We start from the raw sequence: 138934 nt of genomic DNA on the forward strand, positions 1-138934 counted from the left end.
TGGTGATGCAGTTTCTCTAGATAGTAAGTGACCTTGAAATAGGCAAAAGCAGACAAAGGACATATTATCAACAAAACAAAACATCATGTCTGTCACGCCCTGTCACGCCCTGTTTTCTTTATTATTTTGGTCAGGCCAGGGTGTGACATGGGTTTATTATGTGGTGTGTTTTGTCTTGGGTTTTTTGTAGGTATTGGGATTGTGAATTAGTAGGGTTATCTAGAAAAGTCTATGGTTGCCTGAAGTGGTTCTCAATCAGAGGCAGGTGTTTATCGTTGTCTCTGATTGGGAACCATATTTTGGCAGCCATATTCTTTGAGTGTTTCGTGGGTGATTGTTCCTGTCTCCGTGTTAGTTTGCACCAGTATAGGCTGTTTCGGTTTTCGCGTAACGTTTCTTGTTTTTGTATTGTTCGTGTTTATTCATTATTAAACATGTATGAAAATTATCACGCTGCATTTTGGTCTGATCCTTGCTACACCTCCTCTTCCGAGGAGGAGATAGAAGAAAACCGTAACAATGTCAGCAGCAAGTATGGGTAGCTGCAGCCTAATATGGGGACCAGAGTATGGGCGAGTGCTTGTGTCTAAAGGAGTGGGCGTATGGAAAGAGAATCAGCTAATTGGGGATATTTGTTGCCCCTCAATACCGTTTTGCGTGGCTGATTGGGCTGCATGACGAGACGATAAAAGCCCATTTAGGCTTGATCCGAAAATATGATTGGAGGCTTCTTATGGAGGGTGTGACGCAATTACGGAGTCCCCAGAGGCATGCAGAGGCCAAATCATGCTCCATACTGCATTGCCGTGTGCTTCTCAAATTTTGTAACAATACCGATGGCTATGTATAGCTCTGAAGTGACATGATTGGTTGACAGTAGGTGGGGGTGGGAGGTCCAGCATAAACACAAACTTACTTCCAGCCATGGAAAGATGGAGCCGGAGGGTAGGGCTGCCGTCTTATCGGCTCTTAACCAAACATGCTATTTTGTTTGTTTTTTGCTTTGTTCGTAACTTGTTTTGTACATAATGTTGCTGCTACTGTCTCTTATGACCGAAAACTGGGATTACTCACCTCAAATTGGACGAGGAGTACTTCTTCAACGAGTCGGATGCGAGGAATATACTACGGACACTCGACCAGGCCCAGATCCCCGTGATTGGAAAAGGAAACGTAGGTTTCGCAAAAAGAGATCAGGATGCCTTGTGAGGATCAGGCGATGAGTGGCTAATCTGCCCTTGCCTTCCATTTAGCTAACTAACATTCAATCACTGGAAAAAAATGGGACGAACTGAAAGCACGTATATCCTAGCAACGGGACATTAAAAACTGCAATATCTTATGTTTCACCGAGTTGTGGCTGAACGACGACATTAAGAACATACAGCTGGCGGGTTAAACACCCCATCGGCAGGACAGAACAGCAGCCCCTGGTAAGACACGGGCGGGGGCCTATGCATATTTCTAAACCATAGCTGGTGCACGATATCTAAGGAAGTCTCAGAGTTTTGCTCGCCTGAGGTAGAGTATCTCATTATATGCTGTAGACCGCACTATCTACCCAGAGAGTTTTCATCTGTATTTGTCGTAGCTGTCTACATACCACCACAGACCGAGGCTGGCACTAAAACCGCACTCAATGAGCTGTACTCCACCATAAGCAAACAGGAAAACTCTCATCTAGAGGCAGTGCTCCTAGTGGCCGGCGACTTTAATGAGGGGAAACTTAAATCACCTTTACCTCATTTCTATCAGCATGTTAAATGTGCAACCAGAGGGAATATTCTAGACCATCTTTACTCCAAACACAGAGACCTGTACAAAGCTCACCCTCACCCTCCATTTGGCAAATTTGACCATAACTCTGTCCTCCTGATTCCTGCACACAAGCAACGTTTAAAGTTGGAAGCACCAGTGACTCAGTCTATAAAAAAGTGGTCAGATGAAGTAGATGCTAAACTACAGGACTGTTTTGCTAGCACAGACTGGAATATGTTCCGGGACTCTTGTGATGGCATTGAGGAGTACACCACATCAGTCACTGGCTTTATCAATAAGTGCATCGGGGATGTTGTCCCCACAGTGACTGTGCTTACATACCCCAACCAGAAGCCATGGATTACAAGCAACATTCACACTGAGATAAAGGGTAGACCAGCCATATCAAGGAGCAGGACTCTAACCCAGAAGCTTATAAGAAATCCCTCTATGCCCTCCAACAAACCATCAAATAGGCAAAGCGTCAATTAAGGACTAAGATCGAATAGTACTACACCGGTACCGACACTCGTCGGATGTGGCAGGGCTTGCAAACTATTACAGACTACAAAGGGAAGCCAGCCGAGAGCTGCCCAGTGACACGAACCTATCAGACAAGCTATGTTCGCCTCAAGGCAAGTAACACTGAAACATGCATGAGAGCATCAGCTGTTCCGGACGACTGTATGATCACGCTCTACGCAGCCGATGTGAGTAAGACCTTTAAACAGGTCAACATTCACAAGGCCGCTGGGCCAGATGGATTACCAGGACGTGTACTCCGAACTATGTGAGAATGCCATTCATTGACTACAGCTCAGCGTTCAACACCATAGCGCCCTAAAAGCTCATCACTAAGCTAAGGACCCTGGGACTAAACACCTCCCTCTGCAACTGGATCCTGGACTTCCTGACTGTCAGCCCCCCAGGTGGTAAGGTTTGGTAACAATACATCAGCCACACTGATCCTCAACACGGGGGCCCCTCAGGGGTGCGTGCTCAGTCCCCTCCTGTACTCCCTGTTCACTCATGACTGCACGGCCAAGCCATAAGACCCCTGAACATCTAATGAAATGGCTACCCAGACTATTTGCATTGCCCCCCCCCCCACATTGACTCTGTACCAATACCCTTGTATGTTATTTACTGCTGCTCTTTAACTATTTAATCGATATGACAACAGCTAGTGAAAGTGCAGGGCGCCAAATTCAAACAACAGAAATCTCATTATTAAAACTCCTCAAACATACAAGTATTTTATACCATTTTAAAGATACCCTTCTTATTAATCCCACCACAGTGTCCGATTCCAAATAGGCTTTGCGGCGAAAGCACCACAAACGATTATGTTAGGTCAGAGCCAAGTCACAGAAAAACACAGCCATTTTTCCAGCCAGAGAGGAGTCACAAAAATTAGAAATAGAGATCAAATGAATCACTAACCTTTGATGATCTTCATCAGATGACACTCGTAGGACATCATGTTACACAATACATGTACGTTTTGTTCGATAAAGTTCATATTTATATAAAAAAATCTCAGTATACATTGGGGCGGTATGTTCAGTAGTTCTAAAAACATCCAGTGATTTTGCATAGCCACATCAATTTATAGAAATACTCATCATAAATGTTGATGGAAATAGAAGTGTTATAAATGGAACTTTAGATAAACTTCTCCTTAATGCAACTGCTGTGTCAGATTTCAAAAAAGCTTTACCGAAAAAGCACACCATGCAATAATCTGAGTACAGCGCTCAGAGACAAAAACAAGCCAAACAGATATCCGCCATATTGTGTAGTCAACAGAAGTCAGAAATAGCATTATAAATATTCACTTACCTTTGATGATCTTCATCAGAATGCACTCCCAGGAATCCCAGTTCCACAATAAATGTTTGCTGTGTTCGATACAGTTCATAATTTATGTCCAAATACCTCCTTTTTGTTTGCGCGTTTAGTACACAATCCAAAATCATGACGCGCGGGCAGACAAAAAGTCAAAACGTTCCATTACAGTCCGTAGAAACATGTCAAACTAAGTATAGAATCAATCTATAGGATGTTTTTAACATAAATCTTCAATAATGTTCCAACTGGAGAATTCCTTTGTCTGTAGAAATGCAATGGAACAGAGCTAACTGTCACGTGAACGCGCGAGACTGAGCTTGTGGCACTCTGCCAGACCACTGACTCATTCCCCTCTCATTCACCCCCACCTCACAGTAGAAGCATCAAACAAGGTTCTAAAGACTGTTGACCTCTTGTGGAAGCCTTAGGAAGTGCAATATGACCAATATCCCACTGTATCTTCAATAGGGAATGAGTTGAAAAACTACAAACCTCAGATTTCCCACTTCCTGGTTGGATTTTTTCTCAGGTTTTTACCTGCCATATGGGTTCTGTTATACTCACAGACATCATTCAAACAGTTTTTCAGTGTTTTTTATCCAAATATACTAATAATATGCATATCTTAGCTTCTGTGACTGAGTAGCAGGCAGTTTACTCTGGGCACCTCTGGGCACCTTATTCATCCAAGCTACTCAATAATGCCCCCAGCCATGAGAAGTTATTAAGGGCTTGGAAGTAAGCATTTCACTGTAAGGTCTACTACACCTGTTCTATTTGGTGCATGTGACAAATACAATTTGATTTGATTTGAAACAGTTTACTCAAAGGATATGGTGTGAATGCAAACAACACCGGGACACAGTGTCCTTCGCTCCCACTTGACAAGTACTAATGTCCAGAAACAGCGTGGGAAGTAGCTACCTGGTGTCAGGGTGACAATCACAATAAGCACACGGAGCAACACCCACCCTTCATGATTACTTTTTAGTCGAAAAATAAACAATTGTCAGTTTTATAACTGAAAATGTACAATTATTTATGTAAAACTAACAATGAAATATGACTCAGGCTCATCCTCTGTCTTGAAAACAGAAATCCTAACGCTTGCGGTAGGGTAGTTGCGTGGTAAGAAACGGAAGGAAAAAAACAGCTCAATCAAAACAACCTAACCTTTAGCAGAGTGCTTTCGACACACCCACTCCTTTCCACACGCCCATTCCTTTCCTTTCGACACACCTACTCACCCATATACTGCACTCTAGCAGCCATATTGAGCTGCAACTACCCTTCTTGTCAGATGTCTCTGCAATGTAAGGTAGAGAACGGTCAGGAATTGACAAATGGGAACCCTTTTAATTGCAAAGACAACATTGTTCAATCGAGAGCGTCTAACCTATAGCAGAGTGCTTTTGACACACCCACTCCTTTCGACACACCCACTACTCCAAGACATACTTGGTCCGGTACACATCTATCTATACTTGTAGCACAGATAGAACAATGTACCTGATATTTCATGTATATAGGTGTGAAGCATCCGTTTAGCTATTCCACTCACTACCAAATATGGCGATGAGAGGAAGCCCAGTGTTCGACAGGGGGATGAGGTGGAGCAAGATGGATTTTGGCCAACGTTATGCAAATGTTCTCACCAATGAAATTTGATCTCAGTACAGTTTTCCGTTCCCAAAACTAGAATGAGTGGAACAGAGTGGACTAAGTTTTGTAGATTTTACACTTTGCCAAAGTTTAGAAGGAGTGGAAGGCCAAATTTAGTTATTGCACACGCGCACTTTACAGAGTAGGCTTTCCCTAATGGAAATTTGCAAAAATATTCTAGAACGAGCCAATAGGATCTGCTAGCTTGTGCTTGACTTTACCTACTATGACTCATTTTAATTTTAAAATGTTTTATTTCGCCTTTATTTAATCAGGTAGGCCAGTTGAGAACAAGTTCTCATTTACAACTGCGACCTGGCCAAATAAAGCAAAGCAGTTCGACACATACAACAACACAGTTACACATGGAATAAACAAACATACAGTCAATAACACAATATAAAAATATATATATACAGTGTGTGCAAATGAGGTAAGGTTAGGGAGGTAAGGCAATAAATAGGCCGTAGTTGCGACGTAAATACAATTTAGCAATTAAACACTTGAGTGATAGATGTTCAGAAGATGAATGTGCAAGTAGAGATACTGGGGTGCAAAGGAGCAAAAAATAAAAAATAACAATATGGGGATGAGGTAGTTGGATGGTCTATTTACAGATGGGTTATGTACAGGTGCAATGATCTGTGAGCTGCTCTGACAGGTGATGCTGATGAGGAAGATATGAGTCTCCAGCTTCAGTGATTTTTGCAATTCGTTCCAGTCAGTGGCAGCAGAGAACTGGAAGGAAAAACAGCCAAATAGAAATGGACTTTGGGGGTGACCAGTGAAATATACCTGCTGGAATGCGTGCTATGGGTGGGTGTTGCAATGGTGACCAGTGAGCTGAGATTTGTTCCGATTGGAAACGGCAGGCTATGGTCAATCTTGGGTTAGTTAAACAAGTATATCCTTGCAGTGCCTGGAAAATGACGCTTTTACCACAGATAGAAAAATGAAACAGATATTTCACCGGATGTATCAATGTGAAGCTTGCGCTTGGCGTTTCCACTCACTACAAAATATGGTAGTGAGAGGAAGCCCAGTGGCCGCGGTGGGAGAAGGTGGAACGAGATGGATTTGGGCGGACATTCTGCTCATTGATGAAACATTTGATATCAATACAGTTTTCTATTCCCAAAACTAAAATATGTTACGATCAGAGTGGACTACGTTTTGGAGACTTTGCCATTTGTCAAAGTTTTAAAAACGTGCGTTATTTAGAAGAAGCGCATAGGCGAATTGGATTACTACACATGCGAATTTCACAGAGTAGGCATGAACGCGCCAATAGGATCTCGCTAGCTCTGCCCAACTCCTTGCTTTTTCTGCCCACTGTGACTAATTTATTCCCATTTGAAACGACGGACTGTGGTCTATCTTGGTTTAGTTATATAAATCTTTGCTATACCTATTGCTCACTACAAGCATGGAACTAGTTAGTGCAACCATTTGTTGTACGGGGAGCAAAATGAACTGCTGCACCATACCATTGCATGAATTCATGGAAATTGGAAGCGAATGAGCTAGCCATCATTTTGAGTGGTTTGGTGAATGCTAGTCAATTTAAACTGCGTATATTAACATAAGTTACTGAGTTATTTAAATAAATAAAAATATATTCTGAATAAAGACCGGAAGGTGTGTGAACGACGGGCGGCAGTCCAACTAGCTACCTTGGTAACTTCAAATAGGCCAGAATAAAGATGGAAACGATACTTGACCTACCAATCGAAAATAAGATATTTTATGCTGTTCTGGTGTTCTCGTGGACGGTTTATCTATGGGAGGCCTACCTTGCGTACAGACAGGTAATTGTTTACTTTGTTTCGTAACTGTCTCTGTCAATACCGCACCAGGCCCCCGCTGCTGCCCCATTCATAGACGTAACTACTCTAGCGCCAATTGACAATAGAACCTTCTGACCGGTGATGTTTGTTAATAACCTCTACGGGATCGGCTAACGGCTAATGTGATTAGCAAGAGGGTTTAAGTAACAACATTTTTCCCCCAGGACCTAGACATATCTCATATGGGCAGAAATATGACATTCTTGTTAATCTAATTGCACTGTCCAATTTACAGTAGCTATTACAGTGAAATAATACCATGCTATGGTTTTAGGAGAGTGAACAATTATGAATTTAAATGTATTAATAAACCAATTAGGCACATTTGGGCAGTCTTGATACAACATTTTGAACATATATGCAATGGTTCATTATATCAGTCTAAAACTGCACGCACACTGCTGCCATCTAGTGGCCAAAATCTAAATTGCGCTTGTGCTGGAATAATACATTATGGCCTTTCGCTTGCAGTTCAAAGATGGTAAAAAAAACATTTTTTTTTACATCGGGTTATCTTTTACCTGATCTAATGTGTTATATTCTCCATTCATTTCACATTTCCACAAATTTCAAAGTGTTTCCTTTCAAATGGTATCAAGAATATGCATATCCTTGCTTCAGGTCCTGAGCTACAGGCAGTTAGATTGGTTAGATTTTAGGTGAAAATTAGCTTGCGGTACTTTTTTGGAAACATAAGGAATGTGTCTTTCATATCAGCCATAAATGCTTAATAAAAAACCAAATGTACATTAGTAGCTACACTTTTTTTTAGGATTAGTGTTCCCACAGCGCCATGTCTCCATGTTACAGCACTTGTTTATGGAAGACAAAGGCCGCCACCAGTGCTAATTAGCAATCGAGCATGCTCTGAACATCTGTGTGTAAGATAACTGGGGAGGAAGTGTAGTTTGTCAGCTGGAGGCACAAAGTGTATGGATCTGTGCAAAACTACTACAGTAAGCATATTCTTTATTTGAACGATTATTTCTCACTGACATGAAAGATAAGGGGCATTTCAGCATATGTTCAAAAGTGATTGTGGGCGAATGAAGGAGCCAAATGTGGGCGAATGAAATGGCTGAAGGGATTTCGAGAGCTAGATAGCAGCATGCTGACTCAGTTTCATTTATATTGTTTCAATAACCATGTTTCAGTCCAGATTTTATACGAGTAAAGTCATACCGTATTTAAAAAAATATTGCGCCAGCTGTGCTGGAAACGGGAAGTTTCTGTACTATTTTTCAATTGCTGTCAGATCATTTGTGTGTTCGACATGGTGGGATCTTTTTGTGTCTGTAAAATGTATTATGTAAGAAATGGAGGTTGAAACGCCTTTATGCGAAAACATTGATATAATTACTAACTTATCGAAATAATGCGATGATATGGTGTGTGTGGTCTTCCAAATATGACTCGGAGAAACCATGGAGTTTATTAGGATACAAATGAAATAAGTTATGATCAACTTCACAGGGTGGTGAAATTGCACAGTGATCTTGGTGCTCTTTTCTAAAAAATATCTAGGGTTTTATTTTAGTGACATGATGATCAATGCTTGACTTCTGATTGACAAATACAAATATTCTCAATTCAAGGCTATCCATAATAATCTCATCATGTAGACTAGACTACCCGCACTGTATCTGCAAGCTGTTGGCTAGAGTCCATGTGCCAAGACCAAAGTAGGCACATTTGCTATTTAATGCAGGTTTTGTTTCAACTCTATTGGTAGAGTTGAAAATGCAATGGAAACACATTGAACATAAGATTTTTATTCGGTACATTAAAAGGTAAGGTAAAAAATACATTTTCTGTGCATTACGTCATAATGCAGTGATTTTTATCCACGACAAGTCTGTTTGGACTTCCCGCTGGTGGGAAAATGCGCATATTTTCTTGGTGCGTTTTTTGGAATATTTGCATGAATCTGTCACCAATTGAATGGTGTTTGCCAGTCTCTCAATATTTTTCCAAGAACAACGCTGTCTTCAGGATTGTCTTCAGGATTGCCTAAAATCAGTGTTATACCAATTGTTGATATACAGTCTGAAACAAAGCACCACAAAAACATGGAACATTTCCTTACAAGCCAGAATGATGAATACAATTACATTTTAATTTAGCTAGTCTACTGGTTGTCTGTGCAGTTGGTCCTTCGGCTGGTTGAAACTTGAGACAAAATATCCACAGGAAAGTATTATTTTGTCAACTTTTTAGACTGCCAGTACTGCCAAATGCCTGTCACCGGTTACATGCGCAAAACCATGTAGCTAAATGCATGCAAGACGTTGGTTAGTTTGCTTGCATGTACTTACTTCTGTCTTGTGCCTTTAGTTGATGAGCAAATAAATCGGGATAGCCACACAGAAACCTGCGTTTTGATAATACTTTCCTGTGGATATTTTGTCAAATTTAGACCAGCTGAAGGACCAATCCAATAGACAATTGGCCAAGTCAGTTCAAATTAAGTTTAGTCAACATTCTGACTTGTAAAGGACTGTTTGGAATTGTTTTATCTAAAAGTTAACTTTATTCTGTAACATGGAAACTGCCTTTAGGATTAGCTATATGAATGGAAAAATAATATGAATAACTTGTCTAACCACATAGCATAACCTTCTAACCACATAGCGGAGGACATACAGGTCGACCATGCACGTGCCACAAGAGTTGGGGAAGATCATGGACACGGATACCTTTGAGAAGTCACGTCTTTATCAACTGGACAAGAGCAACTTCAGTTTTTGGTCTGGACTATATTCAGAAACTGAGGGGACGGTAGGTCCAACTAAAAGATCCATTGGTTTGTTAGGACCTACTTTGTTATATTAGAATGTAGTTGCCTATATCTGCTTACAGAGCATATCACCAAACAGAGGGAATTTTGTGTTTTTAACACTGTTGTTGTCTCATAGCTGATCCTGCTCCTTGGTGGAATCCCTTTCCTTTGGAAAGTTGCTGGGACTGTGACTGCTCGTTTTGGATTGGGTCCCGACTATGAAGTGTGTGAATGCTCCACGGTTAAAATGATCAGTCCAGTATTAGGAAGGTTTATTTTCTTGAATCATTCCATATATTTCAATGGTTCTTTTTCTTTCAGATCTTCCAGTCTCTTTCGTTTCTGATGCTTGCGACTCTGTTCAGTGCCTTCACTGGTCTTCCCTGGAGTATCTACAACACCTTTGTCATTGAGGAGAAGCATGGCTTCAACCAGCAGGTACCATGTCCAAACTCTCTGGGGACATCCTTATTATACAGGCAAACGTTTCGTAGTTTGAACCAATTACACTTTTTCCCTGGCATGGTTTTAAACATACAGTCTGTGTTTTTTTTTGCTGTCGTCTACGGTTCTTCTTTCAGACGCTGGGGTTCTTCCTGAAGGATGCTGTGAAGAAGTTTATTGTGACCCAGTGTATCTTGTTGCCAGTGACCTCACTGCTCCTCTACATCATCAAGATTGGTGGAGACTTCTTCTTTATCTACGCCTGGCTCTTCACACTGGGGGTCTCTCTGGTTAGTCCTTTCACCTAGGGTTGTGGCGGTCATGAAATTTTGTCAGCCGGTGATGGTCAAGTAAATAACTGCCGGTCTCATGTTAATGGACCGTGAATTAATGTATACACGTTTAGCATCTCCTGGCTTTCACGCGTAGCCTACAAGCTACTGATGCAGACCGTGGGAACATCTACATTTAAAAAAAGTATAATAAATCCATTTAATATAGCCTACACCATCACAATAAATCCATGATTTATTTTAGACCAGTCGAAAGAAGCATGATATGAAGAAAATGTAGTCTATTTCAAAAGAACAGAATAGCATACTCTTGAGTTGTCCTTTATGTTAGGCCCTGATATGACTATGCCATATGGCTGTGGGCTACACTAGTTCATTTAGTAGACAAGATTTGCTTAGAATTCCGTGGCATTCTCTTTTATTATTTTATAGTATGTAGAATACAATTGAATGTAGCAATATAGAAAGGATATTTTCTAAGGAAGTGCACACATGCGGCTATTCTATGTTGAGCGGTTAACAAAGAAACAGGTTCTCCTATGTGCTTAACTTAGTTACTTTGCAACTTTTGTTGTGATACAAAACGTTGGGCTATATGTTTTTGAATTTTTTAAAATACATTCTAAGGCTACATGATGCAAACCTAATGATGATTTGAAAAAAGTTGCATGAAAGGCATGAGCTCTGATTTTGTTTCTTGTGCAGGCTGAACACTTCATCAGTCTCTCATTCACAATTTGACAGGCACTTGATAATATTCTCACCAGGCCTTGAATTTCCTGGCGGCATCCCCCTTGTGTGACCATAATGCCCCCTAAAAAATCCATGCCTTTTGCAGGCACTTGTTGTGCACTTGGGCTGAATATAATTATAATTTCCTTCTCCCGGCTGCCATGCTCCTAAGCACCTCTCACATGGCTCTCCCAGATATCTAAATTCTTATTAGCCAATGCCCGTCATGTGATCGGGTCCTTCTCACTGGCATCTCAGCTCCAACAGAGAGATGTGATTGTGTACAAATGTAAGCAAGGTTTGAAATTGTTTTAGTCAAATATTATGTATGTTTGGTCTTCTTTTTTTTCTTCTTTTTTTCTTTCAATTTGCAGACTACAAATGATTTGTAATTCTGTTTTGGCCCCCCGACCATCCACTCAAGAAAAAAAATCGTCCCGCGCCTGAATCTAGTTGATGAGCCCTGCACTAGCCTATGTCATGCTGTGCTACTATCCCCAATAGTACAAAAGTTGACCTATTCTATTGGCAGAGTTGCAAAGAGAAATCCATATCAGACTGGCCAATAGAAATAAAAGATTAATATGGGGAAAAAGAACAGACACTGGACAGAGGAACTCTGCCTAGAAGGTCAGCATCCCGGAGTCGTCTCTTCACTGTTGACATTGAGACTGGTGTTTTGCGGGTACTATTTAATGAAGCTGCCAGTTGAGGACGTGTGAGACGTCTGTTTCTCAAACAAGACACTAATGTACTTGTCCTCTTGCTCAGTTGTGCACCAGGGCCTCCCACTCCTTTCTATTCTGTTTAGAGCCAGTTTGCGCTGTTCTGTGAAGGGAGTAGTACACAGCATTGTACGAGATCTTCAGTTTCTTGGCAATTTCTCGCATGGAATAGTCTTCATTTCTCAGAACAAGAATAGACTGACAAATTTCAGAAGAAAGTACTTTGTTTCTGGCCATTTTGAACCTGTAATCGAACCCACAAATGCTGATGCCCCAGATACTAAACTAGTCTAAAGAAGGCCAGTTGTATTGCTTCTTTAATCAGGACAAGAGTTTTTAGCTGTGCTAACATAATTGCAAAAGGGGTTTCTAATGATCAATTAGCCATTTAAAATGATAAACTTGGATTAGCTAACACAACGTGCCATTGGAACACAGGAGTGATGGTTGCTGATAATGGCCCTCTGATATTCCATAAAAAATCTGCCATTTCTAGCTACAATAGTAATTTACAACATTAAATGTCTACACTGTATTTCTGATCAATGTAATGTTATTTTAATGGACAAACAATGTGATTTTCTTTCAAAAACAAGGACATTTCTAAGTGACTCCAAACTTTTGAACGGTAATGTATTCCTAAACACCAATGCGCAGCAATGCACACACGGCAGTAGGCTATAAGTGCGAACGTTCCAAAATGCAATCAAATAGCAGGGAAAAAAACATTCTCAAAAGTGACCGCAAATGTAATTATGCATGTAATGCTTTATTATAAAGGTGCATTTTTATGGTGAAAAGGATCTTCCCCAAACTTGAAACTCATGCACCGTCTATGTATGCCAGTTAGGCTCTACATCAGTTGTAAAGTGGATTAATGTGCTTACCTTCTTAAAATTATTTGGCCACATTAGTTGTGATACATATAGGCCTATGGTCTAGGCTATATGACGTGTGCAACTATGATTTGAAAAGGTCACAAAAGGCATGCACTGTTTCTTGCCTTACCGCACATGCTGGGCATCATTCACAAGTGATAATACATATTTCACAAGTGAATGGCTAATATTGTCACCCATCAGACTATTCTTAATTTAATGTTGTCTTTACATATACTAAATAATATACAGTACCAGTCAAAGGTTTGGACACACCTACTAATATTTCTTTATTTTTACTCTTTTCTACATTGTACGGTAATAGTGAAGACATCAACACTATGAAAAAACACATGGAATTATGCAATAACCAAAAAAGTGTTAAATCAAAATATATTTGAGATTCTTCAAAGTAGCCACCCTTTGCCTTGATGGGACATTGTCCTGTTGAAAAACAACTAATAGTCCCACTAAGTCAAAAACCAGATGGGATGGCGTATCACTGAATAATTCTGTTGTAGCCATGCTGGTTAAGTGTGCCTTGAATTCTAAATAAATCAGTGTCACCAGCAAAGCACCATCACACCTCCTCCTCCACGCTTCATGATGTGAACCACACATACGGAGATAATCCGTTTACATACTCTGCGTCTCACAAAGACACGGTGGTTGGAACCAAAAATCGCACATTTGGACTCATCAGACCAAAGGACAGATTTCCACCGGTCTAATGTCCATTGCTCGTGTTTCTTGGGCCAAGCAAGTCTCTTCTTCTTATTGGTGTTCTTTAGTAGTGGTTTCTTTACAGCAACTCGACCATGAAGGCATGATTCACGCAGTCTCCTCTAAGGGCTTTATAAATACATTTGATTGAACAGTTGATGTTGAGATGTGTCTGTTACTTGAACTGAAGCATTTGTTTGGGCTGCAATCTGAGGTGCAGTTAACTCTAATGAACTTATCCTCTGCAGCCGAGGTATCGCTGCGTCTTCTATTCCTGTGGCGGTCCTCACGACAGCCATCATAGCGCTTGATGGTTTTTGATGGTTTTTGGGACTGCACTTGAAGAAAAAGTTCTTCAAATTTTCCGGATTGACTGACCTTCATTTCTTAAAGTATTGATGGACTGTCATTTCTCTTTGCTTATTTGAGCTGTTCTTGCCATAATATGGACTTGGTCTTTTACCAAATAGGGCTGTCTTCTGTATACCACCCCTACCTTGTGACAACACAAGTGATTGGCTCAAACACATTAAGAAGGAACTAAATTCCACAAATGACATTTTAAGAAGGCACACCTGGTAATTTAAATGTATTCAAGGCAAAGGGTGGCTATTTTGAAGAATCTCAAATATAAAATATATTTTGATTTGTTTAACACTATTTTGGTTACTACAAGATTCCATATGTGTTTTTTTCTCGTAGTTTTGATGTCTTCACTATTATTCTACTAAAGATCTACCCTGGAATGATTAGGTGTGTCCAAACTTTTGACTGGTACTGTATGTGTGAAATTAGTTTTGATTTAGAATGGACCATTATCATGCACCTGTCTCGGAACAAAAATACATGTAATCTATGCACTTAAATAGTGAATGGAGGACGCTTTTCCCGTAGTTCATTTTCATGGCAGCCAGGTAGGCTATACTGCTGTTGTAAAGCGAAGAAATGTGCTTAATATTAGGAAAGTTGAGAATATAAAATATAGCAGGCCTACCCTATAGAAAGTTAATGGGATCCACCTCTTTTTAATAGAGGACATCAACTATGTTTTCGCATGCAATTGCAGAGCCTATAGAAATGTTGAGCTCATGGGCTCTCATGAAGTGTTTGATTTTCTAAAACATTTGCATTGATGTCAGTTATTAGAGGGAGAATAGAGTGCTGAGTACCAGTCAGTTAGCAAGTTTGGTAGGCAACTAATGACCATCAGCAGCTTCAGAGTTTGGAGAAACCTAGTTACCGTGACTAATCGGTCAAGTGGAATTTGACTGCTGGCATGACTTGTGTGGTGGTAATACGGTCACCGCAATAGCCCTACTTTCACCTCCTAGCTGCCTTGAAACAGCAGTTTTATAGGCTCAAGCAATTTAATTATGCATAATGAGTTAAGCTATAGTCAAATTAGTCTAAACTATTTCATTCTGATCATTCTTCCTCACTCTTAGGTGCTGGTGACCATCTATGCTGATTACATTGCTCCCCTATTTGACAAGTTTACTCCTTTGCCAGAGGGCGAGCTGAAGGAAGAGATTGAGAGCATGTCTAAGTCTATCAATTTCCCCCTCACTAAGGTCTATGTAGTAGAAGGTAAGGCACAATACATTAACTCAACAACTAGTTTTGTCCAAAAGATGGGACTGCTTCCACTGTATCTATAATTGTTTATCATCAGAGGAGACCAAATCATAATGGGTGCTGAGGAGACCAAGGCATAAGTGGGAGGTGGTCACATTTTCATTGTAACATATGGACAGTAAAGTTGTATTGTAATTAGGGCTGTCAAGCGCTAAAAACATTTAATCGAATTTGCTAAAATTAAGCTGTAATTTACGATTTTTCATACAAAAAAACATTCCAAAAATATTGACGTCTTGATTTTTGTCTTAAGGTAATGGTTAGGTAAATTGAGGATCCACACTTTCTTTAACCTCAATATCAACTTGTTTTTTGCTTTATAGATTACCGTAATTTACATACTATAAGCCGCTACTTTATTCCCACACTTTGAACCTCGCGGTTTATACAATGACGCGGCTAATTTATGGATTTTTCCCGCTTTCACAAGATTCATGCCGCCAAAAAACTGAGCACCGTCACATAATGTGACGTAAATCGAGCGCGCTCAAACTTCCCATCATTCTGATTACGGTAGTAATTTTGTCACCCTCATCATGGCAAAGACACGGAGAAATGCATATGATGCAGCTTTCAAGTTGAAGGCGATCGATCTGGCTGTTGGAAAAGGAAATAGAGCTGCTGCATGAGAGCTTGGCCTTAATGAGTCGATTATAAGACTTTGTAAACAGCAGCGTGAGGAACTGACTCAGTGCAAAAAGACAACAAACCTTTCAGAGGGAAGAAAAGCAGACGGCCCAAAGTATTTGCAGCCACTCGACATCAGTGTAAATCGTGCATTTAAGGTGGCGCTCTTTGTTCAGTGGGAGGCTTGGATGACAAGTGGGGAGAAATCCTTAACTAAAACGGGCCGCATGCGAAGAGCAACTTATGGTCAAGTCTGCCAGTGGGTCCTGACAGCGTGGAGCATTGTCAAAAAATCCACTATCATCAACGGGTTTCGAAAGGCTGGACTGCTGCGTGTTGAAGGGGCAGCATGAGCTCAGCGGGGTATTTGCCTCCGGATGAAAGTGACGAGAGCGACAATGAAAACGATCCGACATCGGATGAAGCAATTCTGAGGCTATTCAACTCCGACACCGAAGGAGATTACTTCAGTGGTTTCAGTGCACAGGAGGAGGAAGATAGTGACCAATGACTTTACTAGTAGGCTACTTTTTAATTTTTGTTACAAGCCGTGTTTCGTTAAAGCCTATTTATTTTTGTTACAAGCCGTGTTTCGTTAAAGCCTATTTATTTTTGTTACAAGCCGTGTTTCGTTTAAAGGCTGTGTAAAGGTCATTTGTTTCAATGTACCGGTAGGCACCTGCGGCTTATAGACATGTGCGGCTTATTTATGTACAAAATACATATTTTTTAATAATTCAGTGGGTGCGGTTTATATTCGGGTGCTCTTAATAGTCCAGCAATTACGGTATGTATTTGGGATGTTTTCAGTGTATTTTGAATGTTTTGGATAATGCTCCTAAATCATGATTCAAAAAAAGTTACTGCACTAAAATTGTAAAAAATTAACTGATTTAACTCTGACAGCCCTAGTTGAAATGATCTGTTTTGACCTACTCTTCCAGGTTCCAAGCGCTCCTCCCACAGTAACGCTTACTTCTATGGGTTCTTCAAGAACAAGCGCATAGTGTTGTTCGACACCCTGATGGAGGACTACTCTCCCCTCAACAAGGACGGAGAGCCAGAGAATGTGCCTGCAGAGGAGACTGACACACCAACTGAGGCCAAAGCCAAGCCCAAGGTCAGACATACTCCTTTACACAGAGAACTGTGTGTCAACATGTTATTAATCTAAAATACTGAAAGAAGGTTCAGGACTGCAACTTGATATCCTTCAATTATATTTATTGCTGAAACAAGCTTCTTCTTCAAAGCACTCCATTATTACTGAGCACAGCTTCAGCAATACAGAACATTTTTGTAATCTTGGTTGGAGCTCTGCAAGCACACTACAATTTTCATGTTATGAATCTAATTTGTTGAGGGGTCCTATCATAGAAACAAATAAGATGGTATACTAGTATTTGTAGTCAGTGTTTCATACATACTTCATTAAAATCAAGCTATTCATGTTCTTAACTCTTTTCAGAACAAGAAGCAAGGCTGCAACAACCCAGAGGTCTTGGCCGTATTGGGCCACGAGCTTGGCCACTGGAAGTTGGGCCACACTGTGAAGAACATTGTCATCAGTCAGGTTTGTTTGGAAATTCCCTTGATATGCGTTTGCATGTCAGATCTATACCAATATTCCATTCTTGCAGATCCTGGAAATTCACATGTTGATGTAGAAATGTCAATAAGCATGTTACCATCCACAGGTTTTATGTGAGTAAAGTCATAGTGTAAAAAACGTATAATAATCACGACAACTGTGATGGAAACAGAGTTTCTGTACAATTTTATAAATGCCGACAGATCATTTGTTCATTTGATATGGTGTGATATTGTGTCGGTCAAATGATCTAATTACTTAGACTAGTCTACCCGCATTGTATCTGCGAGCTGTTGGCTAGAGCGCAGCTGCCAAGACCCAGAGTAGGCACATTTGCTATTTAACAAGAACAGTTTTTGTGACAAAACTATTGGTAGAGTTGAAAATGTGATAGAAACGCATTGAACATAAAAATGTTTAGGTGCATAACATAAACTAAAAAAAGTATATTTCGTGTGCATATGTCATCACGCACTAATTTTTATCCACAACAAGTCCGTTTGGTGGAAACACCACTGGTGAGTGAACTATTTTTCTGCTATTTTTAAAAATATGTATATATTTGCATTAAAATCTGTCGCCAATTGAATGGAAACCTTGGTAATGGTAACATTTTTGTCCCCCCCTGCCTCTGCCCTTGCAGATGAACTCCTTCCTGTGCTTTTTCCTCTTTGCTGTGTTGATTGGACGAAAGGAGCTATTCATAGCCTTTGGTTTCTATGACAGCCAGCCCACGTTGATTGGTTTGATGATCATATTCCAGTTCATCTTCTCCCCATATAATGAGGTGAGTGACTCCCATCTCTTAAACAATGCATTTATATCTAACGTCTTAATACACTTAGCTCCACTGCTATTCCCCAGGCGCTCTCTTTTGATGACTTCTGTAACCGTAATAGCCTTGGTTTCATGCATGTTAACATTAGAAGCCTCCTCCCTAAGTTTGTTCTATTCACTGCTTTAGCACACTCTGCCAACCCGGATGTTCTAGCTGTGTCTGAATCCTGGCTTAGGAAGACCACCAAAAATTCTGAAATTTTAATTCCAAATTACAACATTTTCAGACAAGATAGAACTGCCAAAGGGGGCGGTGTTGCAATCTACTGCAAAGATAGCCTGCAGAGTTCTGTCCTACTATCCAGGTCTGTACCCAAACAATTTGAACTTCTACTTTTAAAAATCCACCTCTCTAAAAACAAGTCTCTCACCGTTGCCGCCTGCTATAGACCACCCTCTGCCCCCAGCTGTGCTCTGGACACCATATGTGAACTGATTGCCCCCATCTATCTTCAGAGCTCGTGCTGCTAGGCGACCTAAACTGGAACATGCTTAACACCCCAGCCATCCTACAATCTAAACTTGATGCCCTCAATCTCACTCAAATTATCAATGAACCTACCAGGTACCCCCCCAAAGCCTTAAACACGGGCACCCTCATAGATATCATCCTAACCAACTTCCCCTCTAAATACACCTCTGCTGTCTTCAACCAAGATCTCAGTGATCACTGCCTCATTGCCTGCATCCGTAATGGGTCAGCGGTCAAACGACCTCCACTCATCACTGTAAAACGCTCCCTGAAACACTTCAGCGAGCAGGCCTTTCTAATCGACCTGGCCGGGGTATCCTGGAAGGATATTGATCTCATCCCGTCAGTAGAGGATGCCTGGATATTTTTTTTAAATGCCTTCCTAACCATCTTAAATAAACATGCCCCATTCAAGAAATTTAGAACTCTGGATAAGAGCGTCTGCTAAATGACTTAAATGTAAAATGTAAATGTAGAACCAGGAACAGATATAGCCCTTGGTTCTCCCCAGACCTGACTGCCCTTAACCAACACAAAAACATCCTATGGCGTTCTGCATTAGCATCGAACAGCCCCGTGATATGCAGCTGTTCAGGGAAGCTAGAAACCGTTATACACAGGCAGTTAGAAAAGCCAAGGCTAGCTTTTTCAAGCAGAAATTTGCTTCCTGCAACACTAACTCAAAAAAGTTCTGGGACACTGTAAAGTCCATGGAGAATAAGAACACCTCCTCCCAGCTGCCCACTGCACTGAAGATAGGAAACACTGTCACCACTGATAAATCCACCATAATTGAGAATTTCAATAAGCATTTTTCTACGGCTGGCCATGCTTTCCACCTGGCTACTCCTACCCCGGTCAACAGCACTGCACCCCCAACAGCAACTCGCCCAAGCCTTCCCCATTTCTCCTTCTCCCAAATCCATTCAGCTGATGTTCTGAAAAATCTGGACCCCTACAAATCAGCCGGGCTAGACAATCTGGACCCTTTCTTTCTAAAATGATCTGCCAAAATTGTTGCCACCCCTATTACTAGCCTGTTCAACCTCTCTTTCGTGTCGTCTGAGATTCCCAAAGATTGGAAAGCAGCTGCGGTCATCCCCCTCTTCAAAGGGGGGACACTCTTGACCCAAACTGCTACAGACTTATATCTATCCTACCATGCCTTTCTAAGGTCTTGAAAGCCAAGTCAACAAACAGATTACCGACCATTTCGAATCTCACCATACATTCTCTGCTATGCAATCTGGTTTCAGAGCTGGTCATGGGTGCACCTCAGCCACGCTCAAGGTCCTAAACGATATCTTAACCGCCATCGATAAGAAACATTACTGTGCAGCCGTATTCATTGATCTGGCCAAGGCTTTCGACTCTGTCAACCACCACATCCTCATCGGCAGACTCGACAGTCTTGGTTTCTCAAATGATTGCCTCGCCTGGTTCACCAACTACTTCTCTGATAGAGTTCAGTGTGTCAAATCGGAGGGTCTACTGTCCGGACCTCTGGCAGTCTCTATGGGGGTGCCACAGGGTTCAATTCTTGGACCTACTCTCTTCTCTGTATACATCAATGAGGTCGCTCTTGCTGCTGATGAGTCCCTGATCCAGCTCTACGCAGACGACACCATTCTGTATACTTCCGGCCCTTCTTTGGACACTGTGTTAACAACCCTCCAGGCAAGCTTCAATGCCATACAACTCTCCTTCCGTGGTCTCCAATTGCTCTTAAATACAAGTAAAACTAAATGCATGCTCTTCAACCGATCGCTACCTGCACCTACCCGCCTTGTCCAACATCACTACTCTGGACGGCTCTGACTTAGAATACGTGGACAACTACAAATACTTAGGTGTCTGGTTAGACTGTAAACTCTCCTTCCAGACCCATATCAAACATCTCCAATCCAAAGTTAAATCTAGAATTGGCTTCCTATTTCGCAACAAAGCATCCTTCACTCATGCTGCCAAACATACCCTTGTAAAACTGACCATCCTACCAATCCTCGACTTTGGCGATGTCATTTACAAAATAGCCTCCAATACCCTACTCAACAAATTGGATGCAGTCTATCACAGTGCAATCCGTTTTGTCACCAAAGCCCCATATACTACCCACCATTGCGACCTGTACGCTCTCGTTGGCTGGCCCTCGCTTCATACTCGTCGCCAAACCCACTGGCTCCATGTCATCTACAAGACCCTGCTAGGTAAAGTCCCCCTTATCTCAGCTCGCTGGTCACCATAGCATCTCCCACCTGTAGCACACGCTCCAGCAGGTATATCTCTCTAGTCACCCCCAAAACCAATTATTTCTTTGGCCGCCTCTCCTTCCAGTTCTCTGCTGCCAATGACTGGAACGAACTACAAAAATCTCTGAAACTGGAAACACTTATCTCCCTCACTAGCTTTAAGCACCAACTGTCAGAGCATCTTACAGATTACTGCACCTGTACATAGCCCACCTATAATTTAGCCCAAACAACTACCTCTTTCCCAACTGTATTTAATTAATTTATTTATTTTGCTCCTTTGCACCCCATTATTTTTATTTCTACTTTCTTCCATTGCAAAACTACCATTCCAGTATTTTACTTGCTATATTGTATTTACTTTGCCACCATGGCCTTTTTTGCCTTTACCTCCCTTCTCACCTAATTTGCTCACATTGTATATAGACTTGTTTATACTGTATTATTGACTGTATGTTTGTTTTACTCCATGTGTAACTCTGTGTCGTATCTGTCGAACTGCTTTGCTTTATCTTGGCCAGGTCGCAATTGTAAATGAGAACTTGTTCCCAACTTGCCTACCTGGTTAAATAAAGGTGAAATAAAATGTAAAATTAAAAAAAAAAAAAAACACTTCAGTGGAGGCCTTAGATGTTAGCGCTGCATGTGCTGTGCAAGTGTTTGTTTTGCGAAAATACCTTGGGCATAGTAGCAAATATTATCCAATGAAATATACAGCTAAACCTACAATATAGAGTATCTATTAAAGGATATAAAATGTGTAAGCAAATCTCTATTTTTGATGCAAATGGCATGTTATACTTTCATCCTCATTTTATTTATTTATTTATTTATATTTGTTATTTTACCAGGTAAGTTGACTGAGAACACATTCTCATTTACAGCAACGACCTGGAGAATAGTTACAGGGGAGAAGGGGATGAATGAGCCAATTGTAAACTGGGGATTATTAGGTGACCGTGATGGTTTGAGGGCCAGATTGGGAATTTAGCCAGGACACTGGGGTTAATACCCCTACTCTTACGATAAGTGCCAGGGGATCTTTAATGACCTCGGAGAGTCAGGACACCCGTTTAAACTCCCATCCGAAAGACGGCACCGTACACAGGGCAGTGTCCCCAATCACTGCCCTGGGGCATTGGGATATTTTTTATTTATTTTTAAACCAGAGGAAAGAGTGCCTCCTACTGGCCCTCCAACACCTCATTGTGCAGTAAAGGCTCAGAATGTTGCATTTTTTTACATTCTCCAAATACGTCCTTTTAGTAGTGCTGAGTCCTCTTTGAGTTTGGTTCGATAATTTAAAAAAAATCTTGTAAACATTAAATGCATTATGTGGGTTTAATGATATAACAATACAGAATAAAACAATTAATAAATGTCCCATGATGGTAGTGACTGCTTATTAGCAGTCACTACAATTATTAGCCATAATTTATTCATATTACTTTACTTTAATAAAATATGTGTTGTGTATATATATTTTTTTAATGTCTTTATTATTTCATTCTTAGTCATCTTATCTATAAAGAGTGAGCTGCTTTCTATGAAGAAATAGTAAAATTGTGGTTTTGTCAGACAGCAAAGTAAATAAGACATACTTTTATGATTGCTGATTACCAACTATTAATCACTTAGATCATGTCCTTTCAGGTAGAGACCTCGCAAACCAACTGCTCTCTATCCCTCGCATATCTCATATTCTTCTGTCTCTTTTACGTAGCAGGCGTAAAAGGAACAGACTGGACAAGTAGGTGCACAATGGATTATGGTCATTGTAGTTAATAACCACATTTTCTGCGCTACACTATCGATTATTGGTCTGTTGGAAACTACAACACCCTACTACATCGCACAATTCAGGAATTCAAATAACTGAAGCATTGAAAATAACACATTTCAGTTAATCGCTCAGCACTATCTTTTAGAAATGGAAAATCTCTCAGTATAGTGATGCAGGTCTTTAGATGTTGTACACATGAAATTGTCATTCCAAACTTTATCTGCACCGTTATATTCCATTTTGTTGCTACATGAGTGATACCTATCCATCCATTCTAGAAGCAGGCTGTACAGAGAATGGAACAGCTGGATAGGGGAAACAGCTGGTATCGCACAAAATGAAGTATTACGTTACCGGTAGTTCGCAATGACAATTCCATATGTACATCATCTAAAGACCTGATTCACTGTACTGAGAGCCTTTCAGATTTATAAAAGGACATATTTGGATGTTTTTGGTGCATTTTTTTCCTGAGTCTCCTCACTGCACAATGAGGACGTGAACTGCTGGTTGGGGTAAGTTTATAAAAAACATGACATTTACATAAAGAAATTGAGATCTGGTTGTAAAAAAAAACAAAGTTGAAGTTGTTTTGTTAGTCGTACTGTATGTACGGGATACGCATGGTATACATCGTTCAACAAAATGCTTACTTGCTGGTTCCTTCTCGACAATGCAACAACAATAATACATAGTAAAGAATAGAATACGAACATAAAGTAAATGGCAGTAGAATAGAATAAATGTTTGAGTATAAGTAAACTCAGCAAAAAAAGAATCCTCTCACTGTCAACTGCGCTTATTTTCAGCAAACTTAACGTGTAAATATTTGTGTGAACATAAGATTCAACAACTGAGACACAAACTGAACAAGTTCCACATACATGTGACTAACAGAAATTGAATAATGTGTCCCTGAACATAGGGGGGGTCAAAATCAAAAGTAGCAGTCGGTATCGGGTGTGGCCACCAGGTGCATTATGTACTGCAGTGCATCTCCTCCTCATGTACTGCACCAGATTTGCCAGTTCTTGCTGTGAGATGTTACCCCACTCTTCCACCAAGGCACCTGCAAATTTCCGGGCATTTCTGGGGGGGGAATGGCCCTCACCCTCCAATCCAACAGCTCCCAGACGTGCTCAATGGTATTGAGATCCGGGCTCTTCGCTGGCCATGGCAAAACACTGACATTCCTGTCTTGCAGGAAATCATGCACAGAACGAGCAGTATGGCTGGTGGCATTGTCATGCTGGAGGGTCATATAAAGATGAGGAAGGGTACCACATGAGGGAGGAGGATGTCTTCCCTGTAACGCACAGCGTTGAGATTGCCTGCAATGAAAACAAGCTTAGTCCGATGATGCTGTGACGCACCGCCCCAGACCATGACGGACACTCCACCTCATCGATTCCGCTCCAGAGTACAGGCCTCGGTGTAACGTTCATTCCTTCAATGATAAACGTGAATCTGACCATCACCCCTGGTGAGACAAAACCGCGACTCGTCAGTGTAGAGCACTTTTTGCCAGTCCTGTCTGGTCCAGCGACAGTGGGTTTGTGCCCATAGGCGACGTTGTTGCCGGTGAGGACCTGCCTTACAACAGGCCTACAAGCCCTCAGTCCAGCCTATTGCGGATAGTCTGAGCACTGATGGAGGGATTGTGCATTCCTAGTGTTGTAACCTTGCAGCATACCTAAGGCATGTTCACACAGATGAGCAGGGACACTGGGCATCTTTATTTTGGTGTTTTTCAGAGTCCGTAGAAAGGTATTTTTAGTGTCCTAAGTTTTCATAACTGTGACCTTAATTGCCTACCGTCTGTAAACTGTTAGTGTCTTAACATCTGTTCCACAGGTGCATGTTCATTCATTGTTTATGGTTCATTGAACAAGCATGGGAAACCGTGTTTAAACCATTTACAGTGAAGATTTGTGAAGTTATTTGGATTTTTACTAATCTTTGAAAGACAGTGTCCTGAAAAAGAGACGTTTCTTTTTTTGCTGAGTTTATATTACAGGAAGGCACAATTTATAGTACAATATTTACATTTGTTTTGGGGAAGGAGTGTATAAATTGAGCAGTATAATAAGAATCTGGTAGCAGCAGTACTGATGTGTGAGGAGAATCAGTGCAGGTGGTCTCCTTTTAAGTCAGCTTTAAACAGAAAATGTTGTTAAAATGGAGATGAGGATGGGATGCTAAGAGTATCTCTGATACTTCACTGAGGAAAACTGAAATGGTTTCCTATTCCTACCTCCAGGTCCTGTCCTTCTGTCTGACGGTCTTGAGCCGCAGGTTTGAGTTCCAGGCAGATGCCTTTGCGCGGGGCATGGGCCGAGCCTCAGAGCTCTACTCCGCCCTCATCAAGCTCAACAAAGACAACCTGGGCTTCCCTGTGGCCGACTGGCTCTTCTCCATGTGGCACTACTCCCATCCTCCCCTCCTGGAGCGCCTACGGGCCCTGGGAGGCACCAAGCAGGACTGACGGGCCCTGAAGGGAGAGCCACGTCTGCTGCCTCTCCCCAAGGGCCTCCGCAAGCCACTTCTGGCCCTCTGATGTCCTCCCCATCTCTTTTGCTGTTGCCCTGTTTTTGTTATCCTTTATCCTCACCAGTAGGTTCCTTTTTTCAATTTCGAACTTGCACAATACCAAAATGTTTTGATGAGACGACGAAGATATCTCATCTATGCTTATTCTAGGCAAACATGAAGATACAGATGTCATAAACACAAAACCATTGTGGGCATAAATAATTGCCTTAATGTTATTTTAAGCACTTGCCACTAGTACAGGTCACATTTATCAAGGATTGCTCATTATATTTCGGCAAGGTTTTTATTTCTTACTCAGTTTTATTTACTTCCCGAAGAATTTGTCCAAATGTTTTCTCATTAAACCTCAAATTGTATTGTAACGGTCCCGGTCCAATCCATTTTTAGAGGGGTTTGAAAAAGAAACTGCTCCCAGAATTATTAAGTGTCAATAGGATGTATTGCTTGTACAAAGAATGGGCCATCAATTAATTAATAGTATAAACTGCTGCCTAGGCTGGTTGACTGGCTCAATCTACAACTGTTATATATAGTTTGAGTGCCTGTGACTTCCCAGGGATCTGTGACTTGTGATAGTTTTGAAGTAAAGGTTTGGCCAGTGACAACATAGGAATTCACTATTTAGGTTACATTTCTTCGCATTTGTTTTTGACACGATTTCATTTTTTTTATGCACTTGTTTGTTAACAATGGTCTGACCATACTGTACTTGTACATAATTGATTAGCGATTAGCTTTGCAAAAAGAGAAAAGTGTACGCAAACTTTTGGCCTATTTGAATGTGGTTTGGAATCTTCTGTTAATGTTTTATTGTTTAGTTCTCTACTTCTGGTGCCTATGTGCGAGGTTTGATCGTGAACCCAGTTTTGACTGACGAAGGCTGGGGGACTGGGGTGGCTATAAGTCACATCACAAAACTCAAGTGTTTGGTTTGATATAGGACATACAGTACTTTTCTTGCAGTATTGTGAATAAAGTCCCTCACAGCAGTTGTCCTATTTGTCTCACCTTTGCTCTGGTAATGGTAGTGAGTCATGCACTTTGGATTTGAGGGCAGCTTCATCCATATCAGGTGAACCGTTTTAGAAATTACAGAAGTATTGGGACCAATTCACTATAAAAGTAGTAAAAAGTTATTTGATCCCATATTCATAGCACACAATGACTACATCAAGCTTGTGACTACAAATTTGTTGGATGCCTTTGCTGTTTCAGATTATTTTGTGCTCAATAGACATTAATGGTAAATCATGCATTGTGTCATTGTGGAGTCACTTTTATTTTTATTGTACCTACATGCTAGGCAGTGTCAAGCAATTTTCTGGGGCCTTTCACAAAGACTCCAGCCACCCAAGACAGGGACTGTTCTCCATGCTCTCATCTGGCAGGCGACACTGGTGCATCAAGGGTTAGCAAACAGACTTCTAAACAGCTTCTATCCTCTGACCATAAGACTTATGGCTAACAGTTACTGCTCTCCCTTTCCTACACACTATCCACACAGACTCGAGGCCCCATCCATAGGTCACCACAGGAGGTTGGTGGCACCTTAATTCGGGAGGATGGGCTTGTGGTAATGACTAGAACGGAGTCAGTGGAATGGTGTCAAATATGTTTTCAATGTATTTAAATGCCATTCGATTTGCTCTGATCCAGCCATTATTATGAGCCGTCCTCCCCTCAGTAGCCTCCACTGCCCTGCACTTAAATAAGGTACTGTCACTGACCTGTATATACGTCCGTTCTAGTGTTAACTCACATTGTAGTTCTTGTGTGTTCATTTTAATTACATTTGTTATTCTATTTTCTATTATTATCACTGCATTGTTGGGAAAGAGCTCCTAAGGTAAGAATTTCCCTGTACTGTTTTAGACCTGTTGTATCCTGTGCAACAACTTGGACATTTTAAAATAGAAAAGGTAATATCTTATTGTAAATGTCAAGTAGTTGTTGTGTAGGTCTACTGTGTATTTGACAACATGCATATATGGCAAACAAATCTATAATTTAGCAGAAGTGCTCACAGGCTGGAGTAGACCAATGCAATAAACAAATGGCAACGCCACTACGTAGTGCGCAGCGCATGTACATCAAACTGTGGGTATCACGCTGTCCGGTATATGAGGCCGTACCATTACAAATAGGGGTGGCCATATTTCCAAGTGACATTTTGATTGTTTCAGACTGATAGCCATTTATTAAAACGTGTTTAATGAAAAAAATCCACCTTTTTACGGATGGTACTATTGAGCTGGATCTAACTGATCCTTAATCGAAAAATAATAAAGACTCAGCTCATCCGTTTCCACACCCATTTTAGACAATGGTGAGGACCTGTTTGGTTTATTTTGGTAGACAAGGGCAAATGGTCAAATTATAGTTGTTTTGGTGCGAAATGGCAAGGTTTTTGAAACCCGACGTTAGGAGTCTACTCACCACACAGCTAAGGATGACATCTAACCAGGTAAAAACGCACGACATATGATAAGACCACGTTTTGCTTTCCGCGGCTAATACAGTCTAAAAGTTGAAGTGAAACAAGTGGTATTCAATTGTCAGGTGATTTGACTATGGCCTTGGACAATTTTTTAATGTTATTTTTGTTACCTACTCAGTCAGTTAATGTTTCACAGATATTTGGAACTTTCATCTAGATTCTGGTGCAACATTGTAGCGAACGACTGTACTGACAGCATTCTATGAAGCGAAATAGTTTTGTAAGCAGTTCAATGTGTCCAGTTAGTTGAAAGCCAATTATAAAAAATAAAAATATACACCTCCGGTCTGATTACTTCGTGGAATTTGGTTGAATTCGTCCATCCTATGAATCGTTATTGAAACAAGTATCTGGTGCTGTCAGCGGTTGTTGGTCAGAGGTATTTTTTAAATTAAGGCATTGTTGACGTTCTCTTGTCAACTCCGTACAATAGGTCTTTTAAGTGAACATTAGGAAGACGTTTTACATTGGGGCATGAAAATCAATGTGTGAGGCCATATGGCCTAACATTTTGCAATGTATTGACATATTATATTAGTGTTCCACATGCAAAAAGATTCCCATTTCAATCTTTGCTTTAGCTAATTCAGCTGCATGTCACATGACACCAATTAGTACTAACAACCATTTACGTTTATACAGCATATGCTGATAACAGCATTTACCATTGTACAACGAAAGCTTTATGCAATTTGAAGGTCATTTCTTTCGGTAATAACATTTGTGAATTACACAACACACCAATGTCATACATGTTCCTTAGTAGGAGTAACTTGTTATTATGTTTACTTATTCATTTATCTTTCCTCATGTACCAGCTGGGTGAGTTGGGCAAAGGTGCAGGGAAAGGAGGGGGTGGCGGAGGATCTGTCAGAGAGGCAGGAGGAGCCCTTGGAAAGAAACAGGCTGCAGAGGAGGAAATGTACTTCAGGTGAGTTGGGGCTTATACAGTACATTGACAAAAGTATGTGGACACCTGCTTGTTGAACATCTCATGCCAAAATCATGGGCATTAGTATGGAGTTGGTCCCCCCCTTTGCTGCTATAACAGCCTCCACTCTTCTGGGAAGGCTTTCCACTAGATCAGGGCTGCCCAACTGTCTTTCTGGAGATCTACAGTCCTGTGAATTTTTAGTCCAACCCTAAATTACTACTAATTAGCTGCACAACAAGACCTTAACTAGCTGAATCAGATATGCTAAATTTGGGTTGGATTGAAAACCTATAGGACAGCATATCTCCAGTTGGGCAGCACTGCACTAGATGTTGAAACATTGCTGCGGGGACTTGCTTCCATTCAGCCACGAGCATTAGTGAGGTTGGACCATTGGGACTGGTGCAGTTGGCGTTCCAATTAATCCCAAATGTGTTTGAAGGGATTGAGGTGAGGGCTCTGTGCAGGCCAGTCAAGTTCTTCCACAGCGATCTTGTCAAACCATTTCTCTATTTATCTCGCTTTGTGCACAGGGGCATTGTCATGCTGAAACAGGAAAGGGCCTTCCCCAAACTGTTGCCACAAAGTTGGAAGCACAGAATCGTCTGTCATTGTATGCCGTAGCATAAAAATGTACTTTCACTTGAACTAAGGGGTCTACCCCAAACCATGAAAAACAGCCCCAGACCATTATTCCTTCTCCGCCATACTTTACATTTGGCACTATGCAATTGGGCATGTAGCGTTCTTCTGGCATCCGCCAAACCCAGATTTGCCAGTCGAAGTGCCAGATGGTGAAGTGTTATTCATCACTCCAGCCGACTCTTGGCATTGCAACTGGTGATCTTAGGCTTGTGTGCGGCCCCTCAGCCAAGGAAACACATTTCATTAAGCTCCTGACAAACAGCTCTTGTGCAAACGTTGCTTCCGGAGGCAGTTTGGAAATCGGTCGTGAGTGTTGCAACCAAGGACAGGTTGATTTTTACATGCTCGCCAGTCCCGTTTGAGCTTGTGGCCTACCACTTCATCACAATAACAGCACTTACTGTTGACTAAGGCAGCTCTCAAGGCAGAAATTTGACAAACTGACTTGTTGGAAAGGTGGCAACCTATGACGGTGCCACGTCTAGGCCATTCTACTGCCAATGTTTGTCTATGGAGATTGCATGGCTGTGCACTCAATGTTGTACACCTGTCAGCAACAGGTGTGGCTGAAATATCTGAATCCACTCATTTGAAAGGGTGTCCACATGCTTTTGTGTTTATAGAGGTTTTGTGGCAGTCTCCCGACCTATAGAGGCTTTGTGGAAGTCTGTCTCATGTCATCACTGTACCTCATGCTTTCCTATCTCTGAATCCAGACGTAAAGAGCAGGAACAGTTGGCTGCACTGAAGCAGCACCACCAAGAGGAGATTGATCACCACAAGAAGGAGATTTCGAGGCTGCAGAGCGAGATTGACCGTCACAAGGGGAAAATTAGAAAGCTGAATCATGATGATTGAGACTCACTCTATTTGAATGAAGCTCAGGGATTCTTTATTGCCAACCCCTAGACATCGCCTGCATTGCCTCTCTGGGCCAGCTCTGTGTATGTGTGATTAATTGTTCTGTATATGCTAAAGGTTATTAAAACAATTATTTGAAATGGTTAATGTTATACTTTTTCATGGTTATTGCTTTCAGTTATTGTTAATGCTAAGATGATGATGATTTGAGATGCCACATTACAGAAGGATGATGACAGTCCGTGGAGCTGGCAGAGGCGTCATGCCCATAGGGGGCAACGGGGTCCTGTTTTGACATTTACCGATGTTAAATTCATTACTAAACTTAATTTTTAAGCCCACATTTTATAATACTTATAAGTGGCACACTGACTGGACCATGCAAAGAGTACGCAATATTTATTTTGATTTGAAAATTAAGGATGAAATCTCTTGATGCACAATCTCATTTTCAGGAGTGTCGGGAAAAAACTATAGTTAGTAACAAGAATAATATAGAATCTACTGTCTAATAATTAATAAACTACTGCTACTACTACAAATAAGTACCTATAATATATTCATACTGTGCCTTCGGAAAGTATTCAGACCCATTTGAATTCTTCCACATTTTGTTATGTTACAGCCTTATTCTAAAACAGATTTTAAAATATCCTCAGCAATATAACATTTTAAAATGTATTAAAAGTCAATAACAGACTTTATTTACATAAGTATTCAGACCCTTTGCTATTGGACTTGAAATTGAGCTCCGGTGTATCCTGTTTCCATTGATCATCCTTGAGATGTTTCTACAACATGATTGGAGTCCATCTGTTGTAAATTCAATTGATTGGACATGATTTGTAAAGGCACCCACCGGTCTATAAGTTCCCACAGTTGACTGTGCATGTCAGAGCAAAAACCAACCAATGAGGTTGAAGGAATTGTCTGTCGAGCTCAGAGACAGGATTGTGTCGAGGCACAGATCTGGGGAAGTGTACCAAAAACATTCTGCAGCATTGAAGGTCCCCAAAAACACAATGACCTCAATCATTCTTAAATGTAAGAAGTTTGGAACCACCAAGATTTCCTAGAACTGACTGCCCGGCCAATCTGAACAATCAGGGGAGAAGGGCCTTGGTCAGGGAGGTGACCAAGTACATGATGGTCACTCGGACAAAGCTCCAGAGTTCATCTGTGGAGATGGTAGAACCTTCCAGAAGGACAACCATCTCTGCAGCACTCCACCAATCAGGCCTTTTTGGTAGTGGCCAGATGAAAGCTGTTCCTCAGTAAAAGGCACATGACCACCCACTTGGTATTTGCCAAACGTCACCTAAAGGACTCGGACCATGAGAAAAAAATATCAAATTATTTGGCCTGAATGCCAAGCGTCAGGTCTGGAGGAAACCTGGCACTATCCCTATGGTAAAGGATGGTGGTGGCAGCATGATGCTGTGGGGATATTTTTCAGCGGCAGAGACTGGGAGACTTGTCAGGATCTAGGCAAAGATGAATGGAGTAATGTACAGAGAGATCCTTGATGAGAACCTGCTCCAGAGAGCTCAGGACCTCAGACTGTTAATAGTCAGGGCAGGCCATTTGATTAGTTGTTCAGCAGTCTTATGGCTTGGGGATAGAAGCTGTTAAGGAGCCTTTTGGTCCAAGACATGGTGCTCCGGTACCACTTGCCATGCGGTAGCAGAGGGAACAGTCTATGACTTGGGTGACTGGAGTCTTTTATACAATTTTTTGGGCTTTTCTCTGACACCACCTTGTATATACAGTTGAAGTCGGAAGTTTACATACACCTTAGCCAAATACATTTAAACTCAGATTTTCACAATTCCTGACATTTAATCCTAGTAAAAAATCCCTGTCTTAGGTTAGTTAGGATCACCACTTTATTTTAAGAATGTGAAATGTCAGAATAATAGTTTAAGAGAATGATTTCTTTCTGCTTTTATTTCTTTCATCACATTCCCAGTTGGTCAGAAGTTTACATACACTCAATTATTATTTGGTAGCATTGCCTTTAAATTGTTTAACTTGGGTCAAAGCTTCCCACAATAAGTTGGGTGAATTTTGACCCATTCCTCCTGACAGCTGGTGTAACGGAGTCAGATTTGTAGGCCTCCTTGCTCGCACACACTTTTTCAGTTCTGCCCACATATTTTCTATAGGATTGAGGTCAGGGCTTTGTGATGGCCACTCCAATACCTTGACTTTGTTGTCCTTATGCCATTTTGCCACAACTTTGGAAGTAGGCTTGGGGTCATTGTCCATTTGGAAGACCCATTTGCGACCAAGCTTTAACTTCCTGACTGATGTCTTGAGATGTTTCTTCAATACATCCACATAAATTTCCTGCTTCATGGTGTTATCTGTCTTGTGAAGTGCACCAGTCCCTTCTGCAGCAAAGCACCCCCACAACATGATGCTGCCATCCCCGTGCTTCAAGATTTGGATGGAGTTCTTCGGCTTGCAAGCCATTATGGCCAAACAGTTCTATTTTTGTTTCATCAGACCAGAGGACATTTCTCCAAAAAGTACGATCTTTGTCCCCCATGTGCAGTTGCAAACCATAGTCTGGCTTTTTCATGGCGGTTTTGGAGCAGTGGCTTCTTCCCTGCTGAGTGGCCTTTCAGGTTATGGCGATATAGGACACTTTACTGTGAATATAGATACTTATGTACCTGTTTCCTCCAGCATCTTCACAAAGTCCTCTGCTGCTGTTTTGTAATTGATTTGCACTTTTTGCACCAAAGTACATTAGTCTCTATGAGACAGAACGCATCTCCTTCCTGGGCGGTATGACGGCTGCGTGGTCCCATGGTGTTTATACTTGTGTACTATTCTTTGCACAGATGAATGTGGTACCTTCATGCGTTTGGAAATTTCTCCCAAGGATGAACCAGACTTGTGGAGGTCTACAATTTGTTTTCTGAGGTATTGGCTGATTTCTTTTGATTTTCTCATGATCTCAACTAAAGAGGCACTTAGTTTGAAGCTCGGCCTTGAAATCCATCCACAGGTGCACCTCCAATTTAATCAAATGATGTCAATTAGCCTACCAGAAGCTTCTAGAGCCATGACATCATTTTCTGGAATTTTCCAAGGTGTTTAAAGGCACATTCAACTTAGTGTATGTACATTTCTGACTCACTGGAATTGTGATACAGTGAATTATAAGTGAAATAATCTATCTGTAAACAATTGTTGGTAAAATTACTTGTGTCATGTACAAAGTAGATTGGCAGCTTGGCCCCAGTGATGTACTAGGCCGAACGCATTACCCTCTACTGCCTTGTGTTCAGATGCCGAGCAGTTGCCATACTAGGCGGTGATGCAACCGGTCAGGATGGTGCCGCTGTAGAACCTTTTGAGGGTCTGGGGACCCAAGCCAAATATTTTCAGTCTCCCGGGGGGGAAAAGGTGTTATACCACTCCACTACAGCTCCATTGATGTGAATGGGGGCGTGTTTGGCCCTCCTTTTCCTATAGTCCACGATCATCTCCTTTGTCTTGATCACATTGAGAGAGAGGTTGTTGTCCTGGGACCACACTGCCAGGTCTTTGACCACCTCCCTAAAAGCTGTCTCATCGTTGTCGGTGATTGGGTCTACCACTCTTTTCATCAGCAAACGTAATGATGGTGTTGGAGTCGTGCTTGTCCACGCAGTATTGGGTGAAGAGGAAGTACAGGAGGGTCATTCAGGGTTTTGAGCCCCACATTTTTGTTTGGGGGGACTTGCCTGTTTTGCATGTTATTTTGGCATTAATACGTGTCACATATCAGTTTGTAAACAATGTAAAAAAATCGAGATCGGAGTTAGTAAAGCCGCATTCAAATATGGTCTGTTTTCTTAAGTAAGGCAGCTCCAAAATGCAGGTGTTTCAGCCTAGCTCAGTGCTTTCTGTGGTGGTGGGGCATGTCAGCAGAAAATAAGGAGCGTTGCGCCATGATTGGCTCAGTGTTCTGTCACTCATGGGGACACTACATCACTGCCAGGTCTAAGGTCAGACCTTAAATTCTAGCCCCTTGGGTGCTGCCATAGTTACATTAGAAGTGCCCATCCAAGAAGGCTCAAGGTCATTGGCCACAGATAGAATTGTCAATTCACGTGATATATACAGTAGCTTTGATTGGATTGCTTTCAAAATCTTAGCTACCAGTCATCATGAATCAAGTCGACAATCTACTGGCAAATCCTTTTTAATCCTTGTCATATGAAGAGAAATTATAGATAAAATGTATTGGTGCACATCGGCCATTGGACATAAACCTTACACAACAAGTTGAAAATCGCAAATTCAACAATGAGTGGTTTGGATGGAATCAGTGACAGTGGCTATGTGGTCCCAAATCTGGGATTAAGGGTCTCTTTTCCAACTTTAAAATGATAAGCATTCATCATTGGCCATGCTGTCAATGAAGCTTGATTTGTGCTGCGCTCAAAACAACTGTTAACTTAACTTCATTATTATTATTTATTTATTTATTTATTTGATTTTTTTCACCTTTATTTAACCAGGTAGGGAAGTTGAGAACAAGTTCTTATTTACAATTGCGACCTGGCCAAGATAAAGCAAAGCAGTTCGACACATACAACGACACAGTTACACAAGGAGTAAAACAAACATACAGTCAATAATACAGTATAAACAAGTCTATATACGATGTGAGCAAATGAGGTGAGATAAGGGAGGTAAAGGCAAAAAAAGGCCATGGTGGCAAAGTGAATACAATATAGCAAGTAAAACACTGGAATGGTAGATTTGCAATGGAAGAATGTGCAAAGTAGAAATAAAAATAATGGGGTGCAATGGAGCAAAATAAATAAATTAAATGCAGTAGGGAAAGAGGTAGTTGTTTGGGCTAAATTATAGGTGGGCTATGTACAGGTGCAGTAATCTGTGAACTGCTCTGACAGTTGGTGCTTAAAGCTAGTGAGGAAGATAAGTGTTTCCAGTTTCAGAGATTTTTGTAGTTTGTTCCAGTCATTGGCAGCAGAGAACTGGAAGGAGAGGCGGCCAAAGAAAGAATTGGTTTTGGGGGTGACTAGAGAGATATACCTGCTGGAGCGTGTGCTACAGGTGGGAGATGCTATGGTGACCAGCGAGCTGAGATAAGGGGGGACTTTACCTAGCAGGGTCTTGTAGATGACATGGAGCCAGTGGGTTTGGTGACGAGTATGAAGCGAGGGCCAGCCAACGAGAGCATTGAGTTCATGACAACTGGGAATTCCGTAAAAATAAAAAAAACTCAGACTGGGAAATACACTTTGAACGGTTATCCAACTCGGAATTGTAAGTCGGGTACTGAAGATCATGATTCAACCTTGTTTGAGTTCCCAGTTGTCTTGAAGGCACCATAAATCCAGAGAATGCCAGACTTTGATGACAAAATTTGCCCATGATGGACCGCTGTGCCACCTTCCTGTTCAAGGGAGCACAGCACAACAAGGTGAGTCCAAAAATGTCTTGTATGCTGTTGCATAAATTATTTCATATGTCAGGGAGATATGTATACTGTAGCTAAGAAAGTAATTCTAAGTGTATGTTGTGTATTAAGCTGTTAATAGCCCATGTTTATCACCTTAATAATTTGGTCTATTTAGCCCCTCATTCACCTACTATTCTGACTTGGTGATGCACATATATACTATAACCTGTTTTAGAGAAATGTAATCATCAACTTTTGTAGGAGCTGTCATTGTCTGCTTTACAAGTCCCCTTTATTCATCCTAAGTTTGTAACTTGGTGTACAGGGAGAAGACTGTAAGAATGGCCCATGTTCTGAATTTTGTCGCTGTACATTTCAAAAGTGCTAAACAAATAGTTCTATTGACTACGTCCGTCCTAGCTGGATCATTGATGTCTTAATCGAAATTACGGATTGCCTCTTATCCGCTTGTCATCCCCTTATGCCATAGTTTGTACATATCAATTGTCAGTAGAAACCACATTTGTTTAAGCAAGTCAGCCATATCAGCTATGTTTTTTTAAAGTCAGTAAATGAGGCTGAATTAACTTTCTCACTGACAGACAAGGCTACGCTAGAAGTGTTAAGGTGTTGGGACTGCTGTTGCGACAGATTTATGTAGGCCCTAACAGTTTGTGGGCACCGTTTGTCACTGTTATAGTGCAATTACTTTATTGTTTAATGTTGTGTAGTGGCTTTGCTGGCATGCATCCCACTTTATCTTTTTTTTTTTGGCCCTCCAAGATTTACATGCTTAAAATCGCCACTGATAGCCACCTACCAGTTTTTTTAAAAGTTGGTTTAAGTTAGCCAGCTAGATAAGTTCCCAACCTCGTAACTAGCTACCAAGACATTTCTGGCTATCAATCAAGTAAGTAACTTGTCGACTATTTTAGCTGGAATGCCTGCTGGCAAGGTTGCTAGACTTCATAAAATACTAAAATTGCTTTAATTCATGGGTTACTGTACTATTTACCAGTGTGTCCTTTGTACTAAACTCCATAAAAGGCATAAAGGTTCTTAATCAATGTGCATTATTAATTAAACAACAAATTAATAGGTTATGAGGTGTGCTTAGATAACCTATATAGAAAAATATACATGTTTCTTTACAGAATTATGCATAATGATTATGGCTCTAGATTGCAGGAAAGGCTGTTTCAGGTGCTAAATTCAAACCTCAACTACTTCGTGCCGCCTCCAAAATAATGGGTGCATGATGCCTCTGGTAGATGGTAATCGATTAGGTGATACCAGCTATTACCGCCAGGCCGCAGATACAAATCCCATGTACACAAAACCGCCAGAATTCACAAATAATTTGTCCCCACCAGTATAAGACATTTGAACTCTGCCCAACAATGCCCCTGTAGCTAATTTAATGATCCCTATCCAGCTGTTGTTTTTGTTGTACTATTGTTTGTGATTTACATTGTTGTGGTGATGCTGTGCCGTTGAGACAATTTTCATGAAAGGGATGCACAATCAAAAATATATTAATTAGATATAAGGTATGGTAATTATTTTAGAGAGCTATGAGAGCCAATACATGTATAAAAACGTGAAGCTGACACGTATGAAAACGGGTCAAACTCTTCCCTGAGAATCAGACACTAATTTGTCCACTGAGGATAACGTAGTAGCCATAAGACATCATGTATTGAGAATCCACAAGAGAAGCTTGTAGAATATTATACATTTGAGACATCAGTGTATTTTTTTATATGAGTTAATATAGATATTAAAATGCCTTGTGCCAATAGAAGATCATGAGCACTAACCTAAAATACTTGCTCCGGTGTTGGGACAGGACAGTGGAGTTTTCAAGTTGGCACCTTCCATCTTTAATGTTTCATTGATGAGCCTGCAACATCCCAAGAAAGCTCAACAGTGAGTTCTAGCATCCCAGAACCTGTACCTGCCTAGTCTTCTCCCTCTCACTTTGAGTACCAGCTGGGATCTTTTCACTTCAGCCAGAGCCATTGGCTACTCCTTTCGGCAACAGCTGATGTTGCCTTGATGGTTTGGCGAAGGGCATGGCTGCAGATTCCAAGGTCCTTCAGCTGGGTCAGATGGTTTAGACCATTTCTTCTTTAAGGTTGCTGCCCCTATCATTGCGAAGCCTATCTCAAACCTTTTTAACCTGTCTCTCCTTTCTGGGGAGGTTCCCATTGCTTGGAAGGCAGCCATTGTTTGTCCTTTATTTAAAGAGGGAGATCAAGCTGATCCTAACTGTTATAGGCCTATTTCTATTTTGCCCTGTTTATCAAAGGTGTTGGAAAAACTTGTCAATAATCAACTGACTGGCTTTCTTGATGTCAATAGCATTCTCTCTGGTATGCAATCTGGTTTTCGCTCAGGTTATGGATGTGTCACTGCAACCTTAAAGTTCCTCAATGATTTCACCATTGCCCTTGATTCTAAGCAATGTTGTGCTGCTATTTTTATTCACTTGGCCAAAGCTTTTGATACGGTAGACCATTCCATTCTTGTGGGCCGGCTAAGGTCTATTGGTGTCTTTGGCCTGGTTTGCAAACTACCTCTCTCAAAGAGTGCAGTGTATAAAGTCAGAAAATCTGCTGTCTCAGCCACTGCTTGTCACCAAAGGAGTATCCCAAGGCTTGATCCGAGGCCCCACACACTTCTCAATTTACCTCAACAACATAGCTCAGACAGTAGGGAGCTCTCTCATCCATTTATATGCAGATGATACAGTCTTATTTATTTATTTATTTCACCTTTATTTAACCAGGTAGGCAAGTTGAGAACAAGTTCTCATTTACAATTGCGACCTTATACTCATCTGGCCCCTCCCCGGATGTTGTGTCAAATGCTCTACAGCAAAGCTTTTTTAGTGTCCAACAAGCTTTCTCTACCCTTAACCGCGTTCTGAACACCTCCAAAACAAAGGTCATGTGGTTTGGTAAGAAGAATGCCCCTCTTCCCACAGGTGTTATTACTACTTCTGAGGGTTTAGAGCTTGAGGTAGTCACTTCATACAAGTACTTGAGAGTATGGCTAGAAGGTACACTGTCCTTCCCTCAGCACATATCAAAGCTGTAGGCTAAAGTTAAATCTAGACTATTGTAATCGCTCCTCTTTCACCCCAGCTGCCAAACTAACCCTGATTCAGATGACCATCCTACCCATGCTAGATTACAGAGACATAATTTATAGATCGGCAGGTAAGGGTGCTCTCGAGGGGCAAGATGTTCTTTACCATTCGGCCATATGATTTGCCACCAATGCTCCTTATAGGACACATCACTGCACTCTATACTCCTCTAAACTGGTCATCTCTGTATACCCGTCGCAAGACCCACTGGTTGATGCTTATTTATAAAACCATCCTAGGCCTCACTCCCCCCTATCTGAGATATCTACTGCAGCCATCATCCTCCACATACAACACCCGTTCTGCCAATCACATTCTGTTAAAGGTCCCCAAAGCTCACACATCCATTGGTCACTCGTCTTTTCATTTTGCTGCAGCTAGTGACTGGAACAAGCTGCAACAAACACTCAAACTGGACAGTTTCATCTCAATCTCTTAATTCAGAGACTCAATCATGGACGCTCTTACTGACAGTTGTAGCTGCTTTGCGTGATGTATTGTTGTCTCTAACTTCTTGCCATTTGTGCGATTGTCTGTGTCCAATGTTTGTACTATGTTTTGGGCTGCTACCATGTTGTTGTCATGTTGTGTTGCTACCTTGCTATGTTGTTCTTACGTCTCTCTTTATGTAGTGTTGTTCTCTCTTGTTTTGTCATATATATATAAAATGTATTTTTTTATCCTGTCCCCGCAGGAGGCCTTTGATAGTCCGTCATTGTAAATAAGAATTTGTTCTTAACTGACTTGCCTAGTTAAATAAAGATTCAATGTGACGACAGCAACGTGGTGGTGGATGTCGCCACAAATCCACGACACCCAACCTCCACTAGGCAAACCCTTGCTTTCCAGCTACGCTGCTCTGCATCAGCTGGAAACGCAGCATGCCACAGCATTGTCTCCGCATGCTAAATGTAATGGGACATTTTAAAAATGTATGACAAAATGTAATGGGAAATGTTTTCTATAATCCCCACTCTGCCCAGGGGGTGGCAATGTGCATAGTATGTGCTGCGTATAAAGCCCGGAAGAAGAATGAAAACTCGTAACTTCCTTTAACGCTATAGCGCCGCCCAGAAACCCCTGTCTTTTACAGCGGACAACCCCGTCTGTCTTTCTTTTCGCTCATCATGGCGGACCGGTTCAATAAGGTGTGTAACAGCGCTAGAACCAACATTGCTATATTTCTTTATAATACAGCCATATACATATTGTATCCAGAAGTGGAGCTAACTATTGCTCAGTGTTAAGTGAAGACTAGGGGGGAGGTTATTCGTTGCTTTAGTTGACACATGAATGGTGTTGCTGACATCGCTAGCTAAGCTATTCATGCCTTCTAACGTTTCTAGCTAATTAAAGCAAGCTAGTCTAGCTACAAGGATCCTGCAAAATTAATTCCTGATTCTTAGGCCTTTTTGATAGTGTTTAGATGAAATACCTCAATTTGCCATGTAAGATGTCTCAATTAACATAACTAAGTTCAACTCAATAGTTGGGTAACGCTATCCATTGCGCCAGCTAATGTTTAGCCCCAGTTAAGCTCAACGTTCTTGCCAGCCGGACGTGGCCATGTGGACACAAAACCATAACTAAAATGTAGTTATCCAAGTTCGTATTTCTTTTTGCTTGTCAGTGATGTTTACCACAGTAACGTATTCGAGTTTGACGACCATGAGAATACTTTACATGCACTACCATCTGAGACATAAAAATAAGCTCGTTGAATCATTTGAACCCCAGGTGGTGGGCAACTAGCTTTTCGCAAATGACTTGATTACGCTTTTCCTCCAAGGTTCTGCTGCTTGATGGCAGAGGCCATCTACTTGGCCGTCTTGCTGCCATTGTGGCTAAGCAAGTTCTGCTGGGTGAGTTTTGGAAGTCCAATATTTTGTCAATTAATACCCATCTCGAGACTTTGATCATTATCCAGTCCAAGGATATTGTCACTTGATGTGTAATTAATTACATCTTGATGTGGACACAGCCATGTCTAGTTTGCTACAACTGTCAGTGATTTTTTTTTTTTATACCTACATTGCTTGAGTAACTACAATGATAACTCGCATTACCCTCTATGTGTATATGAAACAATTGGCCTGTGTACTTGTCCATGTTTCAATATGTAAGTCATGATTTCTCTCCTTTTCAGGACACAAGGTGGTAGTTGTGAGATGTGAGGGTATCAACATCTCTGGGAACTTCTACCGTAACAAATGTAAGTTGTTGTCAGGTTTACTTTTTTGTTTTAATTGTAATGTTGTAAAGGGTTGTGTGGTTCTATTTTGATTCACAGTAAAATATTTTCTCCTAAATCATAAACTTTGCTTGTCAGTGATTAACACAGTAAATATTTGAGTTTAACCACCAGTAACATACTTTACATGCACTACCATCTGACACATTAAGCAACATAGTATATGTTGACCACAGTTGTGAAATAATTGTGGCTGTGGTAAAGCGGTTGAGACTATGGCTTAGCTTGATGGTGTACTGCACCTGTTTTGTGAATAGTGAAGTACCTGGCTTTCCTGCGTAAAAGGATGAACACCAACCCCTCTCGTGGACCATACCATTTCAGAGCTCCCAGCAGAATCTTCTGGAGGACCGTAAGGGGTAAGATCAAAATCCCTCCTGTTTTTCAGCTCTGGCTTACTGGTCCAGTGGTTTGTGTGGATTTAACCTATATGGATATTTATTTCAAAGGTCCATATTGGGTTGATGGCATGAAGTACACACATTCTGAACTCTACTTTGGGAAATGGATGGATCCTACTTGACTGTGATGAACACTTATCCCGTATCTGACTGCTGAGTTCAGTCAAGGCCACAATGTTGTGTTGATCTATTAAGTCATGGGGAAGTTACTGTACATTGGGAATTTAAGCATATTCACAATCCAAAATTGTCATGGAACTGAAGTGTGATGTATCCCTAAGTATTGTGACCCCCCCTCTTTTCCCCCCATGGCTTTACTAACACTGTGAAATATTGCCAATCCAGTGCAGGGTGACATAATTGCCTAAATGTTTTGTTGATGGCCACTTTGACCCCAACAGGCATGCTCCCTCACAAAACCAAAAGAGGACAGGCTGCATTGGAAAGGTTGAAGGTGTTTGATGGTGTTCCCCCTCCTTATGACAAGGTGACTGATGTTTCAATAATTAAGTGTAACTCTATGATTGTGTGCTGTCAGTGATGCTACTTTTCCATACATACATACATTGTTTGAGTTTTGACTTTGAGAATACCCCTGAATCTGAGACGCAATTGTCCTCCCCTCTAATGGACTTGCATTTGTTTGGAGCTGACATTTATTTTGTTACACAGAGGAAGCGCATGGTCGTACCTGCCGCCCTGAAGATTGTGCGTCTGAAGCCCACTCGCAAGGTAAGCCTAAAATGAGTTTGTCAAATAATGCCACTGACTTTATCAAAGCTACATTCACTAGTAGGTAGTTGTATTTCAAAAGTTGCAGGTTGTGCTAATGTTTAGCCATGTCGTTCTTGAGTGACATTGGCTGACATGTATTTAGCTAGGTACCAATCTTTGCTTATTGTCAGTGATGTTTAACACAGTAAGTATTTGAGTTTGACGACCATGAGAATACCTTACATGCACTACCATCTGAGGCATAAAGCAACATCCAAATAATTATTTGAATCCCAAGTAATGGCAACTGTTCTGTTATGATCTGATATTGGATTGTTAGCCTAATGATTTGATTTGTAATGCTTTTTCATTAGTAATTTTTCCTGTCCTTTGTGTGAACCTTGCCTTCCCTAGTTTGCCCTCCTTGGACGTCTGGCCCACGAGGTTGGCTGGAAGTACCAGGCTATCACAGCCACTTTGGAAGAGAAGAGGAAAGAGAAGGCCAAGATCCGGTACACCAAGAAAAAGACAGAGATAAAGCTGTCAAAGCTGGCAGAGAAGAATGTGGAGAGCAAGATTTCAAAGTACACTGCTGTCCTTAAACAATACGGTGTCCTTGTCTGAGCTTGTTCATGGTTGCCTATAAAGATGGATAAATGTTTGACTCGCTTGATTTCTTGGCATGTTTTAGGTGCATGAAGTTGACATGGCGTTTGTTGTGAAGGGAAGTAATGAGCAATTCATCATGACATGTAGTTCTACAACGAGATGAAGTGTTAAGTTTGAACACAACAGAAGCATTTGGAGCAAAATCCAGATTGTACATTTTTCAAGAAGACCGACTAATTTTGAGTATGACATTTAGCACAACAATCAATTCCATTCAACATGATGGCCATGTGAGGTGCTGTCGGAAACCCCGCTTATCAAATACGTGCGCGCGACTGGCGGTTGGAGAGGAGGCCGCGTCGATTGCCCTCGCTGTCAATTCGCCAGTGTGCAAACCAAAATAAACAAGAACCCCACTTAGGAACACTCCATTTGTTATATTGTGACAATTTCAATTTTCAGTTATACTAGGCTTTGTGGATCGGTAAGTGCTTCCTGTTTTTCTGTTATTGTGGAGAGGAAAGGATTGCCCATTGCAATACTGAAGCGAAGAACGCTCGCTAGCAACGCTATAGCAGTACTACTAGCTAGCAAGACAGCTACAGGCCCGTTGGATAGGAGTTAAACAAAAAAGGGGTAAAACGCAATCAAGTGGCATATTAGTCATACCTTTTTTAAAGCTTATCTAATAGCAAAGGACCATTATTTTAAGCGAATTGTCAATGTAATTCTCGGTTGCGGGGAGGGTCGGTCGCATTTGTATACAGTACCAACCAAAACATGACTCGAGACAAACCCGCGTCCCACTCCCATATATAACATACAGATAGACATGCGTCGTGCAGTCCAGCGAGTAATAGACGTGTCGCTCACATGCAAAAGATATTGCGAACGACTAGGAGCTAGCAACTTCCCTAACTTTTAAAATAACTGGGATGTTATTGTAATAGCATTTCATACATTAAAATGCGTTTCAGCATAGCTCGTGAAAAAGTAGCCCAACCTGGACTCGGGTAGACTAAACAAATTGAATACGGGATGCTCAAATTGTTACATTTCGTGTGATATGTTAATCTGTGGAGATCCAATAATCCATTTCGCATGTCACGAATTACGATTCGAATGATGCTTTTGTATATAGTGTATGTGGACGCCACACCCGTTGCTGACAGGTGTATAAAATCGAGCACACAGCCATGCAATCTCCGTAGACAAACACTGGCAGAATGTCCTTACTGAAGAACTCGGTGACTTTCAAAGTGGTACGGTCATAGGATGCCTCCGTTCCAACAAGTCAGTTCGTCAAATTTCTGCCCTGGTTAACTGGAAGTGGTGTTATTGTGAAGTGGAAACTTCATGGTTTAGGCTAGGCCCTGTATTTCCAGTGAAAGGGCATTCTAGACGGTTTTATGCTTCCAACTTTGTGGCAAAAGTTCAAGTTCCTTTGCTGTTTCAGCATGACAGTGCACAAAGCGAGGTCCATACTGAAATGGTTTGTCGAGGTTGGTGTGGAAGAACTTGACTGGCCTGCATAGAGCCCTGACCTCAACCCCATCGAACACCTTTGGGGTGAATTGCAACGCTGACTGCGAGTTAGGCTTAAACGCCCAGTGCTCCAGTGCTCAGTGCTCCATCTCACTAATGCTGTTGTTGAATGGAAGCAAGAACCCGCAGAAACTGTTCCAACATCTAGTGGAAAGACTTCCCAGAAGAGTGGAGGCTGTTTTAGCAGCAAAGGGGGGGGACAAACTCCATATTAATACCCATGAGATGTTCGACGAGCAGATAGTCATGTTATACATGTTTTATTTGTTGTGGCTAACATTAGCTAGGTGTGTAATGTTAAAGGGGTACTTAGGGCATTATTGACAAAATCCCCGTCTACTTTCCCAGAGTCAGATTAATTTGTGGATACCATTTTTATGTCTGCGTGCAGTTTGAAAGAAGTTGCTAATTTGATACTCCAAGACATTTAGTCATTGCGCTAACGCTAGTTAGCATTGGCTCACAAAACTACCTCTAACTGCATACTGGACACACCACCTTTATATATAAAAAAAAATCAATAATAGCTGTGACAGAATCAGGAAGTTCCGGTGTAATTTTATTAACTCTGACAGATACTTTTTTCGATCTTTTTTCGTCAGTATGCTGAAATCGCGTGGAAACGCCTTCATGTGCAAATATTGATATAATAACCATCATATGAAAGTGAATTTGGAGTCATGCGATGTGTGGTGTCGTCATTCCACTACGACTCTGGAAACCATGTAGTATATTAGGCTTCAGATTAAATAAATTATGAGCTTCACACGGTGGTGAAAGTGCACGGTAATGAGGTTGATGCTGCATTCCAATAAATATTGAGGGTCTTATTCTGGTAACATGATGATCTATGCTTGACTGTCGTTTGACAAATAAAAATATTCTCCCTCCTATCCATCACAATCTCATTAAGTAGACTAGACAACCAGCACAGCCTACTCGCACTGTAACTGCTGTTGGCTAGAGCGCAGGTGCCAATACAAGATTAGGCACATTTGCTATTTAACGCAACAGTTTTTAAGACGACTATCTGTAGAGTTAACAATGCAGTGGAAACACATTTAATTTTAGATTTGTATTTGATGCATGAAAACTTAAGCTAAAAAGTACATTTTGTGTGCACTACTTCATCACGTGCTGATTTTTATCCACAACAAGTCCATTTGGTGGAAACATACCACTGGTGGAAAAATGTGCATATTTTTTAAATGCAGATTTTAGAATATTCACATGAAAATCTGTCATCAATTGTATGGAAACCTAGCAACTGGCACTTAACTCCTGCTTTGTTTGCAGTGTAGATAGCTAATATACCAAGTTCAACTTCCTATTTTTCCCATTTGAAATATGCATCCACTGAATTTCTGTTGATTTCGGTCTGATCGTTCTTTCTCTGCTGGAGGTTTATTGGGCTATTGTACGACGGTAACATTAGCTAGGTCAAGTGGCAATGGCAAATAATTGTTAGTAAGGCCTACTTTAATGCAGAACAGTTGCATTTGTCCCTTTATCTAACATGTTCATATCCATAATTGGGCAGACAATACTATTAGACTGTTTGTAGAGTAGCTAGTATAGTATTATGTCTTGCATATTGTTTGTGAATTCATGTGCGGCATGTATACTCCTTCATGTGGTTTCTAGTCACAGCCATGATGCAGTGATATCTCTTGATTCCCATCATTTGTCCCTTAGGAGAATGGCAGCTAAGGTGAATGGCAGTTCAGCTCTGGTTAAAGAGGACGAGGAGCCCATGGACATAACTGTAACACACACAGAGCTCTACCAGACCCTCATAGACGCAGGCCTTCCACAGAAAGTGGCGGAGAGCCTGGATAAGATATTTCAGACTGGTAAGCGCAAGGGGGGTTGTTCACAGTACTACTTGATGGCATTTCATGATATTTCAAAGACCTCATAATGTATATTTCTGCAAGCTCAAGAACACTATCAACCGAAGGATTCCACCTTGGTCAGTGGTCATATGATTTAAGTCACTTTGAGTAAAGGGGTCAGTATGTGCATAGCTGTGCAATGGTGACATGCTGAGCGACATCATGTTTCAGTGGCTCTCACAAGGACTCTTATCAAATGTGACCCTATAAGTATAATTTCTCTCTGTCTGTGTGTATAATAATAAAATATTAGGTGGGTTTTTACATTTGTAGCTATTTCACATATGTACAAGTGTGTGTTGTATGTGTGAATTAGGCTTTTGTTTTTTGCATATCCCACACCCTGAGACACCTGGCTGTGACCCCACTCTCCAACGGTATCAGCCATTATTAATGGAGACTAGAGCAATTAGGGTGCCTTGCTCAAGGGCACCTCGGCAGTTTTTTCACCGTCTCTGTGATTCGAACCATCGACCTATCGGTTACTGGCCCAGCGCTAGGCTACCTGCCACCCAGTGTGTGTGTGTGTGTGTGTGTTGTCTGTCCATTCTAGGACTGGTGGCTTACACTGACCTGGACGAGAGAGCCATTGACGCCCTCAGGGAGTTCAATGAGGAGGGAGCCTTGTCAGTGTTACTGCAGTTCAAGGAGAGTGACCTGTCACATGTGCAGGTGAGCGGTCTTGTCCACATTGTCCCTCAAAAGTAGTTACACAAAGAAGCTAAAAAAATAAAATAGTTATTTACTCTTAAAATCTATTGGCGCTCTCTTTCTCAGAACAAAAGTGCGTTTCTCTGTGGCGTGATGAAGACATACAGACAGCGAGAAAAGCAAGGAAGTAAAGTTCAAGAATCCACAAAGGGACCTGATGAGACTAAGATAAAGGTGAACAAATTCTTTCTTATTTTTTTCCGTTAAGTGCAGTACCTTTGTTTTAACATGGATGGAAATATGTCATGTAGGTCTCTGAATGAATGAATGAATGAATGTATGTGTTGTTGATGCTGTCTAGGCTCTTCTGGAAAGAACAGGTTACACTTTGGATGTCACCACAGGACAGAGGAAGTATGGGGGGCCTCCACCTGACGAGGTGTACTCAAGGGCCCAGCCTGGAATCGGAACAGAGGCAAGAAGCACAAACTTTACTGGTTGTGAAAGACATAGCCATCTCATGTATTGGCTGTTAGGACGATGTCCTCTCAATTATCGGCTGTTGTAAAAAAAAAAATCTTTGTAACCTAATGGAAATGAATGCTGGTGAAAGACTGTTAAACATCTAATATGCCTTTTCACAAACAAACCTCTTAGATTTCTTGGGAGCACCATCTTATCCAAGTCAAATACAATCAAAGTTACACAGTATGTCTATAATTTGACATTTTTATCTTATCAATGCAGGTATTTGTCGGCAAGATCCCCAGGGACCTGTATGAGGATGAGCTGGTCCCTCTGTTTGAGAAAGCCGGTCCTATTTGGGACCTGCGTCTGATGATGGACCCCCTTCTCTCGGGTCAGAACAGAGGATATGCCTTCATCACCTTCTGCAATAAAGATGCTGCCCTAGAGGCCGTCAAGCTTGTAAGATTTCCCCTTTTAATCACCAGACATAAAGAGCATGACTTGGTAATAAACAGTATTTGCTTTGCTATCCTTGCACCTTGTAGATAGGTGGATCACTTTGTCTCATCATACCAGAGTTATCTGGGAAGTATAAATGTGACTTACCTGTGTGGGGCTACATTTTGAGAACACTTTTTGTTTATCTTTTTGTTTTAGTGTGATAATTATGAAATCCGGTCAGGTAAATACCTGGGTGTCTGCATCTCTGTCGCAAACAATCGTCTGTTTGTTGGGTCAATTCCAAAGAACAAGACAAGAGAAAGCATATTGGAAGATTTCAGCAAAGTCACAGGTTAGAGAAAGATTAGTATCATTTTTCTATTTTTTTTGTTCCCCTTAAATCTAAATAATGATTTGTATTTGGAATATCGGCTGACAAGTCAAAGGAAATTGCCTTCAGCAAGTAATCACACCCCTTTACTTTTTCCACATTTTGTAGTCTTACAGCTGAATTTAAAATGGATTCATTTGAGATTTTAGTCACTGGCCTACACACATTAACCCATAATGTCAACATTTTTCCACATTAATTAAAAATGAAAAGCTGAAATGGCTTGAGTCAATAAGTATTGAACCCCAGTTTTACAGCAATCCTAAATAAGTTCAGGAGAAAAATCTGTACTTAACAAGTCACATAAGTTGCATGGACTCACTCAATGTGCAATAATAGTGTGTAACATGATTTTTGAATGACTTCCTCATCTCTGTACCCCACACACAATTATCTGTAAAGTCCCTCAGTCAATCAGTGAATTTCATGCAAAGATTCAACCACAAAGACCAGGGAGGTTTTCCAATGCCTCGCCAAGAAGGGATCCTATTGGTAGATGGGTAAAAATAAAAAAGCAGACATTGAATATCCCTTTGAGCATGGTAAAGTTATTCATTACACTTTGGATGTTGTATCAATACACCCAGTCACTACAAAGATACAGGCGTCCTCCCTAACTCAGATGCTGGAGAGTAAGGAAACCGCTTAGGGATTTCACCATGAGGCCAATGGTGACTTTAAAACAGTTGCAGAATTTAATGGCTATGATAGACAACTGATGGTTCAACAACATTGTAGTTACTCCACAATCCTAACCTAATTGGCAGAGTGAAAAGGAAGCCTGTACAGAATACAAATATTCCAAAACATGCATCCTGTTTGCAACAAGGCACTAAAGTAATACTGAAAAAAGTGGTGTGTTTGCAGCAAATGCAACACATTACTGACTACCACTCTCCACATTTTCAAGCATAGTGGTGGCTGCATCATGTAATGGGTATACTTGTAATCGGTTTCAGGATAAAAACAAAACAGAATGGAACTAAGCACAGGCAAAATCCTAGAAGAAAACCTGGTTCAATCTACTTTCCACCAGACACTGGGAGATTAATTCACCTTTCAGCAAGACAATAACCTAAAACATCAAATCTATACTGGACTTGCTTACCAAGACAGTGAAGGTTCCTGAGTGGCCGAGTTACAAGCAACTTGACAGAGCTTAAAGAATTTTGAAAATAATAATGTGCAAATATTGCACAATCCAGGTGTGCAAAGCTCTTAGAGACTTGCAAAACTCACAGCTGTAATCGCTGCCAAAGGTGCTTCTATAAAGTATTGACTAAGTGGTGTGAATACTTATGTAAATTAGATATTTCTGTATTTAATTTTAAATACATTTTCGTTATGGGGTATTGTGTGTAGATGGATGAGTAAAAAATATATATAATCCATTTTGAATTCAGGCTGTAACACAACAAAATGTGGAGTAAGTCAAGTGGTAGGAATACTTTACTGTAGATGGAGATTTTCAACAAGTTATTAAGCTATCTGAGAAGATCAGTGATTCGGTATTCATGCTTTAATACCTGCATACTCCACCTAGACATAAAGACATGCCATTCTTTCTCTGTCTTTTATATTGTAATAATGCACAATTATAATTAGGTGGGTGCGTACCCTTGATCAATTAGGGCTAAGTGCCTTGCTCAAGTGCACATCGGCATATGCTTTATTTAGCTTGGGGATTCGAACCAGCAACCTTTTGGTTACTGTCTCAACGCTTTTAATTAACTGCTAGGCTACCTGTCGCCATACTGTACCGTTTGGTACAGCCCTGTGTGTTCTGATATTCACCCTAAAGGATTTCATTAATCATGAAACTTACCGGAGACACACTTGACAACCTCCCAGTGACGACATATCCTAGTCAATCATATTATACCATCAGTGTAATGGAAGCTTGTCTAGGATTTTTTGACCATGCACTTCTGTTTGCTTCCACCAGAGAGCCTCATGGAGGTGATACTCTACCACCAGCCAGATGACAAAAAGAAAAATCGTGGCTTCTGTTTCTTGGAATACGAGGACCACAAGTCTGCAGCCCAGGCCCGTCGGCGCCTCATGAGCGGCAAGGTGAAGGTGTGGGGGAACCCTGTTACTGTTGAGTGGGCAGACCCAGTAGACGAACCGGATCCAGAGATTATGGCAAAGGTGAGATCTTAAAGACCTGCACCTGCACCCCAGGTCTAGTGTCTGAACACAGCAAAGCGATGATAAATCACAGATACTAGGGTGTAGAGAAAATATGCAGATATCTTTCATTTAGAAATAAAATGGTCATCCTTGGTCAGAGAACCACTTCTAAAGGCTCTCTTTTGGTCTTGCACCAGGTAAAAGTGCTGTTTGTGAGGAACCTGGCCACACCAGTCACAGAGGAACTCCTGGAGAAAACCTTCTCCCAGTTTGGGAAGTTGGAACGGGTCAAGAAGCTGAAAGATTATGCCTTTGTGCACTTTGAGGACAGAGATGCTGCCGTGAAGGTGAGTACAGGCGTCTTCTATGCCTCCTTTGAGTATGCATGCTGTGTGTTTGCCTTGTGCTTATGGAGAATCTCTGGGAAATTCATTTGGGGAAACCCACCCCCGTTTAGGCAATGCAAGAAATGAATGGCAAAGAATTGGAAGGCGAGGAGATAGAGATTGTTCTGGCAAAGCCTCCGGACAAGAAGAGGAAAGAGCGGCAGGCCCAGAGACAGCCATCCAGGACCACAGGGTGAGTAGTGTTCGACCACACCTAATGACACCCAGTCTGCCTGGAGTGGCTGGTGTGACTGTCTTATGACCTGTTTTTGTGTTTTGCAGTGCCTTCAGAAAGTATTCACACTTATTCCACATTTTGTTGTGTTATAGCCTGAATTCAATTTTCTCACCCATCTACACACAATACCCCATAACGGCAGAGGGAAAGCATGTTTTTATTGAAAATGAAATACAGAAATACCCCTGAGTCAATACTTTGTAAAAGCACCTTTGGCAGAGATTACAGCAGTCATTTGCTGACGAGGCTACGCTAGATTTCATAGTAATGACGGGTGCGTGTGCAGTGGTGTAGGCTTTTTGGTGGTGGTGCTTGGTGCTTCCTATCACTCAGAAGTTATGTAGCAAGCAAAGTTGACAACAATGCCTACCATTAATATTTCCCAGTTGCTTTGAATGTTCAAAATCGTAGGTTAAGAACACTTAAAGCCTCAAAGGATAACATGATCCAACTTGATCCAAGCAAGTCCTTTTTGGCTAGCCACAGCATTCAACTAGATAGCTAGGTAGCTATTTAGCTCTCTAGCGCATGCACTAATTTGTTTGTAAACAATTAACAAGCTAGTTAGCTACCTCATGTTCATATCAAACTGTCAACAGAGTAGCTAGCAAGCAAAAATATATGCCGAATAACAGTCTAAAAGCCACTTGGGGGCAAATAAATCAGATTTGACCATTCAAACACAAGTTACATGGCCAGGAATCAGATTTGTATCTGACTTCAAACCATTTATGAAACTGTTCCTCAGCCACTATGGAACATTCACTGTCAGTGTAGATTTGGCCTTGTGTTTTAGATTATTGTCCTGCTGAAAGGTGAATTAATCTCCCAGTGTCTGGTGGAAAGCAGACTGAACCAAGTTTTCCTCTAGGATTTTGCCTGTGCTTAGCTTCAATCAATTTATTTTTTATCCTGGAAAAACTCACCCGTCCTTAACGATTACAAGCACACCCATGACATAATGCATCCACCACTATGCTTGAAAGTATGGAGATTGGTACACAGTAATGTATTGTATGAAGTTAGACCCAATCATAATGCTTTGCGTTGAGGACAAAAAGTGAATTGACCCATTTATTTCAGTATTACTTTAGTGCCTTGTTGCAAACAGGATGCATGTTTTGGAATAATTGTATTCTGTACAAGCTTCCTTCTTTCCGTTAGGTTAGTATTGTGGATTAACTACCATGTTGTTGGTCCATCCTCAGTTTTCTCTTATCACAGCCATTTAACTCTGCAACTGTTGCAAAGTCACCACTGGCCTCATGGTGAAATCCCTGAGCGGTTTCCTTACTCTTAAGCATCTGAGTTAGGGAGGACACCTGTATCTTTGTGGTGACTTGGTGTATTGATACACCATCCAAATTGTAATGAATAACTTCACCATGCTCAAAGGGATATTCAATGTCTGCTTTTGAATTTTTACCCATCTACCAAAAGGATCCCTTCTTTGCGAGGCATTGGAAAACCTCCCTGGGCTTTGTGGTTGAATCCTTGTATGAAATTCACTGATTGACTGATGGACCTTACAGATATTTGTATGTGTGGGGTACAGAGATGAGGTAGTTATTCAAAAATCATGTTAAACACTATTATTGCACACAGTGTCCATTCCATGCAACTTATTATGTGACTTGTGAAGCAACATTTTACTCCTTAACTTATTTAGGCTTACAATTAAAAAGGGATTGAATACTTATTGACTCAAGACATTTAATTATTTATTCATTTTTAATAATTCCACTTTGACATTATGGGGTATTGTGTGTAGATCAGTGACGACAAATCTCAAATTAATCTATTTTAAATTCATGCTGTAACAACAAAATGTGGACAAAGTCAAAGGGTATGAACATTTTCTGAAGTATTCACACTTGAGTGTACGAAACATTAGGAACACCACCTCTTTCCATTACATAGACTGACCAGGTAACTCCATGTGAAAGCTATGATCCCTAATTGATGTCATCTGTTAAATCAACAGTATAGATGAATGGGAGGAGATAAGTTAAAGAAGCATTTTTAAGCCTTGAGACAATTGAAACATGGATTGTGTATGTGGGCCATTTCAGAGGGCGAATGGGCAAGGCAAGATATTTAAGAGCCTTTGAATGGGGTATGGTAGTAGGTGCGATGCGCACCGGTTTGAGTATATCAAGAACTGCAACGCTGCTAGGGTTTTCACGCGCAACAGTTTCCCGTGTGTATCAAGAATGGTCGACCACCCAAGCCAACTTGACACAACTGTGGGAAGCATTGGAGTCAATATGGGCCAGCATCCCTGTGAAATGCTTTCAACAACTTGCAGAGTCCATGCCCTGACAAATTGAGGCTGTTCTGTGGGGAAAAGGGGGTGCAACTCTATATTCCTGTCTGCACAAAAAAACCTGTCATGTTGCCTCTCTTGCTTGGTTGTCACAGGTATGATGATTACTACTACTACTATCCTGCTCCACGCATGGCACCTCAAATGCGTGGCAGGGGGAGAGGCGGGAGAGGTGGATATTCATACCCACCGGACTACTACGGTTATGAGGATTACTACGATGATTACTACAGCGGTGGTTACGACTACCATGACTACAGAGGTGGCTACGACGACCCTTACTATGGTGGTTACGATGACGTCTACGTGCCGAGAGGAAGGGGCAGGGTGAATCGAGGTGCTCCCCGCCCTGCCAGAGGCCGAGGACCACCACCCCCTCGTGGCAGAGGTGGCTACGTCCAAAGGGGTGCTCCTATGGGCGTACCGAGGGGGAGCCGTGGGGGCCGGGGAGGCCCGCCCCAGCTGCAGAGGGGCCGTGGCATCAGAGGGGCCAGGGGGAACCGTGGGGGCAACGTGGGCGGGAAGAGGAAGGCTGACGGTTACAACCAACCAGACTCCAAGCGCCGGCAGACCAACAACCAGAACTGGGGCTCCCAACCCATTGCCCAGCAACCCCTGCAACAAGGTGGCGACTATTCTGGTAACTATGGTTACAATAATGACAACCATGAGTTTTACCAAGATTCTTATTGGCAACAATGGAAGTAGATAAAAAAATGAACTTTTGATTGCCTGTATGTTAGAGCTGGGCGATATGGACAAAAATCCATATCACGATAAATTGACCGAATTATCACGATAACTAAATTGAACGATATGTTTAACTTTAAAGGTCCAATGCAGATGTTTTTATCTCAATATCAAATAATTTCTGGGTAACAATTAAGTACTATACTGTGATTGTTTTCAATTAAAATGGTCAAAATGAAACAAAAATAGCTTCGTAACAAAGCAATTTTCAAGCAAGGATTTTGCTAGGACTGTATGGGAGTGGCTGTTATTGGCAGAAAGATTTAAAACTTTTTATTGGTCTATTAACCAATTTACAGGCAGGCCAAAACATTTTACTTTTCAAACAGCTCTTACACTAAAATGGCATTATCATAATTTTCCCTGTATTATTCCAACTTCATAGTATGGAAATGTGTGTGAAACACAGCCAAATCTCATTTTTAGACTGCACTGGGCCTTTAATGTGCACCACATGTTTCGATATTACCCTTGAAACTGCTACTACTACTTTGAATGATATACCTATCAATTTTCCCCATTAACAGTAACCCATATTAGCAAACGTATATCATAATCAACTATAGCAGCAAAATGTCCACGATAAGTGGACGGTGTCGATAATTTTCAGTTTATCGTCCCAGCTCTACTGTGTGTATATATCAACCTTCACATTCTAAGGAAATAGTAACAAAACATATATGTTTAAATTGGCTTAACATTACCCTTTTTGAAATATAGATTGGTTTCACTACAGTAACCAATATGGAGCAAAAGAGTACATATCAAATAATTTGCTTAATTTGTTCTAATCCTTTTTTGCTTTTCTTGTGGCTACTTGGGACATTTTGGGCTTAAAAAGCAAGACTATTATTTTTTTAAAGTAAATGATAATTTATATATTTTTTAAGTTGGCATTTATAGGAAAAAATTGACAATCATTTAAAAAAATAACAATTATTTGAGAAAGCATTTGCAATCATGAGAACTATTCAGTGACTGGCGACCAACCCCTTCCCAGAACCCCCTCCTTATTGGACATTTTCCTCCCCTACCTCTGATAGGTAGACATAGGACATTGCTTGTACAAGGCTTTAAAGTGAGAGCTGTTGCAGAGGTGGGTAAAAAAAGGAAAATTAGACTTTTTCATGTACCGTAACAGTTGCGTTAAAGTTGTATGTTTGGCATTTGTAGAAGTAGACAAACTATGTTTTTCTAAATGTGTTACTACAACTTCAACTATTTTCTCTCAAATTTCCCCTTTTAGATAATGGGTCTGGCAAAAACTTAATCGCCAAGACAATTTGTTCTTTGTTGTGTTTGTATTTATAAAAATGTTATTGTTACCTTTCAATAAAACTCAACCATACTACAGTGAATTATCAGCTATTTCAAATTCAGTCGTGGAATATTTTGATCAGACCAATTTTGTATCTCCATGTTTGGCCTCGAATGTGAGATTGAATTTTTTAAATGAAAGACACAGTACAACTACATGTATTGAGATCAAGTAGTTATTTCACTGATGTTGTACTATTCTGTTTTGGGCATCTTTACACCAAAAAGTGTAAGTTGAGTGATCAATGCATTTACACCAAACACCTGGCAGTTCACGCTAATGTGCTCTTTCCTGGTCCATCTATTACCTGGCAATATAAATAGTACAGCATCTTTTTCTTACATTTTTTTTATCGTTTTGATTTCTTATTTAGCTACTCTCCCATTTTATTACAACTTAAGTTTTATTTTGTGTTTTGTTTAAGTTTCTCCTTTTATTCCGAATTACCCCAGGTGAAGACGCGAGAACGGCAGCGGTTGAGTGAGTGTGGAACACATCTATTCTCTGCTGTGTTCTTCCCCAAAGAAGGGTGAGCCTGGTTTACCTCTTCACTGCTAAACTGGCGCTACCCCTCTGCTGAGGGGCCTCAGCCCACATCACTTGTTTTTCTCAGTAAAATAATACACCACTTTGATTACATCAGCTAGTGTATGATTTTAATTTATGTTAGAAATGACAATTTGTTTTCTAGTAAACACCTCTAGTAAAAACAAATTCTGGTAACATGAATGGGAATTTCAGCTTAATACTAAGAGGTACACGTGTGAACAAAGATAATGCCGTGGTGTGTTTACTGAGTAAAACATGGAGAATAGCGCTTTCTTCTTATAAGGACTTCAGTCACAAAGCTTCCCAAAACTAGCACTGCCTTAAACAGATATGAATTACCTTGCCAGAGACCAAAGATGGGTACAGATTATGCATATTATACTAGGTGTCACCTGTTGTTTAAGTCAAAAGTTCACTGCCATCCTGAATAAGAATTATAAGAGGGCAGACGAAAAAGACTAGCCTGCACTCAGGACAATCCTGTTTTATAGACCTATCATGTCCCAAATGCTCATGTCTAAATTTGGAAAACCAGTGATCCTCTGAACATTGTGATAAATGTTTTTCTGCTCACCATTTTGAATCTCGAGGACTAATGCAATTGGAATATTATGTCTGCTGAACTTCTCATGGAAGGACCACACGATTGGCTAATCTGTTTGTACAGACTGATTGGATCCTGTTTCCTCATAATGGATCTTTGGAAGTACAGATGGACTTCATGATCTCTGATCATTGTCTCTACTCTGGCACCCTATCTAGGGTGTATTCAGATATACATCAATTTCAAATTTGCCAAACCTAATTTGTTCAAGGGCACAGAAATTCTATGCCTTGGAGTTGAACCAACAACCCCTTCAGTCATTTGTTTATACCCTCAGACATTACTTTGCTGATCAGATATGTCTTCTGACAGACTATTAGATGGACAGAATATAGCCGTTAGCTTGCTACTATTGTATTATTGACTGCTTGTCAAGTGTTTATTATTTTACTGGAGGTTAGTGATATTTGATGTGTTAGTATTTTCGATACAATGGCATCTGGTGTGAGTTTTTTTTCTCTTAGTACAGTTGATGGTCGACTTTTACTAGAGAGACATATGATAATACAATATTTTTTTCCCATTATTAATATTGCTTTGTACGAAAAGGAAATGTTTTATACAGTGCGGTCCTAAATACTGACACCCTTGATAAAGATGAGCAAAAATTACTGTATAAAATAATTCAAATACTACAATGAATGCAAATAAATTGGGAAATTATATATATTTTTTTATACGAATACAATCATTCATACAGAATCCTTCTAGATCCTTGGTGTCCTTCGTCATGGAAATAATATATTTTCCCAATATATTTTGAGTTTAGTATTATACATTTTATATAGTATTTTTTGCTCATCTTTATCAAGACGCTAATTTGCTTGAAATCAATTGGAAAACGTTGGTTAACAACATGTACAGAAAGTGTTTTATACTCAGTTTGCAATGAGATTTTGCAATTAGAACCAAATCACCACTGAACCAGAAGTTAAATACAATTGATTATTACCATGCTACAAATGATTCAACAACCAAACAGTGCCAAAGCACCACACCCAACTTTACAAATTCACGACCAAAACTGTTTTGAATCTCTAACCTGTGGTTTAAAAAAAACAGGAAAGGAATCAACAAAAGAATCTGATTAATTTCAGATGACTTCCAGAAAGAGTGATGCAAGTACTTCCGTATCATATTTTAACTCCTTGTTTTTGTCACCTGGCTTATCTATCAGGGTGCGTGTCAGAGGTGGCCCCGACCCAGTCTTGTCACGATGTGGACTTGCTAGGTGGGGCTCGCAGTCAGAGGCAGCTGTGAGGACTATGGGGGTAAGTTTAGGACGTTTTCTTCCTAAACCGTTCTCTTTCACTGTTTTTCTTACACTTCCCATTATTCAGGTTTCAACAAATTCCTGTGGGGATTAAGATCCTGAAAGCAGAAGTCAGTTTCTGGGTGAGGTAAGAGAGAAAAGTATCCCTTAACCCTTTACACGTATACGGGTTGAAAATGGCAGTTTTGGGCACTGATAAGCGCTTAAATTGGAACGCAGTGGCTGTACAGTAATATGCTATAAATGACGTCAGAGCACAGGCTCTGCACTTCACAGCGCTGTGAGCACCGCATGCGACGACGTTGCCCCCATCTCTCCCGCTAATTGGGCAACTTTTGTAATTGTTTTGTTGTCTGAGAGAGGGAAATGCTGCAAATTAAGAGGACTCCACAATGTATTTTGAAAGATGAGACATTGAGGATTATAATAAATACTGCTTTGATGTCATACAAGCAAGCCAAATACCTGTAAGTCCAAATGTGCACTTCCATATCATAAAACTCATGTCATATACAGTGTCAACATTTATGATGACTGTTTGTACAGTTACAAGATGACATAGTGTCATACCCTGGGTTGTTCTGAACAGACGGAGCCTATGTTTGTCTATTGGGAAGAAAATCTCGCCTGAATGCACCTCATGACTCCTTTCTATGCGCACCAAAATTACAATCTGTTTCTCTGAATTGCTTTGTGAAAGCCTAACACTGTAAGATCATATTTTATAACTTAGCTCGTCATGTTGGCAATAAAACAAGCATTTAACAAGCCCACCTGACCCGGATTGCAATTTATAATGGGCTGTTTTTGGGTTGCGTAAACAACAACAGTAATTGTGTGATTGCTGGGTTGTCTTCCAAACAAAACAACTACAAGTGTGCTTGGCCTAGTTCCTCAACAGCACAGCTAGGAGAGCTAAAAAAAAAAACCTGAACATCAGTTAGTCCTCTCATTCAAACCCTTATGTTGCACCTAACCCACATTTTCCAGGAATATTCTTATGTTAGTAATGGATCCAGACTATTTAAGATTTCGTTATCAACAAATGCAGCAAAAAGTACAGCAAATGTCAAATGCACGTTATAAGACCCAAGTTGAGGACAAAACAGTTCACCTCTGACACAAGACTGAATCCAAACATTACACTGTTTAATTTACAGGGCATTCGGAAAGTATTCAGACCCCTTGAGTTTTTCCACATTTTGTTACTTTACAGCCTTATTCTTAAATGTATTAAATTGTTTTTTCCCCTCATCAATTTACACACAATACCTCATAATGACAAAGCAAAAACAGGATTTTAGATTTTTTTTTTTACTGAAATCACATTTACATAAGTATTCAGACCCTTTACTCAGTACTTTGTTGAAGCATCTTTGGCAGTGATTACAGCCATGAGTCTTCTTGGGTATGACGCTACAAGCTTGGCACACCTGTATTTGGGGAAGTTTCTTCGATTCCTTCCTGCAGATTCTCTCAAGCTCTATCAGGTTGGATGGGGAAGAATTATGTATTCACCTTATTTGTTGGATATGTTCTGTGCTAATTCTGTGTTTTATGGTCCCCACTCTAGCACCCTGCAGCTAGTCTGGGTGTGGAGGACATGGGTTTTTACTAGAGATAGCTTGAAACTGACAAATTATTGATGTTGGTGATAAAAACCTAAAAGCTGGCATTCTATAGACAAAATGTGGTGTGTGTGATCCAAGAGAGTGATAGCCTAGAAGAGTTTATAACAATGCCTCATTGTCTCATCTTCCTGGCATCTGGGAAACTAAGCCAGGTTGGGGGTAAAACACCATCCTGTGTAGATAACCAAGGTGGCTTATGGGAGATGGAACCATTGTGACAAAGCATTTGTAGGTCCTATATAATATCAGTTTTGTTCATTTTCAGTTAGGCTCTCAGCCTAGCAGTCAGAACAAGTGTTGGGGTGACGGTTTCATTATTGCAATAATTAATCAATATTAATAAAGATGATTGTTTGAAGAAATGATCAAGTCTCTTTCACTACTGAATTTCCATGACAAGCTGCATAGCTATTTTCAGGTCTCTCCAGAAATGTTAATGTCCGGGCTCTGGCTGGGCCACTCAAGGACATTCAGAGACTTGTCCTGTTGGAAGGTGAACATTTGCACCCGCTCTGGAGCAGGTTTTCATCAAGGATCTTGCTGTACTTTGCTCCGTTCATCTTTCCCTTGATCCTGACTAGTCTCCCAGTCCCTGCCTCTGAAAAACATCCCCACAGCATGATGCTGCCACCACCATGCTTCACCGTAGGGATTTGTGCCAGGTTTCCTCCAGACGTGATGCTTGGCATTCAGGCCAAAGAGTTCAATCTTGGTTTCATCAGATCAGAGAATCTTGTTTCTAATGGTCTGAGAGTCCTTTATTTGCAACTTTGCCCTCCCTTTGCCCTCAGTGCAACTCCACGTGGGCTGTCATGTGCCTTTTTACTGAGGAGTGCTGCAGAGATGGTTGTCATTGAGTTTGGACGGGCGGCATCTCAAGGATGATCAATAGAAAAAGGATGCACCTGAGCTAAATTTCGAGTCTCAGCAAAGGTCTGAATACCTACTTTTTTTTTTATATACATTTGCTAAAATTGATAAAAACCTGTTTTCGCTTTGTCATTATGGGGTATTGTGTGTAGATTGATGAGAAAAAAAAACATTAATTGAATCAATTTTAGAATAAGCCTGTAATGTAACAAAATGTGGAAAAAGGGAAGGGGTCTGAATACTTTTCGAATGCACTGTAAATTAAACAGTGTAATGTTTGGATTCAGTCTTGTATCAGGTGAACTGTTTTGTCCTCAACTTATAATTTTCCCATAATCTCCAAAATGTTTCCTTTCAATTGCTACAATGCGTATGCATATGCTTTTCATATTTATTCTGTAAGAAACAGTTACATTTAGCCCTGTCCATATTGGCCAATTTCCACAAGTGTAAAGGGTAGATAAATTCACTTTGGAGTTGGGAGAATGTTTGAGCTACTTGTAGAAATAATACAGTCACCCTTATTCTGAATACCCCCCCAAAGAAAATGTCTTATGTTCTTTATCAAAAGCCTTAGTTTACAGAAACCTACACTAAACACCCAACATTCACTGCTTTTATCAAATGTAATGTATCATCAGGATTGGCAAGCAATGCATTTTAGAAGGGAAAATAAGAGCTCTGTGTAAAAACAAAAAGACCACATTGTACTCTAAATGTGTTGGGTGTGAGCTTACTCCAACACCCACTGCACATCAGCTACCAATGTTGGGAGTTATTACTTTTGTTCTCCTCTTTGGGATTAAATTGATCATTACATGATTTCAATCCAATGCCCCTTAAGTAATTGAAGATTGATTCATTAACATGACTTCACTTGGCCACTTAAAATAGAATTGAGAGAGAGAAAAAAATCGTAGTTTTGCAATTAGCAAATTCATAGCTCCATTCATATTATATTAGCCATAGGCATTTTCCTTTTTACTGCCGTAAAAGGTTTCACATTCAAAACACCATGCATGGAATTTGTTCATGTAGATCAGATTAGTATGTTGGAGCCATTATAAGTTTTAATCACTTGTGTTTTAGAAATGATTTCAATTATGACTTGCATGGTTTTCATAAATCCAATTGCATTAATAAAAGCTCTTTTAAATGTAGATTAGGAATTTAAGTCAGCACTGTTGGTGCAGATCCAGAACATGGACCGATCAGACGCTTTAAAGCCCGTTCTAGACCACAGAGATTGGTACACATTGACTCCTGTACAGTGAGTGTATAAACATTAGGAACACCTTCCTAATATTGCGTAATACCCCCCTTTGCCCTCAGAACAGCCTTAATTAGTCAGGTGTGGACTCTTCAAGGTGTTAAAAGCGTTCCACAGGGATGCATGTTGACTTCAATGCTTCCCACAGTTGTGTCAAGTTGGCTGGATGTCCTTTGGGTGGTGGACCATTCTTGACACACACGGGAAACTGTTGAGTGTGAAAAACCCAGCATCGTTGCAGTCCACAACACAAACTGGTGTGCCTGGCACCTACAACCATACACCTTTGAAAACACTTAAATATTTTGTCTTGCCCATTCACCCTCTGAATGGTACACAATCCATGTCTCAATCTTCTCAAGGCTTAAAAATCCTTGAACCCTTCTCCTCCCCTTCATCTACACTGATTGAAGTAGATTTAACAAGTGACATCGTTAAGGGATAATATCTTTCACCTGGATTACATTTACATTTAAGTAATTTAGCAGACGCTCTTATCCATAGCGACTTACAAATTGGTGCATTCACCTTATGACATCCAGTGGAACAGTCACTTTACAATAGTGCATCTAAATCTTTTAAGGGGGGGTGAGAAGGATTACTTTATCCTATCCTAGGTATTCCTTAAAGAGGTGGGGTTTCAGGTGTCTCCGGAAGGTGGTGATTGACTCCGCTGTCCTGGCGTCGTGAGGGAGTGTGTTCCACCATTGGGGGCCAGAGCAGCGAACAGTTTTGACTGGGCTGAGCGGGAACTGTACTTCCTCAGTGGTAGGGAGGCGAGCAGGCCAGAGGTGGATGAACGCAGTGCCCTTGTTTGGGTGTAGGGCCTGATCAGAGCCTGGAGGTACTGAGGTGCCGTTCCCCTCACAGCTCCGTAGGCAAGCACCATGGTCTTGTAGCGGATGCGAGCTTCAACTGGAAGCCAGTGGAGAGAGCGGAGGAGCGGGGTGACGTGAGAGAACTTGGGAAGGTTGAACACCAGACGGGCTGCGGCGTTCTGGATGAGTTGTAGGTGTTTAATGGCACAGGCAGGGAGCCCAGCCAACAGCGAGTTGCAGTAATCCAGACGGGAGATGACAAGTGCCTGGATTAGGACCTGCGCCGCTTCCTGTGTGAGGCAGGGTCGTACTCTGCGGATGTTGTAGAGCATGAACCTACAGGAACGGGCCACCGCCTTGATGTTAGTTGAGAACGACAGGGTGTTGTCCAGGATCACGCCAAGGTTCTTAGCGCTCTGGGAGGAGGACACAATGGAGTTGTCAACCGTGATGGCGAGATCATGGAACGGGCAGTCCTTCCCCGGGAGGAAGAGCAGCTCCGTCTTGCCGAGGTTCAGCTTGAGGTGGTGATCCGTCATCCACACTGATATGTCTGACAGACATGCAGAGATGCGATTCGCCACCTGGTCATCAATTGATTGACATGGTCACTCTATGTAATGGAAAGAGCAATGTGTTCCTCATGTTTTATACACTCAGTGTATATACAGTACATTCAGAACGTAATCACAGCCCTTTACTTTTTCCACATTTTGTTGTGTTCCAGCCTGAATTTATAATGCCATGTTTAATTAATCTACTTTATTATGTTTGTTTTCCGACCGTGCAAAATATAGCCTCATCCAATATTTTTTGCTAGAGGTGCACATACTGTAAGTGTTGAGGTTTGCAAGCGTGATTGAATGAAAAGAGATGATAGTACTTTTGTAATCGTTTATCTTTCTTCCCATGAATCTTGCCAATTTCATTGGTTGGCTAATTTCCTTTGTGAATATGTTGACCTGATTTATTCAGTAGTCACAAAGTAGAGTTTGAGAGGAGCAGTGGTGTAAAAGTAGTTTTTTTGGGGTATTTGTACGTTACTTTACTATTTATATTTGTACAACTTTTACCTCACTACATTCCTAAAGAAAATCATGTACTTTTTACTCCATACATTTTCACAGACACCCAAAGTACTTGTTACATTTTGAATGCTTAGCAGGACAGGAACACTGTGTAATTCACACACTTCTCAAGAGAACATCCCATGTCATACAGTGGCTTGCGAAAGTATTCACCCCCCTTGGCATTTTTCCTATTTTGTTGCCTTACAACCTGCAATTAAAATACATTTTTGGGGGGTTTCATATAATTTGATTTGCACAACATGCCTACCTCTTTGAAGATGCAAAATATGTTTTATTGTGAAACAAACAAGAAATAAGACAAAAAACAGAAGAAAAAACTAAACAGAAAGCGTGCATAACTATTCACCCCCCCAAAGTCAGTACATTGTAGAGCCAATTTTTGCAGCAATTACAGCTGCAAGTCTCTTGCGGTATGTCTCTATAAGCTCGAGCCACTGGGATATTTGCCCATTCTTCAAGGCAATACTGCTCCAGCTCCTTCAAGTTGGATGGGTTCCGCTGGTGTACAGCAATCATTTAGTCATACCATAGATTCTCAATTTAATTGAAGTCTAGTCTTTGACTAGGCCATTCCAAGACATTTAAATGTTTCTCCTTAAACCACTCGAGTGTTGCTTTAGCAGTATGCTTGAGGTCATTGTCCTGCTAGAAGATGAACCTCTTTCCCAGTCTCAAATCTCTGGCAGAATGAAACCAGTTTCTCTCAAGAATTTCCCTGTATTTAGCGCTATCCACCATTCCTTCAATTCTGACCAGTTTCCCAGTCCTTGCTGATGAAAAACATTCCCACAACATGATGCTACCACCACCATGCTTCACTGTGGGAATGGTGTTCTCGGGGTGGTGAGAAGTGTTGGGTTTGCGGCAGACATAGCATTTTCCTTGATGGCCAAAAATCTCAATTTTAGTCTCATGTGACCAGAGTACCTTCTTCCATATGTTTGGGTAGTCTCCCACATGCCTTTTGGCGAACACCAAATGTGTTTGCTTATTTTCTTCTTTAAGCAATGGCTTTTTTTCTGGCCACTCTTCTGTAAAGCCCAGCTCTGTGGAGTGTATGGCTTAAAGGGGTCCTATCTACAGATACTCCAATCTCCGCTGTGGAGCTTTAAAGCTCCTTCAGGATTTTCTTTGGTCTCTTTGTTGCCTCTGATTAATGCCCTCCTTGCCTGGTCTGTGAGTTTTGGTGGGCGGCCCTCTCTTGGCAGGTTTGTTGTGGTGCCATATTCTTTCCATTTTTTAAATAATGGATTTAATGGTGCTCCGTGGGATGTTCAAAGTTTCTGATATTTTTTTTATAACCCAACCCTGATCTGTACTTCACCACAACTTTGTCCATGACCTGTTTGGAGAGCTCCTTGGTCTTCATGGTGCCGCTTGCTTGGTGGTGCCCCTTGCTTAGTGGTGTTGCAGACTCTGGGGCCTTTCAGAACAGGTGTATATATACTTAGATCATGTGACAGATCACGTGACACTTAATTAAAGTCCACCTGTGTGCAATCATGTAACCTCTGAAGGTAATTGGTTGCACCAGATCTTGTTTAGGGTCTTCATAACAAGGGGTTAAATACAGTTGAAGTTGTAAGTTTACATACACCTTAGCCAAATACATTTCAACTCAGTTTTTCACAATTTTTCACACATACACTCAATTAGTATTTTGTAGCATTGTCTTTAAATGGTTTAACTTGGGTTAAATGTTTCTGGTAGCCTTCCACAAGCTTCCCACAATAAGTTGGGTGGATTTTGGCCCATTCCTCCTGACAGAGCTGGTGTAACGTAGTCAGGTTTGTAGGCCTCCTTGCTTGCACACGCTTTTTCAGTTCTTCCCACAAATGTTCAATACGATTGAGGTCAGGGCTTTGTGATGGCCACTCTATCTTGACTTTGTTGTTCTTAAGCCATTTTGCCACAACTTTGGAAGTGCTTGGGGTCATTGTCCATTTGGGAGACCCATTTGCGACCAAGTTTTAACTTCTTGACTTATGTCTTGAGATGTTGCTTCAATAAAGCCACATCATTTTCCTTCCTCATGAAGCCATCTATTTTGCGAAGTGCACCAGTCCCTCCTGCAGCAAAGCACCCCCACAACATGATGCTGCCACCCCCGTGCTTCACGGTTGGGATGGTGTTCTTTGGCTTGCAATCCTCACCCTTTGTCCTCCAAACATAACGATTGTCATTATGGCCAAACAGTTCTATTTTTGTTTCATCAGACCAGAGGACATTTCTACAAAAAGTACCATCTTTGTCCCCATATGCAGTTGCAAACTGTGATCTGTTTTTGTATGGCAGTTTTGGAGCAGTGGTTTCTTCCTTGCTGAGCGGCCTTTCAGGTTATGTCGATATAGGACTCGTTTTACTGTGGATATAGATACTGTTGTACCTGCTTCCTGCAGCATCTTCACAAGATCCTTTGCTGTTGTTCGGGGATTGATTTGCACTTTTTGCCCCAAAGTATAGTCATCTCTAGGAGACAGAACACATCTCCTTCCTGAGCGGTATGACGACTGTGCGGTCCCATGGTGTTTATACTTGCGTACTATTGTTTGTACAGCTGAACGTGGTACCTTCATGCATTTGGAAATTGCTCCCAAGGATGAACCAGACTTGTTGAGGTCTGCACATTTTTTTCTGAGGTCTTGGCTGATTTCTTCTGATTTTCTCATGATGTCAACTAGAGGCACTGAGTTTGAAGGTCAGCTTTGAAATACATCAACAGGTACACCTCCAATTGACTCGGACTAATTGACATCATTTATCAGAAGCTTTTAAAGCCATGACACAATTTTCTGCAATTTTCCAGTCTGTTTAAAGGCACTGTCAACTTAGTGTATGTAAACTTCTGACCCACTGAAATTGTGATACAATGAATTATAAGTTTAATAATCTGTCTGTAAACAATTGTTGGAAAAATTACTTGTGTCATGCACAAAGTAGATGTCCTTACCGACTTTCCAAAACTATAGTTTGTTAACAAGACATTTGTGGAGGAGTCGAAAAATAAAAATAAATCATTGTGATTTCACTTCACCAATTTGGACTATTTTGTGCATGTACATTACACGAAATCCCCCCCCAAAATCAATTTAAATTACAGGTTGCAATGCAACAAAATAGGAAAAACGCCAAGGGGGATGAATACTTTTGCAAGGCACTGTACCTACTGCCTCTGATCTGGCGGACTCACTAAATACATGATTTGTTTGTAAATGATGTCAGTGTTGGACTGTGCCCCGCCTTGCTATCCGTAAATATATTTTAAATATTGTGCCTTCTGGTTTGCTTTATGTTTTATCAATTATATTTACTTTTGAAAGTTAAGTATATTTAAAACCAAATACTTTTAGACTTTTACTCAAGTAGAACTTTACTCGGTGACTTGCGCTTTTACTTGAGTTATTTTCTGTTAATTTTCTGATAATTGGGTACTTTTTCTGCGACAGGAGATGAGACTTATTATTATTTTCAAATGTGAGTGTACGCCATAAGTCATTCATCAATAAAACATGTTTTTAACTGTCTGACTTGGGTCTGTTCTTATTCTGTGTATCACACACAGGGTTTACAAAAAAAGGTTACTATTTACTAATCTATTATGTTACTAGGGAAAATATTGTAATCCGATTACAGATACTTTTGAAAAACTAGATGATTATTTACTATTTTCTACATTTGTAGAATAATAATGAAAACATCACAACTATGAAGTAACATGTCTGGAATCATGTTGTAACCATCAAAGTGTTAACAAAATCAAAATATATTTGAGATTCTTCAAAGTAGCCACCCTTTGCCTTGATGACAACTTTACACACTCTTGGCATTCTCTCAACCAGCTTCACATGGAATGCTTATCTTGAAAGTGTTCCCACATATGTTGAGCATTTGTTTCCTGCTTTTCCTGCAGTCCGACACATCCCAAACCATCTCAATTTGGTTGAGGTTGGGAGATTGTGGAGGCCAGGTCATCTGATGCAGCACTCCATCACCCACCTTCTTGGTAAAATAGCCCTTACACAGCCTGGAGGTGTGTTGGGTGATTGTCCTGTTGAAAAACAAATGATAGTTCCACTAAGCCCAAACCAGATGGGATGGTGTATTGTTGCAGAATGCTGTGTTAGCCATGCTGGTTAAGTGTTCCTTGAATTCGAAATAAATCACAGACCGTGTCACCAGCAAAGCACCACCTCCATGCTTTACGTTGGGAAATACACATGCAGAGATCACCCGTTCACCCACACTGCGTCTCACTCCAGTCCAAAGGACAAATTTCCACCAATCTAATGTCCATTGCTCGTGTTTCTTGGCCCAAGCAATTGGTGTCCTTTAGTAGTGGTTGGTTCCTTTGCAGCAATTTGACCATGAAGGCCTGATTCACGTAGGCTCCTCTGAACAGTTCATGTTGAGATGTGTCTGTTATTTGAATTCTGTGAAGCAATTATTTGGGTTGCAATTTCTGAGGCTGGTAACTCTAATGAACTTCTCCTCTGCGGCAGAGGTATCTCTGGGTCTTTCATAGTTTTGATGTATACACTATTATTCTATAATGAGTAGGTGTTCTAAATCTTTTGACCGGTAAGCGTATGTATACTGTAGCTAAGAAAGTAATACTAAGTGTATGTTGTGTAGTAAGCTCTTAGTAGCCTAATAATTTGGTCTATTTTCACCTCTTTATTTCACATACTGTTCTGACTTGGTGGTGCACATGTAGCCTTTAACCTGTTTTTGAGAAATGTAATTATTGAATATTGTAAGAGCTTTCATTGTCTGCTTAACTTCTTGACGCTACCCATCTCTGTCGCGGGATCATTTTCGTCGGCGACCGCTGAATAGCATAGCGCAACAGTCAAATAATATTACAAAAAAATATTCATATTCATGAAATCACAAGTACAATATTGCAAAACACAGCTTAGCCTTTTGTTAATAAACCTGTCGTCTCAGATTTTGAAATTATGCTTTTCAGCGAAAGCAATCCAAGCGTTTGTGTAAATTTATCGATAGCCTAGCATAGCACTATGTACACTTAGCATCAGGAAGCTTGGTCACGAAAATCAGAAAAACAATCAAATTAACCGTTTACCTTTGATCTTCGGATGTTTTCATTCACGAGACTCCCAGTTACACAACAAATGTTCCTTTTGTTCCATAAAGATCATTTTTATACCCAAAATACCTCTGTTTGTTTGTCGCGTTATGTTCAGAAATCCACAGGAAAGAGCGGTCATGACAACGCAGACGGAAATTCCAAATAATAATAGTCCAAATACAATAAAATTCCAAATACAAATAGTCTCCATAATGTCCTCAGAAACATGTCAAATGTTTTTTATAATCATTCCTCGGGTAGTTTTTAAAATATATATTCGATAATATATCAACCCGAGTGTGTAGGTTTTTCAATAACAGAGGCAGGAACAATGGCCTCTTTACTCTGTAGCGCAAAAACTCACCCTGAGAGCCCCCAACTATCCACTTACGCAATGTGATCTTTCACGCTCATTTTTCTAAATAAAAGCCTGAAACTATGTCTAAAGACTGTTGACACCGTAGGGAAGCCATAGAAAAAGGAATCTGGTTGATGTCCCTTATCCCTAGTGTCAGAAAATCTCAATTCATTATCGCAATTGGAATATTAGTCCCCCCAAAATCGCAATTAGATCTCGCAGTCCAATTCGAAATGTAATGTGATGCATATTAATGAGTTGAGATTTATTGATCTGTCTCCCCTCTATGTTAGTGTACCTTTATTGACCAACTGCTAGACTGTGATCTGACTACCAAGACCGAGACATGGACTGGGTTACTGAGCTGGATTTATTGTTGAATCATTTCAGTTATCTGCGTGATTATATTCCAGCTGTATTGTTCAGTGAACACCAATTGTATCCAACCCAATCAGGGGTCAAGGGGTTGAAACTTTTAATCAGGCTCATGCCACATGAGAGCAACTGAGCAACTGCTCTGGTGGACATTCCTACTGTCAGCATGCCAATTGCACACTCCCTTAAAACTTTAAACAGTGTGTTGTGTGACAGCTGCATATTTTAGTGGCCTTTTATTGTCTTCAGCAGAAAGTGCACCTGTGTAATGATCATGCTGTTTAGTGAGCTTCTTGATATGGATTATCTTGGCATAGGAGAAATGCTCACTAACAGGAATGTAAACAAATTTGTGTACAACATTTGAGAGAAATAAGCTTTTTGTGCATATGGAACATTTCTGGGAAATTCTTTTGGTGTCTAGAGATGATTTAATCTCAAAATAAATGGCCTTTTACTACCACTTGAGGGCAGTGAAATACTTGCTTGTAGCAGAGGAAGAAGGCGTGTCCAGCTTTTCTTCCCTCTAAACTGTTTGAAATATTAATAGTTGCATCTCACTAATTGTTCAATTTACACATAGGAAAAATGTAACTATTGCTTTTCTAAATGGAAGTGTCCATACATTTTTTATTGTATAAGTGACTCCTTGATAATATGGTGATTTAGAACTAGGCTGTTAATTGGGCCATTTTGTTGCTCTCTCAGGCGGTTCCTTTATAATAGTAAGCATTAAACTCACTGCCAAACGCTTAAGTGTTATGAGCATATTCATTGTAGTTTTCCTATCTCAGTACACCAGTAATATGCTACACTCCTAATTTTCAATGCTGGCTCTATGTGTGGCTACTGGGCAGGGAAGAGAACCACTCCCCTTTAGCTGAAGACTATAATGAGACCATACACTCCAACTTTCAAAACATTTCAGTGTGTCCCGCCCCCTGACCCTCTTCCATTTGAGAATGAAGAGGATGGTTCTTTTGAGGATACTTCTTACTATATTTTGAGGATGCTTCTTATTATATAAACATAACATGCAACAACTTCAAAGATTTTACTGAGTTACAGTTCATATGAGGAAATCAGTCAATTGAAATAAATTCATTAGGCCCTAATCTATGGATTTCACATGACTGGGAATACAGATAAGGTATCTGTAGCCAACAGATGCATAACAAAATAATGGGCCTCAGGATCTCGTCACTATTTTTGTGCATTCAAATTGCTATAGACAAAATGCAATTGTGTTCGTTGTCTGTAGCTCATGCCAGCCCATTCCATAACCCCACCGTCACCATGTGGCACTCTGTTCACAACGTTGACATCAGCAAACCGCTCGCCCACACGATGCCATACACATGGTCTGCGATTTTGAGGCTGGTTGGAAATAGTGCCAAATTCTCTAAAATGACGTTGGAGGCAGCGTATGTTAGAGAAATTAACATTAAATTATCTGGCAACTGCTCTGGTGGACATTCCTACTGTCAGCATGCCAATTGCACACTCCCTTAAAACTTTAAACAGTGTGTTGTGTGACAGCTGCATATTTTAGTGGCCTTTTATTGTCTTCAGCAGAAAGTGCACCTGTGTAATGATCATGATGTTTAGTGAGCTTCTTGATATGGATTATCTTGGCATAGGAGAAATGCTCACTAACAGGAATGTAAACAAATTTGTGCACAACATTTGAGAGAAATAAGCTTTTTGTGCATATGGAACATTTCTGGGATATTTTATTTCAGATCATGAAACACTTTACATGTTGTGTTAATATTTTTGTTCAGTATAGTAATAGGACCACCTCACTTTTGAAGTGCTTGGCTTGTACTAGCTTCATGGTATTACTTTTACCTGGCCCTCTACAATATGAAAAATTATCTACTCGACAGAGTATACTAAAATTACTGAAATGTAAGTCAAATTGGTACAGATGTTTGCCGTAAGTGTTTGCTGTGGTGAAGTTGTGATGGTGCTTTTATTGACCGAGACCATTTGAGCTTGTCATTTGACGAATAGCGAAGTTACATTTATTTGGATGTTGATCATCTAAATTCAGTGGCCATGTCTCATTCCTCCAAATCTCATTTCAAAATACAAAACCTTGAACAAATGACAGCTTAAAAATGTAACATTAAACTCCTGTCTGCTCTGCATGCTTTAGAGCAGGGTTTCTTAAGCTTGGGTCCCAGGCAGAAAAAGTTTATGAAAACATGGAACTATATGTAAATATTGGTACATTTCATTGCCCTTATGCCTAAAACAAATGCAATATAGAATAAAACTAATAACAATGAATAACAATACCCATATAAATAGCTATTTATGTTTATTTTCCCAAATTAAAAAGACTCTTATGTCTAGGTTGGAACTGTTGCTGTTAAAATACAATAAATCATTTTCATTCTTAACTGGAATTAACGGATTAATCACATCACACAGATAACAGAACACACAGGTTCAGTTGTTTATAGTGCAACCCTAAGTAATAGTACAGATGAGGCCTACTGTATGTCTTACTGCATAAATTATTTTTGAAGAAAATGTAGGTTGCTGTTAAAGTAAAATAAACATTTTGAACTGGAACAAACTGATTGATTGCATTACAATAGACGTAGACCAGAAAACAAACACACACAGTCCTAATGACAGGTGTGTGGCTGGTTAAAGTTTTCAACAAGCAGGTCTGCCTCAAAAAGCGTGTGTTTGCCTCAAAAAGCATCTTGCTGCCTGCCATTGCTTGCTTCCAGTGTCACTAAGGCCTCCATTTCTGACAGACTTAGTCCTAGGTCTGACGAGGACACTACTTGAAAGGGATACCTCACCCATTTAAGTTTTCGAGATCTGTGGGTTAGGGAAGTACCGGTCAAAAATCTTCTGCAGGTTGGACGTGTGCTCAGCCATGTCCTTCACAAGTGAGCTGACAGAACAGGGAACATGCCATATGCTCAAGCATTCAGCTGCGACTGCCACAATCCCAGGGATGCAGTAAATCCTCTGATGCCATCTTCAAGCTCCAAAATGGTTGATTCCTTGCCCTGGAGGCTTGTGTTCAGCTCATTGAGCTTTCTGGAAATGTCAACCAGGTAAGCCAGCATAGCCAGCCATAGTTTGTCATGGAAGAGGTCTGCAAGGTCGCTGTCCTCTTTCTTCAGATAGGCCAGAACCTCCTCTCTCTCAGTTCCCACAGCCCTCCAGGACCCTCCCCCTGGACAATCACCTAACCTCAAATTGAAAGAGCAGGTGCTCATGGTCTGCTCCCATCTCCCTGCAAAGCTCTCTGAACAGCCTTGTTTGAAGAGGTCTCTTCTTGATCCGATTCATTACCTTTACAACTGAGTTTAAAACTGCCCCTAGGTTGTGTTGTAATGCTTTGCTGGCCAAAGACTCCCCGTGCAGAAACAACGTGTCAGCTTCATATTGGGCCCCACTATGCGGACATGAGCTACGAATCGAATCCCGAGTTGCGGCTAGTCATGCATCTTGCAGCATCAGTGTAAATCCCAACACAATTTGCCCAGTCAATTTGTAAGTCTTTCAAATGATTGTCTACCACGCTGAAAACGTCCTCTCTCCATGTTGTTTGTAAATGTTCACAGAAAATAAATTCCTCCTGGATATCATCATCAAACATGTATCTTGCATATACCATCAACTGTGGAATTCCAGCCACATCTACTGACTCATCTAATTGAAAAGAGAATTTATTGTGCTGTTTTATCATTTCTATCACAGATGCTTGCATGTCAACTGACATATTTCTTATTCTTTTACCCACTGTCATTGGAAAGTGGGACTGAGTCCACTGTTTTTGCTGCCTCACCCAAAAGAGAGAGACTGACATCCCTCAGGCAGGGTTTGATGAGCTTCTCTCCTATACTATGAGGCTTCTTTGCCTTGGCAATATTTAGGCTCACCTGGTATGAAGCTTTGAGGATAGCTCTGTTCCCTTTGAATGCCTGTTAGAGGGGCAGAGAAAGCCTTTTGTTAAAAACCACCTACAATCAACTATCATGTTAAAATAAAAATTCTAAATATGACATGCTCTTGATTTATCTTATCAGCTGTGTGTGTGTCTGTCTGTTATGGTCTACATCTCTTATTTTATTTAACTAGGCAAGGCAGTTTAGAACAAATTCTTGTTTACAGAATAAAAATGTTTACTTGTATTATAATAGCAACAGTTCCCTAGACTTTTTTCCCAAGTCATTTATACAGTAATATGTAGTCTTCATCTGTACTGTTACTAAGGGTTGCACTAGCTCAGTAGCTAGCTAATTTGCTTTGGCTAACGCTAGCTAGCTATTAGCTGTGTACAAGAGGATTGTTTGAAAGAGGAACTCACACCTACTATGAGAGATGAGATAGTACTCACTTATTTCTGCTTATCACCTGTTATAAAATGACATCAATGCCTTGACAGCTTACTTTTCACACACTGTCGAAACACTATTTCTTGAAGCATTCTGCCCTCTTCTCCAAGAACTTCCTGGGTTTACAGTCATGCTGTGGATGTTTGGTCAGTATGTCATTTTAATTAGTTAGTCTTGAGAGAGTCATTACTAAGCACTTCCCCACACAAAACACATTGTGGGTGCTCCTCATTATTTTAAGTTTGTATAAAACCAAGAGAGAGAAACTCATTGCTGTTTTTGCGTTTCATGACAATTGAGCTCAGTCAAAACTTGTGGCTAGCTTTTAGTCCATTCGATGAGTGGTTAGTGAGGGCGAATAGGAATGACAAGTCAATGGCTGACAGTGTATCATCATCTACTGCTGAACAACAGTGCTGCTGTTGCGGATTGATCTTCAAGAAAACTGCAGAAAAAAGAGCAGCCAGCTCGTTCCAGTCACTAGCTGCAGCAAGCTGAAAAGACAAATGTCCCAGGGATGTGTGTGCTTTCGGGACCTTTAACAGAATGTGACTGGCAGAATGGGTGTTGTATGTGGATGATGAGGGCTGCAGCAGATATCTCAGATAGGGGGGAGTGAGGCCTAAGAGGTTTTTTGTAAATAAGCATCAACCAGTGGGACTTGCGACGGGTATACAGAGACCAGTTTACAGAAGAGTATAGAGTGCAGTGATGTCCTATAAGGAGTAGTGGTGATATTGACGAGCCTAGAGCACATCCCACCAACAAAAGACACCAGAGAATCTGAGTCACTGCCTGTGAGAAGAGCGGAATATAGAGTTTGTGCTAGTTATGGGCAGGGTTGTTTCGGCATTGTGTGTGTGTTTGACAGTTTTCATTTCAAGTCGCTCCAACCCGATCATGGACTGCAGCTTATTAATGTAATTAAGGCATGTGTAGGATTGTGTGTGTGACGCACATGCAAACTCCTGGGTGGCTAATTGCTCAGGCCTTCAAAGCAGAGAGAAAAGCGGAGACAAATGAGCAGGAGAAATTTACCTGACTTAAGAGGGAAATGGTGTCCATGAGAAAACAGATTGAGAAATTGCCATGACTACTCCAAAAAATGTAGTTTTTAGATGGTGCTGCTATAGTGCTCTCATTAACCATAGGCAACCACTGGTCCCCCAGTGCTGGAGGGATACTGTTAAAGTGAGAAATATTCATGCGAGTAGACCGCTGATTGGCCAGCAGGATGACATCATCCTCTGAGGAAATAGCAAGCATTTTTTTAAATGGTCAGAGGTGCGTTCAGTTCTCTTGAACGTTTGCTACATTGTGGAATGAGACGTTTCCCCCAAAACATTCTTATACGTTCTTGAACAGACTGAGTTACATTTGCTTCTGTTTGGTGGGTGTGGTAAGTTGTGGCTTGAAGCAATGAGTGATGTATTTTAAGGGCAGTGGCCATGCTGAAAGCGTGCCCCAACCCACAACCCCTCCCTGTTTTTTAACTGGATGTTCAGTACAGCACGGTTTCCGTTCAATTGAAAGTTCCAGAACGTAAAAATGTACTGAACGCAGCCCTGTTAGAGGTCGGTTTTCTTAAGTGTTCTTTTCTCCAATTTATGCTTTGGCCACAAGTACGAGTGTAGGATGAGTCAACAACTTTTAAAAGTGAGATTTTAACTGGACAGCTACTTTAAGGCTGGAATTCAAACTTTGGGTAGCACAGAAAGTAAACAGTATTTGAGTGCACAGGGACAAAAGCAGCTACTACTTTTCCTGGGGTCCACACAAAACATTAAATAATACAGAACATTATTAGACAAGAATAGCTCAAGGACAGAACTACATACATTTTTAAAAAGGCATACGTAGCCAACATATCAATACATACACACAAACTATCTAGGTCAAGTACGAGAGTGGCGTTGTACCGTGACGTGTTGCTTTATCTGTTAAAAATATATATATTTGAAATTTGCTGTTCATTTGAGAAATATGAGATGGAACAGACCTCCATGCAATAATGGCTCTATATAATACTGTACGCTTTCTTGAATTTGTTCTTGATTTGGGGACTGAAAAGACCCCTGGTGGCATGTCTGGTGGGGTAAGTTCTCTCACGTCACCCTGCTCCTCCGCTCTCTCCACTGGCTTCCAGTTGAAGCTCGCATCCGCTACAAGACCATGGTGCTTGCCTACGGAGCTGTGAGGGGAACGGCACCTCAGTACCTCCAGGCTCTGATCAGGCCCTACACCCAAACAAGGGCACTGCGTTCATCCACCTCTGGCCTGCTCGCCTCCCTACCACTGAGGAAGTACAGTTCCCGCTCAGCCCAGTCAAAACTGTTCGCTGCTCTGGCCCCCCAATGGTGGAACAAACTCCCCACGACGCCAGGACAGCGGAGTCAATCACCACCTTCCGGAGACACCTGAAACCCCACCTCTTTAAGGAATTCCTAGGATAGGATAAAGTAATCCTTCTCACCCCCCTTAAAAGATTTAGATGCACTATTGTAAAGTGGCTGTTCCACTGGATGTCATAAGGTGAATGCACCAATTTGTAAGTCGCTCTGGATAAGAGCGTCTGCTAAATGACTTAAATGTAATGTAAATGGTAAGTGTGTGTGTGTGTGTGTGTGTGTGTGTGTGTGTGTGTGTGTGTGTGTGTGTGTGTGTGTGTGTGTGTGTGTGTGTGTGTGTGTGTGTGTGTGTGTGTGTGTGTGTGTGTGTGTGTGTGTGTGTGTGTGTGTGTGTGTGTGTGTGTCAGAGCTGTGTGTAAGATGACTATGCAAACCATTTGGGATTTTCAACACATTGACTGCATCACTTATTTTTTATAAGAAACAGTCTTTCCTCAACTCTAACACAGTACCCAAACCGGCTGCGCTCGTGCGCCATCGTGCATAAATGTATTTTGTCCCCCCACACCAAACGCGATCACGACACGCAGGTTAAAATATCAAAACAAACGGAACCAATTAAATTAATTTGGGGACATGTCGAAAAACATGAAACATTTATGGCAATTTAGCTAGCTTGCACTTGCTAGCTAATTTGTCCTATTTAGCTAGCTTGCTGTTGCTACCTAATTTGTCCAGGGATATAAACATTGAGTTGTTATTTTACCTGAAATGCACAAGGTCCTCTACTCCACCAATTAATCCACACACAAAACTGTCAACCGAATCGTTTCTAGTCATCTCTCCTCCTTCCAGACTTTTTCTTCTCTTGACTTTATATTGCGATGGGCAACTTTCCTAAATTATGTGCATTACCGACACCGACCTATTTCATCTTTCACTCACCCACGTGGGTATAACCAATGAGGAGATGGCACGTGGGTACCTGCTTCTATAAACCAATGAGGAGATGGGAGAGGTAGGACTTGCATTATGATCTGCGTCAGAAATAGAACTGACTTCTATTTTAGCCCTTGGCAACGCAGATACTTGTTGGCACACGTGAGCAGTGAGGGTGCAATAATTGAATAATATAGATTTCTAAATTTATTTTGCGACGCAATAGGTGTAGTCAGCCTGTAAGCCAAGAGAGACTGGCATGCATAATATTTATATCAGCCCTATGATTACAATAAAGAGCAAGAAGTGCCGCTCTGTTCTGGAACAGCTGCAGCTTAACTACAGTGCATTCGGAAAGTATTCAGACCTCTTGACTTTTTCCACATTTTGTTATGTTACAGCCTTATTCTAAAATTGATCAAATCGTTTTTTGCCTCATCAATCTACACAAAACACCCCACAATGACAAAACAAAAATAGTTTAGACATTTTTGCAAATGTATTAAAAATAAACAATTGAAATATAACATTTACATAAGTATTCATACCCCTTACTCAGTACTTTGTTGAAGCACATTTGGCAGCGATTACAGCCTCGAGTCTTCTTGGGTATAATGCTACATGCTTGGCACACCTATATTTGGTGAGTTTCTCCTATTCTCCCATTCTCAAGCTCTGTCAGGTTGGATGGGGAGCATTGCTGCACAGCTATTTTCAGGTCTCTCCAGAGATGTTCGATCGGGTTCAAGACCGGGCTTTCGCTGGGCCACTCAAGGACATTCAGAGACTTGTTCCGAAGCCACTCCTGCATTGTCTTGGCTGTGTGCTTAGGGTTGTTGTCCTGTTGGAATGTGAACCTTCACTCTGGAGCAGGTTTTCATCAAGGATCTCTTTGTACTTTGCTCCTTCCCCAGATCTGCACCTCGACACAATCCTGTCTCGGAGCCTTACAGACAATTCCTTTGACCTCAGGTGGACTCCAATCAAGTTGTAGAAACAAGGATGATCAATGGAAACAGGACGAACCTGAGCTCAATTTCGATTCCCATAGCAAAATGTCTGAATACTTACGTAAATAAGGTATTTTTGTTTTTTATTTTTAACACATTTTCTATATGTAGTCGGATGATAACACATTTTTATATAATTAGAATAAGGTCATCACGTAACATAATGTGGAAAAATCTAAGGGTCTAAATACTTTCCCGAATGCAGTGTAGTTCTTTCCTTGCAGCATTTGATCACACGACTGGACAATAATCAAGATAGGACTTGCATTTCGGAGTGTGGTGTCAAAAAAGCAGAGCATCTCTTTGTGTCAAAAAAGCAGAGCACCTCTCCACATCTTTATAACCATTGAATTTATGTTTTTTGACCATGACAGTTTACAATCTAAGTTAACACCAAGTAATTTAGTTTCCTCAACTTTTTCAACAGCCACACCATTCATTAACAGATTCAGCTGAGGCCTACAACTTAGTTGTATGTTCATGACCAGTATATTACTGGTTTCAGTGACTTCATTAGTTGTGGTTGCTTATGTGTCAATGGTTGAATAATTAGGATACATGGAGACACATGCTTTGCTTAATGCCAGTGGCTGGTCATTGGTGGAAATAGTAGAGGGCCTAGAGAGCTGCTCTGCGGTACACCACACTTTACGTGTTTGACATTAGAGAAGCTTCCATAAAAGAAAACCCTTTGAGTTGTATTAGATCTATAGCTCTGAATCCACAATATGGTAGAAGTTGAAAAGCCATAACACACCAGTTAAATTGGGTTCATTAGGCAATCAGAATGTATAGCCTTTCCTGTCAGCAGAGGGTTTGGCTGCTCTGCTTGGCAGGGTAGCCTAGTGGTTAGAGTGTTGGACTAGAGATGAATGAGATGAAAGCAGTACTGGTTGATGTTCCTAGGCCGTCATTGAAAATAAGAATTTGTTCTTCACTGACTTGCCTAGTAAAATAAAGGTAAAAAAAAAAATGTTCAAGTCAGAACGAGCTTCCTGCTAACGTTAGGACAGCAGAGTCCCTGCCCATCTTCCGAAAATAACTGAAACCCTACCTCTTCAAGAAGTATCTTAAGTAAATCCCACGGCAATGGGGCCTATGCCATCCCACTGGGCATGCACTTGTTGAATCAATGTTGTTTCAATGTCCTTTGTCAACCTATTGTGAGGTGTAATCTATGTGAAAAACAAGTCATCAACCAGTACTGCTTTCATCTCATTTTCAACCAGTGTTATAAAAATGGAAATTAGGGTAAAGCTTCAACTTAAATGCAATGACTTAACCTGACTTACAGGTTGTTACATCAATCTAATTCCAACATAATCATCAGAACTATGTATACGTTGAAATTGAATTGAACAATTTTCAATCTTGTTGAATTTTATTTGACATAGTTTCAATGTTGATAGTAAAATGGTATATTTGAGTCAACGTCATTGTTTCAATGTCATGCCATCAACCTAAATAAAGAGGTATATTGAAATAAAATGTCAAGCTACAGTCCAATGTTTAGTGTTGATTTTAGCATGTTAATCTTAGAGGGGCAAATGGTGCCCACAAACTGTTAGGGCCTACATAAAGCAGTCTCAACAGGAGCACTTTCTTTCCAGCACAATGGAGTGAATCCTTACCTGCTACACCTGGCTATCAGCGCAAAGCTTTGTCTGACAGCGAAACAACAAGCAAAACAACAGCCTCATTGACTACCTTTAAAAAAAACATACTCGGGGGGGGGCAGGGATTCTTCTTAGCCAAATTTGATGAACAAAACGGAGCGATTTCTCCTACACAAATAATCTTTTTGGAACAATTGAACATTTGCTATCTAACTGAGAGTCTCCTCATTGAAAACATCCGAAGTTCTTCAAAGGTAAATTATTTGAATGCTTTTCTTGTTTTTGTGAAAATGTTGCCTGCTGAATGCTAGGCTTAATGCTATGCTAGCTATCAATACTCTTACACAAATGCTTGTGTAGCTTTGGTTGAAAAGCATATTTTGAAAATCTGAGATGACAGTGTTGTTAACAAAAGGCTAAGCTTGTGAGCCAATATATTTATTTCATTTCATTTGCGATTTTCATGAATAGTTAACGTTGTGTTATGGTAATGAGCTTGAGGCTATGATTACGCTCCTGGATACGGGATTGCTCGACGCAAGAAGTTAATCACTAACCTTTGATGATCTTCATCAGATGACACTCATAGGACTTCATGTTACACAATACATGTATGTTTTGTTTGATAAAATGCATATATCAAAAAAATCAAATTTTACATTGGCACGTTACGTTCAGTAGTTCTAAAACATGCGGTGATTGTGCAGAGAGCCACATCAATTCACAGAAATACTCATAAATGTTGATGTAAATACAAGTGTTATACATGGAATTAGATATATACTTCTCCTTAATGCAACCGCTCTGTCATATTTCAAAAAAACTTTACGGAAAAAGCAAACCATGCAATAATCTGAGTACAGCGTTCAGACAACAAAGCAGACAAAATGATATCCGCCATATTGTGTAGTCAACATTAGTCAGAAATAGCATTATAAATATTCACTTACCTTTGATGATCTTCATCAGAATGCACTCCCAGGAATCCCAGTTCCACAATAAATGTTTAATTTGTTCGATAAAGTTCATAATTTATGTCCAAATAGCTTCTTTTGTTAGCGCGTTTGGTAAACAAATCCAAACGCGCATTCAGGTCCAGCCAAACGTCAGACGAAAAGTTTAAAAAGTTATATTACAGCCTATAGAAACTTGTCTAAGTATAGAATCAATCTTTAGGATGTTTTTATCATAAATGTTCAATAATGTTCCAACCGGAGAATTATTGTGTCTGTAGAAAAGCAATGGAACGAGAGCTAACTCTCTCGTGACCGCGCCTCAGAGCTTGTGGCACTCTGCCAGACACCTGGCTCAATCCCCTCTCATTTCCCCCTCCTTCACAGTAGAAGCCTGAAACAACGTTCTAAAGACTGTTGATATCTAGTGGAAGCCTCAGGAAGTGCAATATGACCCATTTACACTGTATATTGGAATAGCAAAGAGTTAAAAGCTACAAACCTCACATTTCCCACTTCCTGGTTGGATTTTTCTCAGGTTTTCGCCTGCCATATGAGTTCTGTTATACTCATAGACATCATCCAAACAGTTTTAGAAACTTCCGAGTGTTTTCTATCCAATAATACTAATACTATGCATATATTAGCATCTGGGACATAGTAGCAGGCAGTTTACTCTGGGAACCTTATTCATCTGAGCTACTCAATACTGCCCCCCTGTCACCAAGAAGTTAAGTATCAGTCATAGTGCTGGCTTTAGTTACATTTGAACCACCTACATAAAAACATCTTAGAGCTAGCTAGCAAGCAAGTAGCAGTTGCTCGCTAACTATACAAGATTGGCTGGCTGGCCTGCTAGCTATAGCTAGTATATTTAACTGTGCAGTGAAATTTCTTGTGGTGTAGTTGAAAAACAAGTTTTAATGACTCCAACCTAAGTATATGTAAACTTCCGACTTCAACTGTATATCCTGCAGGAATCCGGCAGAATATATATCAGGATATCCCACAGGATTTTCGGGGCCATTTTCCTGAAGGAATCATGTAGGTAGTCCTTCAGGAAAACAGTGCTGCAGGAATATATATCTTGCAGGAATAAGAAGTCCTGAATTTCCTGAATACCAACCTGTAGGAATAGTCTTACACCAAAATGGCCCCGTATTCCTGTGGGATATCCTGTAGGTAAGAGTCCTGCAGGTAATTCCACAAGATTTCCAGGGCCATTTTCCTGTAGGACAACCTGCTGGATTCCTTCCTCATCCCTCAGAGAGATGAGAGGCTGAAACTGTGTGTGGTGTTACCTTTTCACCTGCATGGTTGTCCAGTGCTGCCTTCTGTGATAGTCAGTCTCACTGTTGTCTACAGGCCCTGTCTTAACTGGGGAGGACAGGAGAGAGATGAGGAGCAGAGTTCACTGGATGTAACAGCAGAAACTGTGTGTGTGTGTGTGTGTGTTACATGAAGAGCAGTGGAAAGGAAATAACAAGTAACAATTAGGCCATACCTACCAGAATAGGACTTACTATCATATATCCAGCTCAATGTAAGGGGCCGTACTTGGAACAGAAAAACTTGATCATTGTTAAACATCGTTATTAATCCCAAAGATACGGTATTAGTAACAGGCTGTCAACTCAGTCACATGGGTAATGATTAGCCTATGTAATGATATACTATTAAACCTGTTAAACAACTTCCTTTTTCCTTTTATTAAATATTGATATTCTTTTCTCTCTATGCTGAAATAAAAAAAGTGCATCATTGGTCTGAACCAAGCAAATGGCCTCATTAAAGTGACAACACTCCAAAGCTAAGGTGTTGTAGAGCCTTCCACACAGGGCTTCGTTCCAGATGGAAAAGTAAAAAATATGACCCCCCCCGGGAAAAGTAGGAAGTGAAGCAAAGGAGGGCTGTGTGTATATTAACACTCAATACATTGACAAGAACGTACGTACACCTATAGTAAATCAAATCAAATCGTATTAGTCACATGCGCCGAATACAACATACAATAGTAGACCTTAGAGTGAAATGCTTACTTACGAGCCCCTAACCAACAATGCAGTTAAAAAAAGAAAAGTAGAATAAGAAATAAAAGTAACAAGTAATTAAAGAGCAGCAGTAAAATAACAATAGCGAGCATATATACAGGAGGGTACCGGTACAGAGTCAATGTGCAGGTGCACCGGTTAGTCGAGGTAATATGTACATGTAGGTAGAGTTATTGAAGTGTGTGGGGGGGGGGGGTGAAAAGAGTCTGCGTAGCCATTTGGTTATATGTTCAGGAGTCTTATGGCTTGAGGGTAGAAGCTGTTTAGAAGCCTCTTGGACCTAGACTTGGCGCTCCGGTACCGCTTGCCATGCAGTAGCAGAGAGAACAGTCTGTGACTGGGGTGGTTGGAGTCTTTGACGATTTTTAGGGCCTTCCTCTGACACCGCCTGGTATAGAGGTCCTGGATGGCAGGAAGCTTTGCCCAAGTGATGTACTGGGCCATACACACTGCACTCTGTCGTGACCTGCGGTCGGAGGCCGAGCAGTTGCCATACCAGGCAGTGATGAAACCAGTCAGGATGCTCTCGATGGTGCAGCCGTAGAACCTTTTGAGGATCTGAGTACCCATGACAAATCTTTTCAGTCTCCTGGGGGGGAATAGGTTTTGTCGTGGCCTCTTCATGACTGTCTTGGTGTGCTTGGACCATGTTAGTTTGTTGGTGATGTGGACACCAAGGAACTTGAAGCTCTCAACCTGCTCCACTACTGCCCCGACGTTGAGAAAGGAGGCGTCCCCTGTCTTCCTTTTCCTGTAGTCCACAATCATCTCTTTTGTCTTGATCACGTTGAGGTAGAGGTTGTTGTCCACGGCCAGGTCTCTGACCTCCTCCCTATAGGCTGTCTCGTTGTTGTCGGTGATCAGGCCTACCACTGTTGTGTCATTGGCAAACTTAATGATGGTGTTGGAGTCGTGCCTGGCCGTGCAGTCATGAGAGAACAGGGAGTACAGGAGGGGACTGAGCACGCACCCCTGATCCTTCCCGTCAGGAAGTGTAGGATCCAGTTGCAGATGGAGGTGTTTAGTCCCAGGGTCCTTAGCTTAACTCTGAGCTGTGGTCAATGAATAGCATTCTCACATAGGTCTTCCTTTTGTCCAGGTGGTGAAGGGTAGTGTGGAGTGCAATAGAGATTGCATCATCTGTGGATCTGTTAGGGCGGTATGCAAATTGGAGTGGGTCTAGGGTTTATGGGATAATGGGATAATGGTGTTGATGTGAGCCATGACCAGCATTTCAAAGCACTTCATGGCTACAGATGTGGGTGCTACGGGTCGGTAGTCATTTAGGCAGGTCACCTAGTGTTCTTGGGGACAGGGACTATGGTGGTCTACTTAAAACATATTGGTATTACAGACTCGGACAAGGAGAGGTAGAAAATGTCAGTGAAGACATTGGTGAAGACATGTCAGTGAAGACATGCTCTGAGTACACGTCCTGGTAATCCGTCTGGCCCTGCGACCTTGTGAATGTCGACCGGTTTAATGGTCTTACTCACATTGGCTGTGCAGAGCGTGATCACCCAGTCTTCCGGAATAGCTGGTGATCTCTTGCATGTTTTTTTTTTATTTTTTAGTAAGCATAGCAGTTATTTTTATTTTGCTTGTCTGGTATGCTGGAGTCACTGGACAACTCTCGGCTGTGCTTCCCTTTGTAGTCTGTAATGGTTTGCAAGCACTGCCACATCCGACAAACATCAGAGCCGGTGTAGTACTATTCGATCTTAATCCTGTATTGGTGCTTTGCCTGTTTGATGGTTCGTCATAGGGCATAGCGAGATTTCTTATAAACTTTTGGGTTAGAGTCCCACTCCTCGAAAGTGTTAGCTCTAGCCTTTAGCTCAGTGCGGATGTTGCCTATAATCCATGGCTTCTGGTTGGGGTATGTACGTACGGTCACTGTGGGGACGACGTCATCAATGCACTTATTGATGCCCCAAAACATCACTGCTCTAGAGGAGATCTGCATGTTGGAATGAGCCAAAATACCAGCAACAGTATGTGAAAACCTTGTGAAGACTTACAGAAAACGTTTGACCTCTGTCATTGCCAACAAAGCACATATAACAAAGTATAGAGATAGACTTTTGTTATTGACCAAATACTTATTTTCCACCATAATTTGCAAATAGGTACCTATAAGTACCTAGGTGTCTGGCTAGACTGCAAACTCTCCTTCCAGACTCACATCAAACATCTCCAATCAAAAATCAAATCCAGAGTCGGCTTTCTATTCCGCAACAAAGCCTCCTTCACTCACGCTGCCAAGCTTACCCTAGTAAAACTGACTATCCTACCGATCCTCGACTTCGGCGATGTCATCTACAAAATGGCTTCCAACACTCTACTCAGCAAACTGGATGCAGTCTATCACAGTGCCATCCGTTTTGTCACTAAAGCACCTTATACCACCCACCACTGCGACTTGTATGCTCTAGTCGGCTGGCCCTCACTACATATTCGTCGCCAGACCCACTGGCTCAGGTCATCTACAAGTCCATGCTAGGTAAAGCTCCGCCTTATCTCAGTTCACTGGTCACGATGGCAACACCCATCCGTAGCACGCGCTCCAGCAGGTGTATCTCACTGATCATCCCTAAAGCCAACACCTCATTTGGCCGCCTTTCGTTCCAGTACTCTGCTGCCTGTGACTGGAACGAATTGCAAAAATCGCTGAAGTTGGAGACTTTTATCTCCCTCACCAACTTCAAACATCAGCTATCCGAGCAGCTAACCGATCGCTGCAGCTGTACATAGTCTATAGGTAAATAGCTCACCCTTTTTCACCTACCTCATTTCCATACTGTTTTTATACTGTTTTTATTTATTTACTTTTCTGCTCTTTTGCACACCAATATCTCTACCTGTACATGCCCATCTGATCATTTATCACTCCAGTGTTAATCTGCAAAATTGTATTATTCGCCTACCTCCTCATGCCTTTTGCACACATTGTATATAGACTGCCCATTTTTTCTACTGTGTTATTGACTTGCTAATTTGTTTACTCCATGTGTAACTCTGTGTTGTCTGTTCACACTGCTATGCTTTATCTTGGCCAGGTCGCAGTTGCAAATGAGAACTTGTTCTCAACTAGCCTACCTGGTTAAATAAAGGTGAAATAAAAATAAAAAAAATAAAAAATAAATTCATTAAAAATCCTACAATGTGATTTTCTGGATTTTTTTCTCATTTTGTCTGTCATAGTTGAAGTGTACCTATGATGAAAATTACAGGCCTCTCTCATCTTTTTAAGTGGGAGAACTTGCACAATTGGTGGCTGACTAAATACTTTTTTGCCCCACTGTATATACGTTAATGAAATGCCAGATACAGTAAAGTGCAAACTCCTGCTTTATGCTGATGATTCAGCCATACTGATATCAGGGAAGGATACAGTTTACATAGACGAGACCCTAAGTAAGGAATTGTATTTTGTTAGCGATTGGTTGACTGGCAACAAATTGTCACTACATTTGGAGAAAAAAATAATCGATTTTGTTTGGAACAAAACGTAGATTGCTTAGAGCTGACAAGATAAAGGTAAACTGTGTAGGCAAGGAGATTGAATCTAAAACAAGTGTATCTTATCTTGGTGTTTCCCTAGATCAATCCCTTTCTGAAGACCTGATTGCTGCTAAAATTATTTATAAAATGGCGAACAACATTTAACATCAAAGTTAAGAAACTGCTTGTCTCAATCTTGATTCAGTGTCATTTTGATTATGCCTGCTCTGCGTAGTATAGTGGACTATCAAAAAAGTTGAAAAAGAATGCAGGTCATGCAAAATAATGTTATCGGGTATATGCTGAATGTCTCCCCTAGGACCCACATAGGGGTACAGGAGTTCCGGGAGGTGGGCTTGTTACCTTTGGAGTCCAGAGTGGACCAATTTAAACTTAATCATATGTTTGACATCTGAAATGATCGTGCCCCAGGTTACATGAAAAATCACATTGATATGGTCTATAACCAACACAATTACAATACTAGAGCTAGTATTGTCTTGTAAAATCCCAAGATTACACAGCATTGCGAGGTGCACATTCTTCTATACAGGAATGTGTCTATGGGATAGCCTTCCGTTGGAGATCAAGTAAAAATAGCTTTAAAAAGCAGGTATAGGTTTTCATTTGAACATGGTTGTCTAAATAAGAGAAACCACTCCACTGCCCCTTGTGCCCCATACTGCTGGTCAGGTGTATTTATTTGAAGGATCGGTATGATGTGCAATTAATAGATTGTTTTAATGTGAAATGAATATGGTTGATTTTTAAGGTTAGGGAGAAGTGCAGTGAATAGTGCCACTTTTTAGGATGTCAATATAAATGAATGTATTTATGGTTGTTTGTAATTTTGTCTTGTCTTTTAAATCATTATATGTGTTATTGTTTTTACCATCGAGGACCACTTTGGAAACAAGCGTTTTGATTAATACTTTCAAGTGATATCCTCTGGGTGCACATTGTACATTTTGTTGTATATGTCTGAGTTTGCCTTTTTTCCCAAAATGTCTTTGAAGGTGCTCCAAAGCTTTTTACTATCATTCTTTGTCATTTATCTTTGTTTCATAGTATAGTTTCTTATTTTTATTCAGTTTAGTCACAAAATCTCTCAATTTGCAGTATGTTTGTCAATCGGTTGTGCAGCCAGACTTTGTGCCATTCCCTTTGCCTAATATAAGGGCACAAGGCGAGACCCAGATGAAGACACGGGAGGCAGATGGTTTGAGTCTTTGATATTTATTAATCAATCCAAAAGGGAGAGAGGCAAGAGGCAAGAGAATGGTCGTGGACAGGCAAAAGGTCAAGACCAGTTCAGAGTCCAGGAGGTACAGAGTGGCAGGCAGGCTCGAGGTCAGGGCAGACAGAATGGTCAGGCAGGCAGGTACGGGGTCCAGAAAACAGGCAAGGTCCAAAACCGGGAGGACTAGCAAAAAGAGAATGGAAGCAGGAGTACAGGAAAACACGCTGGTTGACTTGAAAGACATACAAGACGAATGGGCACAGAGAGACAGGAAACACAGGGATAAATACACTGGGGAAAATAAGAAACACCTGGAGGGGGTGGAGACAATCACAAGGACAGGTGAAACAGATCAGGGGGTGACACCTAATCCCTCTCAACCATTTTTTTCCAATCCTCATCAATCCACGGGAATTGAACAGTTTTTATAGTCATTTTCTTAATGGGTGCATGCTTATTAAAAACATGTGTCAAGTGCAACGTCTGTTTGCTCCGCATTACACATCACGGATCAACAAATATTCTTTAGATCAACAATATAGGAATCACTACAAAACTTATTGTATGACCTCTTATACACTATATTTGGCCCAGCCTTTGGAACATTGGTTTTCCTAGATATGGATACTTTATTGTGATCCCTACATCCAATGGATCTGGATACTGCTTTTAAATACATTTCTGCAGCATTAGTAAAGATGTGATCAATACATGTTGATGATTTCATTCCTGTGCTGTTTGTAACTACCCTGGTGGTTGACTAATAACCTGAACCAGGTTGCTGGCACTGGTTACAGTTTGAAGCTTGTTCTTGAGTGGGAAGCTTGATGAAAATATACATCTCTGTTGATACCACATACATTATCAAGCATTTCACACGTTATCCAGAAACTGACTGTTAACACTTGGTGGTCTATAGCAGCTCCCCACAAGAATGGGCTTCAGGTGAGGCAGATGAACCTGTAACCATATTACTTCAACAGTATTTAAGATGAGATCCTCTCTAATCTTTACAGGAATGTGGTTCTGAATATAATCAGCAACACCTCCACCACTGGCATTTCTGTCTTTTCTGTAAATGTTATAACCTTGTATTACTACCAATGTATCATCAAAGGTATTGTTTAAGTGAGTTTCAGAGATAATCAGAATACAAATGTTATCTGTTACTAGCAAGTTATTCATTTCATGAACCTGGTTTCTTAAAGCTACATATGTTCATGTGGGCTATTTTCAGCACTTTTATGGGATGCTTGCTTGTTTCCATTGCTTTACTGGGAAGCTTAGCATAAGTAGATATTCTCATGTTATTTATGTTAATGCAGGGTGAGCTGCACACAGTGGACTTCTTACTAGGGCACAACACCTCAGGGCTAACAGCATACATCTGGTTCATAGGCACATGATTGCTGCATACAATAGCTGTAGGATCAACAGAGGCATTCAGGGCAGTTAGAGGGACAAAAATGAAGTTACTTACATTGTGTCTACCAACGCCCCTGGTATAATGTACATTTGCTAAAGCATAATGATGACTCAGCAACACAATGGTAGGGATTAACTGAGCTGGGCTTGGGTCATTGATAAGTCCTTGTCTCAATGCAGCCTTATAATTAGAGGTCGACCGATTATGATCATTCAACGCCGATAACGATTAATTGTCCGGTTAAAAAAAAAATGTATATGTAAGAAAGCTAACGTTTCAGTTCCTTGCTCAGAAGATGAGAACATATGAAAGCTGGTGGTTCCTTTTAACATGAGTCTTCAATATTCCCAGGTAAGTAGTTTTAGGTTGTAGTTATTATTGCTCGAACCAGCAACACAACGACAACAGCCACCACATCGAAGATGGCCCAGAACATCACTGGGGCTGTGTTCCCACCCATCCAGGACATGTACTTGAAACGGTGCCTGAAGAAGTCCAGCAGCATCATCAAGGATACCATACACCTCAGCCTGGAGCTGTTCACTCTCTTACCGTCAGGCATGAGGTCTGATAGAAACTGTTTCTGAGCATGTTGTAATCTAAAAGCCATCAGACTGCTAAACATTTGAACTGAAAATCTGTACTGACTCTCCACACCTTGCACACATATACTCACTCACACATGCACACACACATACGTTCATACATTCATGATACACACCCATCACAATTGCTGCTACCAGACACTTATTTACTATTGCTAATAATGCACAATTTAAACACTTGCCCCCCAATCCCCCCTTTCTCTGTTGGACGCTGTATACCATGTGTATCCTGTACATACGACTACTAAAACTTGAAACCATTCTTCCAGGGGAAATTCCATAATTTGATGTTTTGTTGATAGTGGTGTAAAACACTGTCTCAGGCGCTGCTCCAGAATCTCCCATAAGTGTTCAATGGGTTGAGATCTGGTGACTGAGACGGCCATGGAATATGGTTTACATCGTTTTCATGCTCATCAAACCATTCAGTGACCACTCATGCCCTGTGGATGGGGGCGTTGTCATCCTATGGGGGCATAGCCATGGTAGCCAAAATAATTACCCTAAGCATGATTGGATGTTAATTCCTTAATTAACTCAGGAACCACATCTGCTTTCAATATACTTTGTATCTTCATTTACTTAAGTGCATCCACTTGGGAGTCTGAGCTCTTTGCTGGGGTCGTAGTAGGCAAGGATTGGTCCTGGTTCTCTGGTGATCAAAAGTCTTTCACTCTCTGGAAAGCAATGTCTTGTTGCTTGTCCCTTGTCCCAGAGGAACTCACTGGACTGCTTTAATAATAATATAATAATAATATAATCAGCAAGAGAAACTTGTCTTGGGCTGAGATAATCCCAAAAGGCAGGCAACGAAACCTGTAGAATCCAAACGGTGTGTTGAACGTTGTGAGTTTAGATGACTCTTCTGTGGGTTTGATTGCCCTGTAGTCTGATCTGGCGTCCATGACACTGAAGTACCGTGCTCCCGCTAGCTTGTGTGTGATGCCATCTAGCGTCGGTAAAGGGGGCGTTTGATAGCCTTGTTCAAGTTTCTTGGGTCAAGACATACGCTGAGCTCGCCTGTGTGTGGTTTCTCCACCACCACTAACACGTTTACCCGATCTGTTGGTTCTGTAATCTTGGTGACTATGTTAGATTGCTCCATGCTATCTAACTCTTTCTTCAGACGGGCACGGAGAGCAAGGGGAATCTTTTTCTGTGGGTACTTATTCAGAGGAATAATGTTTACTTGTGCACAAGTGTCTAGTTTGAACTTTAGCTCCGTGCCTTGTGTTCCTATCTCAATGCAAAGGTTTGCTCTGTCTCTGATATGAGATTTTTCTATGTCACTGAATGAATAAACAGTTCATCAGCATTTGACTGATTGAGATTTCATCTTCACTCACTGCAAATACTGTTTTTTCACGGTAAGCTCTGCACACTTTTGCAAAGGATTCCATTTTCCACATTTAGTACACTGTTTGCCTTCAGCTGGGTGATTTCCCTGTTTGCCATGCACTTTGTATCCACAATATCCACATGTTTTGGGGCGTTTTGAGTCTGTTTCGCTCTGTTTTGGAATTCTGTCTGTGCTTTGATGTCTGCCAGACTGAGTGCACTGCTTGTTCATGTGATGCACCACCCGAAATGGGATCGTGAGATCTGGCTATGTCGATAGCTTTGTCCAGCGTTAGCTCAGACCCAACATTCAAAAGTTTCTCACTTGCGGTGAGTGTATTCCAAATATAATACGGTCCCTGACCATCTCATCCTTGTTTGCATGATCACAGTCTTTCACAAGAAGACGCAGTCACGAACTGTTCAAACGATTCGCCAGCTTCCTGTACCTTCTCATGGAATTTGTACCTAGCGAATTTGCATTGGTCATCGGCACAACATATGCTTCAAAACGATCGTAGTATGTTTTCGGTACCTTTGATTCAGCCTCGGTAAGAGTCTGTCTATGTGTTGGAAATATTTCTCCCCTTTTCACCGATCCACAGGAGCAGGTAGCTGCACCTTTCCTCTTTCCTCCAGAGGACCCGTGAACATTAGCTCCACATGCTGTTTGAACTTGCGCCATGCATCGGCTAAGTTTGTAGACTCCCAGTCCATTCGAGGTGAAGGAACTCCGGCAAAACCAGTCTTTTAGTCCTTTTACTTTAGCCTGTTTTAGACAAATGTCATCATCAAATATTGTAAGAGCTTTCATTGTCTGCTTTTACGCCCCATTTACTTATAGGCCAGGTGTAGCAGCGGAAAGGTGTTGGGACAGCTTTATGTAGGCCCTAACAGTTTGTGGGCACCGTTATAGCGCAATTCATGTAGTATTTAGTATTGTGTTGTGTAGTGGCTTTGCTGCCATGCATCTAAAAAAATATATTTTGAGTTTGCCCCACCAAGATTGCCACTGTATATATAAATTCAAACGTCTGTTTTTTGAAAATTATTTAAAAATAAAGTCCTTATGCTTCCAAAACTGTACCGCAAGCGATGCGTGTTAATGTTTAGACCGAGCGTCCAGGCTCTTAATAAAACTCCCCTCTACAGAAGTCACCTTCATCCAATGACTTGTGTAATGTAATGGAACAAGAGCATGATCAAGGGCTATGTTGAGAGGTAGTTTGCAAGTAAGCATTTCATTGCACTGTTTACACCCCACTGTATCCTGTGTATATGACAATTAAAATGTTATTTAATTTAATTAGATTTCTTACAGTAAGGATGCTTGCCATTTCAGGAGACACAGTTCTAAAATAGAGTGCACCAAGGCTATGTCCCCGGATAAATTCGGCCAGGAGGGCTGTACTTCTCCAAAGTGCCAACCCAGCAACAAGGCACACTTCCTGGGTCAAATCGAGATGCAGTTCAGCCTTTACAGGAAGCAGACCTTCAAGTGGGTGGTTGTAAATGCCCTGTGGTATGCTGGGTGTTTGGTGGCATCGATGAAGAGTAGCCTAGCAGTTAGAGCGTTGGGCCAGTAACCAAACAGTTGTTCGTTCGAATCCTCAAGCTGACAAGGTGTACAATCTTTCTTTCTGCCCTTGAGCATGGCAGTTAATCCCCCAGAACAGCTCTCCGGGCATCCAATGTGGCAGCCCCTCACACCTCTCTGCTTCAGAGGTTTTTGGTTAAAAGCAGAAGTCGAGTTTATAATGTAAAATACATTTTATCCTTTCATTGAATCATGACTCCACACCGCCCAGAGACATTGTGGCTGATGTGGAGGGTTCTTCTGACTGTGTTTGGCCCGTGTTTACAACTGTGACTGCAGGAAAAAAACTATTAGTGGAACAGAAATAGACCATAAAATCCCCCCCAAAAATTTTTTTTTATTAATTTGACCCCCAGTGAAACAGCGTCAAACTGTATCCTGGGCTCAACCCTGTCTGTTTACCCTGGGTACATGTTCAGTCATCTGAGCAGAACAGAGGAAATCAGTGAATGCTTGATCGCACTGCCTGAAAGATAGTGTTTTGGGAGAGGTTGGAGCGAGGCGCAGAGGATGAGATAATCAGATGACTGTCCAGTAGCGACGCGACACGACACACACATACGGCTGCTGTTCTATCATATACTCTTTATTCTACTTCGTGACCAAGACACAACCCACTTTATATTTGTAAATACAGTCCGTTATTACTATGCATACTACATCTTCCATTGCTTATTTTTGATTTGATGCTTATTATTGTTAATACTGATTAATGTACTGCATTGTTGAGCGAGCTAGCACACAAGCACTTCGCTGCACCTTTTAATACCCGCTGTAAACTGTGTACGTGACGAATAACATTTGATTTGATTTGAGTTTCTCCCCAGACACGGAGCCGCTGGCTCCCTCACTGCAGCATCGTGGCAGTCAGTTCAATTCCTCTGACCCCTTCAGTTTTTCCAGAGCTTAAATGCCAGTCACGTCCAGAGGGAATCTCTGGGAGAGATTGGTTACATTATTAGAATGGTGACAGACTATTACAAGTGTTCTCTGGGAGAAAAGAGGCAGAGCAGGAGAAGAGACTCAGGATTATTTTTTGAACTACATTCTCTATGGTCTCACACGTCCTGCATTTCATGGAGGTGGATAGACAAACAAACAGACAAGCACGAACGCAAGGTCAGATAGGAACGTAATGTTCCCATCTCTTCCCTTCCTCTTATGGATGTTGTGGGGTGGGCGGCTTGAGCCTCTCAAGACCACAGACAATAAACACAAAGAGATGCAGACATAGTAATTAACCAACAGTAGGCTAGTTAGAAACATACAACACAACCTTTATCCTTTATTATATCTTTGTTTTTATCACTTTGGTGCTATTGTCTCAAGGCTTAAAAATCCTCATTGAACTCCTCTCCTTCATCTACAGTGATTGAAGGGATTTAACAAGTGACATCAATGAGGGATCATAGCTTTCACGTAGTTTCACCTGCTCAGTCTGTCATGGAATGGAGCAGGTGTCCTTAATGTTTTGTATACTCAGTGTAGGTGTACTATCTGTAATCAAATGTAAGAAATTCAATGAATGAAAATAAAGCAATGTTTAGCACGCATTTAATTTGCATCAAGCCTGTCTTGAGCACTTGAATTCATGAATTCTCATCCACATCACAGTGAATGCCCTCATTGTTCATGCACCACTGGAAAAACCTTTTGGCATGGCGAATCCAAGCTTGACATTGGTTTGTGTTGATGTCGTCGAATGCCTCATTCATGGCCAGAAGGAGGGTGGCACGCTCATGGGGATGGTGAAAAAAAAATCTTCAGTAGGGTTGAGGAAAGGAGAGTATGGGGGAGGATATAGTGTTATGAATAGGGGATAGGCCCGAAACCATGCCTGAACCACCTCTGCACGGTGGAACCTGACATTGGTGACCCATTCACCTTGACAGGCCTGATCAATTTCATTGGGAAACAATGAGGTGTGCAGCGTTGTAGGATCCATGTAATGGCCACACCACCTTCAGAAATACTGTATAATGCTGTACTTGAACATACTCGGCCCGTAGTTGTTTCACGCGGTCGTTGTTTCTCTCAAAAGGCACAAGGTAAACGTTTTAATAGATACCTGGTGCCTCTTCAAAAGGCTCGGCAAAGGTGTCACCGTTCTCCTCAATGGTCTGCTTTATTTCGGACAGCCGCATGGAATTTTTTTCCACCACTGCCCACTCCTACTGGTCGGTCAGCACCCGGCCATGGCCACCACCATGTGGTCTTCTGTCAATTCTGAGGGTAGAACAGAGTATAATGACAATAGATCATATTGTAAGAATACTGTAACATGTTTTGTGAATTTACATGCATTACATTATGTAATTTACTGTAATGGTAAAGCTTAGTGCATATCTTGCAGATCTAATGGTTTTCTTGGCGAAATGCTCACATGATCATGTTGACAGTTGATCTTTTCAGATTGGGGTGAACTAATCTGGCAGCCTCTGCCATGGTAAGGTCTCTGTTTATGTTACACGCCTCGGACTGAGATGTGGTCAGCAGATAATAAACCGGAATTAACAGTAAAAAAAAATGATGAGACGGAGAAACATTAGTGGTGTTCAAATAGTAGGCATTCTCCAAGATGTTTTCAAATATTCTATTTTCTTAATCTTTTTTTTGTCTCAAAATCATTTATGCATTACAACTCTATTGTAGTTTTAAATCTTCCCATTCCATTATCCCAAAAAATAGGTCTCAGGTTCAAAAAACCTAACATACACATTAACATTATATATATACATATATATATAACTTACTGTACTATCATGTCAATTTAGAAAAAGTTGTAAATTACTAGAGGCCTGTGCTAACAATGCTACAACCATTACACTATTAACCACCAACATGTAAGCTAACATTGACCGAAACTAACTAGCCTAGAGCTAGCTAGTGCCCAGCCAAGCTAGATTTGGTTAGCATCAAGCTAGGGAACTGTTAAACATCATTTTTGTACAAATATGACCACTTTAACACATTTTATTGTCACATCACATATTTACATATATTCCCTGAACTAAACTGAGCCTTCGTTCATATAAAATAAAACAAATAAGAGCTCAAATGTTGTTGAAAAAACATTAAGTTTGGACGCTATCTTAAACCCTTCTCTTAAACGTAAACCATTAGCAACCTAGCCAACCTCCATTACTTTCAATGGGGAGAATACCAACAAGTTTCTCTCGATTAAAACTCCCTCCAATTGCCTTCAAACGTCACCAAACTCATGGACTATGTAATTAGCCATGTTACCTCAATATTTTGAGGATCATATTGCACATTTGCACAATACATACCTGAATTAACGGGACACAATTATGACCATACATATTTGTGTGTGTCACATTTACCACATGGTCAGCGACGATGAACCAGACTTTATTAGACACAACAGTTCCATGCCGTCGGCCTCCCACTCTCTGATGTCCTCCTCTTTGATGGCACCCATGCCCACCTTTCTGACAGTCCCCTTGTCCACTTGCTCTTTGATTTCTTCCTCTCCCTTGCGGTCTATCTTGCTCCATGTTGAAAGAAGTATTCACACACACCCTGTTTCTATGGTGACCAATTGTGGTTACCACTATGTGAAATCAATAAGCAATAACGATCAGTCATTATGTATGGTTATCCTGTATCATACATGTCATATATAGTAGGCAAACCATTTAAAAATCTATAAGTTTAATATAGGTTAAGTGATTAACCATTCACCACAGTTGGATTAAGTAATGGTCAAATGTATTTAAACAAATGAGAAGAGAATCATATGAAAATAATTGTGAGCATTGCATTATGAAAGGCAATTACTTTATATGAATGGTACAGGATTTCTAGATTTAACACTGATTAGGTTTTGGTGAAAAAGTTACTGTGTGATCTTATGTGTTGTACTTAGTCAACTGAAAATGTGCTTAAAGTTTTGAAAACAAACAGCCTTTATGATGATCTGTTTTGAGTTTTGCACTAAGAGTTGAACAATTTTACCACAAGCGATAAAAATCAAAATGGATCAATTATAACTCAATGGATTTTCTTATTTTTGCCTTGCTATCTATTTCACACAGAGGCTCCCATCTCCCTTTATATTGAGCACAAAGATAGAAGCTGCTGTGTGGCAGTACAGAACACCCCATAGACCCAGTGTGCCTGAGGGTCAGAAACAAAGGAACAGTAGGGATGGTGCAGCCTGATTCAGAGGGGTTGGGTTAAATGTGGAAGACACATTTCAGTTGAATGCATTCAGTTGAACAATTGACTAGGAATCCCCCCTTTCCCTTTAAAATAATAGCTATGGTGCCACCCTTGGGGACGTATTTTTTACTGAATAATATATCTGAGCTGGTGCTGAAGATGGCAAACAAACGTCAGTAAATATGTTTTATCTTGGTTGGGATGCACAACAGAGAACGCCGTAGGGAGCGAGGGATGACCGAGTCTAGGACCCAAACTTATCTGAGGAAGGGGTTGTGTTGAGGGTATGTACTGCAGCAACATTTTGAAATGTACATCCAATTTTGTGTATCTTGTTCATTCCACCTCTGTCTGATGACTAACACAACAGAAACCTATCGAAATGTTCCCATATGAAAAGTTATGGAAATGAACAACTGCCTCCCCAAAATGTCTGTGAATCATCAGTACTGTATCTCACCCCAAATCTTTTCAACACAATTCAGAGCACATAATTGAGGAACAACGACTACTTCTCCTGCATGTATTATATCCTCAGACTTGGATTGAGGGAGCTTCCATTATCCTATAAAACATGTCTGCTCTCTTTATTCCGGTTTTGTGACAAAAGGCCCTACAGTCATCAATAGTTGAGGTGGAATATATCAAAACATATACCGAAACACAGTAAGTGCCGTACGGATTGGACTGCAGAAAAGGCACTTCATAGGAGTAGGGCAAAGGAGTCAGTTGAAAACTTTAATTATCACACACAGGGGAAAGATCTTGGAGGAAACCCTATTATACCGTATATGATTAGGTTGGATGTATTCACAACCCTTGATTTATTCCAAATTTTGTTGTGTTACAAAGTGGGATTCAAATTAATTTCAATGTTTGTTTTTTTGTCAACACAAGTCTCGCCGGGTGGCGCAGTGGTTAAGGGCGCTGTACTGCAGCGCCAGCTGTGCCGTCAGAGACTCTGGGTTCGCGCCCAGGCTCTGTCGTAACCAGACGCGACCGGCAGGTCCATGGGGCGACGCACAATTGGCCAAGCATCGTCCAGGTTAGGGAGGGCCTTGTCTCATCGCGCACCAGCGACTCTTGTGGCGGGCCTGGCGCAGCGCGCGCTAACCAAGGTTGCCAGGTGCACGGTGTTTCCTCTGACACATTGGTGCGGCTGGCTTCCGGGTTGGATGCGTGCTAAGTTGGGTTGTGTATCGGAGGACGCATGACTTTCAACCTTAGTCTCTCCCGAGCCCATACGGGAGTTGTAGCGATGAGACAAGATAGTAGCTACTACAATAATTGGACACCACAAAATTGGGGAGAAAAAGGGGTACAAATTTAAAAAAAAAAAAAAATATATATATACACTAATGTCAAAGCAGAAGAAAAATTCTAACATTTTGTAAAAAAAATTCTTCATTAGATAATTATTCAACAGATACTGGGAGACGAAAAGCAAGTACAGGGAGTGAAGATTTAATGGATAAACGGACATATGCCAACAAGAACAGCGTCTGGACAGGGGGAACAAAACGACATTACAACATCAATGCTGATATGGGGAACAAACAGATATAGAGTGGGCAAATCAACAAAGTGACATGCTGAAGCTTCCAATTGTGGTGTCTGCATTCTGTAATGGCTTTGCACACCTGGATTGTACAATACTTGCACATTATTATTTTTTCTGTAACGTTGGTTGTTGATCATTGCTAGACAGCCATTTTCAAGTTTTGCCATATATTTTCAAGACGATTTAAGTCAAAACTGTAACTAGGACATTCAGGAACATTTAATGTCATCTTCAATTTGACCTTTCGTATAAGGTTATTGCTCTACTTGAAGATGCATTTGTCTCCCAGTGGTTGCTGGAAAGCAGACTGAACCAGGTTTTCCTCTAGGATTGTGCCTGTGCTTAGCTCTATTCCGTTTCTTTTTAACATAAAAAAACTCCTTAGTCCATTCTGATGAAAAGCAAACCCATAACATGATAAAGCCACCACCATGCTTGAAAATATGAAGAGTGTTCTCAGTGATGTGTTGGATATGCCCCAAACAACACTATGTATTCAGGACATGAAAACCTCCCTGGTCTTTGTGGTCGAATCTGTGTTTGAAATGCACTGCTCGACTGAGGGACCGTACAGATAATAGTATGTGTGGAGTACAGTCATTCAAAAGTCATGTTAAACACTATTGTTGAATATCAAGTGAGTCCATGCAACTTATTGTGTGACTTGTTAAGCAAATTTACTCCTGAACTTCTTTAGGCTTGCCATAACAAAGGGGTTGAATACTTATTGACTCAAGACATTTCAGTTTTTTTGTTTTTCTTAATTTGTAAAAGTTTCTAAAAACAAATTTCCACTTTGACATTATGGGGTATTGTGTGTAGGCCAGTGACAAATTATCTCTATTTAATGAATTTTAAATTCAGCCTGTAAGACAACAATATGTGAGAAACATCAAGTGCACATTGCTGTGCCTAAAATTTGAAGAAATAATAGTTTATCAACACTTTAAGCTAAACATTCTGATCTGTTCCATCAGCCTTATTATTAACTGATATGGCGTATACATCCAGTACCCCACTTAGACATGCAATGTGGGGGCAGCAGGTAGCCTACTGGTTAGAGCGTTGGACTTGTAACTGAAAGGTTGCGAGATCAAATCCCCAAGCCGACAAGGTAAAAATCTGTTGTTCTGAACAAGGTAATTAACCCACTGTTCCTACGCTGTCATTGAAAATAAGAATTTGTTTTTAACTGACTTATAATAATAATAATAACTTGCCTAGTTAATAATAATAATATATGCCATTTAGCAGACGCTTTTATCCAAAGCGACTTACAGTCATGTGTGCATACATTCTACGTATGGGTGGTCCCGGGAATCGAACCCACTACCCTGGTGTTACAAGCGCCATGCTCTACCAACTGAGCTACAGAAGGACCATAAAAAAAGAAAACTGTTGTAAATTACCAAAGTAAAAGATGCAAAAAAGAAACTTAAGAACGGGATGCATAAAAATATAAAACACATCTACTGCTACTTATGCTAGCTTTCAATGACAGATCTACAACGTACATTTCTATGTGAATTTGGGCAGGTCGCCCCAAAAATTACATATTGCAGCTTTAACCATAAACGTATATATATATTTTTTTTTTAAATCTATAGTTTTTATTTCATTATATGAGGCATCTCTTACCTTGTTTCAAAATAGCCTAGCCAAAATCAAATGGAATTATTTTAGAAACACTTGAAACCAGCATTCCTGATTGTTCTATTTTTCATTGCCCAGCAGGCAAAGACAAAATCCTAGTCATATTAGCAACCCATGCTAGTTGTTGCATCTTTAGATCTCCCCTCTTTCAAAATTTCTAACTGATATTTTCCTCTCTGTCACATGAAACCACTCACATGTGTGGTGTTCCTGCTAATTGCATTTTGGAACATTCGTGCGTAGCCTATTGCTGTGTGCACATTGCTGTGCTTAGTGGATTTATAAGGTGAAGAAATAATAGTTTATCAACCTTTTAAGCTAAACGTTCTGATCTGTTGCATTAGTCACATTGCTTTTTTCTTTATAGGCTTATTTGTATACATTTTGGATCCATCATCCCAGAACTGTCCAAGAGTCTGTTTGAACCATTACAGAATTTTTAAAAATGTATCCCCCTGGACAATGGGACATCCTTAATTTAGAGCCCTGGCTACATATCAGAGAAAAAGCACATTATTCAATCCTCTCCCCCTCTCTCTGAAACGGTTGAATTATTTTTTTCTCAGTTTCTCTTCTTTGCTGTGTTGGCTCTAGTAATGATTGGTAGGTCTGGGGGGCGGTCAAGATACAACGAACGTGGCAAACAAGAATTATGATGGAGAAAGAAGTATGTAGCTAGCTTTTGCTAGTTAATTTGTTTGTTGTCCTCACATGACTTGTCATGACTGCCTATTGCAGTGGTCTCTCAAAATCAATGACTGTGCTCAGCACACACAACCCTCCGGCCCTCTCCTTCCATCCCCCCACTCACTGACTCAGCAACTACCTGCTTGATTGCTGACAGTTAGCAGCAGCAGGTCACAGTGAAATTAATAAAACAGTTTTTAAAGCGATGCCATGGAGGCCATGGTGCAAGTTAGAAGCCCAAAAACCTGCAACCCATGTCAATACATTTTCACCCAAGACATTGTTTTCAAAGTAGCTCATTTTCAGGGAAAACCGCAGACATGGCAACCCGGCTGCCGACACATTGTTTGAAGTACAATAGACCAACATAGTTATCGTAGTAAGTCAAAGCTAAAAAGGTAGAGCATGGGTGAAGTAGGCATTGTGGTGCTCATGAATTTCCTAGCTTTTTCGACTTCAGACTAAGGCCTACTTTTCACTTAAAATGTGGTATGTTGTTTTTAATATATTGGGAGAATAAAATGTAATATAGGATATACAGTGCATTTGGAAAGTTTTCAGACCCCTTCCCTTTTTCCACATTTTGTTACGTTACATCCTGATTCTAAAATGTATTAAATGATTTGTTTCCCCTCATCAATCTACACACAATACCCCATAATGACAAAGCAAAAGCGGGTTTTTAGAAACTTCTGCATATTTATAAAAAATAATAAACAGAAACACATTATTTACTTAAGTATTCAGACCCTTTGCTATTAGAATCGAAATTGAGCTCAGGTGCGTCCTGTTCCATTGACCGTTATTAAGATGGTTCTACAACTTGATTTGAGTCCACCTGTGGTAAATTCTATTGATTGGACATAATTTAGAAAGGCACACACCTGTGTATATAAGGTCCCACAGTTGATAGGGCATGTTAGTGCAAAAACCAAGCCATTATGGTTGAAGGAATTGTCCTTGGAACACTGAGACAGGAATTTGTTGAGGCAAAGATCTGAGGAAGTGTACCAAAACATTTCTGCAGCATTGAATGTCCCCAAGAATACAGTGGCCTCTATCATTCTTAAGTGGAAGAAGTTTGGAACCACGAAGACTCTTCCTAAAACTGGCTGTCCAGACAAACTGAGCAATCGGGGGAGAAGGACCTTCGTCAGGAAGGTGACCAAGAACCCAATCATCACTCTGACAAAGCTCCAAACTTCCTCTGGGGAGATGGGAGAACCTTCCAGAAGAACAACCATCTCTGCAGCACTCCACCAATCAGGCCTTTATGGTAGAATGGCCAGACGGAAGCCACTCCTCAGTAAATTATCCTCAGCACATTACAACCGCCTGGAGTTTGCCAAAAGGCACATAAAGACTCTCAGACCATGAGAAACAAGATTCTCTGGTCTGATGAAACCAAGATTGAACTGTTTGGCCTGAGTGCCAAGCGTCACGTCTGGAGGAAACCTGGCACCATCCCTACGGTGAAACATGGTGGAGGCAGCATCATGCTGTGGGGATGTTTTTCAGGGGCAGGTACTGGGAGATTTGTCAAGTTTAAGGCAAAGATAAACAGAGCAAAGAATAGAGAGATCCTTGATGAAAATCTGCTCCACAGCGCTCAGAACCTCAGACTGGGGGAGAAGGATCACCTTTGAACTGGACAACGACCCTAAGCTCACAGCAAAGACAACGCAGGAGTGGCTTCGGGACAAGTCTCTGAATGTCCTTGAGTGGCCCAGCCAGAGCCCAGACTTAAACCCGTTTGAACATCTCTGGAGAGACCTGAAAATACCTGTGCAGCGACGCTCCCCATCCAACCTGACAGAGCTTGGGAGGATCTGTAGAGAACAATGCGAGAACCTCCCCAAATACATGTGTGCCATGCTTGTAGTGTCATACCTAAGAAGACTTGAGGCTGTAATCTCTGCTGAAGATGCTTCAACAAAGTACTGAGTAAAGGGTCTGAATACTTATGTTAATGTGATATTTCAGTTGTTTATATACATTTGCAAAAATGATGGGGTATTGTGTGTAGATTGATGTGGGAAAAAAACATTCAATCAATTTTAGAATAAGGCTGTAATGTAACAACATGTGGAAAAAGTCAAGATGTATGAATCATTTAAGAATCCACTGTATTATAGCATTATATTGGTTGCAAGAATTTTGTATAGTCATTTAAATGTAATAACTTAAGTTTTTAATCCGGCGTCGTTTTGTATATAATTTTATAAGCCATGGAATCAGTTCATTGAATATTTCCTCCCAACTCTTTTGCAACCTTTATGGCACAGCTGTCAATTGTTTGGTCCTTAAATGAAACTGGTATACTTTTTTATTCATCACAATTTTCTTCAGCCAATGTTGGTCTTTAATGCAGGGCCGACAGACAAGTTCCTTACCTTTTCCCCTTTCCACTCGTTAATAAATCTTCTTAGGGCTAGGCCTCTTTTTTCTCCACTTCCTGTCTGAATGACGTGCCCAAAGTAAACTACATGTTGCTCAGGCCCTGAAGCCAGGATATGCATATAATTGGTACCATTGGAAAGAAAACACTTTGAAGTTTGTAGAAATGTTAAAATCATGTAGGAGAATATAACACAATGGATATGGTAGGAGAAAATCCAAAGAAAAACCACAGGGTGTCAACAGTCTATGTTCAAGGTTTCAGGTGTGTAACTTCAAAAACTAATAGGAAATATCAGTTTTAGCAGAAGGACAGTCTTGGAAATTCGTGTTTGCACGTGCCATGAAGACATTACACACCTGCTAAAATCGGTTTCCTATGGAACATACTTCTTTCCGTAAGAAATATTATAGTTTGATTACATTTTAGGGTATCTGAGGAGTAAAAATACACATATTTTGACTTGTTGAAACAAAGTTTAGGGGTAGATTTTCAGATTCCTTTCTCTGCAAGTTGAACGAGTGGATTACTCAAATCGATGGCACCAACTAAACAGACTTTTTTTTAAAGAAGGATTTTATCTAACAAAACGACCATGCATGTAGCTGGGACCCTTTGGATTGCAAACAGAGGAAGATTTTCAAAAAGTAAGTGATCATTTAATCGCTATTTGTGATTTTATGAAGCCTGTGCTGGTTGAAAAATATTTTGATGTGGGGCACTGTTCTCAAACAATCGCATGGCATGTTTTTGCTGTCATACCTACTGTAAATCGGACAGTGTAGTTAGATTAACAAGAATTTAAGCTTCTAACCTAAATAAGATACTTGTATGTTCATAAATGTTTAATATCCATAATTTTTTATGGTTATTTATTTGAATTGTGCACCCTCCAATTTCACTGGATGTTGTCGACAGGTGGGACGCTAGTGGGACGAGCCTTTTGGTCCTAGACTTGGCGCTTCGGGACCGCTTGCCGTGCGGTAGCAGAGAGAACAGTTTATGACTTGGGTGACTGGAGCCTTTGACAATTTTTGGTCTTTTCTCTGACACCACCTAGTATATAGGTCCTGGATGGCTGGAAGATTGGCCCAAGTGATGTACGCACCACACTCTGTAGCACCTTATGGTCACATGCCGAGCAGTTGCCATACCAGGCATTGATGCAACCGGTCAGGATGCTCTCGATGGTGCAGCTGTAGAACTTTTTGAGGATCTGGGGACCCATGCCAAATCTTTTCAGTCTCCTGAGGGGGAAAAGGTGTTGTCGTGCCCTCTTCATGACTGTCTTGGTGTGTTTGGACCATGCTAGTTCGTTGGTGATGTGGACACCAAGGTACTTGAAACTCTTGACTCGCTCCACTACAGCCCCGTCGATGTTAATGGGGGCCTGTTCGGCCTTGGTCTTGCTCACATTGAGGGAGAGGTTGTTGTCCTGGCACCACACTGCCAGGTCTCTGACCTCCTCCCTACAGTATATGCTGTCTCTTCATTGTATTTGAATAATCAGACCTCCTACAGTTGTTTTCATCAGAAAATGTATTGATGGTGTTGGAGTCGTGTTTGACCACGTAGTGATGTTATGTGTCAAGACATTTAGGCCTGCCATGGAATGAGATAAAAAAAATATATTATATCATGCTTCTGACCCAATCCTATTTAGAAATATTTTTGAAAACTTTTAACAGCTTCTACCCCCAGGCCATAAGACTGCTGAACAATTCATCAAATAGCCACCCGGACGAAATTTACATTCACAGGCAACATGTGGAAAAAGTAAAGGGGTGTGAATATTCTCTGAAGGCACTGTATCATATAATATATCTATCATATCATGTACCTTTCTTATGTATTAGAAAAATAAGCGAGAGGAGAATAGTAAGTATATTGAAAATACACTCATTAAAACAGATAAACGGTAAAACAGATATGTATGAAAATACACTCAAATAAAAGGTGACGATCTGTACTGTCACCTCATATGAAACATTTGGTCTAAAATCCAAAATGCTGATGTATAGAGCCAAATGTGACATTTCAACCTCACTTTCCAAATACAGTCAAGGTCATAATTATTGTCACCCTTGATAAAGATGAGCAAAAAAGTAATACAATACAAATGTTGTATTATAAATTACATAAATACTGAGCCATATTGTATGGCCAATTAAAAAATAATATTATTTTATGCTAATACAGTTGCTCAGAGAAAGAGATTTTGTTTGACATGTAATAATAAAAAAGTCCCAAAAGATGGGTTTAAAAATTGACAACCATGTTTTCAATACTCTAGCACCCTCCCCTTGTGAGGATAACACTGAGCCTTTAAAAAAAAGTTTGATGAGATTGGACAACATGTCGGGAGAGATCTTAGACCATTCATCCATACAAAATATTTCCAGATCCCTGATATCCTTCGTATGTTCTTATGGACTGCCCAAGTCAAACCAAAGGTTTTCAATGGGGTTCAAGTCCGGAGACTGAGATGGCCGTTGCAAAATGTTGATTTTGTGGTCAATTAACATTTTCTTTGTGGATTTTGATTAGTGCTTGGGGTTATTGTCTTGCTGGAAGATCCACCTGTGGCCAAGTGTCAGCATCCTGGCAGAGGCAACCAGGTTTTTTGGCTAAAATGTCCTGGTAATTAGTAAAGCTGGTGATGCCGTTGATCTAGGGCCCCAGGACCAGCGGAAGTGACAAAGCCCCATAACATTAAACATCCACCACCATATTTTATCATAGGTAATTGAGGTACTTTTCTGCATATGCTTCTGCTTTTCAATGACAAACCCACCAGTGGTGTGCCAAAGAGCTCTATTTTCATTTCATCTGCCCATAGCACTGGTTCCAATCTAAGTGCCAATGGCGTTTATCAAACCCCAGGCGGTGTGATGGGGGCTCAAAGGTAACTGAAGCTTAGGGAACCCTTGAAGAAATATGCCATCTAAGAATGAGCTGATTTTGTGCTAGATAGCAAATGCAGGGTAAATGTCCAGCATACAATACAATGCCATATCGACGGCTAACAAGATGCTATTTGAAAGTACATCCATAACTGTGTTATTTTCCCCCTCTCCGTTGTAGGTTGTCCTCCAAAATTGGAAAACATCTAGCTAATCAAAATATAATTTGGGGAGAATTGCTCTGGGCTGTAATGTAAGAAATTGGTTGGAAAATCTCATGATGTAGTACCCAGTAGGAGACTGGAACATGAACTAGCATCTACAATAGAAGAAGTTAGGGGAGGAAGAATAATGTGGCACAGTGTGGCAAAATGTATGGAAAAGATCAGAGACATGTCATTTCCAGATTTGTGGTGCTTATCTTTTCCATTTATTGGGGTTTGGGGCATATAGCTGGATCTATGCAACAGATGGCATGGGTTGAAAACATCTGACAGTTATCCAAGGAATTTTCCCAGTTCAAACTGTCACAACAGTTAGCAAAGTTGTAGTTTGAAGTGACGTCACTGTCAAGACAGATAAACCCAGTTTAGACGTGTTCGTTGGAAAAGTAATGATTATTGAGCACCCCCAGCGCTGCATTAGACAGTTTTCTTTCGCTCAATCAGGAATTGGAGGGAAGATCCCAGTTCACCCTGTAGCTCCATCAGTATTTGACCCCTCTATCACACACTGGGGCCCTTGAGACCCTTGATCACAAAACATTGAAAGAGAATCTTGGAATTCGCCTACTGCCTTCCAGACTTAATTAATTATAATCATATTCAAGCCAATGGGACAGCAGGAACCAGTCGCCATATCCAGAAGCCCTCCTGGCTCTTCTGGCTGTGAGTGACAGGCAAACACAGGCAGAGGGGACTGTTTTGTAATTATATTTTTCTACACCAGATTTTACTCTCTGGGGGCATTTCATTGTGCTGTTTTTCAAATTCTATGCCACATTGCATTGCATTGGTGGTGATGTAATCATTACCAATACATATCAGGACTTCCCTCCATCTGCCACAGGGTAAGCAGAGATTGTATTGGCAGGAAGCATGAAGTGAGACACATAGTGCTATCATTTAATAGAGATGCCTGGCGATGCCTCTTAGGCAGCTTTTTTTATTCTCAAGCATCTATCAGAGTCCAAAAATGTGTACTCGTAGGCACAGCAGTGTTCAAGAATATTGGACCAACCGCTACCCCATTCAAAATAATATAAGACACGTACCTGGAGCCGCACTGGTTGGGAATATGGGGGAGGTGCGCGTTTGGGCTGTGCATCCTCCACTGGTGGTCTCAGAGCCACATAGGTATGTCACAATGGGCCACCGGACTATCGCGTCTCTGAGTCTGTGGACTCTGAATTACGCTTCAGGCAGATAGGAGTTAGTGTGTCTCCTTTGCCATCTGTCTAGGCTTATTTAACAAAAGTGTTATTGCTTTGCCTTCGAGAAATGGCGGGTGGAGAGGCGATTTGATTTACAGAGATGAACAGAATGCGATGGTCCGACACAGCTGGCTGCTGTGTCTCTCTTTGAAGGAATGCAATCTGGGTACCCAACATTCCCCGGACTCCCAGACAGACCCCGATGGCCTGCTTGTTTATTTCATGCTTTTCTCATCAAACTAAGGTCAGCCAAAAGTTGTGGCACAATCTTGAAATGCCCATATCACAGAGGGAGTTTAACCGTGTGCCACCTAATGTTTTTCTGACCTTAAGAAATCATAAACAAGATTTGTCTTAATAGGTGATTCATTCTAGTTGACCATGTGTTGTAAAAGGGCAAGAGGCTCTTACCAACCTGGTCTTTGCCATGAATGGAAGCCTTGCTCATTCATTAATTCAATGGAGCCCATTTGACAAGATCTCTTGGGCTCATTTAAAAAATTCAGTTTAAAAGTTATGGCATGAATGTTCGGTAACTACAACACAGAGCAAAGGAAATCATTCAAAGACTAGTTGAACGAGTGAGGTAATCATTTGTGGATCAATTGATTCATTTTACATCCAGTATGAAGCTTAGTGCTGCCAGCTCACACGGCACTGAAGAGCCAGTTCAGAGATGGGATGCTGCCACATGGCTAGTTAGCGAAGCATGTAAAGCTAGCTTGGTAACAATTCAAAGCATTACAATTTCAAAGTGCACAAAAAGGAAACACAGAGATTGTCACTATCTCAACAGAAATTCCCTTAATGTGGTTGGGATTCAAACAAAAATATTTTAATAACAGGAATGGCTTTGGTTTATATCCAAGGAAATGTCAGCAAGAGACTGTATATACAGTACCAATCAAAAGTTTGGGCACACCTACTCAATCAAGGGTGTATCTTTATTTGTACTATTTTCTACCTTGTAGAATAATAGTGAAGACAACAAAACAAGGAAATAACACATATTATGGAATCATGTAGTAACTAAAAAGTGTTAAACTGTAACAGGGTGAGTGACTCTTTGCCAGGAAGTCAGGCGCAGGAGAGCAGAGATGGGTGATAACAGGAGAACTTTAATATACACCCTGACCCAAAGGCACAGGTGAGGCAGCACAAAGCACAACCACAGTAACATGAACCGGATAAAACAAAACAAACAAACCTAGGTTTGAAACAAACCTAGCGTAAGACAGCCTGTAGCGTAACACCCTACACAAAGAACAATTCCGCACACAGACATGGGGGAAACAGAGAGTAATATACATTTAGTCTGATGAGGGAATGTGAACCAGGTGTGCGGGAAAACAAGACAAAACAAATGGATAATGAAAGGTGGAGCCGCGAATGGCTAGAAGACCGGTGACGTCGACCGCCGCCCAAACAAGGAGAGGGACCGACTTCGGCGGAAGTCGTGACATAAACAAATCAAAATACATTTTATATTTGAGATTCTTCAAAGTAGCCACCCTATGCCTTGATGAGAGCTGTGCACACTCTTGGCATTCTCTCAACCAGCTTCATGAGGTAGTGACCTGGAATGCATTTCGATTAACATGTGTGCCTTGTTAAAGTTATTTTGTGGGTTTTCTTTCCTTCTTAATGCGTCAATCAGTTGTGTTGTGACAAGGTAGAGGTTGTATACAGAAGATAGCTCTATTTGGTAAAAGACCAAGTCCATATAATGGCAAGAACAGCTAATATAAGCAAAGAGAAACAACAGTCCATCATTATTTTAAGACATGAAGGTCAGACAATCTGGAAAATTTCAAGAAGTTTCTTGAAGTGTAGTTGCAAAAACCATCAAGTGCTATGATGAAACTGGATCTCATGAGGACTGCCACAGGAAGGAAGACCTAGAGTTACCTTTGCTGTAGTGGATAAGTTCATTAGCATTACCAGCCCAAATAAATGCTTCACAGAGTTCAAGTAACAGACACATCTCAACATCAACTGTTCAGAGGAAACTGCGTGAATCAGGCATTCATGGTAAAATTGCTGAAAAGAAACCACTACTAAAGGACACCAATAAGAACAGACTTGCTTGGGCCAAGAAACACGAACAATGGACATTAGACCGTTGGAAATCTGTCCTTTGGTCTGTTGAGTCCAAATTTAATTTAAATTTAAATTTTCCAACAGCCATGTCTTTGTGAGACGCAAAGTAGGTGAACGGATGATCTCTATATGTGTGGTTCCCACCGTAAAGCATGGAGGAGGAGGTGTGATTGTGTGGGGTGCTTTGGTGGTGACACTGTCAGTGATTTATTTAGAATTCAAGGCACACTTAACCAGCATCGCTACAACAGCATTTGCAGCAATACACCATTCCACCTGGTTCGCGTTTAATGGGACCATCATTTGTTTTTCAACCGAACAATGACCCAACACACCTCCAGACTGCGTAAGGGCTATTTGACCAAGAAGGAGAGTGGTGGAGTGCTGCATCAGATGACCTTGCCTCCACAGTCACCTGACCTCAACCCAATTGAGATGGTTTGAGATGAGTCGGACCGCAGAGTGAAGGAAAAGCAGCCAACAAGTGCTCAGCATATGTGGGAACTCCTTCAAGGCTGTTGGAAAAGCATTACAGGTGAAGCTGGTTGAGAGAATGTAAAAAGTGTGCAAATTTGTCATCAAGTCAAAGGGTGGCTACTTTGAAGAATCTAAATTATAAAATATATTGTGATTTGTTTCACACTTTCTTTGGTTACTATATGATTGATTTCATATGAGTTATTTCATAGTTTTGAAGTTGTCACTATTATTCTACAATGTAGAAGATAGTCAAAAGAAAGAAAAACCCTTGAATGAGTAGGTGTGTCCAAACTTTTGACTGGCATGAATCTGCAGGAAGCTAACCAACCAGGTTTAATGTTAGCTAACTAACATTAGGCTATAGCTAGCCAAGCAAATGACTCTTTCTATGAAAATTAGAAACGTGTAATATCTGAAAATGTAGCTAGCTACACTATCTTACTCGTATACATAATTCATGGCTGGACATGTCTCCTGTCGGATGCCATTGTTACCCTTAGTTTGAAGATGTAATCCATCTCCTTAGCTATCATACTTTAATTCCAGTGATTTTAAAACTTAGTCCTCCAGACAGTGGAGAGCAACACTTATGTTTTTATATTTTTATGTTTAACTATTTCATAGTTTTGATGTCTTCACTATTATTCTACAATGTAGAAAAAAGTGTAAATTAATAAAAGCCCTGGAATGAGTAGGTGTGCCCAAACTTTTGAGTACTGTATGAGATGAGTAGTAGTATGTAAGTAGTATGTAAACATGATTTAAACATTACTAAAGTGACTAGTTTTCCATTATAAAATGGACCGTGAATCCAAGTCTATGTATATAGGGCAGCAGCCTCTAAGGTGCAGGGTTGCGTAACCTGGTAGAAGCCGGCTAGTGATGGCTAGTTCACAGTCTGATGGACTTGAGATAGAAGCTGTTTTTCAGTCTCTTGGTCCCAGCTTTGATGCACCTGTACTGGCCTCGCCTTCTGGATGATTGCGGGTTGAACAGGCCGTGGCTTGGGTGGTTGATGTTTTTGATGATTGTTTTGGCCTTCCTATGACATCAGTTGCTGTAGGTGTCCTGGAGGGCAGGTAGTTTTCCACCTGTGATGAGTTGGGCAGACCGCAATACCCTCTGGTAAGCCCTGCGGTTGCGGTCTGCGCAGTTGCCGTACCAGGCGGTGATACAACCCGACAGGATGCTCTCGATTGTGCATCTGTAAAAGTTTGTGAGGGTTTTAGGGGCCAAGTCAAATGTCTTTAGCCTCCTGAGGTTGAAGAGGCTCTTCTTCACCATGCTGTCTGTGTGGGTAGACCATTTCAGTTTGTCCATGATGGGTATGCCGAGGAACTGAAGTCCACAATCATCTCCAAAGTCAAGGTATTGGAGTGGCCATCACAAAGCCCTGACCCCAATCCTATAGAAAATGTGTGGGCAGAACTGAAAGAGCGTGTGCGAGCAAGGAGGCCTACAAACCTGACTCAGTTACACCTGCTCTGTCAGGAGGAATGGGCCACAATTCACCCAACTTATTGTGGGAAGCTTGTGGAAGGCTACCCGAAACGTTGTACCCAAGTTAAACAATTTAAAGGCAATGCTACCAATTGAGTGTATGTAAACTTCTGACCCACTGGGAATGTGATGAAATAAATAAAAGCTGAAATAAACCATTCTCTCTACTATTATTCTGACATTTCACATTCTTAAAATAAAGTGGTGATCCTAACTATCCTTTTACTAGGATTAAATGTCAGGAATTGTGAAACACTGAGTTTAAATGTATTTGGCTCATGTGTATGTAAACTTTCGGCTTCAACTGTATATTGGTGCTATTTTTTGGAGATAAATGTGACTCACCACCTGGATTTGGTCTTATGTAACAAAGTTTGATATTATGTTTTTTACATTGGGTAAAAGTTGAGACTCACAGCTGCAAAATGGTATATCATACACTGCATTCGAGGAACAATGGGAAAGTAATTCTGCTTTGAAAGTTGATCAACTTGTTAACTCACTTTTGAGAAAATGGCCTTTGAATGATTTTGTATCTAGTGAAGAGCTCTTCTTTGTCTACACCCATTATGCATTGTTCACAGCCTCTTAAGCTTTAGCCCCACCCATCTCGTTTCGGGCTCGGAGTGCACACTTGACGCTCTCGGAGCGAACACTTGACACTCTGGCTGATGGTTTGTTTATATCTGGATAACATGAAAACAGACTATCCTTGCTGGCAAAAATTTCCTAATGCTTTTTTGCAGACGTTTCCTGACACCAGACATATTCAACTGGTGTTGTACACACATTATGTTATGTTAGCTAACGAGCCAGCCAGCTAACGTTAGCTAGTTAAACAACAATGAACAAAGTGCAAACAATGCCACAGTGCTGGGAGCTAACCAACCAGGTTCAATGTTAGCTAGCTAACATTGGGCTCTATCTAGAAAAGCAAACATTTCTGGGAAACTAATAATAACTTCAGCTGGGGAGCCAGCCAGCTAACATTAGCTAGCTAGCTAACAGTACACTTTATCTGAAGACATATATAACTAGCTAGCTAGCTAAGTAAACAACTAACCTAGCTAGCTAGGTAAACAATGTTAAACATTACACATGTCACATAACGTTAGCTAACGAGCCAGCCAGCGAACGTTAGCTAGTTAAACAACAATGAACAAATTGCCAACAATGCCACAGTGCTGGGAGCTAACCAACCAGGGTCAATGTTAGTTAGCTAACATTAGGCTCTAACTAGAAAAGCAGACGGCTCTGGGAAACTAATAATAACGTCAGCTAAGGAGCCAGCAAGCTAACCTTAGCTAGCTAGCTAACAGTACACTTTAGCTTGAAATGAAACCACTGTCTGTCAAAATTAGAATGTGTAATATCTGAAAATTTAGCTAGCTAACGCCAGACTATCTTACCTGTATACATCATCATGCATGACGGACGTGCCTCCCAGTGAGGAATGCCATACCAAGGTTGCCCTTAGTTTGAAGATGTAATCCGGAGACAGGTGTTTTATCCATCTCTTTAGCTATCATATTCTAATTCCACTGATTTCAAAACTTGTTCCTCCAGAAAGTGGAGAGCAACACTTATATGCAGCTCTACTACACAATACATTTACAAAAAAAGCTGCGTTTCACAGGATTACCAACACAGACTGACGAGCTCAAATAGACAGAAAAAATTATATACATTTTACGTTCAAACAGCTCGCCTGTCAAGTCATGACTTGCGACATTCGTCTAGTTTCCTGAATCGGGTCACAAATAATATTTTTTGTGCATATGGAACATTTCTGGGATCTTTTGTTTCAGCTCATGAAACATGGGACCAACACTTCAAATGTGTTTATATTTTTGTTCATTATAATATAATATCCCAATTTGTTTGAGCATACAATTTAGCTCAATTTATATTTTTTATACATTGGTCATCTTTATGATGGGTGTCAATCAATTTGCACCCCACTGTAGGTCAGGCAGAAAAATACCAGTCACAGTCTGGTATCATCCACTTGGTCAAGCCTTCAATGATCCTGCCTGTCTCTAAACATCTGAAGGTCTGTCATTACATGACAGGGGAATTCAAGGCTTCAATTGTCCTTGACACTGGAGCCGTGGTACAAGTGTCAAAATGCACTCAGCTCCAGTGGTCATTGCCGAGTCGTTTACCGTGTGTGACACGTCTGACAAGCTCATTATTTGAGGCTGGCGTCGATGCCTCTCAGTAATAAGGTCTTCAGGAGTCAGTCAGTGGAAGAATAATCTCCCCCTGATCAATACACTGAGACCTGGTCGTCCTATCGATCATCACTGCCTCTCATATTCCTCTCTTTGCCCGCCACCAGCTTCGCAGCATACAGGCATACCACACGAAGTACTAAAAACCAGGGAAGAGGAGGAGGGAGGAGAGACGAATGGGCGGAGAGGAAATGCTGACTCTCTCTCTGTCTGTCACCCAGGATAGACAGATCATGACCAGGATATGGATGGCCTGAGCATGGCAACGGTTTCCACGGATACCTTGGCATTGAGCAAGGGAGCCAAGAGGATGGATTCTTAATCCTCCAAATACCTCTGTCAGCTTTGGGAGAGAGAGGCTTTCCTGCTTTTATTATGTCCACCATTCATTATCGGTCCTCTCCAAACATCCCAGTACAGTCTCAGTGGACTCGGATGATGCTAAGTGGACAGCTTCCATTGGACGGAGTGGGATGCATATTTCCAGTGAAGTGCATTTAAAGATAGTGTATGTAAAATTATGTGACTTAGTTTGTGAATTAGTTTACAGCCCACTATCTCACCCACATATATCTAGAACAAAAATATAAACACAACATGTCAAGTGTTGGTCCCATGTTTCATGAGCTGAAATAAAAGATCTTAGAAATCTTCCATGCACACAAAAAGCTTATTTCTCTCAAATTTTGTGCACAAATTTTAAGTTTTGAGGGAGCGTGCAATTGGCATGCTGGCTGCAGGAATGTCCAACCGGCCTCACAATCACAGACAATGTGTAACCAACCATGCCAGCCCAGGACCTGCGGGATCATCTGAGACCAGCCACATGGCCAGCTAATGAAACTGAGGAGTATTTCTGTCTGTAATAAAGCCCTTTTGTGGGGAGAAACTCATTCTGATTGGCTGGGCCTGGCTCCCCAATGGTTGGGCCCCTGCCCAGTCATGTGAAATCCATAGATAAGGCCCTGATGAATTGAATTGAATTGACTGATTTCCTTTTATGAACCGTAACTCAATAAAACCGTTGACATTGTTGCATGTTGTGTTTATATTTTTGTTCAGTATACGTACACTTCCCTATGTATGTATTTGGACAGTGAAGCTAAAACGTTTAATTTAGCTCTATACTCAGCATTTTGGATTTGAGATCAAATGCTTTATATGAGACGACAGTACAGTATGTCACCTTTCATTTGAGGGGTTTTTCATATATATCTGTTTTACCATTTAGAATAATTGCACTTTATATATCTATAGTCCCCTCCCCATTAGAAGGTGCAAATAAGTATTTGGACAAATTCACTTATAGTGTATTACATTTCGTCAAAAGTTAAGTGTTTGGTCGCAAATTCCTAGCATGCAATGACTACATCAAGTTTATGACTACAAACTTGTTGGATGCATGTGCAGTTTCTTTTGGTTGTGTTTCAGATTATGTTGTACCCAATAGAAATGAATTGTACATAATGTATTGTGTCATTTTGGAGTCACTTTGATTGTAAATAGAATATGTTTCTGGACACTTATACAGAAAACGTGGATGCTATCATGATTACAGATAACCCTGAATTAATTGTGAATAATGGTGAATGAGAAAGATACAGAAGCACAAAGACCATGCCCCCAAAACATGCTAACCTCTCAAAATCAAATCAAATTAGTTTTTATTCGTCACATACACATGTTTAGCGGATGTTATTGCGGGTGTAGCGAAATGCTTGTGTTTCTAGCTCAAACAGTGCAGTAATATCTAACAATTCACAACAATACACACAACCTAAAAGTAAAATTATGTAATTAGGGAATATATACATATTAGGATGAGCAATGTCTGAGTGGCATACACTAAATACAGTAGAATAGAATACAGTATATGCATATGGGATCAGTAAAGCAAAAATATGTAAACATTAATAGAGTTACTAGTGTTCCATTAATAAAGTGGCTAGTGATTTCAAGTCTATTTATATGGGGCAGCAGCCTCTAAGTTGCAGGGTTATGTAACCAGGTGGAAGCCGCCTAGTGATGGCTATTTAACAGTCTAATGACCTTGAGATAGAAGCTGTTTTTCAGTCTCTCGGTCCCAGCTTTGATGCACCTGTACTGACCTCGCCTTCTGGATGATTACGGGGTGAACAGGCAGTGGCTTGGGCGGTTGTTGTCCTTCCTGTGACATCGGGTGCTGTACGTGTCCTGGAGGGCAGGTCGTTTTAGGATGAGGGTGGTGCAGTTTGCGTTAGACAGACTGCACCACCCTCTGGAGAGCCCTGCAGTTTTGGGTGGTGTAGTTGTTGTATCAAGCGGTGATACAGCCCGACAGAATTCTGTCAATTGTGCATCTGTAAACATTTGTGAGGGTTTTAGGTGTCAAGCCAAATTTCTTCAGCCTCCTGAGGTTGAATAGGAGCTGTTGCGCCTTCTTCAACACACTGTCTGTGTGGGTGGACCATTTCAGATGGTCAGTGATGTCTACGCTGAGGAACTTGAAACTTTCCACCTTCTCCACTACTGCCCCGTCGATGTGGATGGGGGCGTGCTCCCTCTGCTGTTTCCTGAAGTCCACGATCAGCTCCTTTGTTTTGTCGACACTGAGTGAGAGGATATTTTCCTGGCACCATATACTCCCAGGGCCTTCACCTCCTCCTTGTATGCTGTCTAGTCATTGTTGGTCATCAGGCCTACTACTGTTGTGTCATATGCAAACTCGATGATTGGGTTGGAGGCGTGCATGGTCACGCAGTCATGGGTGAAAATGTAGTACAGGAGGGGGCTGTGCACCCACCCTTGTGGGGCCCCTGTGTTGAAGATCAGTGAAGTGGAGGTGTTGTCTCCTACCTTCACCACCTGGGTGCGGCCCGTCAGGAAGTCAGGACAAAGTTGCACATGGCGGGGTTCAGACCCAGGGCCCAGAGTTTAATGATGAGCTTGGAGGGTACTATGGTGTTGAATACTGAGCTATAGTCAATGAACAGCGTTCTTACATAGGTATAGGTATTTCTCTTTTCCTGAACAGGCAGTTAAGCCACTGTTCCTAGGCCGTCATTGAAAATAAGAATTTGTTCTTAACTGACTTGCCTAGTTAAATAAAGATACATTTCCAGATGGGATAGGGCAGTGTGCAGCGCGATGGTGATTGCATCGTCTGTGGATCTATTGGGGCAGTAAGCAAATTGAAGTGGGTCTAGGGTGTCAGGTAAGGTAGAGGTGACATGATCCTTAACTAGCCTCTCAAAGCACTTCATGATGACAGAAGTGAGTGCCATTACAAATAACAGTTGAAGTTAGGATTTTCTTGGGAGTCTGTTATTTATGCATCTATAACTTTCTCTCATCATTATTCTCACTCATCAAGGACCCCACACACCGCAGCCATGAGCTGTTCCCTCCCTTACCTTCAGGCAGATGGTATCAGAGTATAAGGTCTGATACCAACAGGCTCAGTGATATTTTCTATCTAAAGCAATCAGACTGCTGAACACTTAAACTGGACTGACCACCTGCACTGACTCTCTGCACCTTAGCTCACTCTCACACACGTGTACATTTGACCTCCATCATCTAGGACGTGGCAATGGTTAATAAAATCTCTCAATTTCTGCCCATTTTTTCTGCACGGTCTTGCAGGCCTTCTTATACAGCTGCAACTGAATATGCATTTGTAAATCAAGACCTTTTTTGAGTTGGGCTCTGGGATCGTGCAACTTTTGAGAATGTGAGCCTATGGTTGTGTGGGAGGAAAGGGTTGAGTGTGTATGTGCGTGTCCCACAACTGTTGCGAAGGAGTAAAATATGTTAGGGACAATATAGGATGATTCACAATAATTGTTTGCTAATATAATAATTGCTTGCAATAATGTAAATTGGGTAATGGCGAGACTGGTGAGAGGTAAGGTCCTTTGCATAAATTGCCTACATTACTACAAATATTAATAGCTAATTTTGGAAATTAAGAAACAGGATTTTAAAAATGTGTATATATATATTGCTTTTTTTTTTTTTTTGATCTACTTCTGTGCTGGGCGAAGGGGAGTCTTTTGCTGTATATAATACAAATCGGGATGAGGAGGGTGAGGGTGATAGAAATGCTTTTGAGCGGTTGATCTACTTCTGTGCTGTAAATGTGCCCTAATTTCAGATAATAAGAAAAAGGATGGATCCTCCTCAGACACCAAAGAAACTCAAAAGGGGTGAAATCATTTTGAATGTCATGGATATATTGGAATTAGTGGATATATCGAGAAATCACACTACAAACTATCACCCTCAGACACCTAACTAAAAGACTGACCGAAAGTGAGATATACATGATTAAGTTTTTGGAAAAAGTACACTGACCGAGTGAGATATACATGGCGGAGGCTTAATCAAGCTAGTCGTCTTGACTACTTTCTTCTCAATGGCACCAAAAGTTTAAAAAGTGTTGATAGGGGACAGAATGTGATTGGATCATCACATAATTGGCATATATATTACTCTTACAGAATTTCCACGTGGGCGAGGATATTGTAAATTTAATCAAAGCCTACTAGGTGATAAATTGTTTAGAACTAGGATAGAATCATTTATAACTGACTTTTTCAGACATAGGTAAAGAATGTAACGGGTTTCTTCTGTGGACGAAGGATCGGACCAAAGCGGAGCGTGGTTAGAGTTCACGTTTTATGGTCTTTATTAAACATGCTGAACACTACAAAATACCAAAACAACAAATGTGGAAAAACCAAAACAGTCCTATCTTGTGCATAGACGCATAGACACAAAGACAGAAGACAACCACCCACAAAATTCCCACATAATATGGCTGCCTAAATATGGTTCCCAATCAGAGACAACGATAGACAGCTGCCTCTAATTGAGAACCAATCTAGGCAACCATAGACATACAAACTACCTAGAAAGGAAACAGCCCCTTAAACATACAAAACCCATAGACAAGACCAAACACATACATCACCCATGTCACACCCTGACCTAACCAAAATAACAAGGAAAACAAAGAACACTTATGTCAGGGTGTGACACAGAAGATCCCCTTATTGTATGGGACACTTTTAAATATGCCTTTAGAGGCCATGCAATTCAGTATTCATCTATAAAACAAAAGCAACTCAGATCAAAAGAGTCCATATTAACAAAGAAAATTGAAGAACTAACAGTACAGTTAGATAGCAATAAAAACTGTACCATAGAGGCACAGAATAAGTTAGAGGAAAAACAAAAAGAAATGGAGGAACTTATTCAAGAAGGATCCAGTGTAATATATTATAAAAATAAAGCGAACTGGATGGAATATGGAGAAAAATGCACCAAATTATTTTTCAATCTTCAATAAAGAAATGCTACCAAAGAAATGTGTTGAAACTTGTTACAAATGATGGAGTCACGCATGATTCACTGAATGATATTTTGAAAGAGGAAGTAAAGTACTTTAAGAATATTTTTCGTTTCAGCCTCCTCCATCTCCACTAACTGAAACTAATTGTATGGATTTGTTTCCTAATAATAATGTAAAATTAACATCTGTACAGAAAGACTCATGTGAAGGCCAAATTATAGAGGAGGAACTTCTTGATGCAATTAAAGCCTTTAAGGCTGGGAAAACTCCAGGGCTGGATGGCATACCAGTGGAAAACAAAACAAAACTTTTTTTTGATATACTCAGAGGACCATTATTAGCATGTTTTCACCACTCCTATATAAATGGTAGATTATCAGACATGCAAAAAGAAGGTCTGATATCATTATTACTGAAACAGTACCCAAGTGGTATATATAAAGATCCAGTCCATTAAAAAAATTGGAGACCTCTTACACTTCAGTGTTGTGATGCAAAAATCCTAGCAAAATGCTAGAATTAAAAAAGTATTGTCAGATATTATTCATCCTAATCAGACAAGTTTTTTTTTACATGGATAATACATTGGAGATAATATAAGACAAGTACTGGAAACAATAGAATACTATGAAATAACGGGGACACCAGGCCTGGTTTTCATAGCTGATTTTGAAAAGGCTTTTGATAAAGTATGATTGGAGTTTATATATAAATGCCTAGAATATTTCAATTTTGGGGAATTTCTTATAAAATGGGTTAAAGTTATGTGTAGTAACCCTAGGTGTAAAATAATAAATAATGGCTACATCTCAGAAAGTTTTAAACTATCTAGAGGAGTAAAACAAGGTTGTTCACTATCGGCATAACTATTTATTATTGCTATCGAAATGTTAGTTGTTCAAATTAGATCAAACAATAATATTAAGGGATTACAAATCTGTGGCTTAAAACCTAAGCTGTCATTGTACGCTGATGATTCATGTTTTCTTTTAAAACCACCCTTAAAATCTCTCCACAGCCTCATAGAGGATTTAGATACTTTTGCTATCCTCTCTTTATAAATGCAAATTTTACATTACCGTGTAGTTTACCAATTAAATGGTTTGACGGAGATGTGAACATACTCGGTATACAAATCCCAAAGGAAAGAAATTATCTCACTCCAATAAATTGTAATAGATAAGATCTTGCTACCATGGAAAGGAAAATAACTGTCTATTTGGAAAAAAATCATACTGATTAACTGTTTACCTATTTGCTTATGCTTTTGCTTACACCTAGTGATCTGCCTAGTGATTTTTGTGAATGATAAAAATAGTGCCTAGTGATCTGCCTAGTGATTTTTGTGAATGATATCATAAATAGGACTGGTGAAGTTATGTCACACATGCAGCTAAAACAGACATATGGAAATATCTGCTCTATCCACAATTGCAACCAACTAATTGCAGCATTACCACAAAAATGGAAGAGGCAAGTAGAAGGGGAAAAAAGTAAGGAACTTGTATGTCGTCTCTGTATTAAAGAACATAAATGTTGAAATAAAAGTGTGATAAACAAAAACATATACCAATTTCCTTTATGGACCAAAAAACTGACAGCTCTGCCATATAAATTGCAAAATAGTTGGGAAGAGATTTGCGATGTACCCATTCCATGGCACATGGTTTATGAATTGATACACAAAACAATGCCCGATTCAAAATTCTTGCAACCAATAGAATGTTATATATATGGGGGATACAATCTTCCCAGCTTTGCATATTTTTCTGTGAGGAGGCAGAGTCATTAGATAATTTATTTTGTTATTGTCCATATGTAGCTCATTTCTGGTCACAGGTCCAGGAATGGCTGAAGAATTGTAACATTTGCCTAGAACTAACGCTGCAGTTAGCCATACTGGGTGATTTAAAAAGCCATAGTCAATCAATAAATACAATTATATAATTATTTTAGCAAAAACATTTTATTTTCAATTTACAATCTGTAGAAGTTATGAGAATAGAAAGGTTCAGTACTTTTTGTCAAGTATCACAGCTCAGTTAAAAAATATATGGCAAATAGAAATCCAAAATGGATGGTGTTGAGAGATAGATGGGAGGGGTTGAATGGAGCTGAAGGGTGGGACTAATAACAACATAACCAATGTAAAACATACGCAGTCTGTGAAATGTATATAGGTTCAGATATTTTGTGAAATACCACAGTTACAAACTGGATGGATATCAGAAATAGAGGAAGACCTAAAAACAAACAAAATATAACTATTGTAAAATAGATTGTGTCTGTAAAATGTGTATAAGATGTATATACTGATGGTAGAAGCCTAAGTCTTATTTTTTATTAGTTTACTCCAATTGGGGGAAGGGTGGTAGGGTTTGCGGGGAATAATAAAGGTATATTCTAAAACAAAGTGTCTATATAGGTATGTGTATGCATATGTTTATGTCACGCCCTGGCCATAGAGAGGCTTTTATTCTCTATTTTGGTTAGGCCAGGATGTGACTAGGGTGGGCATTCTAGTTTCTTTATTTCTATGTTTTCTATTTCTTTGTGTTTGGCCGGGTGGGGTTCTCAATCAGAGGGAGCTGTCTATCGTTGTCTCTGATTGGGAATCATACTTAGGCAGCCTTTTTTCATTTCGCATTTGTGGGTAGTTGACTTTGTTAGTTTCATTATAGCCCAAGTTAAGCTTCACGGTTGTGTCCTTGGCGACATTCATTTAAAATAAAATAAAATGTACGCTCATCACGCTGCGCTTTGGTCCAGTCATTTCCAGGAAGAGGATCATGACAGTGTATGGATATATATATTTACAAAAAATATTTAGAAATGATACAGACAATTACAGTGATGGAAGCAACGATCTTTCCACAATATTAAGCTGATCCCCACCCCTTAGAGAGAGAAAAAATAATTGTCCACCACCCAAAGGACATCCAGCCAACTTGATTTTGCACGCCCAATTTTTCAGTTTTTGATTTGTTAAAAAAGTTTGAAATATCCAATAAATGTCGTTCCACTTCATGATTGTGTCCCACTTGTTGTTGATTCTTCACAAAAAAATACAGTTTTATATCTTTATATATGAAGCCTGAAATGTGGCAAAAGGTCGCAAAGTTCAAGGGGGCCGAATACTTTCGCAAGGCACTGTATATATATATATATATATATATATTTCCCCCTGCACATCAGGAAATGCAGTGTAACCTCTAGTGTATTTGAGGTTTAAAAGATTATTAAGTTGTTTGTGCTGTTAATGAACAGTCAATGTAGCATACATAATTATATAAACATCTCAATTGACTGGAAACATAAAGTCATTAACAACATAATATAGGCAATTTGTGTTCACAACTAAAATTGCCCCACAGATCTATGATAAATAGGCCAATTATTTATAATTTAGCTTTTTATCTTGCACTCTTATTGCTGTGCCTGCCAGCCTTTTGCATGAGGAAAACAAATAAATAAGGTAAGTGTTCAACTTGGCTTGGTCTCATTTGTCATGAATGTCCACGAGAATCCAAATAGGTCAGATTAGGTTTGCAATGAATACCTTCAATCAGGCCCCCTCTCACCTGCAGAGGGGGAGGAAGGAACTGGTGGCGATTAACAACTCTTGTCCTGTTGTAAATCAAGAAGAGACGATTCAGGTCTCCCTCTCCAATATTCACCTAAGGAATGTCCTTTGTTTCAAGAAACATTTTCCTGCTGAAACCCTATAACATGTTCAAAATTAACTACTGGAACAATATTTTCTAACATAGAATGTGGGGAATAGTCAGAGGTGATCTATAGAACACTAATGTAATTGTTTGTGTTATTTTGTGAAGTCATAAAAATGTTATGAAGGAAATACTGTAACATGGAAAGTATACCCACTTCATGTACGAAGTTTCCATACTATGCATTGTGCTTGTAACATGAACAATTATGAAAGGGTTTTTGTTAAGAGAGGGATTTGATTTGAGAAACTATAAGAGATAATTGTTTTACATACATTTGCAAGTTACAAGTCACATCCCCGAGTGAGGTCAGAGAGTGTGTCAGCCTGACGGAAGTGTCTCTTAACATACTAGACCAGAAAAGCGTGAAGCTGCAGCTACACATTTAAAGTGGTTTGAACTTTGAATCTCAACACGAGGTAGAGACGATAAACTCACCTCCTGGACAATCACTGGTATGGCTGCTTAGCTGTCCAAAGTAAAGTATCTTCGAAAGCGAATATAAGTAGGACAATCCTACTACTCTGCCTAAACCATCGTGTTATGTTACTCTCATCACCCCACTGGGAACCATCAACATGGCTGGCAAGCCTATCTTCAAAGAAGCATCTTCAAGAGCGAATGGAAGGAAATAAACTCTGTAGTTCTGTTCAGGACCACACGACAAGTCACCGGATACCAGACAACTACAGAGGAGAACAACAGTAGAAGACTTGTTGGTTTCCTTTTGGACAATCAGAGCCTTACAAACGTGTCGCGAAAAGGCCCAGTCCCCTTTTTTAGTCGTTGCGACAACGATATAAGGCGAAACCATGCATTTCACGTGAATACATTCATGATTTCTTACTCAAAGAGGGCGGCGGCACTTGTGCAAAGTATATGAATACTGTAAGTGAGAGTAGTTTCTAAAAGTACCAATGTTAAGTGTCTCTGTCCCTCTCCATCGCTAACAAGCAGCCATGTTGTGTCATTCCGCCAAGGACCTGTTTTTAACGTATTAAGTGTGTAAGTCTATTCTGTGTTACCATTTAATTAGCTAGTAATTAAATAATGAAACAATTTTATGTAGTACTGAATCACAAGTAAGGCTCGGGTTTTAGCAGATGCAAGGAGGTTACGACTCTTCAGAATGATTATATGATTCGAGCTTATGATTAATAAGTTGACTGTTTATCGATGTGATAGGTGAAGAGCTTTAGAGTTTAATTCGGGAGACGGTAACTCTTTAAAAAACTGCTCTCGTGGTGCCCCAGACCCTAATGATTAATTGTAACATGATTAATTTGCAAATAAATTCATTAAAAATCCCGCAATGTGATTTTCTGGATTTTTTTTTCTCATTTTGTCGGTCATAGTTGAAGTGTACCTATGATGAAAATTACAGGCCTCTCTCATCTTTTTAAGTGGGAGAACTTGCACAATTTGTTGGCTGACTAAATACTTTTTTGCCCCACTGTATACTTTCAGAGTCTCCCAGCAGCTTCTATCAATAGAGTCCAACCAAAATTCGTTCCTACCTTTGTTTTTCATGAGTCTTGTGTCAGTGTAGTTTCACATGGAGCTTTGTGGATGTTGAGCAGTAGGAGATGTGTGGGGAGAGAGTCAGTCTAAATGTGTCCTTGGGCTGCTGTTGATTTAGGGGATTGCCTGGATGTTTGGGGTTTTGTGCCAGTGCCACCATTAGATACTCTTGGCATCCCCTCCAGAAGATTACAGCTCAGCTCCATGTTTACCTCCTGCGCTTCCACAATCATTATGGATCAGTTCTGAGGTTAACTCTTAAATCTGTCCAAAGGAGGATGCAAAGATTAATTGTTACATAAATTGGAATTGTGTTGGAATACCACAGGAAGCTAGGTCGAACGGAAAACATTTTTTACCAAGTATTGAATTTGACATTTGTCACGCCCTGGTCGAAGTATTTTGTGTTTTTCTTCATGTATTTGGTCAGGCCAGGGTGTGACATGGGTTTTTTATGTGGTGTGTAGCTTAGTGGGATTGTAGTTTAGTGGGGTGTTCTAGGAGAGTCTATGGCTGTCTGAAGTGGTTCTCAATCAGAGGCAGGTGTTTATCGTTGTCTCTGATTGGGAACCATATTTAGGCAGCCATATTCTTTGGTTGTATTGTGGGTGATTGTCCTTACTGTCTTGATGTCCTTGTTTGATGTTAGTTGACAAAAGTATAGGCTGTTTTCGTTTCGTTTATTGTTTTGTAGTGTTCGTGTTTAGTCGTGTTTACATGTGTTTAAATAAACATGGATCGCAATCGACACGCTGCAGTTTGGTCCGACTCTCCTTCACCATATGAAAACCGTGACAACATTGTAACTACAAAGTATTACCCCATTTTCTTTGCTTATTTTCTCTGCCTTTCTAAAAATAATATATATATATTGTGCATTTATATATATATTTGACCCTCCTTTTGAAGCTGGCCCATGACTTTATTCTGGCTGGATGGAATGCCTGCAGCGTTCTGACATGCCATCTCCCAGGGGGCAAAAGCACTACGCCACGGGAACATTCTGTGTTGACTGTTGTGGGCTACACTATGAAGTAGAACCCTTCACACCGACTCTGGCAGTGACAAGTTGCCTCATGTGACAGGATCATCCCACAGTACAATGTAACCTTCTACAGCTGCTCAGTGTGTGATTGGCACATAACAGAAAAATAAAAGCACAGCAAAGTACAGTGCATTCGGAAAGTATTCAAACACCTTCCCTTTTTTCACATTTTGTTACGTTAAAGCCTTATTCTAAAATGGATTAAATAATATTTTCCCCTCATCAATGTACACACAATACCGCATATTGAAAAAGCAAAAAAATTAAGTTCAGACCCTATGCTATGAGACTCGAAATTGAGATCAGGGTAATCCTGTTACCATTGATCATCCTTGATGGTTCTACAACTTGAATTGAGTCCACTTTTACATTTAAGGTCCCACAGTACACAGTGCATGTCAGAGGAAAACAAATGAGGTGCAATCGTCCTTATGACATCCAGTGGAACAGCCATTGTGTAGGCACAATGTCTAAATCATTGAAGGTTGAGAAGAACACAGTGGCCTCCATCATTCTTAAAGAGGTGGGGTTTCAGGTTTCCGGAAGGGGGATTTTTACCCCTTTTTCTAAATTTACGTGGTGTCCAATTTTGAAAGTAGCACTATCTTGTCTCATAAGGTCCCAAGTACCAGTGCATGTCAGGGAAAAGGAAGGTTGAAGTCACGGTCCTCCGATACACAACCTCAGAGACCAGGATTGTGTCTTAACACAATGTCGCATCCAAGGTTCCCAAGAATCCAGTGGCCACCATCATTCTTTTTTTTTTTTGGGGGGCCCGGCCCTCCCCAAGTTGCTGGTGCGTACTATCTTGTCTCAAGGACATCCCTACTGACCAAGCCCTCCCTAACCCGGACGATGCTAGACACGACGCTAGGCCAATTGTGCATCACCCCATGGAGCTCCCGGTCGCGGCCGGTTACGACAGAGCCTGGGAGCGAACCCAGAGTCTCTGATGGCACAGCTGGCGCTGCAGTAGAGCGCACTTGACCACTGGAAAATAAGAACAATCTGAAATTCCTTTTTGATACTGTCGCAAAGCTAACTAAAAAGCAGCATTCCCCAAGAGAGGATGACTTTCACTTCAGCAGTAATAAATTCATGAACTTCTTTGAGGAAAAGATCATGATTATTAGAAAGCAAATTACAGACTCCTCTTTAAATCTACGTATTCCTTCAAAGCTCAGTTGTCCTGAGTCTGCACAACTCTGCCAGGACCTAGGATCAAGAGAGACAATCAAGTGTTTTAGTACTATTTCTCTTGACACAATGATGAAAATAATCATGGCCTCTAAACCTTCAAGCTGCATACTGGACCCTATTCCAACTAAACTACTGAAAGAGCTGCTTCCTGTGCTTGGCCCTCCTATGTTGAACATAATAAACGGCTCTCTATCCACCGGATGTGTACCAAACTCACTAAAAGTGGCAGTAATAAAGCCTCTCTTGAAAAAGCAAAATCTTGACCCAGAAAATATAAAAAACTGTCGGCCTTTATCAATTTTTTTTTAGAAAAGGCTGTTGTGCAGCAACTCACTGCCTTCCTGAAGACAAACAATGTATACGAAATGCTTCAGTCTGGTTTTAGACCCCATCATAGCACTGAGACTGCACTTGTGAAGGTGGTAAATTACCTTTTAATGGCATCAGACCGAGGCTCTGCATCTGTCCTCGTGCTCCTAGACCTTAGTGCTGCTTTTGATACCATCGATCACCACATTCTTTTGGAGAGATTGGAAAACCAAATTGGTCTACATGGACAAGTTCTGGCCTGGTTTAGATCTTATCTGTCGGAAAGATATTAGTTTGTCTCTGTGAATGGTTTGTCCTATGACAAATCAACTGTAAATGTTGGTGTTCCTCAAGGTTCCGTTTTAGGACCACTATTGTTTTCACTATATATTTTATTTCTTGGGGATGTCATTCGAAAACAAAATGTTAACTTTCACTGCTATGCGGATGACACACAGTTTTGCCCTCGCTAGAAGCATGTGTTTCAGACATAAGGAAGTGGATGGCTGCAAACTTTCTACTTTTAAACTCGGACAAAACAGAGATGCTTGTTCTAGGTCCCAAGAAACAAAGAGATCTTCTGTTGAATCTGACAATTAATCTTAATGGTTGTACAGTCGTCTCAAATAAAACTGTGAAGGACCTCGGCATTACTCTGGAACCTGATCTCTCTTTTGAAAAACATATCAAGACTGTTTCAAGGACAGCTTTTTTCCATCTACGTAACATTGCAAAAATCAGAAACTTTCTGTCCGAAAATGATGCAGAAAAATGTATCCATGCTTTTGTCACTTCTAGGTTAGACTACTGCAATGCCCTACTTTCCGGCTACCCGGATAAAGCACTAAATAAACTTAAATTAGCGCTAAATACGGCTGCTAGAATCCTGACTAGAACAAAAAAAATTGATCATATTACTCCAGTGCTAGACTCCCTACACTGGCTTCCTGTCAAGGCAATGGCTGATTTCAAGGTTTTACTGCTAAACTACAAAGCATTACATGGGCTTGCTCCTACCTATCTCTCTGATTTGGTCCTGCTGTACATACCTACACGTACGCTACGGTCACAAGACGCAGGCCTCCTAATTGTCCCTAGAATTTCTAAGCAAACAGCTGGAGGCAGGGCTTTCTCCTATAGAGCTCCATTTTTATGGAATGGCCTGCCTACCTATGTGAGAGACGCAAACTCGGTCTCAACCTTTAAGTCTTTACTGAAGACTCATCTCTTCAGTGGGTCATATGATTGAGTGTAGTCTGGCCCAGGAGTGTTAAGGTGAACGGAAAGGCTCTGGAGCAACGAACCGCCCTTGCTGTCTCTGCCTGGCTGGTTCCACTCTTTCCACTGGGATTCTCTGCCTCGAACCCTATTACAGGGGCTGAGTCACTGGCTTACTAGGGGTCTTTCATACCGCCCTAGGAGGGGTTCGTCACTTGAGTGGATTGAGTCACTGATGTGATCTTCCTGTCTGGGTTGGCGCCCCCCCCCCCCTTGGGTTGTGCCGTGGCGGAGATCTTTGTGGGCTATTCTCGGCCTTGTCTCAGGATGGTAAGTTGGTGGTTGAAGATATCCCTCTAGTGGTGTGGGGGCTGTGCTTTGGCAAAGTGGGTGGGGTTATATCCTTCCTGTATGGCCCTGTCCGGTGGTGTCATCGGATGGGGCCACAGTGTCCCCTGGCCCCTCCTGTCTCATCCTCCAGTATTTATGCTGCAGTAGTTTATGTGTCTGGGGGCTAGGGTCAGTTTGTTATATCTGGAGTACTTCTCCTGTCCTATCCGGTGTCCTGTGTGAATTTAAGTATGCTCTCTCCAATTCTCTCTTTCTTTCTCTCTCTCGGAGGACCTGAGCCCTAGGACCATGCCTCAGGACTACCTGACATGATGACTCCTTGCTGTCCCCAGTCCACCTGGCTGTGCTCTTGCTCCAGTTTCAACTGTTCTGCCTGTGATTATTATTATTTGACCATACTGGTCATTTATGAACATTTGAGCATCTTGGCCATGTTCTGTTATAATCTCCACCCGGCACAGCCAGAAGAGGACTGGCCACCCCACATAGCCTGGTTCCTCTCTAGGTTTCTTCCTAGTTTTTCCTAGCCACCGTGCTTCTACACCTGCATTGCTTGCTGTTTGAGGTTTTAGGCTGGGTTTCTGTACAGCACTTTGAGATATCAGCTGATGTACGAAGGGCTATATAAATACATTTGATTTGATTTGATACAGAGGCTCATTATCAGCAACTTGCCTGTGTTCAAGTTGTGTTTGCTAATCCAAGTTTATAATTTTAAAAGGCAAATTGATCATTAGAAAACACTTTTTTGCAATTATGTTAGCACGTTTGTGGAAATGTTAAATTAATGTAGTAGAATAGGGAAAAGGTCAAAGAAAATACTTTTTCGTTTTTTGTACCATCATATTTGAAATTCAAGATAAATGCCATAATGTATTACTCCAGCCCAGGCACAATTTTTTATTTTGGCCACTAGATGGGAGTATGTGCACCGTTTTAGACTGATCTAATGAACCATTGCATTTCTGTTCAAATTTTTGTATCAATACTGCCCAAATGTATCTAATTGGTTCATGAAAACATTTAAGTTCATAACTGTGCACTGTCCTCAAACAATAGCATGGTATTATTTCACTGTAATAGCTACTGTAAATTGGACAGTGCTGTTAGATTAACAAGAATAAGCTGCCACATCAGAGATGTATATGTCCTGGGAAATGTTATAGTGACTTACAACCTCATGCTAATCACATCCTAAACTCAATATTAGGAAGGTTTTCCTAATGTTTGGTATACTCAGTGTATGCTTCCCTACATGTTTTCTAGTCTCGTGATCAACTTGCTTCTGGTTAGATGTCTTCTAACTTTCTGAATCATTCACACTTATATAATATTCACATTCAATACCATCACCGCTTGACTATATTAGCTTGAATAGACTTCCTTTGATCTCTTTGGACGCTCTCCACTCACCGCTGGTCCAATTTCCCTCCGATTTGAAACAGAATGCTTAATGTCCTCTGCTTAATTTAGGTCAAACAACAAGGACCGGACCATAGTTAATGTGGAAAATGGAAATCCTTGCATAGAATGCCTAATTACAATAGAAGACACACAAATACTAATCATGCTAGCAATGATAGCAACTGTGATTGCCAAAAACTCCCTGCAGATTAGAGCTTCTTTTAAAACATGGAAACCTCAACAACATATCAAAGGAATACAGGGAGGAATCTGGGCTCAAGTCATTCATCCCAGAAATGGCCAACTTTTCATCTATGTCAAACCCAATTAAATTATAATTTTTGCACCAATATTGATTTTTTAAATCCTGTTATATTAAATGAAGTGACCTTTAACATAGACCACATGGAGAATTCAATCAATCGGAATAAAGACGTGCCAAAATTCAGAATTTTGACATGTCTTTTCCATGCAACCTCTGACTTATAGGAATATTTTAACCCACTTAACCAAAAATGTCTCTAAATATTCACCATCATTGTAAAGCCCTAGTTATTATTTATGTTGTAGTTGTTGTTATTTTGTTGATTTGACTATCATCTCTATAGATACTTATTTATTTCATGTGATTAGTGATTAATTTACATCTGTTGCTCATTTTATGGTAAACCCTGTTACATGAACTGAACTCTCATTTTAATATAATTTTTTTCAAAATAGACATTGAACATCTAATAGTCAAACCCTAGTGTAAAAGCAGGTGAGCTGGTTCTACTCTTTTTGGCCATTTGCTGGTGTGTTATGGTGTAAAACTGATCGGGTCGAGAAATTTTTGTAGATGGGGCAGTCCCCCCTGAATGATCAGCACCCTCAGCACCCCTATTTCCCGCAGCTATGTGCATCTTCAGTCCCCTCCTGTACTCCTTGTATACCCACGACTGCGTGCCCAACTCCATCATCAAGTTTGCTAATGACATGACAGTAGTAGGCCTGATTGCAAACAACGACGAGACGGCCTACAGAGAGGAGTTAGGCACTCTGACGGTGTGGTACCAGCTAAATAAAAATAAACTGTATTATGAAGCCAAGATCAATGATATAAAGAATGATGAACAGTACTGTACTGTAACCTCTATGAACCACCCATCCCGGATCCAGGGTAATTGTCATCAGCAACGCTGAATAGCATAGCACAACAGTCAAATAATATTACTAGAAAATATTCATATTCATGAAATCACAAGTGCAATATTTTGAAACACAGCTTATGTTCAGAAATCCACAGGAAAGAGCGGTCACTCTAGAAACTTTAGAGTGTTTTCTATCCTAATCTGTCAATTATATGCATATTCTAGCATCTGGTCATGAGAAATAGGCCGTTTACTTTGGGAATGTTATTTTTCCAAACATAAAAATAGTGCACCCTAGCTTCAAGAGGTTATTAACCTCTCTAGGGGGTGTGGGACGCTACCGTCCCACCTGGCCAACATCCAGTGAAACTGCAGCTCACCATATTCAAAAACAGAAATACTCATAAAACTTAATGAAACATTCAAGTGTTACACATCTTTTAAAAGATGAACTTCTTGTTAATCCAACCACGGTGTCAGATTTCAAAAATACTTTACGGTGAAAGCAAACCATGCGATTATCTGAGAACAACGCCTAGCAGACAAATCATTACAAACAGTAACCAGCCAAGAAGAGAAGTAACAAAAGACAGAAATAGCGTTAAAAGTTATCACTTACCTTTGATGATCTTCATATGATTGCACTGCCAAGACTCCATGTTACACAATAAATGTTTGTTATGTTCGATAAAGTCCCTTTTTATATTCAAAAACCTCAGTTTTGTTGGTGCGTTTTGTTCAGTAAAGTCGGTAAGGACATACTTTATGCATGACACAAGTCATTTTTCCAACAATTGTTTACAGACAGATTATTTCACTTATAATTCACTGAATCAGAATTCCAGTGGGTCAGAAGGTTACATACACTAAGTTGACTGTGCCTTTAAACAGCTTGGAAAACCAGTTATTCTCAAGGAGGTAACTTCATAAGAGAACTGGAAGAAGTGAAGCAAAATTGCCCTTTTCTGCAGTGAAACAGATACAGTGGAAGTAGTGGCATCCCTCGGGATGATTCTGTGATATTAAGTCATTACGTTTAATAGCGATAGGGTGAAAATCTTTTCACCTCAGGGCGCTCTGAATCCCCTAGCCAGCAAATCCAACCTATTTGCTTACGGCTGCACGAGGGTCAGACAGGCTTCCTGTGTAGATTAAGACACCACGGAGCAGGTGTGAGACATGGCTCAGAAAACGTACCTCTATCTAGGGATGAGAAATGCATTGTACTCCGAATTGTCCCATTATCCCAACTGTAGAGAGAAAGAGAGAGAGTGTTTGTGCAAAGTATATAGTGTCTTTACAGAGTGGGTTTGTGTTTTGAGCGCAAGTGTTATGTGAAAGTGCACCGTGTGTGCTGAAAAAAACTTGACAGACTCAGAGCAGGTAAGAGCAACCATATATGCTCTAATGGGGAAGAACTGTGGGAAATTGAGTGTTAAAGCTTTCTTGGCTTACAAGTTTGAGTGTGAATATTCCCCACACCTCATGCTCATATTTTCAAAGAGAACACAGGACTATACTGTATATTTGAAATATATCAAAGAGCTGTCAATAGACTGTAATGGAAAAATATGGCACCCAAGCAGACAGATAAACATCTTAGAAGCACAGGCTGTATCCACAAGTATGTACAGTGAACAAATGTGTAACGTGTATGGTAATAAAGTGGTTGGGCAATAAATCACTCCGACATATGTACCAGTTTGCACACTTAAGATTAAATTTGACACGGTTCTGCTGATAATTAAGTGGTGTAAGAATATTCACATTGACGCACATTTCATACTGCATATTTCAGTGGAGCATCTGAGTGAAGGAAATACTCAGAGATACTGAATGGTATACAATGATCCTCCACTGAGAGTGAGGCAGGCTCTAGCTGTGAAGTTGGACAAGGCAGGTGGGACAGTGTCATGACTATCCTGTGAGGATCAGAAGGGGTCAGATCAGCTTGGCAATGGCTGACAGTAACCAGACCTTCTCTCACCCACAGGACAGGGAGCAGGGAACTGGTGTGGGGGTTTTGACACCCCCTTACCCTGTTATAAATTAAGGAAGAAGACTCTCTCTCTCCCTCCCTCTTCAAATGCGCATGGTAATGTCCCTTTGTTTCACAGACACTTTCCCACGGAAACTCTAATACGCTCAAGAGTGAATAGCGAAACAATTTATCTAACATAAGAATGTGGGGAATGGTCAGTGGGGAGCTACAGACAACTAATGTCATATTGGTTTTCATTTTGTAATGTTGTAAAAAATTGTATGGACGAAATACTGTAACTTGGAAAGTATATTCCCTTTGTCAAGTTTCCATCCAATACGTTGTGCATATAATATGACAAATGATTCAAGTATTTTTGTTTAGATATGAATGTGATTTTAGGAGTCATAAGACATTGCAAAATCATATCCTTTGCATCGTAAGTATCCACGCCCCGAGTGAGGTCAGAAGATCGTGTCAGCCTGATGGAGCTGTCCTTTTCGACCAGATTGCAGAAAAGGACTGGCTTAGAATTAACATTTTAGACCAGAACATTTCCAGGTTGCAGCTATGTGTGTAAAGTGGTCTGAATCCTGAACTATGAATAATCAGCACGAGGTGCAGGCGAGAAGCTCACCTCCCAGGCAATCACTGGTGCGGCTGATTAGCTGTCCTAAGTCAGATATCGAGAAAAGTGAATCTAAGAGGGACCATCCTACTACTCTTCAAACCATCCCATCCCACTATGAGTCTCAAACCAACATATTCTCCTACCATCATCACCAATGGGAACTGTCGACATGGCTGGTTATCTTCCGGAGTGAAAGACAGTAGAAGAGACTGGTCCGAACCCTTTCGGACAATCAGAGCCTTACAAGCGTATCACTGAAAGGCCAAACCACATCCTTCCTAAGAAGGCCTGGTTCCGACAGAGATAAACAGCTAACAAAGGCACTCACAGGTAACTTTGAATGATTTCTTATTCCAAATGTGCGACGGTTTGTGTGCAAAGTATATGATTAATGTGAGAATAGTTCTAAAATGTATCCACGATAAGTGTCCCCTTTTCTCTCTCTCTCTCTTCCCCACCTCACCATCTATGTTGTAACAAGCCAACATATTGTGTTAGTCCTCTCGGGACCTGTTTCCATCGTATTAAGTTTCTAGTCAATAATCTATGCCTTGTGTGTGTGTTTATCCTGGGTTTTTATTTAGTTAGCTAGTAAATAAATAATTAAATCAATTTGTGTAGTACTGAATCATGAGTAAGGCTGGGGCTTTTGCAGATGCATGAGCTTACGACTGTTCAGAATGATGATATGATAAGAGGTTATGACTAATATGTTGAGTGTTTTATGGATGTTATAGTTTAATTTGGGAGATGGTAACTCTTTAAATCACCCCAAATTCCTAATGAGTTAATTGTTGCACGATTAATTTAAATCGGGTAACAATTAAACATAGTTAGTGGATTAAATAAATAACAGTCATCAGATAAATGAAAGTAAAGTCACAACAATGGGAATAAGCACTAAACATCCATTAACACCAACACAGCCCTCGTCAATATGATCAACCGCAGGCAAAGATCAGAAGGCTAACATAATGCTTGTCATCAATTATGATACATTTATATTCTCTCATAATTTATGCATGTGGCTAGCCATTGTTGTTGACTGGGGTCCAGATCTTGGTTTGGGACTAAACCGAGCTAAGTTCCACTGTTCACATAAGCATACTACTTAGAATACATGACCAACACATTGCTTTATTCCACACTGAACAAAAAATATAAAAATATAAATGCAATGTGCAACAATTAAAAAATATATTTTGATAAGTTGCAGTTCATATAATGAAATCAGTCAATTTAAATACATTCAGGGCCTAATCTTTGGATTTCACATGACTGGGAATACAGATATGCATCAGATATATCAGATATGCATCAGTTGGTCACAGATACCTTAAAAAAAGGTAGTGGCGTTGATCGAAGGTGTGCATTTGCCCACTGAAGTCGGTTACGACGCCAAACTGCAGTCATGTCAGGACCCTGGTGAGTACGACAGGCACACAGATGACCTTCCCTGAGATGGTTTCTGACAGATTCTTTGGTTGTGCAAACTCACAGTTTCTTCAGCTGTCCGGGTGACTAGTCTCAGACGATCCTGCAGCTGAAGAAGCGGGACATGGAGGTCTTGGGCTGGCATGGTTACACCTGTGTCTGCGGTTGTGAGGCCGGTGGGAAGTACTGCCAAAATTTCTAAAACGACATTGGAGGCCGCTTATGGTATAGAAATGAACATTAAATTATCTGGCAACAGTTCTGCCGGACATTCCTGCAGTCAGCATTCCAATTGCACTTTCGCATAGCACTAACTTGAGACATTGTGTGTGTGTCACACCCTGACCATAGTTTGCTTTGTATGTTTCTATGTTTTATTTGGTCAGGGTGTGATCTGAGTGGGCATTCTATGTTGTGTGTCTAGTTTGTCTGTTTCTGTGTTTGGCCTGATTTGGTTCTCAATCAGAGTCAGGTGTTAGTCATTGTCTCTGATTGGGAACCATATTTAGGTAGCTTGTTTGGTGTTGGGTTTTGTGGGTGATTGTTCCTGTCTCTGTTTTTGCACCAGATAGGGCTGTTTAGGTTTTCACGTTTCTTGTTTTGTTAGTTTGTTCATGTGTAGTTGCTTTATTAAAGAACCATGGAGTAGTGGTCCTCCTCTCCTTCATATCAAGAAAACCGTTACAGAATCACCCACCACAACAGGACCAAGCGGCGTGGTGACAGGCAGTGGCAGCAGGAGCAGCGCAAGGAGGACTGGACATGGGAGGATGAGTTGGACGGTAAAGGACTCTGGGCACAGCCAGGAGAATATCACCGCTGGAGGCGGCGAAGGCGGAGAGGCGCTGGTATGAAGAGGCAGCACGGCGGCGTGGATGGACGCCCCGAGAGTCAGCCCCAAAAATGTATTGGGAGGGGTCACACAGGAAGTGTGGCGAAGCCAGGTAGGAGACCTGCGCCAACTTCCTGTGCTTACCGGGGGGCGAGAGAGACCGGGCAGGCACCGTGTTATGCTGTGAAGCGCACGGTGTCCCCAGTGCGGGTGCATAGCCCGGTGCGGTACATACCAGCTCCGCGTATCGGCCGGGCTAGAGTGGGCATCGAGCCAAGTGCCATGAAGCCGGCTCTACGCATCTGGTCTCCAGTGCGTCTCCTTGGGCCGGCTTACATGGCACCAGCCTTGCGCACGGTGTCCCCGGTTCGCCTGCATAGCCCAGTGCGGGCTATTCCACCTCGCCACACTGGCAGGGCGACCGGGACCATTCAACCGTGTAAGGTTGGGCAGGCTCGGTGCTCAAGAGCTCCATTTTGGTCCGCCTCTCCTTCACCGCAAGAAAACCCTTACAGTGTGTGACAAAACTACACATTTTAGAGGGGCCTTTTATTGTCCCCAGCACAAGGTGCACCTGTGTAATGATCATGCTGTTTAATCATACATGATCAAAAGCATGGGGACACCTGCTTGTCGAAAATCTGATTCCAAAATCATGGGCATTAATATGGAGTTGGTCCACCCCTTTGATGCTATAACAGCCTCCACACTTCTGGGAAGGCTTTCCACTAGATGTTGGATCATTGGTGCGGGGACTTGCTTCCATTCAGCCAGAAGAACATTAGTAAGGTCAGGAACTGATGCTGGGCGATTAGACCTGGCTTGCAGTCGGCGTTCCACTTCATCCCAATAGTGTACGATGGTTGTTCAGGTCAGGGCTCTGTGCAGGCCAGTCAAGTCCTTCCACAACAATCTCAACAAACAATTTCTGTATGGACCTCACTTTGTGCATAGGGGCATTATCATGCTGAAACAGGAAAGGGCCTTCCCCAAACTCTTGCCACAAAGTTGGAAAGACAGAATCGTTTAGAATGTCATTGTGTGCTGTATCACTGAGATTTCCCCTCACTGGAACTAGAGTCGTGGCCAAAAATTTTGAGAATGACACAGATATTAATATCCACAAAGTTTGCTGCTTCAGTGTCTTTAGATATTTTTGTCAGATGTTACTATGGAATACTGAAGTATAATTACAAGCATTTCATAAGTGTCAAAAGCTTTTATTGACAATTTTCAGTATTGACCCTTCTTTTTCAACACCTCTGCAATCTACCCTGGCATGCTGTCAACTAACTTCTGGCCCACATCCTGACTGATGGCAGTCCGTTCTTGCGTAATCAGTGCTTGGAGTTTGTCAGAATTTGTGGGTATTTGTTTGTCCACCCGCCTCTTGAGGATTGACCACAAGTTCTCAATGGGATTAAGGTCTGGGGAGTTTCCTGGCCTTTGACGCAAAATTTCGATGTTTTGTTCTCCGAGCCACTTAGTTATCACTTTTGTCTTATGGTAAGGTGCTCTATCATGCTGGAAAAGACATTGTTCATCACCAAACTGTTCCTGGATGGTTGGGAGAAGTTGCTCTCGGAGGATGTGTTGGTACCATTCTTTATTCATGGCTGTGTTCTTAGGCAAAATTGTGAGTGAGCCCACTCCCTTGGCTGAGAAGCAACCCCACACATGAATGATCTCAAGATGCTTTACTGTGGCATGACACAGGACTGATGGTAGCGCTCACCTTGTCTTCTCCGGACAAGCTTTTTTGTGGATGCCCCAAACAATCGGAAAGGGGATTCATCAGAGAAAATGACTTTACCCCAGTCCTCAGCAGTCCAATCCCTGTTGCAGAATATCAGTCTGTCCTTTATGTTTTTCCTGGAGAAAAGTGGCTTCTTTGCTGTCCTTCTTGACACCAGACCATCCTCCAAAAGTCTTCGCCTCACTGTGCGTGCAGATGCACTCACACCTGCCTGCTGCCATTTCTGAGCAAGCTCTGTACTGGTGGTTCCTTGATCCTGCAGCTGAATCAACTTTAGGAGACGGTCCTGGCACTTGCTGGAGTTTCTTGGGTGCCCTGAAGCCTTCTTCACAACAATTGAACCGCTCTCCTTGAAGTTCTTGATGATCCGATAAATGGTTGATTTAGGTGCAATCTTACTGGCAGTAATATCCTTGCCTGTGAAGCCCTTTTTGTGCAAAGCAATGATGACGGCACGTGTTTCCTTACAAGCAACCATGCTTGACAGAGGAAGAACAATGATTCCAGCACCACCCTCCTTTTGAAGCTTCCAGTCTGTTATTCAAACTCAATCAGCATGACAGAGTGATCTCCAGCCTTGTCCTCGTCAACACTCATACCTGTGTTAACAACAGAATCACTGACATGATGCCAGCTTGTCCTTTTGTGGCAGGGCTGAAATGCAGTGGAAATGTTTTTTGGGGGGGAATTCAGTTCATTTGCATGGCAAAGAGGGACTTTGCAATGAATTGCAATTCATCTGATCACTCTACATAACATTCTGGAGTATATGCAAATTGCCATCATACAAACTGAGGCAGCAGACTTTGTGAAAATTAATATTTGTGTCATTCTCAAAACTTTTGGTCACGATTGTACAGTAAGGGGCCTAACCCGACCCATGAAGACAACCCCAGAGCATTATTCCTCCTCCCCCACTATGCATTTGGGCAGGTAGCGTTCTCCTGGCCTCCGCCAAACCCAGGTGTGTCCGTTGGACTGCCAGATGGTGAAGCGTGATTCACAATTCCAGAGAAAGCGTATCCATTCGTCCAGAGTCCAATAGCGGCGAGCTTTACACCACTTCAGTCGATGCTTGCCATTGTGCATGGTGTTCTTAGGCTTGTGTGCGGGTGTTTGGACATGGAGACCCATTTCATGAAGCTCCTGAAGATCAGTTCATGTGCTGAAGTTGCTTCCAGAGGCAGTTTGGAACTTGGCAATGAGTGCTGCAACTGAGGACAGACGATTGTTACACGCTACTCGCTTCAACACTCGGCGGTCCCATTCTGTGTGCTTGTGTGGCCGATGTTTCCACTTCACAGTACCAGCACCTGTTTGACTGGGATAGCTCTAGCATGGCAGAAATATGACGAACTGACTTGTTGGAAAGGTGGCATCCTATGACGGTGCCACGTTGAAAGTCACTGAGCTTTTCTGTAAGGCCATTCTACTGCCAATGTTTGTGTATGGAGATTGCATGGCTGTGTGCTTGATTTTATACACCTGTCAGCAATGGGTGTGGATGAAATAACTGAATCCAC

The 138934-nt window shown here is 40.9% G+C and overlaps 4 protein-coding genes and 2 non-coding genes across 11 annotated transcripts; all 6 read left to right on the plus strand.

Moving 5' to 3' along the window:
* Positions 1-6720: 6720 nt before the first annotated feature.
* LOC118368520 (CAAX prenyl protease 1 homolog) lies at positions 6721-26428 on the plus strand. The gene is made up of 10 exons (XM_035752680.2): positions 6721-7079; positions 9750-9896; positions 10034-10120; positions 10219-10335; positions 10479-10631; positions 15138-15279; positions 16899-17074; positions 17423-17527; positions 18189-18332; positions 25147-26428. The coding sequence occupies exons 1-10, from the start codon at positions 6975-6977 to the stop codon at positions 25369-25371; spliced, it is 1401 nt and encodes a 466-aa protein (XP_035608573.1). The 5' UTR covers positions 6721-6974; the 3' UTR covers positions 25372-26428.
* A 1181-nt stretch (positions 26429-27609) lies between these two features.
* Positions 27610-30528, plus strand: LOC118368521 (ATPase inhibitor B, mitochondrial-like). Its single transcript, XM_035752681.2, has 3 exons — positions 27610-27903; positions 28755-28867; positions 30232-30528. Exons 1-3 carry the CDS (start codon positions 27835-27837, stop codon positions 30371-30373), a joined length of 324 nt encoding a protein of 107 aa, XP_035608574.1. The 5' UTR covers positions 27610-27834; the 3' UTR covers positions 30374-30528.
* Positions 30529-39976: 9448 nt separating this feature from the next.
* On the plus strand, positions 39977-42985 carry LOC118368523 (60S ribosomal protein L13a-like). The gene is made up of 7 exons (XM_035752684.2): positions 39977-40106; positions 40748-40820; positions 41105-41170; positions 41467-41568; positions 42012-42097; positions 42283-42342; positions 42739-42985. The coding sequence occupies exons 1-7, from the start codon at positions 40086-40088 to the stop codon at positions 42946-42948; spliced, it is 618 nt and encodes a 205-aa protein (XP_035608577.1). The 5' UTR covers positions 39977-40085; the 3' UTR covers positions 42949-42985.
* Positions 40581-40663, plus strand: LOC118369337 (small nucleolar RNA Z195/SNORD33/SNORD32 family). The gene has a single exon (XR_004822575.1). It is a non-coding gene; the product is annotated as a small nucleolar RNA Z195/SNORD33/SNORD32 family (small nucleolar RNA).
* On the plus strand, positions 42508-42589 carry LOC118369338 (small nucleolar RNA Z195/SNORD33/SNORD32 family). Its single transcript, XR_004822576.1, has one exon. It is a non-coding gene; the product is annotated as a small nucleolar RNA Z195/SNORD33/SNORD32 family (small nucleolar RNA).
* A 149-nt stretch (positions 42986-43134) lies between the features above and the next one.
* Positions 43135-79767, plus strand: LOC118368522 (heterogeneous nuclear ribonucleoprotein R-like). 6 transcript variants are annotated; one of them, XR_008093181.1, is made up of 15 exons: positions 43135-43417; positions 46174-46331; positions 46927-47045; positions 47151-47258; positions 47386-47499; positions 47772-47951; positions 48150-48285; positions 50270-50475; positions 50655-50804; positions 50915-51036; positions 53503-54047; positions 55928-56004; positions 57806-57899; positions 57969-58028; positions 77978-79766. XR_008093181.1 is itself a non-coding variant. In XM_035752683.2 (13 exons), exons 2-12 carry the CDS (start codon positions 46178-46180, stop codon positions 55957-55959), a joined length of 1866 nt encoding a protein of 621 aa, XP_035608576.1. In that variant the 5' UTR covers positions 43135-43417; positions 46174-46177; the 3' UTR covers positions 55960-56004; positions 57806-58672. The 6 variants fall into 6 exon arrangements, 2 of the variants coding, with proteins under 2 accessions (XP_035608576.1, XP_035608575.1); XR_008093180.1 differs by having other exon boundaries at positions 57806-58028; positions 77978-79767; XR_004822363.2 differs by lacking the exon at positions 57969-58028.
* The last annotated feature ends 59167 nt before the right edge of the window (positions 79768-138934 follow it).

This window comes from Oncorhynchus keta, chromosome 35 (genome assembly GCF_023373465.1).
Source record: "Oncorhynchus keta strain PuntledgeMale-10-30-2019 chromosome 35, Oket_V2, whole genome shotgun sequence".
Classification (NCBI taxonomy): domain Eukaryota; kingdom Metazoa; phylum Chordata; class Actinopteri; order Salmoniformes; family Salmonidae; genus Oncorhynchus; species Oncorhynchus keta.

What these genes read in the sequence shown, in the direction of transcription:
- LOC118368520 (XM_035752680.2), top strand. Translation starts at nt 6,975, where the DNA reads ATGGAAACGATACTTGACCTACCAATCGAAAATAAGATATTTTATGCT. An exon ending in ATTCAGAAACTGAGGGGACG is followed by an intron (nt 9,897 to 10,033) that starts GTAGGTCCAACT and finishes GTTGTCTCATAG; the next exon opens with CTGATCCTGCTCCTTGGTGG. An exon ending in AGGCCAAAGCCAAGCCCAAG is followed by an intron (nt 17,075 to 17,422) that starts GTCAGACATACT and finishes AACTCTTTTCAG; the next exon opens with AACAAGAAGCAAGGCTGCAA.
- LOC118368521 (XM_035752681.2), top strand. Translation starts at nt 27,835, where the DNA reads ATGGCAAGGTTTTTGAAACCCGACGTTAGGAGTCTACTCACCACACAG. An exon ending in TAAGGATGACATCTAACCAG is followed by an intron (nt 27,904 to 28,754) that starts GTAAAAACGCAC and finishes CTCATGTACCAG; the next exon opens with CTGGGTGAGTTGGGCAAAGG. An exon ending in GAGGAGGAAATGTACTTCAG is followed by an intron (nt 28,868 to 30,231) that starts GTGAGTTGGGGC and finishes CTCTGAATCCAG; the next exon opens with ACGTAAAGAGCAGGAACAGT.
- LOC118368523 (XM_035752684.2), top strand. Translation starts at nt 40,086, where the DNA reads ATGGCGGACCGGTTCAATAAG. An exon ending in TGGCGGACCGGTTCAATAAG is followed by an intron (nt 40,107 to 40,747) that starts GTGTGTAACAGC and finishes TTTTCCTCCAAG; the next exon opens with GTTCTGCTGCTTGATGGCAG. An exon ending in GAACTTCTACCGTAACAAAT is followed by an intron (nt 41,171 to 41,466) that starts GTAAGTTGTTGT and finishes TTTTGTGAATAG; the next exon opens with TGAAGTACCTGGCTTTCCTG.
- LOC118368522 (XM_035752682.2), top strand. Translation starts at nt 46,178, where the DNA reads ATGGCAGCTAAGGTGAATGGCAGTTCAGCTCTGGTTAAAGAGGACGAG. An exon ending in CCCTAGAGGCCGTCAAGCTT is followed by an intron (nt 47,952 to 48,149) that starts GTAAGATTTCCC and finishes TTTTTGTTTTAG; the next exon opens with TGTGATAATTATGAAATCCG. An exon ending in CAGCCATCCAGGACCACAGG is followed by an intron (nt 51,037 to 53,502) that starts GTGAGTAGTGTT and finishes TGGTTGTCACAG; the next exon opens with GTATGATGATTACTACTACT.